Here is a 143,884-nt window from a genome sequence, read left to right on the forward strand (position 1 = left end):
CAGATGGCACAAAGATCAGGGAAGTGGTAAAAAGAACAGGTCACTGACACAGAGCAATCGGGATCACTGGGTAAGTTGAGCATAACATATGAACATAAGAACGGACATACTGGGTCCATCTAGCACAGTATCCTGTTTTCTGACAGTGGCCAATCCTAGGTGCTTCAGAGGGAATGAATAGAACAGGTAATCAACAGGTGAACTGTGCCGTCGGCCATTCCCAGCCTCTGGCAAACACCAATCCCTGCCTATCCTGGCTAATAGCCATTGATGGAATTATTCTCCATTAACTTATGTAGTTCTTTTTTGAACCCAGTTACAGTCTTGGCCTTCACAACATCCTCTGGCAGGGAATTCCACGGGTTGACTAAGCGTTGTGTGAAGAAATACTTCCTTTTGTTCATTTTAAACTGGTTGCCTATTAATTTCATTGGGTGGTGACCCTAGTTTTTGTGTTATGAGAAGTAAATAACACTTCCCTATTTACTTTCTCCACACTAGTCATGATTTTATCATATGCCCCTTTAGATGTCTCTTTTCCAAGCTGAAAAGTCCCAGTCTTATTAATCTCGGCTCATATGGAAGCTTTTCCATACCCCTGTTCATTTTTGTTGCCCTTTTCTATATCTTTTCTGAGATCAGGGGACCAGATCTGCATGCAGTATTCAAGATGTGGTTGTACTATGGATTTATAAAGAGGCAATATGATATTTTCTTTCTTACTATCTATGCCTTTCCTAATGATTCTCAACATTCTATTAGCTTTTTTGACTGCCACTGCACATTGAGTGCATGTTTTCAGAGAACTACCCACTATGACTCCAAGAGTTCTTTCTTGAGTGGTAACAGCTAATTTAGACACTATTATATCTATAATTGGGCTTCTTCTTCGAGTGCTTGCTCATGTCCATTCCACTATAGGTGAGTGCATGCCTCCATGCATGGCTCCTGGAACTTTTTTTCCCCTTAGCAGATTCTGTAGGGCCAGCTGTGGCACCCCCTGGAGTCCTGCGCACATGCCGCAGTATATGAGGCGCTGCCGGCCCTATGCCCCCTCAGTTTCTTCTTTCCGCCTGTGATGGTTACTGGAACTGCCTGTGCTTGCATTGCAAGCACTTAATTCCCCATGTGTTAAACTTTAAACAAGGATTTTTTGTGTTAACTAGTTAGTTAGATTAATAACTGTTGTTAGTGGTAGTTAGAGACTTTGAGATAGGCTAGCTGAGACTTACAAGGAGCAGGTATGCTCCGGTGTCATGGCTTCAAACTGTGCACTTCTGGTGGGAAGGCTTTCCCACTAAGTGACCCCCTGCTGCCTGAAGCGTGGAGAAGAAGCCCTTTGTGAGAAGAGAATGGATCGATAAGGCTTTCAGACATCCAGAAAATCCACTTCAAAGCCGTGCTCATGGAGCACCTGAACTGGCTCTGAGCCAACCTGCTCCACTGCGGAACCCAGCCTGCCATCGGTGCCGAGGAATCAGCACTTGGACTGCACCGTCAAAGCAGGCGGGGTGGAACACTAATCTGCACCGAGGTCGGATCATGGAGACCCACTGCCTGAGTCAGCGTCTCCAGCCAGGGAGCCTCCCCTGACTTAGGGGAGTGGGGGGGCACCTACTGGCACCGTCATCTTCGGTGGCCACAGAGTGGCAAGACTTTTGTTGGCCTGGCATACGCCACTGCCGCCCATACCTCCACAAGAGAGAAGGGGATGGAGCTACAGGGAAGCCCGCGTTGGGACCCTCTGAATGGCTCAGGAGATCCCCGGTATGGGGAGGAAGATCTCCTGCAAACCGGTTTCCTAGGGTAGAGCAGGGACGCTCCCCTAGATGTCATCCCAAGTTGCAGTTGCCGAACCAACCTGCATCGAGGCGGAGAGCAAAGTCGCCCGCCCGACACCGGTCTTGACCCCCTGGCACCAGGTGAGGTCCATCCCGCTACTCCGGCAGCAAAGAGTTCGCCCACAAGGACGCGGCACTGATCCTGGTCATGGGAGACAGTCTCGGTACCAAGGAATTTGCCAGGTGGTGCCGAACCCGGTCGCCGGCGACTGGCTCGGCACTGAGGAGTTCGCCCTCCACACCGAGGCAAAGCCTGGTTGCCGGAGACAGCCTTGGCACTGAGGTTTGGCCCCCTGCACCGAGGCTGCGCCAAACTCGGTGACCGGAGACAGACTCGGCACCGAGGAGTTCACCCTACACCGAGGCCGGGCAGAGCCGGTCGCCAGAGTTTGACTCAGCGCTGAGATGCATGCAGAGTGCAATAAGCTCTTGGTACCAGGATGATGATCGGGTCAGCCCAGCTCACTGGAGCGTTGTCCGTACGCCTGCTATGGCCGCGGCACCCACGGCGAACCTGGTAGTCAAGGTCGTTGACCAAAAGGTTCCACAGTTCCTAATAAATATGAACCCCTCCTTCCTACACCATCGTCTCATCCATGCATTGAGACCCTGCAGTTCTGGCCCTGCGCGTGGAACTGGAAGCATTTCAGAGAATGCTACCATGGAGATCGTGGACTTCAATCTCCTACCTGGCAGCCTAAAGTTAGCTTCCAGGACCCCTCTCTCCTATCCATCCCTATGTCTTTGGTACCTACATGTACCACTGGCTCCTCCCCAGCACTACACATAAGTCTGTCTAGATGTCTCAAGAAGTCCGCAACCTTCGCACTCAGCAGGCAAGTCACCATGCAGTTCTCTAGGTCATCACAAACCCAGCCATCGATGTTTCTAATGATCAAGTCCTCCATTACTATTACCTGTCTTTTCCTAATAACTGGAGTTCCCTCCCATGGAGAGGTATCCTCAATGTAAAAGGATACCATGACATCATCTAGAAGGAGGGTCCCAGCTATGGAATTGTTTCCCTCCACTCCAGTTTGATGTTCTCCTTCCCTGAGACTTTCATCCTCCTCAACAGTGCAGAGGCTGTCATACCAGGTGTGGGACCATTCTACCTTGTCTCAGAAAGTCTCATCTATGCACCCTCTGTTTCCCTTAGCTCCTCCAGTTCAGCCACTCTGGTCTTCAAAGCCCGTATGCAGTCTGTGAGGGCAAGGAGCTCCTTGCACCAAATGTACACATACGTAACCCGCCCATAGGGCTGATAATCATACATATTGCATTCAGAACAATAAACAGAGCCCCACTCTGTTGCTGGACTTCTGCTTGCATTCTCTTTTTACTCCTGTAGCTCTTTCTTTCACTGTTATTTGTTTTTTATGGGGGGAGGGGCATTTATTGTCTTTAGTTTACAGCATGTTAATGACGTGTATCTACCCCTCCTCCCCACTCTCCCACTAAATTCCCTCACACAACTTCCCTGTTCGCTAGCTCCTCTGGTTGCTTAGGAGTGGGCTTCTTAAACCCTGGTTCTCCATGAGTAGCCCCACCCCCTAGTTAAGAGCACAAGCAAACAAGATGACCCAGATCCACAAAGGTACTTAGGGTGCCTTAAACCCAGACTTAGGTGACTTAAGTCTGGAGCTTTGGTCCCAATGTCCCACTTTTGGTTCCACTGTAAGTCACAAAACTGCCACTGCACCCTGTGTCTAAACTCACTCGGCACCCATGTTTTCAGAATAAAAGTTCCCCCAGCACCTGAGTTTCTGCCTCTGGATATATTCACTGCTGCTGCCCTCTCAACACCCAAGCCCCAGAGCAATTCACAACCCAGCAAAGATAGGCGTTCAGTCACCTAACTGACAGGTGGGGCCCGATCCAATAGGCATGCTCAGATGTTGCCCACAAGAGCAGGACCCATTCAAAGTCTGGCCTGCATAGGAGAAGCAACTGCCAAAGTTATAACTTCTAGCCCAGTGGTTAGAGCCCTCATCTAGAATGTCAGCGATCCAGGTTCAATTCCCCCCTCTGTGCCTGAAGTGGAGAAAGAATTTGAAAAGGGGATTACTGTCCACTAAGGAGAGAGCTTTGATTACTGACCTATGGGATGTTCTTGCTCTCTCTCTAACCCAGTGACTGTGCCACTGTGGAAAAATACTGAAATAGTCACTAGGCTGGAGAGAGCACGTGAGAGAATGACTGTATGGTCCAGTGAATAGGGAGTGCAGTCCAGGGAGGCAGGAGACCCAGGGTCCAGTTCCCTTGCTGCAGCCACCCTTTCATTAGTTATACACAGAGGAAGAGCTTTAATTGGAGAAATTGAGGGAGCCTCATGTCATGTACCTCTTGTACTCACTAGGCTGCAGGGCTGCTACGAGCAGGTCAGGCTTCTGTACCACGGACATGGAGTGACTACAGTGCTTCCTTCCCAGAGAGATACACTGAACACATCTAGTGCGTCAGGTCCTTCATTGTTCTGCCACGTATGGTGCGGTTAGCTTAAATAAGGTCTGACACACATGCACCACCTAGCGGTGGAAACGTATTATTATACCTTTTAGCATTCTATTACATCTCCCCTTTTGGCTACCTCTACCCTACACATCCATTTTTGGTGGCATGCAGTGTGTATGTAGCTGCACACCCTAGTGAAAGCACCCTGCATCCCAACTGTGGTGTGAAGATACACAGCAGTGAAAGGCTCTGGCAGAGGGGAGGCAGCTGGAAAAGGCTTCAGCTGCTCCCTGTTGCCAGAGCCTTTCACTGTGGTGAGAAAAGGTTCGGGCAGGGCAGAGACTGAGCCTTTTACCCACTACCTCTTTCCTGCTAGAGCCTTTCTCAACTGCTGGAGACTTTCTGGGAATCTTTCCAGCAGTGGGGAGGTGGCCGGACACTACGCTGCTGTTTTTAGCAGTGTAGATGAGAAGCATAGCTAGGGTCAGTAGAGAACATGGGAGGTTATGCATACCTGGTATACACACACACTTTTCAGGTGTATTTGTACTCTACTGGCTTAATCCACACCTCACCATCTACGCTGCTATTTATACAAAATCATATTTTGTTCTGAATGACTGAAATTCTGCTGCAGTGAATTGTGATCCATGGTCCATCACTGGTGGTTCTGGAATACAGAGTAATAAGTGGGGACCAACATATCCTTCTCTAGTCTCTTTGTGTGGAGCCAGACAGTCGCCTAACTCATTCCTGCAAGAAATACCTTAAGTGGCTAAGCTGCCTGACCCAAATGAGAGTGGTTCCCATTTGTGGATCACCAGCAGAGATATGCATCTCCCTCTGCAACTCAGACTTAGGTGCCTATCTCCATAAAAGGGGCAGAGCTTAGGACACACCCCTGTCATCAACATCTCCCATTGGCTTGCTTAGGTTGTCCCCGGCCTATCAAGCTAGTTTTTGTGGATTGTGTTCCAAAGCCCTCTCTTTCCTCATTCATTATGTAGGGAGCCTTTGTGCCTACCTCAGTCTATATGGTTTGCAGTGGTGTTCCTGTGATTCTCTGCGTGCCTAAAACATAGGCACTGCAATGCTCATCCTTCCAATGCCTGAGTCCCTTTGCGGATCGTGGCCTATGTGTTTAATATGGCTAAATGTAAAGTTACAAATCAAGGATCAAAGAATGTAGGCCATATTGAAGGGATGGGCAATTCTCTCCTGGGACACAGTGACGCTGAAAATGAGTTGAGGTCATGGTGGATGATCAGCTAAACATGAGCTGTTAGTGTGATGCTGTGGCCAGAAGGACTAATGTGATCTTTGAACGTAAAAACAAGGGGATATCATATAGGGAGGGTCATATTTCCTCTGTATTTGGTGTAGGTGTGACTGCTATTGCAGCACTGTGTCCAGTCTGGTGTCCACGGTACAAGAAGGATGTTGATAACTTGGAGAGAGTTCCAACAAGAGCCACAGAAACAATTTAAGGTTTGGAAAACCTGCCTTATAGTGATAGACTGAAGGAGCTCAATCTATTTAGCATTGCAAAGAGAAGAGTAGGAGGTGACTTGATCACAGTCTGTAAGTACCTACATGAAGAACAAAAATTTGAGAATGGGCTCTTCAGTCTACCAGAGAAAGGTATAACATGATCTAGTGGCTAGAAGTTGAAGCTAGACAAATTCCAACTGGAACTAAGGCACAAATTTTACAAAGGAGGTTAATTAATAAATGGAATTTATTAAATCAAAGAGTAGATGTTTCTTTTCTAAAAGATGTGCTGTAGTTCAAACGGGAATTAATTACAGGTTATACAGGAGATCAAACTAGATGATCACAGTGGTCCCTTCTGTCCTTATAATCTATGCAAATCTCATTTGATCAGTTCCAAAATTTCAGGTAATGTTCTAGGGATCAATGGGTAGAGCCCTATTGATTTTGGTGAAAGCCAAAACAGCCTGATTTCTGCTAAATTCAGGCCCACAGAATGCCCATCTAGTGCTGCTGGCCAATGGTGCTTTCTGGGGTCCTCTGCTGCTGCCTATACATATCACAGACAACAAAATACTAAAGGGTTGCACTCTTCATTGTTCATATAGGCCAAGCTCTGTATGTTATCCAACTTTTTAACTGCAAATGAAGGCCTGGCTGGAGTGGGGATGGGGGTTCAGTTGGGAGTGGGGGACTGACTGGAACAGCAGAGAGGGTCCCAGCATTGGGGGAGCAACATGAAGATGGGGGCCTGGCCAGTGGAATGGGCAGGGGGCCTGGCTGGCGCTATATTTGATGGAAGGGGACCAGCTGAGTGAGTAGCTCAGCCTAAATAATCAAAGAAGTTTGTGACCATCTAGCCTTAATTGTCCTCCAAATCTCATCCTGTTAATGATCAGTGAATAGATCAGGAGAGATTACAGAGGTATATTTCAAGCTCAGAATTTGTCAGGGATGTGGCCTAGGTAGGGATAGTAAACAAGCTTGAGTGGAACAAAACCAAAAGTAAATTCATAACTGTGAATAAATCAAGAAGGCTTTAGCAGCCTTGGAACGCCATTATAAACGAGTAACAGACTCTGATTACTGGGGCCTGGCACTAGCCTCTGGATGGCAAAGAACCAAGAAATGTTTGTTGGTTTTGCCCCAATGCCGAAAGGTAAATGTTCCCTTTACTTTGGCTTCATTGTACATGTAATTACAAGCAGCAGTCTGCACTCTCACATAGGAAAACACATTTAGGAGATAGCAGTTCTTAATAGTGTAAGAGGTTCCTGTTTCAATATTTACTCTAAGGCCATTCATAATATATTAGCACAGCGGGCCAAATTGTACTGCCCTTTATCCAAGCACTTCAGTTGGCTAAACATATATAAACATGATTGTTAATGACAAACTACTATAGCAGAGAGTGAGAGATTAAAAGCCCTCATTCTGTAGATACTTAGCTCTTAACATACCTTTTTGTTGGCGACAGAACAAACACCTAATGTAATATTGCCCATCAAAAGCCATTTACCCATTTGAAACTGAAAAACACTGGCATTCGGTCCGATAAATATCAGTTACAAAAGAAAATAAATTTTCCACTCTCAAGTATCGTTCTTTTGCCCCCACGATAGCCAGTCACCCTCAGCCAGGTCCCCGTTCCCTACTCTGGCCATCACCCCTCACCCCCAGCTATGCCTTTCATCACAGTAGCTAAACACCAGGAAAAATGAATAAGTAGTGGAGACTATAACAACAAGGGTGTTATTTTTTTCTGTGCTCCAGTGTATGAAGTGTGAAAATATGCTATTTGTATAGGTGGCTTTTTGACACCTGTGTTGTGGAGTGCAGAAAGCAAATCAGACAGGCCAGCTAAACAGTGACAAATATAGAGTGGTAGTGGAAAGTTTGTACCATTGGGGTTATGCCAGCCATCTTCATCTGTAGTGAGACGGCTTTGGTTGAAACTGGCGCAGTGAGGGACCACACGGTCTTGCTTAAAGCAAATACCAAATACTAAATTCTAATTCTAAATACTCCAGGTGACAATTTTATAACTCAAAAAGTATTGCAGCCAATATGGGGAAATTCTATATCAGACCTCGTCTTGACAGATAAAGAGGAACTGATCACAGAACTAAAAACTAAGGGTAGCTTAGGTACAAATGAAGCGGTAGATGTGGTATAGCTTGAATTTAGTAAGACTTTTGATGCTGTCTCACATGACCGTCTCATGAATGAACTAGGGAAATACAACCTAGATGGAGCTACTATGAGGTGGCTGCATAACTGGTTGGAAAACTGTTCCCAGAGAGTAGTTATCAGTGGTTCACTGTCAAGCCTGAAGGGCCTAGTGAGTGGGGTCCTGCAGGGATCAGGCCCCAATTGTGGCTCCACTTCCGGCTCTGGCTCCCAGGGGAGGGTGCGCAACATAAAAAGTTTGGGGACCACTGGTCTAGATAATACTTAGTCCTGCCATAAGTGCAGGGGACTGGACTAGATGATCTCTTGAGGTCCCTTCCCATATGATTCTATGTGCAACTAGCAACAGATAAAGCCATTTGGCACCTCCAGAAACTGCAGTCTAGGTCTAACCTGAACCCAGCCCCTCCTTGTTCAGCAGATGGCATTGCCAGTAGAACTGAAAAGAAATTCTGTAATAGGATGGTTTTCCATCCAAAAATGCTGATTCGTCAAAAGCAAAACCTTTCACAGAAATGTGGTGATTTCAATGATTTTTTTGACAGAACAGGGTCAGCTTGCCTGCCTGTCTTCTCGGCAACCCACCCAAAGGACTGACCCAGAGCCAGGGACTCTGGGGTTTCTAGAGTCTACAGCTCTACAGCAGCCTGTCATGAGAATTGCTCTGGGGTTGGGGACCCTAGAACAAAGGTCCCCAAACTTTTGGGGTCATGCCCCACCCTTACCTGGTCCATGCCCACCAAGGAGCTGCAGCCAGGAGCCAGGGCTTGGAACGGGGCCAAAGGCATGGTTGGGGGCTGGGAGCAGAGCCAAGAGCTGGGACCCAAGCTGTGGTTGGGGCTGGGGTGGGGGCTGGAGCTGTAGCCACAGGGTCTGGAGCTGGGACCCGAGGCCAAGAATAGGGCCACAGATCCCAGGGCCATAAAGGGGGCTGGGGGCTGGGAGCTGGGGCCTCGGACCAGGAATGGGGCACAGGCCATGTCCAGGAGGCTGAGGCTGGGGCTGCAGCTGGAGGATGGGGCTGGAGTAGAGATGGGAGCAGAGCAGAGCTAGGTTGCCCAGGCCCTGCTGCAGCCCCCAAAGTTTCCTCCATGCCCCCCAGGGGAGCATATCCCACAGTTTGGGGACCTGTGCCCTAGAATTTCCTGGGCTCCCTGCTGTGGAGCCAGGAGCCTGATGGCCCTAGGGGCTCTCATGGCTTCTAGGCTCCCTGTTGCGGAGCTGGGAGCTTAGGTGTCCCAGATCCAGGCTCGCAGATCAGCCATTACTCCCAAGGCTTCCAGGGAGGGAGCCGGGAAACCCTGGGGGACATGGCTGAGCGGGGACCTTCAGAGTTTGGGCTCCCAGGTGGGAGTTCATTTTGAAATTTTCAACATGAAGCATTTTGATTATTTGACTACATTTTTTCCTGAAAATTCCCTTCCATGATAAATTTTAAAAATGCTACTTTTTATTCTGAAACAGAATACACTGTTTTTCAAAATTTCCTGCAGACTGAGAACAGAACTTTGACTTTTGCCCAGCTCTAATTACCAGCATTGCTTAGTTTTTCTGTCTGAAATGTAGGGTAAGTGCCTCAGTTGGTGTAAACCAACATTGCTCCATTGATGTCAGTGGAGATATACCTGTTTCTGCCATCTGAGGTTCTGAATCTTAGTTCATTTCAATCCATTTGGCATTTCTCATGCACCTATTTCTAAGGAAAGTCTAAGGAAGGTCTAAGTCTAAGGAAATAGGGTGCATGTCATGGAAATTAGAGCTGTGAAAGACCTATGCAGTCATTATTTCCTTGCCACTGCAGAACTATTCCACACAGTTTTCTAGTGTTCTCCATTTGTAAGCTGGGTACAGTCCAGACAGGAACATCATTAAAGAAATTTATCAATTTGCACCCTTTTTATGCTGATGATACTGAAGATTCTGTAGACGATTTGAATGTCAGCTTGCAAACACAGTGAACGATTTTGTGTTTTTGTCTACTTTACATGTGTATTTTGCTAACAGTTCTGAACAAGGCATAGAATACGATTCACAAAATGAGAAACTGCCTTGGGTATCTAACATCATTTCATCAACATTTACTCCTCAGCGTTCTTTATCCACTAGAGGGACTCAGTTCACTACATTTAATTTTGGTGTTATACCAAAAGTATGCAGTTAGTAAATTACTCCAATGCAACGCTATCATCTTCACATTTATAAAACTGATACTTAAGTGGAAGTTCAGCAAATAGATCGCCTTGAATAGCCAGTAGCTGCCAGCTTGCCAATAGCATCAGGACTCACACGCCAAGACAGATTTTTCTTCCTTCCACTTATACAAACAAGCAGCTGTATTGAGTACAGCAGAGATGCCTGCATCGCCAGTCAGTGGTGCACACAGAGTATTATCTGTACACATAATTTGCAGAATAAGTATAACAGGAACTGTTGTGTGATAGTGGTTGGGTTTTTTGTTTTTTTATTTAAATGAGGTGACCTATCTGCTGGGAACTGGAGCGAGATTATCACTATTACGGGGCTTTAGCCTGCATTATTGAATTTAATGGGAATTTTTCTATTGACTTCAATGGGCACAGGCCCCAGTCCTATTAAAAGGACTGAGCATGCTTAATTTAAGCTGATGTGTATTCTCATTGAAGTCAATAACACTACTCATGTGTTTGACGTTAACATGCATAACATTGCAGGATCAGGGTCTTATTTTACAGACCAGTGGTCTGTGTGAAATCTCTTAGGAATTTTGTTACTATTTAAACATTTATTTTGTGATAGCACCTAAAGGCTCCATTGTGCTAGGCACTGTACAAACTTATACTAAATTACAGTCCCTGGCCCAAGAACTAAAGTTTTGTGTTGAAAGTTGCAGGGTTCTTGTTGTGTTTTAAATTTTGGGTGGAGCTCAGAGTAAGGATGAGCACAAGAAAATTAAAATTAAATATAAAATGCACAGCCAGCTGAAAGTAACAACTATTCAGCTCTGATCCTACAACAAAGCAGCCCCTGCACTCATCTGAAGCTGATTGCTCAACTGAGGTGCCTCAGCTGCAGTGTTGTAACCATGTTATCTAATCTCGGATCTAAGGTATTTGTAGAGAGTCAGGATTTCACCCCTAGTCACCTCGGTATTTAGTGTCACGGCGGGGCGTGGGTGGCCAGACCTAGTAGTTAGGGTCAGAGTTCACGGTCATAAGACAGAGTCAGCTGGGTCAGGATACCAGGAGGTCAGAAACAGGAGACAAACTGAAGATCAGAACCACAAATCAGATGCCAGGAGTCACTCCAATTCAGGATGCCAGGGGAGCGGGTGCCAATAGGACTTCAGGCGGTGGAGCCTCAGACTGGGGCTGGGCTTCATGGGTGACAGGTTAGCAAGCATCAGCAGGTTGCTGGATAGAGGGCTGGAGCAGGGTTGCTCCTGCAGACCCAGAGTTGAGACCACCCTCTCCCCTCTGGGCAACATGGGTTCAGGTTTCTCAGGGTGGCTCCTATGGAAGGCCCGAGCCAGGGCAGGAGTATGAACATTTTCCTTTGGCCCCCAAGTGCGTTCCTCCAGGCCATAACCTTCCCAACTGATTAGGTACCATAATTTTCCCAGTGACTCTGGCAGACCAGGTGCCAGCTCCTGCCAAAGCCCCATGCCAATTCACTTGCGTATTCGTATAGATCAAAGTGATTGTTAATTATATAAGAATGTATTTGGTGTTTAAACTTCATGAAAACTAATGGGATGTTACATGCCCTGTTTACATTTATCTATATCGTATTATAATGTAATAGCAAACATTTACCTTGTATATACCCCTATAACTAAATAACCCAACAAACGAGAAAGATGCCTTGTGATGAAGAACTTTAGCAGGAAAGTACTAATTCGTGCGCATTTGAAAGCAAGTGGTGATCATGTGTGATGATCAGAGACTCTAAATGTGCTTCTCTCGCTCTCTCTGCCAATCAAAGAAAGAGCCTACATGGGCGGTGACCCAGTCAGCTTGTTTTCTGTGAGAAGTTATGAGTATGGATTCAGGGAAAGATCCTGCATCTTTTCACTGTTTGGACTCTTACAGGAAAGGCAACCGGATGCAAAGCAGAGATCTTCAGAGACAATCTGGGTACCCAGAAAAGACTTTTGGGAAATTGGCAATTTATTACATCTCATCCACCATTTGGAATTATAGATTGTGACTCCCATGTACATATATTATACCAGCTTTAACCTCTCAATAACTCATTTTCTTTTCTTAGCTAAGAAACCTATAGTTAGTTTACTATAGAACTGGCTACCAGCGTGGTCTTTGGAGTGAAATCTAGAAAGCAACTTGACCTGGGTGGGTGACTGGTCTCTGCATACTGGGAGTAACCTGGAATATTTGTGATTTTTGGTATAAATGACCATTTATCTCTAAATCCAGTTTGTCTGGGGGCAAGATAGACTGGGGAGAGAAGGGGGCTATCTGTGACTCCATGGTAACACTGTTACAGTGATCCAGGAGTTTACATTTGGTACTGGCTTAGTGAAATCTAATTACAGAATACACCACCAGTTTGGGGTGTCTGCCCTGCTTTTGACAGTCTGCACTGAGGGAGGCACTCATGGTCACTCAGATAGCGTGACAGCCCTGTTTGATCTTAGAGTTGAGGACTTATGTACAATGCATTCCTCTTGACCTTGCACCTGTACCGATGGGGGTAATAATTGGGCTCTATAGGGAAATGTGTTCTCAGTGTATGCTGTCAGAAGTGAGACATAGAACACAGGGTGGACTCTAAGGGATCAAGGGAGCTAAAGCTTGAAGGTGACAGGTCTGATTTGTCACTGAATGCAGTAGGGGACAAGGAACAGATAGCCTAGTTTCTGGGTGGGTTTGTCTATGCAGTGTTATTCTGTTGAAAGCCATACCTTTTGTGCTACAGAATAAGGGGGGTCCCTGTTGTCTATGTTTGTCTGTGTGCCTTTTGTAGTACTTTTTTGCCTTTCAAGGTGTACCTTTACCTCCTCTTGGATGTAATGGATATGTTCTACTGGCTCCAAGGCAGATGGGTTGGGAAAGGATGTGGGTAGTTGTGGGTGAAATCAGAGGTGGTGCCCACAGTTGATAAAGAAGGGGCTGTGGCCTGTGGATGCATGGTCTGTATTGTTGTATAGGAACTCTGCATATAGTAACAGTGAAGACCAGTCATCCTGATGATGGTTGATGTTATCATAAGTATTGTTCAAAGATTCGGTTGATTCTTTCTGTTTGACTGTGGATTGTAGATAGTGGACAGGTGCATGTGGACTCCTCGTAAATGTAGGGCCCCATGCCAGAAGCGGACAGTAAACTGTGGTTCTCAGTTGAAGGTGATATGATTCAGGAGGCCATGAAGACAGACTACATTGTTTATCCAGAGCCAGGCAGTTTCCTCCACAGAGGGTAAACCTGTGCAGGAAATAAAGCGAACCATTTTAGAAAAGTGATCTACCACTCTCAGAATGGTGGTGGTGCCACTGGATTCTGGTAGTTCCACCACCAAGTCCAAAGAAATGGTTTCCTAGGGCCAGTATGTCCAGAGGTTGGAGGAGACTGCAGGGTTTCTGGAAAGGGATCTTGGTGCAGGCACACACCTGGCAGGAAACTATAAAGATTTTTATTGTGGAGCATATTTGGGGCCAACAGAAGACACTGGACGTTAATCATTGGGTTTTATATCTCCCTAAGTGTCCTGCCAAGATGGAGTCATGGCACAGTGGGAGAACTGCCACCCTCAAAGGTCTGGAGGGAACATAGATGTGGTCCTTCATAAATGTGATCTCCTCCCAGGTGTCATATGGTTCTTGGTTGACAATGGCCAACTTGTCGGATAGAATTCCAAAGACAGAGGCAGAGTGGATGAATGCGAGCAGGTCCTGGTGGTGAGCTCCATTAAGAAATGTATGGGATTTAAGAATATGGGTTGGTTCCAGACTGGTCAGGGTCATATCTTTGGGACAAGGCATTGGCCTTGCTGTTCCCTGGTTCCAGGGTGGTAGGTAAGGGTAAAGTTGACCCAGGAGATAAATAGGGCCCATTGGAGCTATCATTGGTTCAGGGTCTTAGCCCTGCACAGGTACTCCAGATTCTTGTGGTTTGTAAACACTTGGACTGGATGACAGACCCCTTCCAAGTAGTGTCTCCATTCTTCAAAGGCAATCTTAATTGCCAGGAGCTCCTTGTCCAGGATCTCAGAGTGTCACTCAGCAGGTCTGAGCTTCCTTGAATAAGTAGGCAAAGGGATGCAGTATTTGCTTGGGTCCATGGCTTTGGGAGATGATTGCCTCAATCACCATACTAGAGGCGTCAGCTTCCTCAAAAAAACCTTGAGCCATGTCAGCATGGGCCAGTACTGGAGCGGTGGTGAAGGCAAGCTTCAATTGCTCTAATGTGTGCTGGGCCTCAGGTGACCAATGGAAGTTGGCATTTTTTTGGAGTAGGGCAATGAGGGGCTCAGCTTGTTTTGAAAAATTCAAAATGAACTTCCAGTAGAAGTTTGCGAACCCTAAAGAATGTTTTAGGTCACGCACATTGTGGGGGGACTGCCTAGTGGCAGACAGCCTGGACTTTGCGCAGATCCATCTTGATGCCTTCTGGGCACAGAATGAAACCCAGGAAATCTGCTGAGGTCTGATCAAATGCGCACATCTCTAGTGTAGAGACCATGTTGTCATAATCTCTCCAGACTATGCATACATGAGTGGAGTGTTGGTCCAGATTGTCTGAGAATATCAATGTATCAATATATCAATGTATATCAATGTATCATATAGGTACACTACCACAAACTGGCCCAGTAACCAACACAGAGGCGGAGGCTGCCATCCTTTTTTACAAAAAGGACTGGGGCAATGGCTGATGAACTTGACTTGCAGATGAACCCCCAGGCCAGGTTCTCTTGGAGATATTCTTGCAGTGCTGCCAATTCAGGCTCTGACATTGCATATATCCGTCTAAATGGTATCTTTGCCCCTGGCTGAAGTTTTATAGGGAGGGGAAGTCATAGTCCTGATGTGGGAGGAGGTTTTCTTCTTTCTTCTTCCAAAGATGTCAGCGTAGTCATGGTACTTGGGGGGAAGTTCCGTAGTTCCCCTAATAGATGTTTCAGTGCTGGCAACTACCCCTACTTGAGCCTTCTTGGGTCTGGGAGCAATGTTTACTGGTCCCTGGCCATGCTGTTGACAGAGTTCTGACTGGAAGGTGACTTTCTGTTCTCACCAATGAACAAGGAGATTATAAAGAGTCAGCCAGGAGATGCCAAAGAGCAGGGGAAAATGCAGGGAGTGGATCACGCCAAATTGTATCATTTCTCTGTGTCCCTGAATAATGGCCTCAAGGGGGACAGTCCCCTCCACAACTGGACCTGAGGACAGCAGGGAATTGTCAATAGTTTTGCTTGTGTTGGACATGGCCTTGTGTAGCATGAGGATCTGTAGGGACTGAGTTGTAGCTGCATCCATGAAATTGTCTACTGCTCCTAAATTGATGTCGGAAGGGAATCTGTCGAGGGCTCCCCCAGGATGTGTAGCTGGATAATTACTTGCAAATGGGAAGCCTGGAGATGGGGCTTAGAGTGTGTCTCAGTGAGAACTAGAGCATATGGAAGTTATCTTCTTTCAAGGTCCAATCTGGTTCTCCCCACCAGGCCTGGGTTGGCTTGTTCCCCCATGGTCTTTGGCATGTGTGCTGGGCAGGCCAAGATGCCTGGCCAGTTTCACCACGGTAGAAGCACAGGTAGTGCTGGTGGTGCTGTTGCTTTTCTTCAGGTGTGAGTTTTCTTCATGTGTGAGTTTTCTTCAAGCGAGCTAGATTGGCTTGCATGGGTTCAGCGAGTGATACAGAACCTGAGGTCATGGTACACAGTAAGGGAGGCTACAGGCAGCCTCCTTTCTCCTCCCTTTGTTCTCACAGATGATTATCTCTATGGACAGTGAGGTCCACAAAGACATCTAGGCCTGTTGGCATCTCTATACAGGCCTGTCCATCTTTGATTTCTTCCTGCAAGCCCCATCTGAACCGGTAGAGCTGTGCTGCTTCGTTACACTCTGTATCTGCTATGAGGCAGTGGAAGTGCACCACATAGGAGGCCTTGCCCTTGCTGGAGTCCCATCAGGGCGGCCTCAGCTGTTTGCGCTCAGTGTGGGTCATCGAAGATGGTGGACATCAATTGGAGAAAAGTATCCCAGTCCGACAGCACTGGGCTATTGCCTTCCAGCAAGGAGGAGACCCAATCTAACGCATCTGCTGTCAGCAGGCTGTGAGAAATCTATCACTTTTGTAATGAGTAAAAAACATTAGGATGGATTTCGTTTCTGCCAAATGATCAATGATAGTTGGAGAAGCTAAAATTCATGTAAGAGCAAGGCTGATGAGTAATGGTTTCTGAGCTGTAGCATCATATGACATAAAACATTTAGGAGCCCATCCTCTTTTTGACAGCCTCCCATAAACTTACCCACGGGAGTTATTGAAATTAATTGCATGTCAAAGCTTTGCTTGGATTGGAGAAACTCTGTGGAAGTTTTTTTGCTCTTGCTCTTCTTGGCTCTGATTCAACAAAACCCTGAAGCATGTGCGTGAGTGCTTTGCTGAATCAAGGCGCTACTGCTGGCTCAAGATCAGTTGAATACAATTCTGAAACATTTCTCAGGTTGAAATGTTTAGCTATTAATCTTCCAAATTTACATTGTGGATTCACAGCAGCCATTCCCAGGAATTTTTGCTTCCTTCGATACTAGCTATTTTTATCCAGCTAGCTATTACTCAGGGTTTGTCTATACAAACACTTAGTTTGTGACAAGCTGTGGTGTAAATCCACCCCACACGAAGTGTCCGTGTGGAACCTGCTGCTGCACACTACAAGTTTCCTAGTGCACTTTAATCTACTTCTGTTCCAAAGCAGGGTAGCTCAGTGGACACTACAGAACTTTTTACAGTAGATTTACACCCTAACTTGCCACGAATTAAGTGTTCGTAAGAGACAAGCCTTTACTAGCTACCAGGGAACAAAAGAACTTTAATTTCACAGGAGCAGCTTTAAATAGGCCAGTTAGGGACCTACTGCCGCTCCCCGGACGTGAGTGAGAGTGTTGTCCTCGACTTCAATGGGAGCGGGAGTGGGCACGTTTTCTTTATTATTCGCTCAGCTGTACCTCCACATGGTAGATAATTGGGATTTGATTTTAGAGGATGACCAGGCAGCTTTGCACACCATTCTTTGCTGCTCTTCAGGGATTAGCAGCTTGGAGACAGAAGGGGGCGGAGTTTGTTCACTGGCCCACTGTTTTCTTCTTCACTGAATTCGGAGGGTGAGATTTCACAGAATCACAGAAGATTAGGGACCCCAGGCGGTCATCTAGTCCAACTCCCTGCTCAAAGCAGGACCAACCCCAACTAAACCATCCCAGCCAGGGCTTTGTCAAGTCACAGCTTAAAAACCAATAAAGATGGAGATTCCACCACTTCCCTAGGTAACCCATTCCAGTGCTTCACCACCCTCCTAGTGAAAAAGCTTTTCCTAATAGCCAATCTAGACCTCCCCCTCTGCAACTTGAGACCGTTGCTCCTTGTTCTATCATCTGCCACCACTGAGAAAAGCCTAGCTCCATCCTCCCTGGAAACCCCCTTTCAGGTAGTTGAAAGCTTCTATCAAATCCCCCCTCACTCTTCTCTTCTGCAGACTAAACAAGCCTAGTTCCCTCAGCCTCTCCTCAGAAGTCATGTGCTCCAGCCCCCTAATCATTTTCGTTGCTCTCATCTGGACTCTCTCCAATTTCAGAGTACAGAAGCCATTGTAGCCCTGGCTGGCCTTGGGAGCAGCTGCATGCTCACCAGCCGGCCATTGCTTTTCACTCGAGGTTCGAGTGAAGAGCACGGGACAGCATCAGGGCAGGTAACTGAGTTTTGAGTAACAAGGGTTCAGTTAACAGAGGCTGTAGTGTAAAATATTTTTATTTTATTCTTTTTAACTTGATCAGCAAAAGCTGCTTGTAATGTAAATGGGCCACATTCCTTTCTAAATCATCACCTAGGTCCCAATCCAGCAAAGCACTTAAGCACATGCTTTAACTCTAAGCATGAATAGTCACATGACTTCATAGAGTACTGTGGGGGACTACCCACATGCTGAAAATTAAGCATGAGTTTAAGTGCCACTTTAAATCAGGGCTTTCTGCTCTACACCCAAATGGAGATTCTGGATGGGCCGTAGCATTGAGCTTCAAGACCTCATTAGACGAGACAAATGTTATTTTAATAATTGGGTTTGTTGAATCCTCTTTTGTCTAATTCAATAATAGGAATTATGTTCTCAGCAACTTTTGCGACTGACAAATCCCTCCATTTTGCTGCAGCATTTTATCACACACAAAAGCCATTTATTGCTTTTTATACTGCTCCACCACAAATGTTAGTCCTGTAATTAACAAGCTTTTGGGTTGGATTGATGCCTCAGCTAAGATTCAGAGTGTAATAAATCTCAGCAGCTATTTGTGGTATTGCAAAGCAACGAGCTATGTCCATATACAGAAGTATTGAAGGTTAATTACAATCATCATTAGGGTTGATAGAAACAAAAAATATATATACAATTTAGATTAATAGATGAGTTCACAAACATCACTAGCATTTCAAGCAATAGAAATTATTATCTTTGGTATATTCAGCATTTCTAATAATAACTCATGCTGGCTTTTCCTGGGGAAAAGTCTATAGTAAACTACCAAGATTAGATAAAAATTCTGATGAATAACAACAGTACCAGATCATTTTAATTAAATAGTGTCATAGGCGCAAAGATACAGAATAATAATTTTTTAAATAATGCAACGTGTCCATGCTATAGTATTATACAATAGAGCAATGGGAGTGTTGTGGTTAAGGCACTGGACTGGATTTTGGGAGGCCTGAGTTTAATTCTCAGTTCTGCTACAGACTTCCTGTTTGGTTATGGGCAAGGCATTTAATCTCTCTGTGTCTCCGTTCTCCATCTGTAAAAACTTGGGATAATAATTCTCACTTTCTCCTATCCTAGATTTTTCTTGTCTATTCAGATTGCAGAGACTGTCTCATTGTATGTGTGTATACATACATCACCCAGCACATTAGGATCCTGATCTTGGTTACAATGCAATACAAACTGTTGTATCATTTGTAGTCTCACACTTCACTATCAGCTTGAATAGAGAAGTTTATGTCTGGTCAACAGGGCTGTACCGGAGACCTAATCTAAAATCCCCATGACAAATAGGTCCAGGGAGCACATAAAGCCATACTGGAAAAGATAAATAAATCTGTTCAGCACTGGCAATGATATTTTCAGCTTAGTTAGAGAAAAGCAGGCAATAAACAGCCACCTACTGGGAAGAGACATCTTGATAGAGCTGCTAGGGCTGTTATCAGCCTTTTACTGAACTGATTGATTGATTGATTTCAATGTACACATGTCCTTTATCTGAACTCTAAGCACATTGCAAATTTTTACAGTATTTGTGTAATCAACAGAAAGCTTCCATCTTCACTCAGTGTGGTCAGAATCAATGTTCTGGCTCCAAAAAGGGAGTGCTGGACTGGTTGAAGAACATAGCTGTCTGTATGTGGAATCTCCCCTATTCCCTGGATTTATATTATAGGATCAGGCTGAAGCTGTACAATATGTCACCAGTTCAGGGCCTAATCCTGCAGCCTTTACTCCCATGAGTAATGATCCTTACTTATGTGAACAGCTGATTTCAAACTGCCATTGACTGTCTTGTCATTGTGTGTTCATATGACTTCAGGAGGACTACTCACATATGTCCAGCAAACCCACAGTCATAGGCTTACATCTTCAGGCTCCTAACTCCGACTGAAATCAAATACCTAAGGGTAAATAAAACTTTAGGCCATAGTCACTCTGGCCATTGCGGTCAATGCAGAATTGGAAATCTGACTCTCCAAAAACCCTTTCAGCTTCCTGACAGTGATTCTGTGTCTCCTTCCTAATTCTAGGGGACAGTTTGTTTTTTCTCTGACAGATTTAAGGTCATGAATCTTTGCCTATTAGTAGGGTTAGAAGCCCAGGCACATTATAGCTCTTCTTCCTTCAATTTGTTTTAAAACTTATAGGGCATTGAGGGATGGAAAGAGCCATTTTCCTACTCTGAGGATGACCGTGTAAGTACCTGCAAAGAAAGATACAATAATCAAGTCAGTAGCAATCACCCTGCTTAGAAATTTACACACTCCAATTAAAATTCAAGGGGCTGAGCACTCTGGCTTGGTACCTTTCATGATCACTCCCATTATGATTTAATAATATATTAAGTACTGACAACTTGCTCAGCAGTGACCAAGACACAAATGAAAAGGCAGTCCTTACCTTGAAGAGTTCATTGCCATATCCCAGGTTGGGAAGGAATTTTCCCCCTCCGAGTGAGGTTGGCAGAGACCTTCCTCTGCAGCATAGGGTATGGGTCACTTGCAGGTTTAAACTAGTGTAAATGGTGGATTCTCTGTAACTTAAAGTCTTTAAATCATGATTTGAGGACTTCAGTAACAGCCAGAGGTTAGAGTTCTATCACAGGAGTGCGTGGGTGAGGTTCCATGGCCTGCAATGTGCAGGAAATCAGCGTAGATGATCATGATGGTCCCTTCTGACCTTAAAGTCTACGAGTCTATCTGTACAAAAGACACAGATATAAGATGCTGGGAGACTCAAATTAAATTCAGATTTTTTTTAAATTTAAAATAATCTCCTTTCTTTCTAAGACAAAAGGTCTAAGACAAAAGATGGAAAGAGGAAAGTGAAATAACTTGCCCTAAATCATGGAGAAGGTCAGGTACTTGCCCTAGGTCATGAAGTTAGAAACAAAACCCAGGTCTCCTAAATCCTAGTCCATGGTCCTGTCCACTGGACCATCTTGCTACTCTGAGCAGCATCATTTTTATAATAGTAGATAATGGCAAAATTCCCATTGACTTCAGTGGGAGCAGGATTGGATTCATAGGACCCAGTCCTGTAGTCACTGACACATGTAATTACCACTCAAGTCAATGAAATTTCTACATCCATAAGAAGAACAGGATCAAGCCCTTACATATTAGTTAAGTGTTTGTACAACCTTCAACAAAATGGGTTGAACTGAGACAATATGCTCAAAATCTGAATCTTTTCGAAGGGCATCGTGTGCGATCCAGTGAATTATCTTTAGTCTGGCAGGAGTTGTCAAAATTGTTTCCAGATACTCAGAATGACAGCCTAAGGGGATCCCCAGGGTTTCACAGATTTCAGTCTGATCTGTTAAGCACACTCTTTTTAAAACCAGCTAGAAGCTACTAGAGCTCTTTGTGCTGCTGTGTGTCTTTTTTGTAGTTGCTGCTCCAAGTCTGTAATAAACTCAGCTAGCCTGTTGAAACATGCACCGTCATTTTCTGATGTCAGCCTTATAGATGTTCTCACAGATGCTCTTTTCTTTCTCCACATTCATCCAAGCGTGCAGCAAAGCACAATCTACCCAGCCCAAATATTTCCAAATATTTCACAGTGCATGGACTCTCTCAGGTTGTGTAATGGGTATGGGAGCGTAATGTATAACTTACAATACAAACAAGGTTTTTTTACTTGTAATCGTGTTTGTGGTCACTGTCTTCATTCTTTGAGTGTTCCTAGAACCTCCAAGTCTCCACCCTATTTATCTTTAAACTGGAACAACAGGAACTGGACTCACTGTAATTTACCACAGAGCTATTAGTTCATTCAATTTAAAATAAAGGCTCCATCATGGTCTACAAGTACCTACACAGGGAAGAGATTTCTGATAGTAGATGGCTCTTTAATCCAGCAGAAAAGGTTATAATGAGATTCTGTGCGTGGAAGTTGATGCTAGACAAATTCAGACTGGAAATAAGGTGCAAACTTTTAATAGTGAGGGTAATTATTCAGTGGAACAATTTACCTAGGCATGTGGTGGATTCTCCATCATTTTAAGTCTTTAAATCAACACTGGATGTTGTTCTAAAATATATGCTTTAGTGACACTAGAAATTATGGGTTTGATGTAGAAATTACTGGGTAAAGTTTTATGGCCTGTTTTATGGAGGAATTCAGACTGATTGTAATGGTCCCTTGTGATCTTAAAATCTATGAATCTTGTGTAGAAACTGACTGTTATATGTGGGTTGCACTGAGTATGGTAAATTGTCAGTAGCTTTACTGTGTTATGTATAAGTAGAGCTGCATGCTAATGGGCGTTTCCCTGATTAAATTGCATCACCTTAAGATTCTCATAGAACAAATATGGAAATAAAGTTTCAAAATGAACTCACCGCAGGTCTCACCCCAATGTGCTTTTAACTTCATACACTGTCATACATGATTTAATTCTCATATAGTTTATCCACAATGATCCATGCCCTTTCTCTGTAAACTTGCTTTGTGCCTCTGTTTATGGTTTTATTTATTTTTTGTACATTAGTTTGAACTGTAAAATGACTGTTGTTCATCAAAAAAGGTGCACATTAGTTTTGTTCTTTCTGAAACCAAGGGCAGCCCTGCTTGTGGGGCAGTGTTTGGCAGAGTTATTTTAAGAGCCAACATCAGAACGTAAAGCAATGTTGCTGTCAGGGAGATGCACATTGACAAATGCAGCACTACAAAAGGCATATTTCAGGTACAGTGTGGAAGGGCAGCATCTGAGGTATGATTCTAGTGTTGCGAACTCTCACAATTTTATCATGCATCTCATGATGTTTGGTGTTTTTCTTGAAGCAGCAGCTCCTGGACTGTTGGGATTACAACCTTCTATTTGAAAAGAAAAGTAAGTGCCTAGTCCTTATGATTGCAGAGAACAACTTGAAAATACAAAACAGTTGAACCTAAAGGTTCAGAGACCAGAAGATAAATAGAAAGTAATCAAAATGCACTTGGTTTCAGCAGGAAAGAGGTTAACTGTTTTGACAAAAAACAGTCATATTACAGTTCAAATCAATATAAAAAATATAAAACTACACATAGAGGCACAGTAAGGTGACAGAGATAGGGCATGGATCATTATGGATAAACTATACAAGAATCAAATATATATATATTAAATCTCATGATTTTTAAGCCAATCTCATGATTTTGTGGGGCGTGAGATGAATTTTTGAATACTTAGGAATGGAAGTACTATGTTTTATCCCACATACCTAGTGCATCCCCAGCATGCCATGTTAGGCAGAGCTATTTAAGCAGGTGAACAACTGATGGCAGTTCTTTCTATTTCTGAAAGTCCTGCCATGGTCTTTTCATATCCTTTGAACATCTATGAATTCCCTTCCCGTAATGAACAAAGTAGAGAAAAATGAACTTTGGGAATAGAACTCCAAATTTTGGTTTCTTGTTCAGGTCCAGCCCGTCAAGCTTAACCTGCAATACAATATGTTTAAGCAGCGCCCACCCACCCTCTCCCAAATATTTCTGTATGTGCCCAATCTGTGCAGAGGGTGGAGGGCAGCAACAGGGGGAGCCACTTCTGTAAGTGCCAAGAGAAAGCTGTGGGATGGTTCTGAACAGCAAGGTCTGTTTAGCAGATCTACCAGGAAGGAGATTAGCCCACAGTCTGCAATAGCCATCAGAACCTTAGGTAGAGAAATCAGGGCGATAGTCCACTTAAAGGTAAGTCATGCAATTTTCTAGTATCTGTGTCCAACTACATCATTCATGTTCATGAGTAGACTGGATTGTTAATCTCAAGGTTTGCACTACAAAAGGCATAACGATATTAGATTTAGACTGAGTCAGGGGCAGAGGGAGCTAATTAATAGAGACTTTTAAGGCAACTGAGAAATTAGCGTAACCTAAGGTAATGTTCAGTAGGCCAGAAATACCGATACATTTGCCTTTTCAAACAGCAGAGCCTCGTACCTGAGCGCTGGATGATCAGCTTCAGTCACCAGAGATAACTAAGATAACGGTCATCACAGTTAAACAATAGCCCTTCTTTATATAGTGGGTATGCTCAAAAATGTCTTCTGTTTTAGCAGGCTCAGTTTTGCCAACTCCAAGCATGCAAAAATCATGAGTCAGACCCCATGAGACTGACTTAAAAATGAAGAGATTTTCAAAAGTAATAGATTTGGGGTTCTTTTATTTCCTTCCTGTTTTGTGAGTCTTTAGGGTGCCCATTTTCCAGCTTTTCTGTATAACCATAAGGGCTAGAAACTTCGTTTTACAATGAGATTCTCATGGAGTCATAGACATGTAGGGCTGGAAGGTTCACATGAGTTGGGGCTTTCAGAAAAACACCAAATGTCGTGAGATTTGCAATAAAATCTTGAGTCAGCAACACTGTATTTTCTAACAGCGGTAGAGATATTCCTTAAGCATATAGTGGGGAATACCATTGGAACTGATAGAACCAATAAAAACTGTCAAAATGGAAGAAACTTTTAAAGGATACCTAAGGGAAGGACCAACCCTCTTATATTTGTAGTGATGTCATGAACAGGTTTTACACTGTAGAATAATTTGCTATAAGAAAAATAAACAGGATTAAATTTCACTTCATATAGCATAACAAAATTGCATGTACTGTTGTATTTGTAAACTGGCCAAAGAAGTTATAAAGCCAACAAATTTGACTTACTTTTGTTGTTAGCATGTAGATAAACATCTGCTATTATGAATAATACCTGGCAAGATATTCCTTTCAGTGATTCACTGAAGAGGCTAGCAGAACATGTTAACTAGATGCAGTTGCCAAAACATAGAGAGACATCTAGCAATAGTTTAATTTTGCCAACAACTCCTAGAGGGGCTTTCGTACACACCTTGGGTTAAAATGTTAGCAAGCCTCTAAAATGCATCCATGAAATTTGCAATTGTATCCATCCTTTGTGTGTGTGTGTGTGTGTGTGTGTGTGTGTGAGAGAGAGAGAGAGAGAGAGAGAGAATCTGCACTTTTGTGCAAAAATGTCATGGTGGCAATTATCAGTTTTGCATGTAAAAATGTGAATGTTCACATGCACTGTGATAAATACACAAATTTTACAGTTACTTTTGTGCAGGCATATTGGAAATACATTCAGATAAAGTCTTGGTGGTAGAATTTGGGTTGCTAAAGTAATTTAGAGCCACTAGTTAGCATGCAACCAGTTAGTTTTTAAGTAACTTATTACAGCATTCCTTTCAGTTCTTCTTGCTTCTTCTGTTAGTTTTGTTCTGAGTGGTGATGGTAGTTGTGTTGCCTGCTACAGACACAGTCTCATACAACTCACAGACATGACACAGAAGTAAACTAAAATAATCAATGATATTTTACTGTGACATTAATCCCAGATATGTCACTCATTAGTTTCTAGGATCCCCATAGAAAAACAGATGATTTTTTCAAAGTAAACTTGAAGTCTACCTACATTTCAATTGGATATACACTTTTTCCTCACTTCCTATTCTGAACTATTGTATTGTGTTCTTTCTGTGGCCCATTAAACAGCTGCTGCATTCCACCTCAGAGGTGGCTGCATTCTAATGTGGGAAAAGTGATTCTTGTTTTCAGAGTGCTTTAGGATTGTTTGGAACAAAAAAGCACAAAATGCATGTAGGATTATAATATTAACAACAACATTGGTTAGATTCTTCACATTGGGGTGACTTGGACTGGAAATTATATTTAAAAGGACAATTTTCAGGGCAGTTTATGATTTCATTATAAAGGTCAATACATTTATGGAACAAGGCTACTGTACAAGCACCTTGGAAACCCAAACCAGAGTGGACATTTTAATTACCCTCCACCCCCACACACAGAGCTCAATCCTGCAAAGTGCTGAGTGTTCCCAACTACCATTAATATCAATGTTACTTAAGAAAACTCAGTATTTACCAGGAGGGACTCAGTACCCTGCAGGATCAGGCCTACAGGTATAATTGTATTTATGCATAAACATATTGATAAACTTCATACATTGATGATACTGGGCCATGTTGTATTTTCACATGATAGCCCGAACAATTATGGGTCTGACTGTCAGTGTTTGTATAACCAGATTTTATATGTGCCTCTTTGTGTGCACAGAGTAAGCATCTATTCATATGCATCAAATTCTTCCCCAAAGCCATGGGAAATATGAAATCACATATACATATACCTATGCACTTCACTACACATGCAACTGAGCAAGATCTCTGCATGAATGTACACCATGGCTCTATATATGTCTTGTCCAGAATGGGAGTCACCTGGGATTTAATTTTTTTTTTCAAAATAAAGGATATTTTGCGCAAAATAATGTGATCCTGTGACTTTCTGTATTTCTTTCTATACATTTGTAACGCCTGATTTTTTCATCATTACAGGTGCCCTAATAATGCTTAGCACCAGGCACCCCAGCCTCCTTTTTGACAGATTTAAACTGGGTTTTAAAAACATTGTATTTACTGTTAGTCACCATCCTAATTGTTTCTCACTTTCAAATTCTCCATTGACCATGAAGTAAGCTCTTAAGCTTACAAGCCTTTTTTCCCTACTGGTACTTACCTCCAGAATGGATTTTCCCAATATCTCAAACCCTCATTTTTAATCTTTAATAAATACTAGATGACTAAAACACACATATGTTAAACATACACATAGTGACTCTCACCCTCAGACACCCTTTTGATCAGATTTATTTTAAAAGCTCTTCAGTTTCAGAGCATTCTTGAATAACTTCACTGGATCTCTCACACTCCCTAAAACCAAATCTTCTGTTATGTGTATCTCGTTGGTGGGGGAGGGAAGTCCCAGATAAAATGTTTGCAGATTTTCAGATTTGGAGCATTTTTTATCCGCTAATCCTGGTCAGCAGAAGTAAATCTGAGCTTTAGTGACTTTTATATCTGTGAGATATCTTCATTTTCTTCAGTCCCAGCTGGATCATACAATCGTTATTTTAATCCTGCTGTACCCAGTACCACTTTCTTTCTTAAGTAATTGTTTAGGAAAAGGATTTAGTGAAAAGAAGATTAGAGAAATGTAAAGGCATAGTAGACTGCGCCACAATAAATTATACATTTTTAGCCTGCAAAACTGACTAATAATATCTTTAGTGGGATATAGGGCATATGGGTTAAGCTTCCACACACCCTAGATTCCCATATCTCCTCACAAAGAGTCATGGGGTGACAATCCTGCAGTATGAAGTGTTAAATTTGTTATAATAATTCTTAGCACACACTAGAGATCTTACAAAAGCCAAACACACAGGCATGAAAAGTATGTTGGTGCACTGGCATTGCAGACTGATTGTTAAACAGGACCACCACCCTACATCTCCCCAGTTACAAAATGAACATAGGACCAGCAAATTATCAAAGGCCACAGAGATGATGGGCCAAATTTATCCTTGCTGTAACTCCAGTGAACTCAAGTTGTTACGCTAGAGTGGGACTGATGTGTTCTGTCTGTTAAAGTAAAACTTCAAGGTAATTCCCAAGAAAATAGCACTGTAACAACAGCCTCAGTGATTATAAACAAGCCTGTAGATTAAACATAACATAGAGGGAATGATAGAGTTTCAGTGGCAGCAGAGAGCAAGGGTGGATAAACTGCCTGATAAAGATAAAAAAACAACCCTCTGGATGTCTTTAGCATCCCACCCCGACCCTTAAAAACATGGTCATCTTTGTCAAACTTTATCATGCAGCCAGTGTGGCCCAGTGGTGACTGCTAGCACTGTGGCTGTCCACACTGGGGTTGGTTAGATGTGTGATGCACTGGAGGTTGAGGGGTAAAATTTCAGTTACTCAGATGTTACAGATTGTGTCAGATGACTTAGGGAGAGACAAAACAGACTGAAAGGTCGTACCTGTCATGTGATGATGGTAAAGAATCATGGAGGCTAAAGAACTGTAGGCTAAAGAAAACAATACAAAGGGTCCGGTAGGTAACTATATCTGGCAGATTTACTTTCCTTTCAGTCTATTTTCTTGAATCTCATTCACAAGCCTGCCTCACTCGCCTTCTCAGCAGCTGGGCAAAAGGGTGAAGTTAAGAAGCATTGTGACGTAGAGTGCAGTGATTGGTTGGAGAACATCAACTGCCTGCCAATCCCATTGTACCGTTGCCGTGACTAAAGACTCTTTGACAGTTGTCAGTGCCAACTGCCAGCTGCAGGTGGACATGAGCCAGCACGCTCTCACCTGTTGGTCAGTGGAGTTGTAGGCAGGTTCCCCAGGTCCTGGCCACTCAATGCCTGCAGGGAAAGGGAAGCAGGATCAGAACCCTAAATCTACATTCATCAGCAAAAGGTAGGTCCTGCTGTAAATATTTCAGTCCTTAGCAGCAACATCTCCAAGAACCATGCAAAGTTGCCCAGAGCTACACAGAGAAGTCGATGGGAACTGAATGGATAAATCTTAGCTAGATAAATATTGCTGTGCAGATGTTTGGGCTCGGACTGGATCCTGAGCCCCGGAACCCTCCCCCAACGTGGGAGTGCCAGAGCTTGGGCTCCAGCCCGAGTCCGAATGACTGCACAGCAATTTACAGCCCTGCAGCCTAAGCCCTGCGAGCCTGAGTCAGCCAACCCAGACCAGCTGCGAGTGTTTAATTGCTGTGTAGATGTTCCCTCAGGCTGCTCGTTCAGTGTCCCTCATGGTGGCTCCATATCCTTCCCCTCTCACTCTCTGCCCGTGACCCACAGCACTGTGACCTCCCTCCTCTTCCTCATCTACACCATATCCCTGAATTAGCTCATCTGTTTTTGGGCCTTCAGGGCCAAATTCACAAAGGAATGTAGGTGCCTAACTCCCACTGATGTTGGGCCTCAGCTACCATCTCTACCTCTTCCCTTCCTCTCCCCAAGCTTTCAGCCTTTGTTCGCTCTCTCATCTGCCACTGTCTTTCAGACGTTTTTTCCTGAATGTCATCAGCATGAACTCAGTATCTCAAAAACACAACTTCTCATCACTCCCACCTCTCATTTCTACCTCTGCCCCTCTCTTCTGCCTCAGACTTTAAGACCTAGTATACCGCATCTAAACGCACAAGTACTTGGCATACCAAGCTTGCCTCAGATGTGTCTTTGCTAAGTCCCTCTTACATTTTCCCCATCTCCAAGGGCCTTTCCCCAAGGTCTCTCCTAACCCCCCATTTCCCTGGGCCACCCAGGTCACTGTTCCAGTCAGTGTAAGTTAGAACAGTCCTGAGTCTGCTCTAAGTTACAGTCAGCCCTTGGTCCAGAGGAGGCGAAACACAAACCTTTGTTGAGAATCCAGTCCAATATATCTAACCCCCCAAAAGCAATACACAATTAACCAATAAGACAAGACAAACCTGTGTTTCAGGAAGCAGATCCATTCCTGCTGCAGAATCTTTTGTTTTGTCTGCTGTGTTTCACTGTATGGTGATGATTGTCTTCTCATGGAAATGCTGGGATAAATGTGAAGGGCTAGTAATGGGGTTTTTTGAAGACACTGTTCCTCCCTGGATAGCACGTATTCAGGGCATATTAAAAACAAGATATTACTCCCTGTGCAACACACACCACATGTTTAGAGGCTAATCCAAAGCCCACTGAAGCCATTGGAAAAACTCCCATTGACTTAATTGGGCTTTGGATCAGGCCATTAAAGCAGTTGGGTTTTTTTCCCCCCTCAGAGGTAGCGCTCCACTAAATTGGACAAAATGGTTGATCATCTCCTGGGAACCTGGAAATCAACTTCATGTGAAAACTTTGATGCATACATGAAAGAATTAGGTGAGAAATATTACAGAGTTTTAATTCTTTTTGTTTTCATTTGAAGTGTCCTTTCTCTCTTTAATATACTCTGTTTTAAAGTAGAAATAATGCGGTGGGGGGAATCCCTTGCTTTCTTGTCATTTACAAGCACAAACAGGAGAGCACTATGAGATGGTAGAATGGGCTATGGGAAGTGGTGGAACTGCTTTTTGCTTAAGACATTCACCTCTATAGTGGACTTGAAATGACACTGCAGGTATTGATCTTCCATTGGCTGGGAATTGCCCAGACAATCTGCTACACTTGAAAAAAGCCTATGATGTTTGTAAAGTAACTTAATTAGTAAATCATTTGTAAATATTCAAGCCAGAGCTTGTTGTGTTAAAGATGATTCCCTCTCTCTGATTCCTTCCCTGAGATAATGTAAAAAAGAGTGGTTTTTTGCAGTGATTTTGTTTTAATGACTAAATTTTTGCTTTTGTACTGGAAAATAGAGTTCAGGAGCAATGGAATCAAATGCTATACCTGTAAAATGTGGAGGTGATAGTACTATTCAAAACCCCAAGCCCTGTTAAAATACCAAGACCTCCTTCAGCTAAGCCAAGAGTCAGAAGAAGCAACCGCAAATACAAGTGATGGTACATGTTCTTCAGTTGCTGAATAGAGCAATCAATTAAAATTAGCATCATTTTTGCATTGGCCTAATATTGGGTTCTCCGTAACAGTACTACTAAACACTTCTCATGCCTCAAATATGATAGTAATGTGACAGTGACATCATTGACGCCCTACTACCAGTTGACAATTGCTGGCTTGTTTCTACTGTCTTCCCAGGCTGCTGACACCATTCTGAGACATGGCCCTTTGCTCTACATAAAACTTTATAAAAGGGCTTGCCATTATAATTCAAGCCCTCCCCCAAAATGTGGTGGTTTAGATAAAATATAATCTAGAACTGAACAAACCTATAAACTCCACCCACCCCTTTTTATATTTTTTTCTAGGGATGTCTCAAAAGCTCACCAGATCTTCCCTAATAAAATATTTCAGCTTGTTTTGATGCTGCTAGCTTTCTTAAATGTAGGCTTTTTGAGGCATAAACTCTGAAGGGATCAGCTGGTCTCTGTCCTTTGTGGGAACAAAGGGCTTAACTAATAATTATTGCCCCAAAAGACAAAGGCCCATTTGTATTCAGCTTCCTATTCATCGGTCAGTTACTGGTAGTTCTTTATCCAACATAGGTAAAACTGCAGGCAATGAATGACAGAGCCCTTACCAGGTCAGGTAGCACAAAGAAGATTGTGTAAGACGTGCCTTTAATCTTACTTCATGAAGTGCATTCTGAAGTACAAGGAACCCATATCTATTTAAAGCCTTTTCTGGGCTCCTTACAGTATACTTTATAAGGCAGGTATTAAAAGTATGGTGTGGGGAAAGAGAAAGATGTCTGCATTATTTTTTATGAATAAATGTGCCTCAGTTACCTGCTGAATATTATTCTGACTGACTATGCAGAGTTAAATCATAGATTCACAGAATCATAGATTTTAAAGCCAGAAGGGATCATTTCGATTATATAGTCTGATCTCCTGTATAGCACAGGCCATAGAACTTCCCCCAAAATAATTCCTAAAGCAGGTCTTTTACAAAAACATCCTGTCTTGATTTTAAAATTGCCAGTGATGGAGAATCCACCAAAACTCTTGGTAAATTATTCCAATGGCTAACTACTCTCACAGTTAAAAATTCACACCTTATTTCCAGTCTGAATTTGTCTAGCTTCAACTTCCAGCCACTGGATTGGGACCAATGGATTGGACCTTTCTCTGCTAAATCAAAGACCCCATTGTCAAATATTTCATGTGGGTACTGTGATCAAGCCATCCCTTAACCTTCTTTTTGTTAAAATAAAATAGATGGAGCTTGTTGAGTCTGTCACTAGAAGGCAGGCTTTCTAATCCTTTAATCATTCTCATGGCTCTTCTCTGAACCCTCTCCAATTCATCAACATTCTTCTTGAACTGTGGACACCAGAACTAGAACAATATTCCAGCAGCAGTTGCACCAGTGCCAAATACAGAGGTAAAATAACTTCTCTGTTCCTCCTCAAGATTCCCTTGTTTATGCGTCCAAAGATTGCATTAGACCTTTTGGCCACAGCATCACACTCAGAGCTCATAATCAGCTGATTATCCACTACAACCCCAAAATCTTTTTCAGAGTCACTGCTTCCCAGGCTTAAGTCCCCCATCATGTAAATCAGTGTTTCTCAACCTTTTAAATAGCAAGTACCCCCTACTTCTGAAAATTTTAGTAAGGACCCCAACACTCAATTTTCCACTCTGAGAAATACAATCTTTTCCCCCTTTACCACTGGACGACTGTATTCTCGTAAAGCAGGAGAGTTCTGAGTTCTGCAATGCTGTGTGGCTGTGGCAGAGCACAAGACCCCCTGCTGTTTCTCCCCTCCTTTCTTTCCTCCGTATAGGAGCAAAGGTCAATGCCAGCCAATCACTATGGCCTGATGGCAGGGTCACCTGGTGTTCTCCTCACACAGGCAGGAACTTGTGAGGTATGAGCAGGCACTAGTGGCCCACCAGAGTGGATAGCAGCGCTCCTCCCTATGGCCATCCCTAGAGGGGTGCGGGCCTGGAGCAAATCACAGTGTGTGGGCCCCTCTTAAGATTTGTATACTGGTAAAATTTGGGGCTGTCATAGTTGTCAATTTCACTGCGCTCCTAGAGCAGTGAAATTGACAAGTAAGCCTGTGGGTAGAGCCCTGCTCCAGGACTGGGCGAGCTGCTGGGCTCTCCACCTGGCTTTCTGGGCACCGGGCTTTGAGCCGGGGAGGGGAGCTGCCACCTAGGCAAGTCGTAGGTGGCTGCCACCTGGCTGCCAGCCTGGGAGGTAGGCAACTGCCACCTGATCTGAGCTGAGATGGAGGAAGCTTCCGTGCAGGCTGGGACCCAGGGATGTGGGCAGGCTGCCCATCTTCAAGCCAGGGCGTGGGAAGCTCTCTCTTGGCTCAGAGCCGGGGCACAGGTGGCAGCCACCCAGCTGCAAGCCCAGCTCGCAGGGTGCAGGAGGCTGCTGCCGGGCTCCCACCTGGGAGCTGGGACTGGGTGGGACGTGGGCGGCTGCCACCCGGCTTCCCAGGACTGGGGCGACTGCCATCTACCTCCCAGCTAGGAGGTGGGACTGGGCAGGAAGCCAGCAGCTGCTGCCCGCCTCCCCCAGAAGCTGGTGGCTGCTGCCTGCCTCCCTTCACTGGGTTTTTCACCATGTACCCCCTGCCTGTGTCTCACGTACCCCCAGGGGTACACGTACCACAGGTTGAGAAACTATGATGTAAATATAGCCTACATTCTTCATCCTTGATGTATAACTTTACATTTAGCCCTATTAAAAGACATATTATTTGCTTGAGTCCAGTTTACCAAGAGATCCAGATCGCTCTGTATCAGTGACCTATCCTCTTCACTGATTATCACTCCCCCAACATAGAAACATATGTGCTCAATGGTGATTTCCCATTTACATTTATATTTTGAGACCTATTAGTTAGCCAGCTTTTAATCCATTTAATGTGTGCCATTTTAATTTTATATCATTCTGGTTTTTTAATCAACATGTTGTGTGCAACCAAGTCAAATAAGTTTAAGCATATTACATCAACACTATTACTTTTATCAATTAAACTTGTAATCTCATAAAAAAAGATATCAAGCTATGACAGGATCTATTTTCCATAAACCCATGTTTATTGGCATTAATTATATTTCTGTCCTTTAATTCTTCATTAATTGCGTTCTTTATCAGTCACTCCATTATCTTACCCAGTACTGATGTCAGACTGACAGGCCAGTAATTACCCAGATTGTCCTGTTTACCCTTTTTAAATACTGACATGACATTAGCTTTCTTCCAGTCTTCTGGAACTTTCCCAGTGTTCCAAGACATCTTGAAAACCATCATTAAAAGTCCAGAAAATTCCTCAGCCAGCTCTTTTAAAACTCTTGGGTGCAAGTTATCTGGACCTGCGGATGTAAAAATTTCTACCTTTAGTAGCTGCTGTTTAACATCCTCCTGAGATACTAGTGGAATGGAAAGAGTGTTATTATCATCATATAACTACATCATCTATTTTTCCCAAATGCAAAACAGAAATATTTATTGAACATTTCTGCCTTTTCTGCATTATTGTTGATGAAGCTACCATTTTTCCATGTAGTAATAGACCAATACCGTTGTTTGGATTCTTTTTGTTCCTAACATACTTAAAAAATTCCTTCTTATTGTATTTAATACTTCTGGCCATAGATTTCTCCATTTGTGTCCATTTGCTGCCCTTATCAATTTTCCACAATTCCTAACTTCTGATTTATATTCATTACTATAACTTTCTTCCATTTTTTTCTTCCATTTTCCCTTTCTTCCAATTGTTATATATATATATATAATTTTTTTAGCTGCCTTTATGTCCCCACTAAGCCAGGGGAATCAAATCAAAGAAAGCTGATGTTGGGGGCAACCAGGAAACAAAACAATGACAGAGATAACGGCTCTCCAGGGAGAATATTAGGGATCCTTAAGAGAAACAATGGGTGATCTAATGTTTGGAAAACTCTTATGTGCCAGTTGCCAGAAGGGTGACAGGCCTGTTTTTCCAAGGCCAGAGACTAAGATTGAAGGATCATCATCATCAAACATCAAACATATTCTACTGAGGACTGTTCTGCCAGCCAGAGTGACCTTAGTAGATGATGTCACACCAGTGATCACGTAATGAAATCCCCAGATCTGGCTAGGCAGAACATGCAGCAGGACTTGTGACTTCCAGAGGCAGGGGCTCTTCAGGAAGTGCCTCAGATAGCTGAGCTCACCTAAGCTTTGAGAGAGGTGATGGGCTGCAGACGTGTGGGCCTTTTGTGGGTTTAACCTTTACATCTGCTTGCTGTGTACCATTGGGTGAATGGACAATACATCTGTTTAGAAGTAGCTGATTTGAATCTCTTTAGTCAGGCATCCAAAAAGGAGTGTACCAATTGCAATTGGGGCTGTTGTGTTAACACAGTTGGGGACCAGTGAGGCTGCTACCTTAGGATCCAGTGTAAGTGTAGTAGAACCATGGGGTTCCACCCAGAGATAGGTAGCAGAGATAGAACCTGTCCCCTGGGGGTGCATTCAAGAAGGACTGTAAGGGGGAATAAGATGCCACTTGTCCTGTAACTGTAGCAGGAAGATACGAATAGGAGGTGTTGTAGCCAACAGATTCAGTCTAAAGTGGTGGGTGGGTATATTTCAGAGTTACATTCTAGAAAGAGTACGGGGAGGTACAGGTAAAGGCCTAGCACTGGAAAAAGTGCTCACTGGAGAGATGGGGAGAGATCACAGATGCCACTCACCCCGGAGCCATCACATATGGATTAAAGTTCTTCATTGTGATCAGGGCAATTTTTCTTGCTTAATGGCTGTGATGCTGCTTTGACTTCAGTGAGCAATACACTGGTCCCAGTCCTCACTAGGAAATTGCTAACTACTGGAAATATAAGATCTATGTAAGCATATGTATAGTATGGGGGAAGATGTTTGCCATTTCCCATCAATGCCACTGTTCTCCTTTCTGAGACATTGAAATCCAGAATGTTTTGGTTTTGGTTTTTTCTTGTAGTGATTAAGAGATCTGAATTCTCTTGCTTACAGGGGTGGGTTTACCCACCAGGAAACTGGGCAGGTTGGCCAAACCTAGCATGACCATCAGTGCTGATGGTGATGTGGTAACCATCAAAACCAAGAGTGCCTTCAAAAATAACGAAATCTCCTTCAAGCTTGGTGAGACATTTGATGAAACCACACCAGATGACCGGAAAACCAAGGTGAGGATTAAAGCTTTCTTCCACAGTGCTCCCAATCTGCTGCAACAGGTCATGGACAATCCTTTTCCATAGAGTAATAATACATCTGCTAATTATCAAAGTGAAAATTCTTGAAACCCAAACACACCCGGAAAGCATGATGTTCTTAAGTAGAGCTTTTCCCAAAAAAAGAAGAGCCAGATGCCATGAGGAATTTTTCCGTAGATGTGTAGAGTTTAAGGTCAGAAGGGATCATTAGATCATGTAGTCTAATCCAGTTTCCTCTGTAACTCTGCACCCAGCTCAATAACTTGTTAGTTAAAGCATATCTAGCAGAAAGGCATCCAGCCTTGTTTTGAAGACATCAATAGATGGAAAATCCACCACTCCCCTTGACAATTTGTTTCAATGGCTCATCACCCTCACTGTTAAAAATGAGTGTCTAATTTTTCATTTGAATTTGTCTGGTTTCAGCTTCCATTCATTGGCTCGTTACGTCTTCCTCTGCTAGATTAAAGGGCCATTTAGTACCCAGTGCTTTCTCCCTAGTGCTTATACATTGTAATCAAGTCACTGCTAATATTTTTATTTTATTTTATTTTATTTTATTTGATAAACTAAACAGATTGAGCTCTTTAAGTGCCTCACTGAAAGGCAGTTTCTCCATCCTTTGAATAATGTTTGTGGCTCATTTCTGCACTCTCTTCAATTTTTCATCACATTTTTAAAATGTGAACCCCTGGAACTGTGCACAGTATTCCAATCTTGGTCTGACCAATGGCATATACAGAGGTAAAATCACCTTCCTACCCACTAATTCTCTGTTTATTCACCCGAGGATAAACACAGTCCTAGTCACAGTCCTAGTTGCCCCCACTTTTGGCACTCAGCAGGCTGCTATGTTTGGGTCTCAACATGATGATGTCATGTGCTTTAAACTTCATCTAGCTTTCTTCTGCCTCTGGCTCTGGGTTTTTAGGTATACTCTCAGGGTGCAGATCCTCTGTCTAACACCTCTCTTGAGAGCTGAGATCCCTGCTTCCTAGGTCCTGAAATTAGTACTGGCTTCCTCCATCTTCCCATTATCTTAAGCACACCCTTTCCAAGGGCTGCTACCTTGTGAGCATTCTGGTTTACAGTCTCCAGGGACACATGACAGGTGAAGCACACAACACAAAGACTTTGCAAAAAGTTCCAGAACCAATCCTTCTTTACTTTAGTCAGCACAAAAATTACTCAGATCTAGACAAAACAATAAAATAACCATCTGTCATTCCTGCCTCAATTTCCTCATTACTCTGGAGTGTTCTTCAGGATTTGGGACAGTGTCCTTTCAGGATTCCAAGTCCCCTCTCCTGGACTTCTCTCCTCTCACCAGCTTCCTTTGACCTTGGCTGGTCCTGCAGTCACAAAAATCCTCTTTCCTGCCAAAAGCCTGCTCCTTTGATTTTTAAACCCCTGCCCCAACACCTCTGTCCATTTGTTCTCTTGTTTGCGGATTTTCCACTCTCCACTTCCCCCTCCCTGCAGATAAACTTGGTTAAACTAGTTTTCTTCCAGCGTAGGCATCCTCCATAGCATAACCAATGCCCTGCCAGAGCACAGTCATCAAGGTTAACAACTTCTTTTGTTTGTTCTGTAGCTTATTTCAGAAGGGCAGGAGAGGGAGTAATGGGATAGTGACCTTGCCATTACACATTGAGGCACTCAGTGATGTGCAGCAATTTCACAAAATTAACCGGAATTCATAAACTGTACTTAGATTCCCCAAATCACCACAATAACATTAGCTCTTTTTGCCACACCACTGCACTGGGAGCTAATGCTGAGTTGCTTGTCCATTATGACTCCTAAAATCCTTTTCAGAGTTACTACTTCCCAGGATACAGTCCCCCATTCTGTAGGTACAGCCTGCATTTCTTTTTCTGGATGTATAACTTTGTATTGGCTGTAATGAAATACATTTTGTTTGAGTGGGCCCAGTTTACCAACCAATCCAGATTGCTCTGCCCTCATTAATTAACACTCTAACAATCTGTTTCATCCACGAATTTTATCAGCAGTGATTTTATGTGTATTTCCAAAACATGAATGAAAATGTTGAATAGCATTGGGGTTAGTACCTATCATTGCCCATCTATTTTACATGAAAGATCCCCAGATACTAATGTGATGTGCAGCAGTGTAAAACTCCAAGATAGAAAGTGGATTTCTTTCTGAGTATTGAGTGGATCACGTTTTTTAACCAGCGGGACCCATTAGCTCTTCTGGGCAGGAGCTGTCTTTTAATATATGTTTGTACAGCACCTAGCATAACTGAGCCCCCCTTCTGACTGGGGTGCTGTATGTTCCCCTGCTCTAAATAATAATAAACTGGGCAGGATACTCATGTTTTGCTTCTTTGTGTTTCTTCAGAGCATTGTGACTTTAGAAAATGGGTCATTAAATCAGGTCCAGAACTGGGATGGCAAAGAGACCACAATCAAGAGACAAGTGGTGGATGGGAAAATGGTCGTGGTGAGTGAATTCAGATGTAGAGACCATTTAACCGTTATAGTTTTATTATACATTCCATTTTCTCCTTAAATAAATTTGGCTTATGTTAGAAATGTGATTGGTTGCACAAAGCAGAAAGAGAACATTTAAAAAAAGTTTGAATTAAGTTAATATTAGGAACTATAGGACAAGAAGAAAGATGGCCTGGTGGTTAACTCACTACCCTGTAACACAGAAGACCTGTGCTCAAGTTCCTACTTCACCACACACTTCCTCTGTTACTTAGACCCAGATCCTCAAAGGTATTTAGGTACCTAACTTCTCTTGTTTTCAATGTTTTAGGCACCTAAATACCTTTAAGGATGTGGGCCTTAGACTGTCTATGCTTCAGTTCCCCATTTGTAAAATGGGGATAATAGTACTTCTGTATCTTAGAGGGGTGTTGTGATGATAAATTAATTGAAGATTGTAAGGTGTTCAGATACCATGGTTGGGGGGGCACATATAAGTAAGATAGAAATGGAGAAGCTCAAAAGATGGTTGAATTCATACTAATATTAGTCATTAACATATATTTTGATTTTTTTGTAAGATGGAAGAAAAATGTGAAAAGGGGAACACTAAGCTAATACCAATAAGCTTACAATATAGTTCAGTGCACATTTTTCTTTGCACAGACAAAATGGGTGAGATGATTTTTCTTCTCCATCTTTGTATTTAAAGTGGGATTGTCTTTACAGTTTTTCTGTGAGAGAGTTAAATTGTTTTGGTTAACTCCTCTTCTATCTTCTAGGAATGCACCATGAATGACATCACCTGCACTAGGATCTATGAGAAAGCCTGAAGAAATTCTGTCCGAACCCTGCTTGACTAGAACTGCAATACTATAAGCTTAACTGTTGTAGGTACTTAATAAAAAAGCATACAAAGGCAGTAAATGATTATTGCTTGTGTACTGGAGTCTATAGGCTGTCAACTGGTTGGATTTTTCTCAAAAAAGGTTTATAGTTCCTAACACTAAATTTGCCTCACTAGAAGAATCTGCCCTCTAACATCATTGAATAGCAATTATGTACTTGCTAGCTGCCACTTTTTAAAGAAATGCCATCATTTCAAAAAGAATTATATTTGAGCCCTGAAAAGGTTTTCTAATTACTAGATAATGCAGACTCATTTAAGTGTTTATAGAAGATTCACAGTACCCTAGACACTGCCATTACAACAGGGCCAGCTGAGGGAACAATGTAAGGATGACCATACTTAGTTAGACCAATGGTCCATTTAGCCCAGTAGCCTGTCTTCCAACAGAGGCTGGTGCCAGATGCTTCAGAGGGAATGAACAGAACAGGGAAATTTATTGAGTAATCCATCCCGTCACCCAGTCCCAGCTGCTGGCAGGGGGGCATAGATCAGTGTTCATGACCGGTTCCCTGCTAGTACACAGCCTGGGCCAGGGAAGCTAATGATCCCAGCAGCAGACCAAATTCAGTAATGAATCTTGGTCACGGGCCGCTGAGGCACGTTGCTCATACGCTAAGAAGCATCTGGCAGTCAGAAGTTTAGGGACACCCAGAGCATGTGGTTACATCCCTGACCATCTTGACTAATAGATGAACTTATCTAATTCTTTTTGAATGTGGTTATACTTTTAACCTTCATAACATCCCCCGGCAGTGAGTTCCACAGGTTGACTTGTGCATTGTGTGAAGTGCTTCCTTATATGTATTTTAAACCTTCTGCCTGTTAAGAACCGGAGTGGGGGGGTGGTCACCCAATGAAATTGTGTTACGGAAAGGGGCAAATAACACTTCCGTATTCATTTTCTCCACACTATTCATGATTATATAGACTTCTATCATAACCCTTCTTAGTCATCTCTTTTCTAAGATGAACAGTCCCTGTTTTTTTAATCTCTCCTCATAATGGAAGCTGTTTCATACCCCTAATAATTTTGTAGCCTTTCTCTGCACCTTTTTCAATTCCAATATATCTTTTTTGCTATGAGGTGACCAGAACTCTACACACAGTATTCAAGGTGTGGGCGTACCAGGGATTTATGTACTGGCATTGTGATATTTTCTGTCTGATTTCCCCCTTTCCTAATGTTTCCTAACATTCTGTTAGCTTTTTTGACTGCCACTGTGCAGTGAGCAGATGTTTTCAAAGAACTATCCACAATGATTCTAAGGTCTCCTTCTTGAGCAGTAACAGCTAATTTAGACCCCATTTTGAATGTATAGTTGGGATCATGCTGTTCAGTGTGCATTACTTTGCATTTATCAACACTGAATTTCATCTGCCATTTTGTTGTCCAGTCACACAGTTTTGTGACCCAATTAGTGAGCATTTTAATAGGTTACTTCAGACCTTTATGAATCCTTTACTGCAACTGGTGTTTTTCCATTACACTTTAAAAAAAGATCTTTAAAAAGAAGCCAAAAGTGGAGTACCAGTCTCACCCAAGAAACCCAAGCCATTGAGTGTATTTGAATTATTGAGAACAACCACTGCTTGAAAGACCCAAACCTAGTGATATTTTGGTTGTGATCTTTCCTTTTTCACTTTGGGCGTGTCTACACTGCAATTAAACAGCCGCAGGGGGCCCAGCTCATCTGATGCAGGTATAGGAGGCACTGCTATTAAACAGCATTGTAGACATTTAGGTTTGGGCCGGTGGCTGGGGCCCCAGGATGAGGGATCCAAACAGTCTGGGCTCCAACCTGACCATTTGCACCACAATTAAACAGCCCCATGGTCCCAGCTTCATGAGCCCATGTCAGCTGACAGGCTTTAAGTGCACTGTAGACATATCCTTTCAGTCTACTTAGCTTGTTTACACAGTTCACTATTAAGTTCAGTAGAGCTAGGATATTTGGCTTAGTTAAGCATTAGATCCTTCTCAACTATTCTAACACTCTCTTGAAGTCTGTGGGCACAGTAGTCTGCCCTCCACCCCTCCAAAGTCATGGAAATTGGAGAAGACCTGCTGATGGATTGCACCTTCTAATGTTTGCCTCATGCTCGAGAGTGATACTGTCTTCACTTAATGGGGAAACAATTGAATAAGCTAGTGATCTCAACTAGCACTTCAATACAATTAATAGAATCAGAGTTTAAAGGCCAGAAGTTACCATCAGATCATCTTTTGACCTGTATACCACACACCACCCCCACCACCACGCACCCATACACTAACCCCAACTAGACAAGAGTATTACAGCCCCCAGGAAACTAAAGGTTTGCTTAGAGCAGCATTTTTCAGAGTGGGAGATCAAGATGGGCAGTTACAGTGTAAGGACAACTATTTCCGAAAGCCCAGCAGCTGCTAGGACCTCAGGAACATGAAACTCTGGTCACTTTTGTGCTTGTACTCTTGCCTTTCCCTCCTGCCTACACTGCTGCAGGGTAACACAGCTTAAAGGAGAGGGAAGAACTAGCTGCTGTGACCTCTTGGCTCCCTGCTAGTGAATCCACTCAGCCGCCGCTGCCGCCTCCTCCTCCCCTTTATTTTTTACTCTGGTTTAAATAAATTTCCATTTCATCGATGCCTTGGGGATAAGAGATAGGTCTTACACCTTGTGTAGAAGGTGGACTCTGCCAAAATGGAGGACTGAAGAGATGATTCAAGCTTGCTTTGACTAAGAGGGCCTTCACAGAGAAAGGCCCTGCTCCAAAGCCTTCATGTAAAGGTGGAGAAGCTCCAGTTTAGTGCCTCTGCTGATCAGAGCTGTGACAGCTTAGTCTAGAAAGAGCTAGTCCTTTATCTAAAAAGCTAAATTCCCAACCATTCTGAGCTGGGAGAAGTTAGAGCCCAGTAGCAGGAGAGAAGGTAAAGATTCAGTCTCCCTCCTCTTTCCAAAAACCAACAACCTATTGTTTGTAGTGACTGATCTCACCTCAGAGGACTGGGAACATAAGAAACTACAGCTGGTTTTGGAAGTCCGCTTCAGAGAAAGTTTGAAGGCTTCCTGGGTCAAAGCTCCCTCACTGAATAAAGCTTGAGGTTTCAGAAGGAGAGATTATGTCCTCAAACTCTGAATACATAAGACTCTAGCTGGTTAGTCTTCCAGTCAAGGCAGGAAGACTTTGAAGTATCTCTTTTCTAAATTAGCCAACAGAAGGGACATTATCTAGCTTCCCAGTAGATCCCCTATGAAGTGATTGACTCCATAACAGACAAGGACTAGTATGAAACTTGGAAGTTCACTCACCCCAACCATTGACAGACAGGGAAGTCTTTCAGCATTTAATTTTTACACAATGTTATTACTGTATCTATTAGACCTCCAAGAAAATAAACCAATCTGTTTCTAGTTCAAGTGCAGATTAGCATACTCATTTTTGTGTACAGCCAATGCATAATTATATCAAGAGCATTGTAATCTATACAATACATTTAGATTAGAGTCACCTGCGGGTTTACACTGCACATTAACATTGTCAGAGAGACATTAATTTCAGAAGATTTTATTTAGCAACCACAACATTTCAGGTTACATTAAGGTTTTGAATGAGGATTCTTGCACCCATTAGGCCTTTTCTTGAGGCAAGAAAACTCAGAAGCAAGAGAAGCGTAGTAGTCTCCTTGACCTGAACTGGTTCTCACCCAAAATTAGAGGACCTCCAGGACATGGAGTTTCCTCATGCTCTCTCATAGACTCTAGTGCAAGTGATAAGAGTCATAGAATCATAGAATCATAGAATATTAGAGTTGGAAGGGACCTCAGGAGGTCATCTAGTCCAACCCCCTGCTCAAAGCAGGACTAACCTCAGCTATATCATCCCAACCAGGGCTTTGTCAAGCCTCAGCTTAAAAACCTCTAAGGATGGAGATTCCACCACCTCCCTAGGTAACCCATTCCAGTGCTTCACCACCCTCCTAGTAAAAAACTTTTTCCTAATGTCCAACCTAGACCTCCCGCCCTGCAACTTGAGACCGTTGCTCCTTGTTCTGTCATCTGCCACCACCGAGAACAGCCTAGCCCCATCCTCCCTGGAACCCCCTTTCAGTTAGTTAAAGGCCGCTATCAAATCCCCCTCATTCTTCTCTTTTGCAGACTAAACAAGCCCAGTTCCCTCAGCCTCTTCTCATAAGTCCTGTGCTCCAGCCCCCTAATCATTTTGGTTGCCCTCCGCTGCACTCTCTCTAACTTGTCCACATCCTTTTTGTAGTGGGGGGCCAAAACTGGACACAATATTCTAAATGCGGCCTCACCAATGCCGAATAGAGGGGAATAATCACTTCCCGTGACCTGCTGGCAATGCTCCTCCTAATGCAGCCCAATATGCTATTAGCCTTCTTGACAACCAGGGCACACTGCTGACTCATATCCAGCTTTTTATCCACCGTTACCCCCAGGTCCTTTTCTGCAGAGCTGCTGCCCAGCTCGTCGGTCCCCAGTCTATAGCTGTGCATGGGATTCTTCCTTCCTAAGTGGAGGACTCTGCACTTGTCCTTGTTGAACCTCATCAGATTTCTTTTGGCCCAATCCTCCAGTTTGTTTAGGTCACTCTGTATCCTACCCCTACCCTCCAGGGTATCTACCACTCCCCCTAGCTTAGTGTCATCCGCAAACTTGCTGAGGGTGCTATCTACCCCATCCTCCAGATCATTAATAAAGATGTTGAACAAAACCGGCCCCAGGACCGACCCCTGGGGAATTCCGCTTGTGACCGGTTGCCAGCTAGACATGGAGCCATTGATCACTACTCGTTGAGCCCTATGCTCTAGCCAGTTCTCCATCCATTTTATAGTCCATTCATCCAACCCATACTTCTTTAACTTGCTGATAAGAATACTGTGTGAGACAGTATCAAAAGCTTTGCTAAAGTCAAGGTATATCACATCCACCGCCTTCCCTACATCCACAGAGCCAGTCACCTCATCATAGAAAGCAATCAGGTTGGTCAGGCATGACTTTCCCTTAGTGAATCCGTGTTGACTGTTCCTGATCACCTTCCTCTCCTCCAAGTGCCTTAAAATGGATTCCTTAAGGACCTGCTCCATGATTTTCTTTTCTCCCTCCTCAGAACTATACTAATAGCACTTCAGTAATTCCCTAGGTATGGATCTGAGTTCTTTGCCTTTTCCTTCAATTTAAGCAGAAGAGAAGAGGACAGTTTGTCCTTTACTGCAATAAGACAATGGAGCTCATCACTTCTTCATCTCAGCCTTGACCCTTCAAGAAATGTGTCATGGTTAGTTAGTTCTCAGTTGTTTCCACTTTGTTTATCTGACCCCACTTCCATATGAGCATACGTGCATTTTGACTATGCAATTTAAATAGGTTTTTTGGGTTACAGGAGCAATTTGGACAGTGCTACCATGTGTGCAGCCAGTCATTCACTAGCTAGTTCTTCCAGTCATGGGTCTGAGCTTCCCTTCCCATCCCCAGCTGGTATAGAGATTTGAAGCAGGTGGGGAATAGTTCACACTAATTCATAGTCCTGGCAGTCAGAAGAAAAGCAATTAAGTGGCTTTCTAGAAGTCCTGATGCAATACCATTAAGACATAGTTAACACCACTAGCCAATAGCCAAGTGCTCTCACTCACCACTACTGTTTTCCCTTCTGCTAGTTTTCTCTTTATTGTGGTCTCTTTACCATCCCGTCTCTGCACCTGAGTTAGTCAGCCTTCTTTCAAAGCGGCAATGCTCTGCAAAGAGAGTAGTTGACCAGAATATGAGAGTTAGGGGAACAGTCTATTTGAAGTTTAAAATTAGAGAAACCCCCCAAATGGGTCCAACTCAGCTATTTGTGTTTATATTAATACAAGAACACATGCTAATTAAATTGACTGCTCCCATTCTCATTGTCCAACAGCAGGCACTGATGGTTCAAGATGAGTTAACCCAGAACCAAATCTCACATTCCCTGAACCCTTTGTTTCAACAGGACACTCTCCTTTTAGTTTGTTTCTCCTCACTGGAGTAATGGGAATGAAGGATGAGTGCTGCTCCTGTACTCACCTTGGGTTCCTGTTATCTGCCATGGTTTCCTCAAACTCCTCCCCAGATGGAAGGAGACCTCACTACTTTTAAAAAGGCTCTTGGTTTTGATGGTTATCACATCACTGTCAGCACTGATGGTAACAGTGGGTTTGGCCAGGCTGCCCAGTTTTCTGGTGGCTAAACCCACACCCGCAGAGGCACAAGACACTTATGTTCACGGGCAGGAAGCAAGACATTCCTGTAAATGTCTCACACAGAGAGGATAGATATTCAAGAGTTCAGGCTTACTGCCTCATCAGGTCTGAATGTTTCTAGCCACCTGACAACCAGGCTACTTAGACCTCTTATTCATACAACTGACAGCCCTTTAAAAAAGTTTTACACACACACAAAATTAAATTGAAGAGGTAGCATAGTCCCATCAACAGCTGACTCAAAACCCTGTCCCACATGGAATCTCAGTGAGCTGGTGTAGGAATGTCAGATTTTTCAGCTTTGCTGTTTCAGTTTAAAGGCACATTCTGCCGCTCCAGTTCTCTCAGCAAGGCAGTAATCATAAGGTAGGGTCTTTCACCCAATTAGTGAGCCCCACAGCTATTCAGGTTTTAGATTGGAACCCCAAAGAAGGGTAAGTTGTAGCTCAGCTGTTACCTATCCATTTGCTCCCACTCAGCACTGCACACAGATGCCAGGAACAGAGAGTTATTGGTGGTGTCTCTCTCTCTGACACCAACATCCAGATTTTGGTCTCTTACAACAGAGAATCTGGGACAACTCCATTGTCCTCCCTCCAGCTGTACATCAGCATAGATCAAAACAAGATTTAGCCTTCAGTCTTTTTAGCTCACACTGCTTTATAATGGTAGATGCTAGGAACCAGAGTCTGCTTTCCTCTATCCCTATTGTCAAGGCAGAAAGTGGTTATCCAATATTAAACAAGACCTTTTCTATACATGCTACTGAACAAGCAAACTACACCTACAAAGTTATAGCAGGAGTTTCTTCCCTTTCAGGCCTAATCACCTGCTTAAAAAGATACAATGTCAGAATCTCATCTAGAGAAGTAGAAGTGTCTTCTGTATTTTCCTAGATAATTGAAGCAACATTTCCTTTTTTAAAAACAAAGTTTAAACTCGGATATATCCTCATTTTTTCCTCATTGAGTTCTACTCAACTACACAAGCAAGTGTCCCTAAGAACAATGAAAGAAATCTCAGGACAGAGTATGTGGTTAACTACGCTTTCCCCAAATCTCACACAATAGCATTTTTCTCACCCAGTTTTTTCATATAGTCCTCAAATTTTTCACTGAAGACAAGCTTCCAGATTCCCACCAAGAGGTCACACGTTCTGTAGAGCTTGTCAGGCAATGCTCCGGAGGGGAAAATCAGCAACTCACAGAGAGAGAAAAAGAAAATAGAGAAATCACTTTAGATATCTTTTTTATAAAGCTGACCTGAACGTGTGAATCTCTGGGGAAGACCAATGGGAATGGTAGTGTTTTTGGAGACGCCATTCTGGTAACAGATTACATGAGAGGCTCCATTTCACTTCATTGCTTTTAGCACAAAATCCCAATCAAAAGTGGCAGCAACACCTTAAAGTTGAACGAATTGTCCTAACAGGATCCTGACATTTTGATATATTTTCAAGTCCAAAGACACCATCATTTTTCATAGCTTCAAAATTATTTTCCCCAACAGAAGAACTTCTTACCTGCTTTCCTAAATGAGAGCAACAGTAGTTTTAAAGGGACACCATCACCCTGTTTGGGGCCAAAAAAAAATTAACAAAGAAGGTTACAGACACCTATAAACAGCAAAATGGGTGTTAGAGGGAGAGTCTTTTTTGAATCAACGTAGTAACAAAGAACTGGGTATTTGGAAAAAATAGAACATTAACTTAAAAATTACACTTGTGCCTGAAATTATTTTACGTACTACAGTGACAACTAGCCCTAAGATTCTTATAACTGAAAGAGGTTAAACAATTATTTTCCTCTATTTAAGTTTGATTGTTTAGGTTCATTGGACAAAACTTTATGCATAAGCAGTTCCATTTGTGGTTTGTGTGCATCTCCACACAGCACTGGGGAGAGGAAGACATTAAACAACTAGGGACATGTGGCATGAAAAGTACAAACATAGCTGGGCATACATTGCAGCTGAAACAACATTTAACTTATTTTCACGTAGACATCTTCCAACAGGTGACAAAGTCTATGGCAGGAAGCATATCAGGGCAGAGAGATGGGATCGTACAAACCCCATGACTGCTGCAAATGGAGACTGAGGTCCCAGGGTATCTAAAAAGAACACAGATGTTGATATCTTGGGACTGGAGACAGAGACTGTGAAGATGCTGCTGCTATTGTGGCCATGTTAGGGGAGCTAGTGGCTTCTGAGATCTGCCCCCAGAAAGTCCTATGGAGGAGGAGGCAGACAGTATCTGGGGCTGAATTATGGTGTTTGCTTCTGAGACCTGGAACATCAGAGGCAAAACTCCTATTGACTGCTATAGGGTCAGGACTTCATAGCTGGTGTCAATGGACTGGCTCCACTTCTGTCCCTGGTAGAGGGAGCTAGTAGGTGTGAAGAGGATTTTAATTCTATTTTAAAAACAGTTTTCATTTCTATGGGTGTGTGAGTGCAGACTCTACTGGCAACATACAAGTGAAGAAGGGAGGATGAGAGGCTGCAAAAAGCAAAGGGTGTGAGAAGTGTGGTTTGGCACACACCTTGCTAGTTCCGGGCTCTTTCTTTTTACTCTAATCTCTTTAAATATACTCGATCACCAATTCTGCAATCCCTTTTCCAAGAAATGGACTGATCTTTGTAGTTGCAGATGGACCAATTTTTCAAATCCCCTCTAGGTGTTGCACAGCTCATGCCCACTCTACACATTCACGTGTGGGGAAATTCCTGCTGTGTCATCTTCTGGTGAAATCTAGCAACAGGCTTAGCTGAGCTAATTGGGCTGCTGTGAGCAGATCAGAAGAAAATGGGCTGTTCTGTAGCAAGGTTTACAAGATACCAGCTAGTTCCCCCCTGAGGATCCTATTGTTTTGGATGATCCAGCCCATAGAGCTCTCCCCCCCACCTTGAAGTTCAGTGGCAGTCTCCCCTGAGGTTCCTACAGCTGGGAAGAAATCTGTCAGGGTAACCCTCCTCTAAAGACCTGTAGCTTCTGGAGAGGAAATGCAGGCAGGGATTGTCATAAGTATCCTGCTGGGTGGATGGAATACTCCTGCAGCCTGGGGGATAGCAACTTGTACGCTAGCTATTCTACAGCACATATGCTGACCACTTTGCTGAAATTTTTGCCTGTTTTCCAGGGGCCCAGAGAGGGCCCCTAAGCGGTCTACCACAAGCCAAAGGAAATTGCAGGGTGGGGGGTGGGCAGAAAAGCATGATTTTCTATTAGAGGAGAAGTTCAGTACTGATGTTCTGGTAGGGAGGCTTCAGGCTCAGGAAGCAAGTTGGTGTGTGTGAAATGATAATGCTAGTTGCTTTTGGTGCAAGAAGCACTTTTTGTGCCTTATAGGAAAGGCACCCAGAAAAATCATAAGAGGAAAAGGGGAAGGGAGGACACTTGCTATCCAACAGCTATTAGATGAATGTGGGAGTCTGCTTTATTTTTAAAATAAACTACAGTAGAACCTCAGAGTTACACACAGCTGAGGAAGGTGTTCTCTGAACCAAATGTCATGGTTGTACTTTCAAAAATTTGCAACTGAACATTGACTTAATACAGCTTTGAAACATTACTATGCAGAAGAAAAATAGTACTTTTAACCATCTTAATTTAAATGAAAAGCACAAAGTTTCCTTACTGTATCAAATCTTAAAAAAAATTTTTTTAAAGTAGTTATGTTTAACACAGCACTGTATTTGGGGTGTCTTTTGGTCCCTGCTGCTGCCTGGAATCAGAAGTATGTAATCAAAGGAGATGTGTGGTTGACTGGTCAGTTTATAGCTAAGGTTCTACTGTATAAACATTAATGTGTTAGAGCCGAGGGAGAATCCAAGTGATGGAGCTATAAAGGGAACAAAGGACACCTAAGCCTTGAATTTGCATTCACTTTAGGAAATCAGCTTCTGGCCACACTTAATAGTCAGCTGGGAAAGCAAGTCATAGCCTACAACTTTTTGATCACCATAGCACACTGCTCTGCTGGTAAGGAGAATGAGCACCCTACACCAACTTATGCTCCATGTATTTTACGTTTAGTTGAAGTATGATGGCTAGGAGCCTTAAAGTCACATGACCTTTTCAGGCTATTGGTATTAGCTGAGGATGTAACAAGAAAAATAATTATACCTGATTCAGATGTAAATACTACTATTCAGAGAATGGGAAGTTGCCCCTGTGCAGTTCCATTTTCCACAGCAGGTTGGAAATTGTTTTTGTTAGCATTAGTCTGCTCTAGTTTGGTTTTTGTTAGACCAAAACTGACTGAAAATTGTCAGAATTTTTACCTGTACTTGGAAAGCAAGTATAACTGCTGCAATAAGCAATTAGTACCTTAGTATCTGTGCTGAACTATTTACAGGATTACACTATTAAATTTCAATGGGTGGTACTGTTTGGCGTAGACAGGTGGATGGTCCCACAGCTCAGGTACTGGGGGACTTCATTTGTAGTATGGGCATCCCACTTTTAGTTTGGGAAATTGATCTATTTGAGAACTGCCATCAGACAGCTCTTTGATAAAGATGGCTAAGGAAGCAAGAATTATTGCTTTAGCTAGAAGACTGGTGTCAGCACCATTGCAACATTAATTTGCCATTAATAGAATCACAGCATTTCAGTCTAGCAGGATCCATCAGAGCGCCAGACTCCTGTAGATCACAGGCCACCAACACCATCCAGCACCTGCACACTTAACCCAAAAACTGAAACCTAATCAAAACTATTATAGCCCTGCAAAGACTAGATTGTATGCCACAGGTAGAGAACAAGACCCTCCCCCTCCCCCCACAAATGCTAGGGAAATTAAGGGAGCTCTATCCAAGTAGTCCTGGCAAGGGACTTGCACCCATGTGCTGCAGAGGAAGGCAACCCTTTCCTCCCTGGTCAGATCTGGGGAAAATTCCTTTCTAACTTCACATATGATGATCAGTTAGACCCCAAGAATGGAAGCCAGAACCAGCCAGCTAAGTATGAGAGAGAGAGAAGGCTCAATGCCAACTCAGACCCCTGGCCTTCCCCCTCCAGTGTCCCACCTTCAGCCATGGTCATCCCTGATGCTTCAGAAGCAGCATATTTAAAAAACCCTTTCCAGAATACATGGGGTTGGGATTTTTCTTCCTACTATGCTTCCGACCCCTTCAGGCAGTCAGTTGAAATCCCACAACTGAAGAAACTAGAAGTAAGCCCCCGGGCAGTTGATCCCCATCCCCCTACCATTACTAGCAACAGTTGTATGATAGCATTACTTGTTTTAAAAAGAAAAAGCCCACATCTGTAAACCACTCTACCTAGGGTGGTTTGTATATCAGCACTATCCTAGACTGGCAGCAAGTCAGTAAGAGTAGACAATTCCACCATGTGTTCAGAAGTGATTTATTTAATAGCCATAGTCACAGAGGGCAAGTGAGTTACAGAACTGCTTTGAATGCACCTGTTTCTCAAGGTGATGCAAGAAGCTCATACAAGCAGATTGCAGTGTAGTGCAGCTACAGTCATTAACTGAGTCTCAGCAGCAAGTTCTGATCCAGTGCGGAGATGGGAATTCCTCATGCTTTCTCGTAGATTCTAGTGCAGGTGATACTGTTCATGGTGCATTCCTAGAGGGCAAAAAGAATTGATTGAAACTTCTGAACTAGCACACCTGAATTTTGTTAATCTAAGTAGTGCAAAGATGTTTGTCATTTCTCAGAGTCAAAGAGGTTGATTTAGTGCCATCACTAGGCTATTCATGTTAGCAGAAAATTGGCATTTCTTGCCTCCAAGAATATTTAATGCTAGCTGATAACTACATACTCTATTTCTCAGCCTATGTTCAGGCATTTCATCTTACTCCAGCTTTCTCTGTCCATCACTTAGCAGCTAGCACAATGATACAGCACTTGATTTTCCATCTCAGGGAAGTTTCTGGTGGAGCAGCCCCAGTGCTGTATATGCTTCACTTGTTCACCATCAAAAGGTCACATGCACAGCAGCATTTAGTTGGTTAACACGATTTTCTACTTCAGAAGAAGCCTTAGCACTCAGAAAAGGGGTTAAAAAGAGTTAACTCACCACAACCATCTTTCCATCCACCAGCTCTCTCTTTATTGTGGTCTCTTTACCATCCCACTTCTGCACATGAGTCAGAGTGCAATTGTCCAAGGTTACAGTGCTCTGCCAAGAGAGGAGAGGCAAATGAGATTCTGATGTGACTCCCAGTCTCTCCTGTTGCAGCCATTCCATTTTAATTAAATATTAATTGGGCCATCAAGCAGGTATCACTGTGTCCTAGTAGTTAGGGCACTCAACTTATTTGTGCAGTAGTTTCTCACCTGCCAGGTATCAGGCCAGGTGCATGGGCAAGAATTAAATTGAGGTCTCCCACCTCCCAATCACCACAATTGCTAGTCTATGAAAGGCCACTGCCTCCCTAAACCATTCTTGTAATGAACAGCTTAGGTACCCAAGCTGCCTGACTCAAGGAAAGGTTCTCAGCTGTGAGCTGCGAACAGAACCTAAGCACCTCCCTGGCCCACGCTTAGCCACCCAATTCTGGGAGACAGATGGGCCTTACAACATCCCTCAATGAGCTGCCTAAAATAGAAGCTGGCATGCTAGGCTGTGGATCCCATTTAGAGGTGCCTGTCTCTCCCCATGCATTATCTAGGGCACCTAACTCAGGCTTTGTGGATCCCATGGATTTTCTGGGTGCTTGAACATTAGGCCTAAATTCACAAAGAGACTTTGATGTTGCAATGCTTTAGACCTTATTCATAAGACTAAGTGGGATTTAATTTGTGGGTTCACCCTGGACAAGTTATTGCCCTAGAGCCAGCCATGGCATCCCCAATACTCAAGGGGAAGGAAACCATATTAAGACAAAATAACTATGAAGCAAGAAAGGGCACAAACCCAGGACATTCTTAAGTATTAGCCCCCACCTTGGTTTTCCTGTCATCTGCTGTGGTTTCCTCAAACTCTTCCCCCAGCTTGAAGGAGATCTCAGTGTTTTTAAAGGTGCTCTCTGTCTTGATAGTTATTATATCCCCACTCCTGCTGATGATTACAGTGGGCTTGGCCAGGCTGCCAAGCTTCCTAGTAGCAAAACCCACTCCTGGAAAAGAAACACAAATTAACTTGGATTTTATGTGCACATCCAGGAAGAAGACAGCTCACTGCAGCTTGTTAAACAGGCCTATTGACATACAAGAAACAATCTTATTAAGACCTGAGTGGGCTCTAAAGTGTGCTAATATGAGTGAGGTCACTGCTAGATCCATATCCCAACTATGGAATTGAAATCCTGATTCAAACACTTTCTAAGGCAGCAAGGAAGTTCACTCAGGGCAACATATCTGGTCCCAGCCATTCACATAGTTACACTAGGGCCCTCAATTTTTACTCAGTGTTAAGGAACATGAGTCTACAGGTTCCATAAACAACTCAGCAAATCCTTCAAAGTATTGATAGTCTCTCCTTTTGCTTACTTAATAAGGGAAACATCAGCACCTGAATCATTAGCTAGAAAAGAAATATTTGTAAAAATATAAAGGAGAGGCAGGAATTATGTTCTATCACCTCAAATCCAAATAAGCACCAGCAATCTAGAATAAAGCAACCAGAAGTAGAAAAATAAATGGAACTAAATACATCCTTAACATAACATGTAGTGAGAGAGATTGACTGCTTGAATTATAATATGTTCCTTACCCAGTTCTTTCATATAGCCCTCAAAGTTCTCTGTAGAAATGAGTTTCCAGGTTCCTAAGAATAACTCACACATCTTACAGAATACAATTGGTACTATCACTGAGCAAAAAAGAAATTACTTGTCCTAGAAGACCAAAAGCTACTATGAGAGACAGAAGCCTCATAGCTGCCTTTTAAAGATGCCTGAACATGTGATACTCAGGGACACCCAATCAGGAGAGGCAATGCAAGGAGTCCAATCACTTTCACTTGTATTTCATCAATCTAAAACCTATGCAGCTGGTAGAGTGCACATGAAGGTTGTTCAATAAAGGATGCTAGTCCCAAAGGTAGCATCTATCTAAAATTGAATTTTTTCAATAGTGGGACACAGTAAAAAAGAAGAATCAGGTTTCCCCAGTTAGAGAGGGATCAGCTGTGAAGAGATGTCAGTTTGTGTAGACTCAAAAAGTCCCTCCCTTCTCTTGCCTTTTAGGCCCACACAAAGCTTCATTGTTGTCTAGGGTGATGCTTCCTGGCTCCTAGCAAGTACTGATCTTCCCTTTGAACTGAGCTCTGATGGCTCTCAAATCTGGCTCTCCCAACATCTTACTTCCTCCTTCCTCTGTAAGTATAGTGCTCAAATTGGGGGGAAAGTGGTGATTTACTTCAACTTTTCCCCTGCCTAGCTGCAGTGAAGAGGTTGCTCTGACACTACTACATACTTCCATCGATATCTGCATCAATTAAGAATTCTCCCAATTCATCATTCCACCTGCAAGTCCTAATCCCTGCTAATGTCCTCCCCAGCTCCTGACAGTCCTGAGTCTCTGATTTGTCTGCAGCTGGGTGTGGGTCATTATTCAAGGACTGCTTGGGTTCCTTAAAACTCAGGTGATAAAGACAGAGGTAGAAGGTCTGTTGGATAGCATAGAGAAGTTAGGACACAACACAGCAGAGCAGAGCAGCCTTAAGTTGGGTGAAATTTTTAGGACAAAATTTATTTGCTAAAAATGCACTTCTGCTTAATGTAAAACTCTTGGTGAATTTGACATGATTTCAGTGAATAGTTTTGGCCAAAACAAAATTTTGTCTGGGAGTCAGTTACCATTCACAAAACAAGGAGGAAGGCAGCAGGAAGCAACCAAGTTAAAGCTTTTAGTCCAGTGGTTAGAGCACTCACATGGGATGTGGGAGACCTAGGTTCCATTACCATCTCCTGTCTTAGGTAGAGTAGGGATTTTCACTTGGGTCTCCTGCACTGCAGGAAAGTGCTCTAATCACTAGACTAGGTTAGAGCGTAGTCTGGGCCAGGTGTCTCTCATTGTCTTCTGTTGAAACTGTTCCACTTTGCAGAAAATAGGTGTATAGTTGCTGGAGTAGAGAAAATGAAAATGTCTCTCTGCCTAGCACTTGGGGCACTCAGCAAGGATGTAGGAGACTTTTTTTGATTCACCAATTTTTTTTTTTTTAATTTATTGTTTGTTTAGGTTGAACAATTTTTTTGGTGGTGGTGGATGGACAAATCCTTTGGCTGTTGCAAATGGAGAGTGGAGTCCTAGGGTGGCTAGAAAGATCACAGGTTACTGATGTTGTGTAGGGGGGGACAGCGACCATGAAGAGGTGGTGGCTGCTGCTGTGGCCACATTAGGAGAGGTAGTAGCTTTTGAGTTCTGCCCCCAGAATGCCTTAGGGAGGAGGTTGATAGTACTGGGGGCTTAATTATGGTGTTTGCTGCTGAGACTTGGAGCAACATCAATGGCAAAACTTCCATTGACTTCTATGAGGTCAAGATTTCATCCCTGCTGTCTGTCTGTGGGTTGGTAGCCTCTCTGGTGTGATAGAGAGGACTCATCTGGGGGCTATGAGACAGAGAGAGAGGAGGACTTTGAATCTATTATTGTTTTAAAACGGTTCACATTTATAGGGGTCTTCTCCTAGGGCAGGATCAAGGGCTGTACTGGCAACATACAACTGAAAGATGAAGGATGAGAAGCAACAAAAACTAAAGGCAACATGTAGGAGGGTTTGGTAACAGTTGGCTAGTTCTGTGCATTCTTTCCTTTTCAGAGAGATTCTCTGTTACCAGTTCTGTGAGCACTTTTCTAAGAGATGGACTGATTTTTGGAGCAGCTGATGGACACTATTTAAAACCACTTCTGAGTATTTTATGTACAGCTTCACGTGTAGGGAGATACATACTGTCATCTCCTCTGCATCAGAATGATCAAAGCTGAGCTAACTGGGTTGTTTAGAAAAGATCTGCAGGTGGTGGGCTGCTCTGTAGCAAGGCTTATCCAAGGTTCTTTCCCCACTGCAACGTGTTCTACTGGCAGCCTCCTCCTACCTAATGGGGTGGGGAATCCATCCCCTAAATAACCTGCAGTGTGTAGACAAGTACAAGCACGCATTCCTATAAAGAGCCTGCTACCCAGCTAAGATACACCTGCAGCTCTTTTGAACTGTTCTCTAGCTATTCTAGAGCACACAAGATGACAACTGTGTTGGATCTGCTGTTGTCCAAGGACCCTGAAGTTTGGACTAAATTATCTCCTACCAGGGATAGGATATTGAGGGGCAGCAGCATCAGTTTTTCTATTAAAACAGCAGTTAAACTGATATATTGGTGGGGAGATTTCAGGCTAAGGAAACAAGCTGATGAAGTCAAATTATGCTATGAGTTGGCTTTTGGTTTCGAAAGCAGCTTGTTCACTTGCTAGTCATGGCCTTCTAGCAAAGCTCATGAAAGTAATGAGGGAAGATTGCAACCAGCTGGCAGACACCCACATCTTTTATAGAACATTAATTAGTGGATTAGGGCTGAGGGAGATTCTGTGTGGTAGAGCTATACAGGAAACCGGAGAAGCAGGGAGTTGGAGCCTGAGCGTGCTCCTGAATGAGCTTTAGCAAAGTCACTTGACCACTCTTTTTACAGGGTTGTGGGGAAAGTCATTCATAGGCTACCATTCATATGGCAGAGTTGCAGCTCAATTAGACACAGCCAATGGGTAGCAGATGCTTCAGTGCAGGCTGTCCAAGCCTACCTGGGCAATTATTCATGGTGTTGCAGCTTCACTACTCCGGGACCTGAGCTAGCTGGAATGAGTGCAGCTTGAGTAGACATACTCTGGGATTTCAGTACAGACAGATCTGGCATTTCACCCTTATGACATTTTGCTTATTGGGTGATAACATAGGAATTTCCCTAGGATGTTTATCATCCATTAATTTCTTGTTTAGTTGAATTGAGAGAGAGAATGTTCAAGTCACATTACTTTGTCAAGCCATGAATTAACAAGGTAACTGAAGATCTAAACAAGAGAATGAATAGCGGCATATAGATCTGAATCAGATATTCGATGTAAACAGCACTGTACACTGATTCCTTCCATATTTTGACGTGTGGAAGATCGGGTTTGGTTACCTTTAGAGCATCTTGCTGCTTAGTTGGTGGTGTTTTGACCTAAGTTGAACTGCCAACTGTTGGAATTTTTACATGTACTTGCATATTCCAGCATCAGGGTGTAATACTGGCTTTCTAGTAACAAGTAAAACACGACTGTGCTCAGTTATTTGCACAAGGGTCCATTACATTTCAGGGACTAGATATTGTATTGAAGTAAGGAGCTGGAAGTTCCCAGCCCCCAACTACTATGGAACTTAAAATGAGGTGCTTTCCCCCCCTTTGTTTTGGTATCAAGTTTAAAACTGCCATAAGCAGAGCTGTCTAAAGACAGTGATCGCTAAGCAAGCATCATTGCTTGACCTAGGACACCATTGTCAGCCCTGTTTGAAATACTTTTCTGCCCTTAATCATTATTTGTGTAAAGGAACCATAGTCAGACCATTTCTCTCAAACCTACATCACCCCTACAGAGGTAGAGTCAGTATTAGACTGTTAACCTTCCTGTGGCAAAGAATAAACTAAAATTAGACAATTCCACTACATACTTAAAAATGTTTTATTTAATAGCCACAGTCACTGACTTCAGAGTAGTTACAGCTTTACTGAGAATACACTTGTATCTCAAAGTGAAGCTTGTCAAATTGGACAGCAGCGTCACGCAGCAACAATTGTTAAACTGATTTTCCACAGCACGTTCTGATCCAACAGGGAGATGGGAATTCCTCAAGCTCTCTCATAGCATCTAATGTTGGGGACATCAGTCATGGTGCATTCCTAGAAGGCAAGATGTTTAATCAATCTTCTGAACTATTACAGCAACATTCTAGTAGTCTAAGTGAACAAGGATGTTTGTCATTTCTCACATCCCATGGTGTTTTTTAATGCCCGTCACTGATATTTAATGTTAGCACAAGAGTCAAACATTTCTTGCCTCCCGAAACATCACACAATGATAGTGATAGATCAGCTTAATTATCAGCCAGCACTAGTATGATGGGACAGCTGGCTTCATGTCTGCCTCTAACTTTCTGTCCAGCACTCATAGATTAGTATTTAGTACAAAAACTTGATTTTGGAGCTCTTTAGGGGTTCTCCACCAGTTTTGTTCTAAGTGGAACTTTCCTACTTCATATGTTATGGGGTGGGTGTAACAGCTGTCCACCCCATTTGTGAAAATGGAAACAATTAAGTTCATTTTTGGAATCAGATAGCTGAAAGCCTAGGAGCCTCCACCCACAACACTGGCATATCACCACCTCAGAATAGAGGCACACGTGAGGCCTTTCATGAATCTTGTTTGGTGGAGGCTTGTGTCTCTGTGTCCTTGGACCCTGGCCTTGAGAAAAGACTCAAACAGCATGCTTGTGGGCTAAGTATTGGAGAGGGTCTTGGAACAGTGAGCAATGAAGCTGTCTGTGTTCAGGGAAACAGGACTTTGTGCATTGTAAGTACCTGATATCAAATGAATTCTTCCTCCTAAGCAAAGACAACCCAATAAACCAAGTTTTGAGTAGCTTGTTCAGGAGGGGAGGGAAAAAGCCATAATTCTGTACCTCACTTTGTTCTTGTAAGTTACATGCATTGGCAGCATTTCATTTCTTAATGTGCTTTTCTATTTCAGCTTTAGTGCTCCCATAAGGTGCTAAAAAAATTGAACTCACCCCTACAAGCTTAGTATGCACTATTTTTCCATTTCTTTGCCATCCTACTTCTGCCCCTCAGTCAAAGAGCTATTATCCAAGGTGATAATGCTCCGCCAAGAGCAAAGGGAACTCTGGGTCAGATAAGTCTCATGTGCTGTGACTGTCTCTTCATTCATTTAACAAATCCCATGTTCATAGCAAATATTCAAGCCAGCTTTCAGAAAGTTTCCTGCGAAGACCCAGGATTCAGGAGCTTCTTTATCACTGCTGGCACAGCTCCTGGGAAGGCAGGGATCCCCTTATACTGTTGCTCTGGCCTCAACTGGCATGGTATACATGTACCACCACACATCCATTGATTCTGGCAGCCCTCCCACTGCTGGCAGAAGAGGTGGCAGGAGGCACAGGTGGGGAATTGAGTGGGGCTAGTCCCTGGAGCCTTGTATTATCTCTTGTGATTTGATTTAGTGCCCCAGATAACACATTACATTAAGCATAGGGGTGCCCTCTGCTTTGGCTGCCACATAAGCAGCTGTGTCAACTGGAAAATCACAACCTGCTTCAGGAACCATGGCAAAGAAGGGGAGTAGAAATTCTAGCCTTATTTAAGAGGGAGGGGAAATCCCTCTTCCATCCCAACATGTCAGGGTGAGTCAACTTAATATAAGGCACCACTGCCAAGACTATCCCCATAGTCCTCCTCTCACCCCACACACACTTGTCTCTCCAAGTCATTTTCTCTGCAGGAGGGACCTTGTATTCAGTGAGAACATCCTTCTGTAGAAATTTCACAGTTAGTCCCTTTGAGAGAAACTCCTATTCTACTCCATGCAGGGGGTAAGGGGCTGTTGCTGAACAGCTTTTACAGGGAAGAGGTGGGCTTGTTCCCATTTTCTGCTTCACATTGTATGAAGGAGGACTGGATATTGTCTATTTTATTTTATTTTTTTAACTAGAGTGTTAGAAGGTGCAGGTCTTTTATACCTGAAAAGGCTACAGCAACACAAGTAGTTAAATTACCTTAAATACTGACAGCTGAACTATTTAGAGATGGGATTTATTAGAGTAAACATTTTATTTAACATCTGTTAGTACCAGTGACTAATGAACACTTTGGAGAAAGGATATCTGCTTGAACTTATTGATACAAGGGAGGCCTTTAGTTTATGGGCTTACAATGGTCATGAGGTTTGCCCAAAGCCAGCCAGAAATGCCAGGCATGGCATCCCTCATTCTTATGAGGGAGGGGCAGAAGGGAATAGTGTCCAAAGAAAATAACCATGAAGAAAGAGAGAGACAAACCCACAAGTTCTTGCAGGTCACTTTTAAAGATTAGCCCTCACCTTGTTTTCCTGTCATCTGCTGTGGTTTCCTCAAACTCTTCCCCCAGCTTGAAAGAAATCTTGGTGTTTTTAAAGGTGCTCTTTGTCTTGATAGTTGTTATATCCCCACTGATGCTGATGATTACACTGGACTTGGCTAGGCTGCCAAACACCCCCTCCTTGAAAAGAAAGGCACAAATTACCAACTTGAATTTTACATGCACATGCAGGAGGCAGATGTAGCTCACTGGAAGTCAGTAAATGGGTCTGTTGGCATACTAGAAACTCGCTCACTCTCAGCCATGTAGGCTCTGCAGTTCTAAAATGAGTACAAGAGAGATCAGACTATACAACATGCAGAGGGAAGAAGTCTATACAGTAAGAAGATGCCATTTTAATAATCACTTTAGAAGTTAAAACAGTAAATTGAGTTGTACTAGTAGGTTCTAAAATACAGCTAGATAAAAGCCATAGGTGTTGATTTTAAATCCTAATTTAAGCTTTCCTAAATATCAGTGATGTTTGTTTAGGTCACATACCTAGTATCAGCCATTAAGTAATTACATAAGAAGCAGTAAATGTTATGAGGGCTCTAAATGATAATTAGCCTGTACATCCACAAATAGTCAAGAATATAATCTCAGTAGATAACAGCTCCACATAGATACAAGATGACTCTTCCTTCTAAATAAAGGGAACATTAGCAACTCAATATTAACTAGGAAAGAAAAGTTTTTAATATATAAAGAAAATCCAGGAACTATGTTCTATCAGCCCAAGTTCAAATGAGTATCAGTACTACAAAGCAATAGCTCTCTGCTACCCCAGAGAGAATAAATCACATGGGGAAGAAACCCAAAACCTGAAATATTAGCTTAGTATCTTTTATTTTAAGAAAGAAAATTCAATCCTAAATTAGACTATATTCCTTATTCCATTCTTTAATACAGCTCTCAAAATTTTCACTAGAAATGAGTTTACAAGGTTCCTGAAAATAACTTCACTGATAGAAAATGCAGTTAGAAGGCTTATTAAACAAAGAAAAAATTAGTCTTTGTGAAGAAATAAAAGGTAGATGCTCAGTGACTTCTTTTTAAAGATGCCATGAACATGTGATACTCAGGGACAACCAATCAGGAGAGGCAATGCAATCATTAAGGTCTCTAATCACTTTCACTTTTATTTCATTTAGCACAAAAGGGCTATTAATAAAGGTTGATAATCCCAAATTAATCTCCTATTCAAAATGTAGTGTTTTCAATGGCGAAACATAGTAAAAATGAAGAATCAACTTTCCCCAGTTAGAGAGGGATCAGTTGTATAGAGACATATCAATTTGTGTAGACTCAAAAAGTCCCTTCCTGACTTGTGTATGAGGCCCACACAAGACTTGATTATTGCCTGTGGTGATGCTTCCTGGCTCCTAGCAAGTACTGATTTTCCCCCTAAGCTGAGCAAGTTCTGACTGCTCTCAAACTTGGCTCCTCCAACATCTTATCTCCTTCCCCCATGAGTACAGTGCTCAAATTGGGCAAAATGGAGGTTTATTTCAACTTTTTATTAACTTTTTTCCCACCTAGCTGCAGTGAAGAGTCTGCTCTCACATTACCTTATATGTCCCTCAATATTCACATCAATTAAGAATTCTCCCAATTCATCATTCCACCTGCAAGTCCTAACCTCTACTAATGTCCTCCACAGCCCTTGACAGTCCTGAGTCTCTAATGTGTCTTCTAGGTCTGTTGGTGGGTCACTCAGAACCCAAGGATTGTTGGTTTCTTTAATACAATGTTATATACACGGCATTATGGGTACTTTAAGAATATAATCCACTGTTTTTAATTTTTAATTTTTTTTTTAATTTTTAATTTTTAATTTTAGTTTTTAATGTTTTTAATATTGCACTTACTTTATGGGGTCTTAAACCATTGACCCTGTCCCTTAAAGATTGATGCAGCTCTTGTTTTAGAAGGCTGATTTCTTTTCAAATGATTCCCTATACTTTCAGATGAAAGCCATGATCATTATCCTGCAAATCTGTGCTTGATTTTAAAAACACTGAAGCCAAAGGGACTACTTAAGCACATACATAAGTCTTTGCAGAACCAGGGCCCAAATTTGGGGAACCTCTGTTCCCTTGTGGTTTTTATTGTAAGCACCTTGAATTGAACTTTGTTATCAGAAAAAATACAAATGAAATACAAGTAATTAGAGGACCTGACATACTTTTTCTCCCATTGGTCATCTCCAAGTATCACATGTCCAGGAAATCTTTAAAAACAACCTATTGGATGGTTTAGGTTATATTGCTTGTTGGTTTCTTGCTGAAAGCTTTGGGGTTTTTCTTTCTAAAGAGCATTATCTGGTAAATTGCTGTAAAATGTGTGATCCATTCTTAGGAACCTGGAAACTTGTCTCCAGTGAAAAATTTGATGATTATATGACAGAATTAGGTGAGAAATGCCATTTTCTTAATTAAGAAACTTATAATGCTTTTTCTCTTCATACAAAGTGGGTCTGGAGTTTACATCTGTAAACCTTTTTTCTTAAAAAAGTTTATACTGATTTTCATGGGATACTAGTTAACTGCACTCAGTGGTATTTCTATTTTTTGATACTGTATTTTCTTGGGCATGTAGTTTGTGACAGTACCTGTGTATGTCAGAGCCCATCTGGGAAAGTGCTAAGATAGACCACATCACTTAATTAACTTCTCAATATTACTGTGCAGTCTGAAAATGATAATACACTGCTTAGTCTTAAATTGCCCCGGGGGAGTGGGGTAAAAGGTGTTGTGGAGTTCCCTCATTGTATTTCAATGACTCCATATCTAGTGTTCTTGTCTTCTAAGTAAAAAGATCATTCCTTCTCCCCAAACCCAGGCTAGGACTGAAGAGTTAAGAAGGATGGCTTTTTTTCTATTTTCTACATCCTCATGAGAAGGGTCAGGCTATGCTTTCTGTGGCTACTGTGCTATGCATTCAGTAGGCGTGTAGAGGTGTAACTGAGTGGAACTTGCTAAACTGTCTTGTTGAACAGCTCTACACAAAGTTTAGTTCCTTGACTCATGTTTGATTCACACAACAGAAGCAGAACAGAGTCAAAAGAGGTAACAGCTGTTTACAGTGATGACAAAAAGCTATGATTAAATCCACAGGGAGCATATCTATTGAGTAAACAAGATGCTACTTTCATGTAGCCACTCTTCAGACTTGAAGGCTCCTTGAAGGATATGAATTACTAGATAACTGACACACTTTAGGGTAAATTCTATGCTCAATTAAACCTCTATTCAAATCAGTTACACGGGTGTCACTGAGGCAGCCTATCCAGTGGCTTATATGGGGAGTCCTAAATGAAGAATAATATATCCAAATACTTGAGATGGAAAGGGGCAAGATTCCAAACTGCCTTGCATAATAATCATGCTATTAAGACAGACTTGTAAACCTACAAAACTTTTTGTCAAAACAAAACAAAAAAGCCTGTGTGAGTAAAGGCATACACCTAAAGCTAAAATGGCAGCTGACATGGTGTAGTAACACTGTAATAATGAATACTGAGCTCTTGTCTAGCAACTTTCAGTGGTAGAGCTCAAAGTGCTTTATGAAGGACGTCAATATCATTATCCCCATTTTATAAATGGAGAAACTGAGGCATATAGAGGTTAAATGACTTGCCCAAGGTCACCCAGCAGGCTAGTAGAAGAGCTGGGAAAAGAACCCACATCTCTGGAGTCCTGATCTAGTGCTAAACCCACTAGAGCACACTGCCTCCCATAACTGTGCTTCCCTGTTCCTTGATTGTCTCCTCTACCTGCTTCTTCAGTATTTGGTTTGACATGGGAGATAAAGAAACATCTGAACCCCCAAATGTGTGGATTTCTTGCACCTTTAATAAATACACCTGGAAATGTTTTATCAAAAGGAAAATTCTCTCTGAGGGAAGAGGTGAGCAGCTAAAGATTCTTTAAGCCTGCAGACTTTCTGAGGCATAGGAGGAAATGAGCAGCTAAATTTGTGATGTACCTGCTTTTGTAGGGGCAGGGTGTGTATCTATGCATGTCCTCCTAATTGTTTGTCTCCAAGCCACCTCATTGTTTGTCTCCAAGCCACCCTTTGCACTTTCTCCTTCATTGCCAGACAGAGCTTCTATCTTTCCTTCGTTTTTAGATCAGCATGAAATCTTACATGGTATCTTGTGTGTCTTCTTCAGGAGTGGGCTTTGCCATGAGGAAACTAGGCAGCTTGGCAAAGCCTACTGTGGTCATTAGTGCTAATGAGGATATGATAACAATCAAAACAGAGAACCCCATTAAAATACAGAGATTTCCTTCAAGCTGGGCCAAGAGTTTGAAGAAACTACAACAGACAACAGGAAAACTAAGGTAGGGAGGGTAAAGTAAGAAGTGTTTGGTGTTCCTGGTCAACTTGTGATGTGAGAATTTTCTTTTGGTTGGAGGGAGGGGGATCAGATAATCTACTTGAATGCACTAAAATCTGAAAACCATCAGATACAGCTGTACCATGTCTCTGGAATTTTGATTAGAATGTGGTACTGTACACAGAGGGTAAATTGTTCCTGCAAGATACTGGGCAAAATCTCAATTTGCTGTTGTCTTCCCAGAGTGTTGTAACCATGGACAATGGCTCAATGATTCATGTGCAGAAATGGGATGGCAAGGAGACCACAATAAAGAGAGAGGTGGTGGATGGGAAGATGGTTGTGGTAAGTCACACAGTTCCTGCTACGTGATCAATGAACGTTGCTCTTTAAATATGAGGATTTGGTTCTCTGAGATCTCTATTTTGGATACTGCGGTTAATAATAATAACACTGATCAACAAGTGAAAAACCCTCATTTTGTATGTTTAAATGGCATTGAAAAATGGGTTTAGCCATTTCTAAGCACCGCTTAAAGACCAGGGCCGTACAATGACGTCTTGTAAACTGAAATTTGAGACAAGTGGATTAAAGGTAATTCATATAATTGAGTGTCAAGGGTGGTGACTTAAACTATTTTAATGCTCTCAACCTTCAAGTGCATGTTACCCTTGCAGAACAGTTCCTTTAAGAGACATTTCTATCTTGTCTTGCTATTGTAATTTCAGTGAACTCCTCTTTATCCTTCTAGGAATGTACCATGAAGTATGCCATCTGCACTAGAGTCTATGAGAGAGCACGAGGGAAAAATCTCTGCAATTGACTTGCTGCTGGGAACTGACTCGGTTCCATAAGATAAAGGCTACTATTTTCTTGTGTTTGTAAAAGGTCTGAAGGAATAGTTATGTGCCTGTAATGTACCTTGCTTGCTACCTGCTTGAACTGTGGCTATTGAATAAAAAAATTTCCAGACTAATAACCTAGAGTGCTTGTGTGGTGGTGACACCTGATGCCTACCGTGCATTCAGGCTGCAGCTCTGCGTTGGAACTCTCCCATCTCACAGTGCCTGGGTGCCCAAGCCCAAGCATGTACTCTGAAATTGAACAGCCCCTTAGCTCCCACCCATGTCAGCTGGCACGGGCTAGTGGTGGGTGTCCAGTTGTGGTGTTGATGTACCCAAAGTGGCCTTTTTGACCTTGATTATGGAGGGAGTGCTGCCAAAAGGCCAAACCATAGGTACAAGATTGGCTCCTCCCCATTCTGGGGGGCTAGCCAAAAAGAAATGGGGGCAACTAAGTGAGGGCCAGCTCCAAAAGGGCATGGATGGGGTCAAATAGTAGGAGGGGGCCACTGTGACCCGTCCGTGCCCAGGGTAGCCACCTGAAAATGCCAAGCTCAGCGTAGGCTGCAGAAGGAGAGCAAATTCTCCCAGCACTGGTGGGTGACACTGAAGTCAGACTTCCCAACCAGCCACAAACAGTGCTTCTGATTCCCCACACTGGTTATCAAGAAGCTAAAATAAAAATATACACAGCCCCCTTGACTGCATTTCAGTCTCTGGCTTCCAATCAGCCACTAGGTCCAGTAAAGAGACCAGTTATTTAAAACTCTATGCTCTTTACCAAAAAGGTTTATCCTGCCCCCAAAGCGTCAGCCACAGTACCAGATTAATGTAAGTTTGGATCTTACCCAAGTTACCACACTGCCAGCCAATCCTTTTAATAACTAAAACTAAAGGGTTATTATAGAAAGAAACAAACTATAAGAGAAGTGTTAAAGGATTAAAACAATCACCTACATACAAATAACTGGAAAGTTCATATATATCAGATTTCTAGTAGAATTGTGGAATTTGCAGGCTTCTGTAGTCCCTCTGGTGTACATCCAGTACCTGGATGGGTCTCAATCCTTTATTTCACAGCTTCAATTCAGTTGTAGATGAGTTGACCCAGAGGTAGGCTGAAGACAACATGGATGTGGTGCAGTTGCCTTTTATGTCCTTTGGCCTTTGCCATGCTGCTTGTGGAAATTTACAAGAATAAGATGGAGTCCAGGGTCACATGAGTGATGGGTGACTCATCAGGTATATCCCTAACTTCTCCCCCTGGGCCCACTGTATCTGTGAATTTCTTTAATGGGCCATTAAGCAGGCTAGTGCTGCAGCCATCCTGTCTGGGGTGTCACCCAGAAACACAGCACAAATTGAAATATAGATACAAACATATCCATAACTTCCATTACACATATAACACATGAACATAACCATCATCTTACTTAGCACATTACAACCTTTCTAATGGTACTTGACCTGGCATATCTCACATGAATTATGTACTGACATTAAATATAATAAATGACCCCCCCCCCTCCCCAATCCAGCCAGTGTGACAGACACCAAATGGAAAATCAGTTAATGCCCATTACTCCAAGAAGAAGGCTAGGAAGCTAGAGATCTATGCCCCTCTGGAATGTTGTCGAGGTGGGAGAAGAATATGGTCCAATGGTCACAGAACTCCCCATGGAGGTCTTAAAAATGGACCAACTTCCTAACTGATTACTTTAAAAAAAATCTTTTTTTTTTTTCTCTGGACCTTTCTATTACTGATATCTGTCTCTCCTGAGATGGATGCTCAAAGCTAAAACCAACATTCAAGATGAGGATGCTACAAATTTTATATAGTGGCATAAGAAGACTTTGTCTTCAGTCCTGTTTTAATACATTCTGTTTTCTAACTGCTGCTGTACCCTTTTGATGACACTTGTCTCTTGAGTAGTTATTGACTGAGAATTTTGCAGAGTGTGTTAGTTGCTCAAATTGATCCTTACATAAGGAGGTACCTTGCACTCATCAACAATGAATTTCACCTGCATTTGTGCTGCTTCTTAGCCTGCTCTGCAATTCCTCAAAAGTAAGGTAAACAATCTTCCTTAGTCTCAACTAAGCTAACCAATTTTAAATTGCTGGCAAATTTTTGTTACACATTTAACCTCCCCTTGTTCAGGATCATTAATGACTGGTCTTACTACAGGTGGAGTGCCCCAATGATCTGTACTATGTTATAATGTTCAAAATTGGATATCTTTCCTCCTTTACCTGGTGCCAATTATTTACCTTTCCCCTGAGACTAATTATCTTCCATAAAAATCTCTTGAGAGAGACTTAATAAAAAGCATTTTTCAAAAGATAAAAACTGTTTTTCTTCATCTACTTTAATTGATACTCTAATTCTACTGGGAAGATAATTTACCATTTCAAAAGATGTCCTTTCCCTCTCATCTTTGACTTTTAGAGCTCTCCCTTTAATTATTGTTCTGCTCAACTTGTCAGATGCTTGTTGGCCTGTAACTTCCTAGGTAGCCCCAGTGCCTCTTAACTTAAGTACAACACTTGTCTTCTGCTCTAGGAATGGACTGACTGAGGGGTCTTTTAGTAAAGAGACAAAGTGAGCGAGCTAATAATCCAGTGAAAGAGACAAGCTTTTGATCTTACAGAGTTTAAGAGTTCCAGGTGTGCATTCCAGACATTTAACAGGGATGAAGAAATAGTACAACTGCTGGAGAAAGAAAGGGGCGTGGAATGAGACTGATGCAGAGAAAGTGTGTGATATGGGAGTAGCATTTAGCCATCAGTAAGAGCTTGAGTATTAAACAGATAATTATGGTATTGCCTTTGGAGCTGTCTGGCCCATCTTCACCCCTAACCTTTTCCAGGAAGTCCTGCTCCATCACTGAAGAGCATTCTAGTTGCTTCCTGTTTCTGTCACTCTCAGAAACCTAGGTTTCCCCTTCTGCCCTTGCTGTCTTTCTTCTCAATATAGGATGTTGTTGACTTTAGTAGAGATTGATAAGACCCAACATCACCACCATCCCTTTATTTTGCCCTTGACATCTAGCAGGGGGAATATAGTCAAAGAGCCCTTGCATTTGGATCATCAGCTGCTATAACCTCTGAGGGCTATTTTCAGCCAATGCAAGATATAGCAGCCTTTAGGCTGCTCAAACTTGTGCTAGGGGCCAGGTCACTGACTGCTGGCCCCAGGATCAGTGAAATGTGAAGGTGTTAATCACCTTTCCTTCCAGCCTCTCTAGATGTACATCAAGCACAGAGCCAACTTCTCTGAAGTGGCAAAACTATGTCTTATATTTGCTTATCAATCAGTCAATGATTTGATTGCTTGGCTGTACCAATAGAAACAGGTACATTGTTTTACCATTTGTGTGATAGATCTAAGTCTGATGTTCAGCCCCCATATGCTGTGTGACTGCCTTCTGGTGTGTATATAGTGGTGTGTGTATGCAATGTTCTAGAATATGTGATTCCATGTGCCCAGAGAATTAAGACTAGAAGGCCCCCTTTATGAGACATACCTTGGCAGGTACTGACTGCAAACTGTATTCAAGCAACAATGTATATTCCAGTATGAAATATTTTATTCACCAATGTTCACATTTCACAATAGCCATGAAATATAATGATACAAAACTTTAGTCTTGTAAAACTAAAAACAACAAGTTGATTTGTAACAGCAATCCAGTCCAAGAAGGAGATGAATTTATTCCCCTCCCACTCTCTCATAGACCCTTGTGCAGGTGATGTCATTTATAGTGTATTCCTAGGGGGGGAAGCAGACGTTACATACAATTTCAAAATGTATTATAGCAAAATTGGGGGGAAGTAATTAAAGTTGTGGGTTAGTAGTTAAAGTCAATGGCAAAATTCTTATTGACTTCAGTGGGAGTAGGACTGTGCCTTTAATTGTGGAAAGTAATAATGAAGAGACTCAAGGTTTGGGAGACAGAAACCAGAGTTTAAATTTTGATTATAGGAAGGATTTTAGGATAGGAACATATAAGTTAATGGTGTTTACTTGGTGAAATCAACTGGAAATACTTATCAGGAAGAGCTATTCAAGAATGGAACTGTTGGTTTACTGCTCATTATACTAAAACCAAATCAAGTCTTAAAAGCAAGTGACAAATTGTTTAGGTAAACAAATTCCAAACAGAATTCCAAAAAAATCAGAGGGGGGAAAACACCGCAGCATTTTGATGAGGGAAGCAGTAATGTGCATCTGAAGGGCCAAAAGGAAAAGCAAAGCATTCAGTTAAACTAGTATTTTTATTAAGTATGCCGAGGGGTATCTTTCCTACATGCAGAATGTGAATGAGGGTTCCCCAAATAGTATTCTACAGGTAGAGAAGAGCTCCTTTCATGAACCACCTTCCCTTGTAATGCACCACTAAGACTCCTGATGGTTGGTTTTTCACATTTCATTCTGGAGCCTATCAGGTATTTGATGAGGATATTAAAGGCATATACATAGAGGGTATGGTTTGGGGTATTAGTTACAGAAGAGCTAAAGCATACGTGCCTTTGGCTTGGCACAGCGATGGATGTTTCTGATCAGGGTCCCCACTAACTGAAACACCCAATTTGATGTGACAGGAGTGGGGTGTTAGGTAATAGTGAGGCCAGTCTTTAGAACCAATGTGAATAGGATAAAGACTGAGATTACTGAAAACAGCTGTACTCAAGGGTATATAGGCTCAAGTCAGACAAACCACCAGGTACTGATGGGTGAGGCCTCTTTACCCAGTGGCAAGCGAGATATGAATTCTGCTTTAAGACCCCTGGATTTTGTAGCCCCCTGATGCACCAAACTGGAAATGATATAGCAGGTTCATTTAATTTAAGAAAAGCTGGAGGTTTTTAAATTAATACCCAGTTCTTATATTGTGCTTTTTATCAGCAGATCTCAAAGCATTTTACGATTTACAATGAATAAGAGTTAGAACAGCAGCAGACATTCATTTTGATCTTATTCATGCTGTCCCTAGTTTCCAGTATACCACAGATGTTTGTATTGTCATTGCATGTCTACACTGAAGAAGTCTGGGGGAAAGCAGCAGGTTTTGGGAGTTAGAGGGGGGGACAGTTAGGCCTTTTGCTGCTGTGACTGGTGCGAGAGGCAGTTTGGAAGTGTGCGTTAAGCATGTTAGCTAGATGTTTCTGCTAAAATAATCAGCAGTGAAATAGTTAACGCTGACCATTGCATCTTCTTCTTTAGGTGTTGCTGATAATGTGCTGAGAATGATCAGACTTTGTCAGAGCCAATAAGCCACATTTTCTGGACCAGCTGAGCTGGCTTTGTCGTAAGATTTTGTGGAGAAGGGTGGCAAGCAAACTACTTTTAAAGTCCATTCACTGTAGGGCTTCCTGGTGCGAGTGTAGTCCCTGGCATAACTGAGAGCAGCCTCAGAATGATTCTAACTCACCCCAGGCTACTGTGGCTCCAGGGTGATGCTGTGGCAGTGAGGGATCCCTGGAGCAAAGGGATCAGACACACCCCTTTTTCCTCGGGAAAGTCCCTGGCACTGGGGGAAAGTGTGAAGGTAGTGTAGGAGCTGCTACTGCAGCTCTGTACCACTTGCAGGTCCCCCACCATGCAGAATACTCATGCCTGGATCCAGCAGCTTTATATCTATTTTGCGATGCCCGGACATAGGATCTAGCCCATTGTTTCTAGCTCGCTGGAGACTCGAGGTGACAAAAAAGCGCAAGGGGTTACGCTCACTTCCCTTTTTGAAAGTTATCTTTGCAACTGGGGCCCTGGTCATACTATGAAACTTTCTCATTGCTGACCTATGTCTGGTAAGATGTAAACCTGTAAATGCTGAGAGGAAAAGATAGTTGTTCCCTTTGACTAACAAAAGTGTTTACTCTTAAAACAATTGAAAAATGAGGAGTATGAAGGGCTTAATTCAGTACCAATTCCAACTGAAGCCTAATCTATTTAAGGCACTCTTAAACCAAGGAGAGTGTCCACAAAGGGAGGTTGCACTAAGCTGACTTACTGGTTTAGTTAAACTGATGTACAATTGAAATATGGTAGTACGACTAAAGCACATTAGTGCTGTTTACCTTTAAATAGCCTTCAACCTCCAGCAAGCACACATGGGGGGAAACATTCAGCGCATTGACTATTCGCTGAAGGAAGATGATCAATCTTCACTCTTTCCTAATTTGCATACACATGCCTCAGTGCTGGAGAAAGTTATTTTATCAAAGTCATTCCTTCAGCCATTCATTAATTTAGGGTTTGAATATATAAAATACAATTAGAACTGAACTTTTCCGCTGCTGGCTGCATCTTTGTGACATTCAGGAATCAAACAGTGGCAATGAACTCACCAACACCATCTTCCCATCCACCAGTTTTCTCGTCATGGTGGTCTTTTTGCCATCCCACTTCTGCACATGAGTCATCGAGTCCCTGTCTACAGTTACCATACTCTGCACAGATAAATACAAGCAAACATGAAAACGTGGCCTGAGTTTCTCAGAATAGCGAGATGCTTTACTCTAGAGTCTATAAGCCCCACAATATTCTTACCAGCAACATCAGTTCCACATTTGAAATATCCCCCCTAATAGAAGAGAATTTTTTCCTCAAATAGTAATTAAGATAAGTCACAGACTCCGGTGTCAAAGAAAAAAAGCCCTCCCATTCTCCACACTAATGACTGGGACCATTCCTAAAGAAAGCTCTAGTCCTCACCTTGGTTTTCCTATTATCCATTGTGATTTCCTCAAACTCTTGGCCCAGTTTGAAGGAAATCTCTGTCATTTTAAATGCACTGTCAGTTTTGATGGTCATCACATCTCTCTGCATGCTGATTATCATTGTGGGTTTGGCCAAACTGCCCATTTTCCTTTGGGCATAGTCCACGCCTGAAGATGAGAAAGGAAGCACTATTTGAAATTTTACATTCACTAGCAGAAAGAGTCTCTGTTCAGAATGTCAGGTACTTAAGGTGGAGTATCCTCATAGGCAGGACTGTGGCCACAAGAAATCAGACTGAACCCAAGCCATATTTAGATCTAAGTGCAAGGCACAATTTTTTGACACCACTTTGTCCTAGGAACTGCACCAGTAAATTATGATAAAGACCTTAAAAAAACTCCAAACAGTTAAATTTGCACACTCCTCTACTTCAGAGAATTTAAAGACACCCCTCCCTCCCCCTGCAACCACACTATTTTCTCTCTTCTTATTTTGGTATACTTTGGCAGTTTTGTTCAGCACTCACATACTAATTGTGACAGATGTTTACAATACATGTTTATTGTGCTCCTTGAAATAAATGCATTTTAGCACCCAGCTTTTCCCTTTGCTTGACATGGGATGATAGGCCCCTTGAATGTATTTAGAATTCATTTGTAATGTAATCTTAGTTGTCTGGCAAACACAGCATAAGGTCTCATAGAAAGGATAGGGGAGAAAAAGACACATATGATTTTCAATGTAAATTATCAAACTGAAACTTCATTCCCCTTAACAATGGAACACTAGTAACTTGCAAAGTAAAGAGGCTCCAAAGTGAGGAAGGAAAATTAAGCACATCACATTATACCCTGGAGCAAAGGGCAGACTCAGCATCTTCTCTCTGAAGACAGACACATTTCCAGTCCCCTGTCAAAATATAATTTCTCACCCAATTCTTTCATATATTCCTCAAAGTTTTCACTGGAGATGAGTTTCCAGGTTCCCAGGAAGAGCTCAGGAATTGTAGGAGGTTGCTGGGCATTAACAAGAAAAGCTGCTGCTACCATGAAAAAACAAGAAGACATGAGATATGCAAACCCTGACAACTTCTGTTTAAAGATTTCTTGAATATGTAACACTCAACACCAACTGGTGATAGATAGTGTAAGGATGCATCAATTTTCCTTAGCCACAGTATTGAAAACCGAGATACTTACAGTATATGCCCCACACTTTGGTTATCCCAAACTCTGGTACCCAGTAAAAATATAAAATTTATGGTAGATGACCATATTGAAAGGGGGCGGGGGGGACTAAACTGAGGCCTGCTCATGTGTTAAAGGCAAACGTGAACCTGTGCAAGATAAAAAATTACCTAATCTAAGTAACAATGACATTGGCAGCTGTAGATCCTTCTGAACAATCAGCCAACTGTTTTTTAACCATGATTTCCTTATCTGGGGATAAAGCTTGTCCTTTCAACCACACATCGAAAAGACATGCTAAAATTCAGTCAGGAATCACACTTCTCTACAGGCTTGCCAGCTACTATTGCAATCTTATGGACATCTACCAATGCCATAATTATTGTATCTGCTGACTACTATGTGGCAGCTTGTGTTTCCAGTCTTTATTGTGCTAAGCTGGACTCAAGGATCAACTCTGGCCTTCTTATCATCACTGGTGCAACCTAGAGAACTCCCATCTCCAACCTTCCACTTCCAGCTGCCATTGCTTCCCCCGCAGTGAGGTGTGAGGGCAGGGCCGGGGCTGCATTACTGCATGCAGCCAACCATCAAGACAGCTTACTTCACAATTTCATCTCAAAGCCACATAAAAAAATGCTAGCTAATGTGACCACTTTTTTAAAACACTTCTGTGAATCTCCCAGGCAGAACCTCAGTCACAAACTTTCTAAGGAACAGCAGCAACAGGTGGCACAGGACTGTATTTTGGATTGATGTAGCATTTCTTAGCAGATAGGCAATGCACAGCTGCACCCGCTAGTCTCTCTGGATTAGCTCTTGCATGCTGCCCCCTCCCCGCCCTCCTGAACAACCATATGAACCAAAAGATCCTTCGTTGTTACAACAGGACATGTTGGAGTCATGGGCAGTTTAACTTACATCTTTACCATTAGGGATACTTGCCCCTCATCTTGCCCCTGTGGAGCTCCAGAACAAATAGCTTGCCATCTGATGGTGGACTGCCCTTTTGATGGTAGATGGATGTGCTTGATGTCTCAAGATAATGCTGCAGTGATAGAGTAGCTACAACACTTTCCCACCATCTAATTAATTTTGTGCTGCCAGAAGAAGTAACAACGAATCCAGTTTCTACCACCCCATGCAATTTACAAAGTTTAAAATGTTTCTAACAAAATAAATTCCTTTGTTCCTGACTCACCCAAAGGTGATAGAGAGAGAGTGAGAATGTGTGTGTGTCTGAGAGAGAGAGAGAGACAAGGCAGCAGCACTAATGGGCCTATGCAAAGCTTCTGGCAGCATCTGGTTCAAATCTTCATTTTCTGGCTTTCTTTTTCCACTTTGATGTTTTTAATCTACATTTATTTCGATAATATCATTGCAACTACAGAAAAGAGGCTAACTGACATACAGATAGTCCAGAGACACTTCTAGACTTTGCAATAGTGGACATACATTTTTTCTTCTTACATATTTTTTGTTGTGAGTAGTTTGTTACTATAAATCACGTCCATTTCTTAAGTGCAGATAAATTAATATCTGTGGAAATTCTCACCAAGTTTTAAAGCATGCTTGCTGAACTACACTCTCATTAGGGCTCTGAAGTGAGAGAACAGGGCCTTGTCTGATCCCCATTAAAGATTTCATATCTCAAGAAGGGAAAGGTATATGGTCACTTTTGCTCTGGTTTCTCATTATGGACCAGACACAAAATCTATTGAAGACAAAGAAAGACTCACATTGACTTCAATGGGCCCTATATAAATTGGGCTAGAGAATGCCCCTGTTTGTGAAGCATTCCACATGTCTTTGCAACAAGGCAGTACAGGAAAACAGAGGTACTTGAAGAGTCCCAACGTGAACATCATCAAGGATCAGATCACTGAAGAGAATGTTCCAACTGAGAACACCTTTCAAGCACCGATCTGGCCTTCAAGCTGGCATAAGAGTTTGAATAAACCATACTAGAAAACTAGAAGAACAACATGGGGACTAAAGGTTTCCTGATTAGTTGGAAATCTGGAAGGGGGGAATTTTTAAAAGTGGCAATAATAAATCTGCAGTTCACCAGAAGAGATTGTTCTGCTGAAATCCAAAAGCAGCTGTGGGGTGATGAATGAATCACTTCTAATCTGCAAGGCACTGTGTCACACACGTAAGAGTGGGGGGAAATTCAGCAAGATAGTTAAGGTTGAGTCTGGATATACATAGGAGTCAATGAAAGAGGCTAACTAAACTGGGAAGTGAAAACAGGAGTCATAGATTAGATCATACTACGGAAGTGAATCTCAAGAAAAGCTGCATGAGTGCTAGTCACCAGATTACCACAATGCAAGGGAAAGCAAATCGGGCCAGAGAACTGGAGGCTGGAAAGGAATGGATTCTTAGGTATGGGAACTGGCTCTTTTGACTGTGTACTATGACAGTAACTTAGGATAAAAAATAATTAGGAAACATACCACCAACATAATATCTCATTAATGTTCACGCTACACTTAATAGGTTCAAATCTACTGTCGATTACACCCATGCAAACTTATTAAAGACAGAGGGGCTGCAGTGGTGTAATTGATAGTAGATTTTTTAAATTACATATTACATTTGTTAAGAATCTCATTTCTGATGATACAACATTTCAGCTGCCAGGACCACAGGAAATAAAAGAGAATTGATCCTGACTTCCAGAATTAAACATGTACATAGAGATATAGCATAGAGATAGAGGTTCAGCAGAAGCAATAAAAAAGCCAGCATTTGCAGACACTGCTATCACTGATGGGGTAATTCATTAGCACAGGCTGACCTTTTAATGGCAATTAGTGTAAATGGATCAGGATATTAAAAATAAAAGGCCTCCATTTTCTCAATTATGAGAAAAAAAAAAAGATATGCAAACAGATTGCTTTGTCCATTGCAACTCCCCCATGGTAGTATAGCTGAAGTGTTCCTAAGAACACCGTACCAGCACTCCGGAGGGGATGGAACAGGTACATGATGAAACAGCTATCAGAGATCAGGCTTCTCCTCAGGATAAGTGTTCATCCAGGCATTCTCTACTGCCACATCATCTGCCGAGAAATAAAACCAAGACATCAAACACACAACATGCTGTATTACCAAATGCACGGTCTTAAAAGGCGCAACCAACTGCTAATGAGAGCACTGCTGAGACTGCACGGCTTCCCTCCCAGCCATGCTGCACAAAATATTTAGCTTCTTTAAAGCAAATTAACGAGGAGAGCTGAAACATACACATTTTCAAGCAAATTAATATTGTTAAGCTACATTTTGGTTTGGGCCTGATCCTGTTTTTCAAAGGCCTTGGAGTTATGAGTCCCCAGGTTCTATTCCCAGCAGTACTACGGACTTGCTGTGGGACCCTGTGTTAATCTCCTTGGCCCAAATTTTCAGAAACGGCATCTAGTTCTGGGAGCCTCAGTTTTTGAGTACCCAACTTCAGCCATCAAGTGCCTGGTTTTCAAAGATGCTGAGTGCTCACAACTCAGTGTGAAGCCAGTAGGATGCTGAATGCTCAGCATCTCGAGACATCAGGGCCCAGGTGTTGAACTTGGGTAATTACCCCAAATTAGGGCCATATTAGAAAATGTGCCCATTGATTTCTCAGGACCACATTGTGAGCCCCTTACTCACATTGCTGGGTGGTTACTTACACGAGTTGTCTCACTGACATCAGTGGAAGCACTTGCATGAGTGAGACCTGCTCCCACCAGGAGTTCACAACCTCACCCTCTGTATCGCTCAGTTCCTTCTCTAAAATGGGGATGATGCGCACCTTCCTCACAGTGACTGCGTCCCTGCAGCTTGCTAGCATTTGGTACATTCCTCTGACCTGTTAAGTGCTGATTCTCTAACTCCAGCAGTAGGTGGCGCTAGAGAGCACTGACCTCAATGCATGGGAGCAGAAAAGATGCAGCAGAACATTTACACATTAGACATGTCTATTCCATTAGTTCAAGAGTGAAATTCACATCACAGGATAAGCATCAGACCCCAACCAAGATTCTTAAATTTGCTGATGTTATGGATGCAGCTGCTCAGCTATGGCTCTAACCATCTGCTGCATTCCAGTGAGCTCCCCAGGATTCAAACTAATGAACATCCTGAAGGTCACTAAAGCGCAGAAGTCTCATCAATTGCAATTCCATGCTAGGTAGTACATTTAAAGCCTAGAGTTAAACTATTGTGCAGAACCTACTCATATCCACTTGGGTGGATTATATAGAAGGGGTTGAGTTGATTTTGATAATGGTGGTGCTGCAATTCTTCTGTAGGTCCTGATGTTGGTTTGGGCCCCTGGGCTCTCTGGCAATTCAAATAATAAATGAACTGCTAGCCAAATGACTTACTTTTTTTCTTCTCCCTGGACAGTTCCATTTTTCAATAGTCTTGACTCTGTGATGGAAATTTGACACCTTAAAATGAGACAAAATGAGAGTGTCCAAGTTAATGCCCAACATCTCTCCTCACTTTTTCACCTAGCAGAGGGCACTGCAACAAGCTGTGGGAAGCCAGACTCCATATCCCCAGCCTATTGGGAGCTAGAGCAGTTGCTTCCGGAAGCCCACCAGATATTCCACATGGAAAGGTATCATTCCTCTGGCATGGGGAGGAAGGAAGAAAGGTATTGTACAGGTGCAAGAGCCAGTGGTGCTGAGAGCAGCTAGCAATAATGTTTACAGTTTCCTTTACCCATGGAAAAGGAGATCTCCCTGCCGGTATTTCTCCCACTTCCATTCACCCTCTTAAGCAGCATTGGGAAGGAACTCTACAACATGAGCCATGGAAGTCCCTAGACCAAATAAAGTACACCATACACTGCAAACTACTTTGGTACTAAATCCCACACAGCTAGAGCACTTGCCAAGTTATAACATTTGTTTCATTCCTGTCTATTTCCTCATCACTCATTTGTCATAAGCTACATGTATAAAACTCCAAGAGATACTGGTTATGTAAACTGATAGCTATCTGAGAACACACCACACATTTTCAGGATTTAGTTTCCCACCCTCCAGATTTCTCTTTGTTGTCTCTTTGTCATCCTACTTCTGCACCTGAGTCAAAGAGCTGTTGTGAATGTTATAATGCTTTGCAAAAGCAAAGTAGTAAGCCTAACTATTTGGTCTGGAGTCCTGATGAGCCTTGCTATCTGTATCCAGCATGCTATGTGATTTTCTATTTCATCAAGAGGGGACCTTCCTCACCAGATGATGTACAGAGCTGGGATGCTATTGAAATGCCACTAGCCTTTCCCTTTGCAGGAGCCTGCGGAGCCACACCTTGGTTTTCCTGTCATCTGCTGCTGTTTCCTCAAACTCCCAGCCCCATTTGAAGGAAACATAAGTATTTTTAATGGTGCTCTTGGTTTGGAGGATTAGCACATCCCTGTTGGCACTGATGATCACTGTGGGTTTGGTCAGGCTGCCCAGTTTTCTGGTAGTTTTCTGAAAGTCAGATAGAAGTCAGTCTCAGATATTTTACCTGGCATCAGAAAAACCCTGTGGTCCATGGAGGAGGAGGGGAGAGCAGGCACTGGGCTAATCGAAGCTTATGGAGCATGAAAAGGTGATATCACATTAACAATTAGGGGAATAAGCCAAGCACCGCACTAAGCCTCTGAGCATACCTAATGTGAACTACAGTGCTACAGTAGTTTCCAGAAGCTAGAGCAGTTTACCTAGGGACATGGTAAATTCCCCATCACTTGAGATCTTCAAGCAAAGATTGGATGTCTTTCCAGAAGATGTTCTGTAGCTCAACTAGAAGTTATGGGCTTGAGGCAGGAAACACTGGGTGAAATTCTATGGCCTACCTAACGCAGGAGGTCAGATTAGAAGGATCATAATGGTCCCTTCTAGCCTTAAAAAAACCCAAAAAACCCACAATGAAGCCTGAGCAGCCTTAGTCTGACTGAGTCCTCGTGCATTAGAAGAGCTAGGCCTTCACCCCTAACAACCTGCTCACTCTGTTAGCGCTTACTAAATACCACACGCATGATTTGTAGCAAGTTGATATAGGTTTGCCTTTTTTTTCTCCAAAACTGAAACTCTGGAAAGACCTTACCATATATCTCAGAAAGGGAAGTATCAGGAGACAGTTTCTTCCTGTAATTGTGCAATCCCTCCCTTACAATGATGGATAGTGGTGCAAAACCCTGGCAGTAGAAAGTGTCCTACAGAAAAGTTAAAAACTGACCTGATGAATAGCAGCGGATGAAATGTTAAACATCTGTATTTCTACTTTCCAACTCGATTACAGAATATTGAGTAAACAGAGATCGCTTGCCTATTGCTTGCCAGTCCCTAAAGTTCGCATTCGCTCAACGGTGCACGCACCGCTTTCCTTCCCACACAGCTATTTGAGGTTGTGCAAAGGAATAGCTGTGTTGCAGCCCCTGTGACTACAGCTATCTGCGAGCTCTTCCTCCTATACACTGAACTATCGAACAGGAGCAGAAAGCCAGAGGTGAGTTAACACCATGTGTTAAACCTGTTCCTTGCTTTAGTGCTTTTCTACAAGACGCAGGAGAAGTTTCCCATCCAGCTCAGCTTTGGGCTATTTAGGCAAACTTCTGCCCTCTCCTTATCTTAGATTTTGGTGGTTTGGGGAAGTTGGGGGCTGACTCTAGTCACCACATATTTTGCAAAGCCAAGCCATGGCCACTGAAGTTTTGCAGATTTAAAGCCAAACCAAGGTTAGCTTCTCTCTTACTGAATCCCCTTATCCTCCTTCCCCTTTCTTTCCAGCAAGGACCCTGCACCATTCCCTTCAAGGCACATATTATCACCTCTTCAGTCCAAGTAACAACCCCAGAGACAGCATTCGAGCCTCATAAGGCCAAGATAAAATTGCCAAAAGCCACATTTCTGCTTTAGTGTTACTGGTTTCTGGAATTTAGGCCTTCAAGTTTTTAGCTTTTTCATAATTAAGAAAAAACAAGTTTTAGTGTGCATTGTGTGACCAGTTTTTATGCAGATGAAGTCTTTTCTGAAGCATGTCTCCCAACACACACTTACGAGCCCCTTCCACAGATAGTTGTGAGAACTGAAAGAGACAAGAAGATTCAGAAATTCCCAGAATGACTTCTAAAATCCCAACCTCAAGTACTTGCTTTCAAAAATGTTTTAAACAGTTATCCCATAACCCTTATTTTTAGTCAACAGGAATAAAGCTTCATTTCCTCTCACTAACGAGCTGCACAGAGTCCCAGAGGCAGCAAGAAGTCTGTTATTTTTGGTTACAACCCAGGGCAGACCTTAAAACCAGCAAAATCTTTTAAAAAGAAAGTGAGACATGAAAAACACCATATTTCTTACCCAATGCTTTCATATAACCCTCAAAGTTTTCACTGGAGACAAGTTTCCTTGCAGAAGATAAATAGTTGAAGTGAACCATGAAATTCTCAACTGCTTCTTTATGAAGATGCCATGAACATGTGATAAGCAGGAGAACCAATGAGAAAGACTATGTCAGAGCCTCCAATCACCAGCATTTCACTTGTTTTGCTTTGATCAGAAAATCAAAATCTAAGGCAGTGGCAGTAAAGAGCTTGGAGGCTAACTGTAAGAAAATGAACCTTCTAGGGAAATAAAGTTGCATAAGAAGTCCACACAGAGCTGGGAATAGAATCCAAGTCTTCAGGCTCCCAAGCACACTCTCTAGCCATGTTATTTAGCTCTTACATCATGTTTTCCATCTGAAGATCTGTCTTTGTTTTTAATTGTGACTTTATGGACAAACATCCAGTCCTAGGTCCTATGAATTGGTTCATAAAAGAAAGGGAATATGTTGTGATAATTGGGCCTACAAATCTATCCTAATTGTGAACTCAACTGTGAAAAGTAAGTGAAAGTTCATAAATTGTCACAATAATCTATAACATATAATGTAGATGGGAAAAGTTGCAAAGGAAAAACTGAATTAGTACCAACAAAAAGGCCTACTGATATAATTCAAAGACTGTGTTAAGATTGTGCCTGGAAGCAAGAAAAATGTGAGACTGGAAATCAATGAACCAAAATTGGTGCATTGGAAATTAGACCAAATTGGTGAACAAAATAATGAGAGGACAGGCTATTCCACCCATCATTCCTTTTTGGGATCTTAAAAGAAAAGACTTTAGGGGGTGAAAATCAAGCAGAAGAAGACGCTGTCTGCCAGTAACTGCTGCAGTGAGTTTTACCATTATGGCTGTTACTCCTATGATCTCATGGGACCCCAGAATCTGCCATAACACCATTGCGCCTTCGTCATTCTGATCCTGAGGGATGTCCTGATCAGAACAGGCCAGAGAGCGGGACACAAATGACATCACCTTTCTACTTGCTTTGGCTAAATCCTAACCTGGGATGTGAGACTTTGTCAAACCCCCACCTCCCAATTTGTGTCCATTTCCTTCCCCAGCTTGTTTCTTCTCTTTCCTGTCCCTCTCTTTTTTCCACCTGTCTATGGTATGTAACCTGTCATTTAAATCAGCTTTTGTAGCAGATGACTGGAGGATAGCTAATGTGACACCAATTTTTTTTAAAAGTCTTCATAGGCGATCCCAGCAATTACAGACCAGTAAGCCTAACTTCAGTATCAGGCAAATTGGTTGAAACTATAGTAAAAAACAGAATTATCAGAGGCATAGATGAACACGATTTGCTGGGGAAGAATCAACATGGTTTTTGAAAATGGAAATCAAGCCTCCCCCATCTACTAGAACTCTTTGAGGGGGTCAACAAGCATGTGAACAAGGGTGATCCAGTGGATACAGTGTACTTAGATTTTCAGAAAGCCTTTGACAAGGTTACTCACCAAAGGCTCTTAAGCAAAGTGTACTGTCATAGTATAAGAGGAAAGATCCTCTCCTGGATCAGTAACTGGTTAAAAGACAGGAAACAAAGGGTGGGAATAAATGGTAAGTTTTCAGAATGGAGAGAGGTAAATGGTGTCCCAAAGGGGTCTGTGCTGGGACCAGTACTGTTCAACATATTCATAAAGGATCTGGAGAAAGGGGTAAACAATGAGGTGGCAAAATGTACAGATGATACAAAACTACTCAAGATAGTTAAGTCCAAAGCTGTCTGTGAAGAGTTACAAAGAGATCTCAGAAAACTGGTGACTGGGCAACAAAATGGCAGATGAAATTCAGTGTTGATACATGCAAAGAAATGCACACTAGAAAATGTAATCCTAACTATATATATATATAAAATGATGATGTCTAAATTAGCTGTTACCACTCAAGAAAGAGATCTTGGAGATCATTGTGGATAATTCTCTGAAAATATCCACTCAGTGTGCAGCAGCAGTTCAAAAAGCTAACAGAATGCTGGGAATTATTATACATAATAAGACAGAAAATATCATATTGCCTCTATATTAATCCATAGTATGCTCACATCTTGAATATTGCGTGCAGAACTGGTTGTCCCATCTCAAAAATGATATATTGGAATTGGAAAAGGTACAAAAAAGGGCAACTAAAATGATTAGGGGTACAGAACAGCTTCTATATGAGGAGCAATTAATAAGACTGGGACTTCTCAGCTTGGAAAAGAGATGACTAAGGGGGGATATGATAGAGGTCTATAAAATCATGACTAGTGTGGAGAAAGTAAATAAGGAAGTGTTATTTATTCTTTCTCATAACACAAGAACTAGGGGTCACCAAATGAAATTAATAGGCAGAAGGTTTAAAACAGAAAAAAGAAAGTATTTCTTCACACAACGCACAGTCAACCTGTGGAGCTCTTTGCCAGAAGATGTTGTGAAGGCTAAGACTATAACAGAGTACAAAAGAGAACTAGTAAATTAATGGAGGATAGATCCATCAATGGCTATTAGCCAGAATGGCCAGGGATGCAAATACCATGCTCTGAAATGTCCCTAGCTTCCGTTTGCCAGAAGCTGGAATGGGCGACGGGATGGATCACTTGATGATTACTTGTTCTGTTCATTCCCTCTGAAGCACCTGGCATTGGCTAATGTCGGAGGACAGGATACTGGGCTAGATGGACCATTGGTCTGACCCACTATGGCCATTCTTATGTTCTTATGTCTAATAAGAATCTGGCTTAGCTGGCCAAGATGGTTTATTTTGCAACACTGTTGTAAGCCTGTGACCAGAACCGTCTCTAAATGCAATTTTCGGAATAGCCTGATACTGGTACAAGTTTGCCAGGTCTCGGAGTGGCGGATAAGACTGTGTGCCATGCCTGTGTTTTTCCAGATGCAAGGCTGCAAGTGAGTGTCAACACCAGAGACAGAAGCTGCATTTTCTAACTTTTGCTGTTCTTTTCTTTCTTCTCTTGTGCGTGTTTGTTTCGTTTTGTCTTCTGGGAAACGGGATTGGACTCTAACAACAGTAACAACAATAGCGCCAGCCCAGCTCAACTAACTTTTTTTCTTTTCCTCAGAAAGGCCAGTTATTACCATCTTTTATGCCATCTAAAAGATTGTCAGACAGGGTTTTTGCTTAGTTTAGTTTTTTCCTTTCTCCAACTGATGGAAAAGAGAACAAGGAACGCTGTTAAAGCCTTACTTAATACTTCACCTTTCAAACGCTTTCAACATTTTTTCTTCTTTTTCTGTAACTTTAATAAAAGGTTAAACAGATGGTTTGTTTGCCATGGTACTAAGCAGGCTGAGGTCTCTGTAGACAAAACCCTGAACCTTGTTTAACACTATTTAATGTTGGACAATTTCAGAGTCGTATTAACATCTTTGATTTTTTTGGGCCCATAACGTCCATCTAAATTTATACAACAGATCTCAAAAAGCTTAAGAAACCAGGATGCCATTATCCCCATTTTACAGACGGGTGAGCTGAGGACCAGAGAGGTGAAGTGTCTTGGCTAAAATCACCCAGTACGTGTTTGGCAGAACTAGGAATAGAACCCACATCTCCATACTCCCTACTGAATCTAGTGCCCTATGGCCTAACCCATACAGTGTCCCATAAAATCATCCTCTCTCTCTAACTAGCACCTCCCCTTTATTTCAAACAAGCAAGCAAGCAAACGCCTTTGAAATAAAATGGTTTGAGATAATTTTCCTCTTCTTTTCCGTATGGATTATCTGTAGTACTGAATTCTGCACATCTGGCCAAGGAAAGAGGGCAATTCCACTTGCTGAATGTACTTATACACAGCTCTTTCTTCTGAAGACAAGTTAATACCGACATACTTACACATAAGTGGAGAACAGGGGTTTGAGTGTACATGTAACAGCAGATAATTGAGGGTATGTCTTCACAAGAGTTAATCCAGGGGACCAGCACCTGAGTTAGCCTCTCCTGGGTGCAAGCAACCCCATGGCAAACCCCTACTCATGTTGTTGTGTCCACATTTGTCTATGTTTGTCTGGAGGAATATCCCATGGTTCTTTGTACTGACACTCTCTAGGAGTCTCTCCCAGTCAGTTGTTTCAACTGGGGGAGAACTTGCCTGTCCTTTGGGGGAATGTGTTTGTTGCTTTTCTAGTAATGGGATTATAAAAAGATGCTTCCCATGCTGCTGCTTTTCTTCATTGTTTTGTGTAAAGTGAGTGACTGGACTGGTGCACATCAGGGTTCTTCCTTCAAGGACTGGTTCATACAAGAGAAGCTACAGTGAATACTATGGCATTGCAGAGACAGCAGGTCAGTTCTCTCCTACGCAGCACCTTACATAGTACAAAATGTTAGCAGATCAGAGTGGCTTCACTGTAAACATGGGTGTGAGTGACTAAACAAGGTGCAAGGTAACAGAGAAACAGAACTCCTGTGCTTGATCTCCTTAGCACGGGGTTTGTGCTATCAGATTTATCCTCAAAGCTCTTTGAAATCAGACCTTAGCAGAGCATTCACATTGTGGGTTATACTTTCAGATAGAGTAATAGAGTTCAAGGCCAGGAGGGACCACCAGCTCATCTAGTCTGATCTCCTGTATACCTCAGACCAGCAGCCTCACACTAGATCCAACAGCTGAAATTAGAGCAAAGTATTACAACCCATCTGAGACTAGACTATTATGTTCCACAGGCAGAAAATAGGAGGGATAGAGATGCAGCAGAGCCAATGACCCCCACAATGAAATGATTAAGTGAGATATACCCAAATAATCTTGGCAAATGACCCACACCCATGTACTGCAGAGGAAAGCAACACACATACTCCACCCCTCCAGGTCACTGCCAATTTGACCTAGGGTGGCCAGCTTTCTAATTTGTGAAAACTGGATACTGAGCGCCAGAACTTCCCCCATCCCGTGCCCTACCTCTTCCCCCTAAAACTCCCTGCTCCTCTCCCTTGCTCACTGCTCTCTCCACCTCCCTCTTTCTGCCAGCTAAACAGGGCTCTAGGGGTGGAGAGGTGACTGGGGCAGACAGGGGAGGGAGAGCTACACTCTGGGGGTGGAAGGGTGATTGGATCAGGATGGGGGGCAGCACCCCGAGGGTGGGGCACAAAGGAGGCTGAGAAGGCAGCCTGCGTGGCAAGGTTGGCCACTGGCCCTGTTCCTCAAACTCCACGTGCTTCAAAATCCCTGCCCCCCAGGCGCCAGCCACCAGTACTTCTCTCTGCCAGAGCCAACCAGTTCCAGAGTGCTCCTCCAGTTCCAGCAGCGGCTGATCCTCCCAGTTCCCACCAACGGAACAGACGTGGATTGTGGATGGATACTCAGGTGACTGGATTTTTGGTGTCTGGTCTCCATTGTCGCTTTTGTTTTTCTGGTGTGTCTTCCTCAAACTCCTCCCCAACCTTGAAGGTGACCTCAGTATTCTTGATTTGAATTGTTGGCACATTCCCATCAGTGCTGATGGGCACAGTGAGTTTGGTGATGTTGCCCAGTTTCCTGGTGACTAAACTCACACCTGCGAGTTAAACACAAGATGTCTGTTAAGGTTCAACAAAGAAAAGTGCAGAGTCCTCCACTTAGGAAGGAAGAATCCCATGCACAGCTATAGACTCTGGACCGACGAGCTGGGCAGCAGCTCTGCAGAAAAGGACCTGGGGGTAACAGTGGATAAAAAGCTGGATATGAGTCAGCAGTGTGCCCTGGTTGTCAAGAAGGCTAATGGCATATTGGGCTGCATTAGGAGGGGCATTGCCAGCAGGTCACGGGAAGTGATTATTCCCCTCTATTCGGCATTGGTGAGGCCGCATTTAGAATATTGTGTCCAGTTTTGGGCCCCCCACTACAAAAAGGATGTGGACAAGTTGGAGAGAGTCCAGCGGAGGGCAACAAAAATGATTAGGGGGCTGGAGCACAGGACTTATGAGGAGAGGCTGAGGGAACTGGGCTTGTTTAGTCTGCAAAAGAGAAGAATGAGGGGGATTTGATAGCAGCCTTTAACTACCAGAAAGGGGGTTCCAGGGAGGATATGGCTAGGCTGTTCTCGGTGGTGGCAGATGACAGAAGAAGGAGCAACGGTCTCAAGTTGCAGGGCGGGAGGTCTAGGTTGGACATTAGTTAAAAGTTTTTCACTAGGAGGATGGTGAAGCACTGGAATGGGTTACCTAGGGAGGTGGTGGAATCTCCATCCTTAGAGGTTTTTAAGCTGAGGCTTGACAAAGCCCTGGCTGGGATGATATAGCTGAGGTTAGTCCTGCTTTGAGCAGGGGGTTGGACTAGATGACCTCCTGAGGTCCCTTCCAACTCTAATATTCTATGATTCTATGATAAGGTCATGGGAGAAGAGTTAGAGGGATAAGAGTAGAACTAGTTTCCTGTGTTATCTGTACCAGTAGTTTGTTACCATAGTGTTTAGACCCTTTAGTTTAACAGAGGGGAATCAGTATTTATACATTAGTCTTACTAAGAAACTCTTGTGCTTGTAACATTAATGCCATATCATGTCTTGCAGAGCAGTTCTTTCATGTATAGTTTGAGTTAAATTATAGAATGGTACATAAGTAATTTTTCCCTGTTGAGGTAGAGTCCATAAAATAGAGTGTCAGCAAGATATTCCAGTGCAATTATAAGGGATTTATTAAAGCTTTGTTGAAACAAGGCTATGGGCCTAATTCTTCACTAGCTTGCACCTTGAGTCATTCATGCTGACCAGTTAAGAAAGGGAGCACTTAATAGTCACATTGCATAGGTGCAAGTGACTACATGAGATGCAATGCAATAGAGGTTTAGGCCCCGTGTTACCTAGAATTTAAGTTTCATAATGTTTAGTTTACTTACATATGCTTCAGACATATCATCCCTGCTGTACTCTCCTTTCAGTAGTCCACTTCACCCCCCAAAAGACATATTCAGTCTTCCAGTAAGAGCAGCCCAAGGGGCTGCATTAATGAGAACAGTTCACACAGTTCCACTTCCTCTTTTCCGCTTACAGTTCTGAAAAAAGAGCACTAGGAAGCCACAAAGTGGAGAATTCCCAAGGCCAGAAAGAAGAAATGTAGGAGCAGAGTTCAACTAGTGCATATCCTTTCCGAATCCCACACATTACAGCATTTCTCACACAGCTCTTTCATATAGTCATCACATTTTTCACTGAAGCTGAGTTTCCAAGGTTCCAGGAATAGGTCATACATTGTAAAGACTTGCTGAGTAGGCACAGTCAAGAAAACAACAGCAACTTTCAAAGAGAGACAAGAAAATAGCATAAGCTATATAGGCCTTGACTGTCTGTTTTTAAAGACCTGAACAAGTGACATTCTGGGCAGACCAATCAGGAAAGATATCATGGACTCCAGGCAACAGAATTTTAGTTTGAGTTCTTTTAAGTCAGTCTTTTAAGGTGGGGCTAAAATCCAAATTTTAGCTCCAACTTAAAATGTAGGTTTCCCAGCAATAAAAAACAAAAAAAGAAAATCACCATTCCAAGACAAAAGCAGCACAGTCTTAAAGGGACTTGTGAAGATTCAATAAGTTAATTGCTTCAAAAAATCATAATAATATTCCATTAACAATGGTATTTGTAAAGCACCTGGGCTCAGATGCCCATCTTTAACTTCTACAGTGGCTCTACGCCACCAAAATGTTCCCACTGGCAGGAGAATGTTTGGGAGCTGACATCATTGCCTTACAGGCTGCTTTATGCCATTGGAATATCAAAGGGCAGCTAGGAAGAGGGTCCAGCAAAGGACTCATTGGCCACTGTAACAAAGGCTCAGTTGCCTCCTAATCCTAATATTAGTTATTATTTGTGTTTATAAATCAAGATCAGGGCCCTGTTGTGTTAGGTGCTGTACAAACACATAATAAGAGACAGTCCATGCCCCAAATAGCTGACAATCTAAATAGACAAGACAAAGGGTCAGAGGGGTAATAAAAAACAAAGTGACTTGTCCAAGATTGCACAGCAGGGGTGTGCTAAGAGTAGAATCCAAGTCTTGTGAGTCCCATTCTAGTGCTCCAATCACTAGACCACACTTCCCCTGATACAAGTCACAATAGTGGAAATTCTAGAAGTGGGTGGTGCCAGAACACAGATTACATGCCAAGATGCTACTCAATGGGAGAATGGGGGATTAGATCTCGAATATAGCCAGTCACTTTCCATGGCATTAAAAACTAACAAAACCATCTTAAAATCAATCTGTTGCTTTATAGATAGTCCATTTAAGAATGCTGGCAATTGTGCTCATCACAACAATGCTCAGTCTTTACAAGCTGTAAGTAATGAAAACTTGCTGGAAGCCCAGTTTAGAGAGATCTGCCGTAATTGACCCTTGGCATGTGTTGGAAGGCACATGTTGAGAAGAGTGCAGCCTGTTCTTGTAATGCAACTGGAAGAAACATCTAGTCAGACGTGGATTTCCATGGCACTCCATTACAGAATCAGGCCTTAAACCAACAAAGAGCAGGAGCTTCATTGGAGAACACTCTGAGCTACCCCACTAGAGCTGCAGAAATTTACGAGATTAACTGATCTGAATATTCTCCCTGCCTAAGGATACCACACCTTCCAGATAGAAAAAATAACTGCTGCCTGGTTTGTTCAGAGAGGTCCAGCTTTAAAAGGAGTCTAATCAATGAAGTCCCCTGTTCCCACAACTCCCTCCTATGCCAGTCCACTGGGCACACCACCTCTTTTCTCTCTCCTCAAAAGTCACCTCTGACATGAAGCCAAGGAGTACTGTTTGTGTCTTGGATGAAATCTGTTGCTTGTGTTCTACAGTAGGTCAGATGATCATGTTTCCTTCTGGTCTTAAAATCTCTTACTATAACTACTATATTTGTTTAATAACTAGGGGAGAAATGCAACAAGAGGTGGGGAGAAGGAGCATAAATTTATATGGTCAAACCTTCCCATGACTCTCCCAGTGTATTTTTTGCTATCCTTCTGTTTAGATTGTAAGGCCCAGGTCATCGAAGGCTTTTAGGCACCTATCTCCCATTGATTTCAATGGACTTTAGGTGCCCAAATACCTTTGAGGATCTGGGCATAAGCTTCTAAGAGCAGGGACATTGTCTCCTTTCCTATCATGTACTGCACTAAGCACACCATTGGCACTTAACAAATAACAATAATTGGCAATAGAATTACATGCATAGGAACAATACAATATATTTTAATAAAAGTGCAACCCTAATGGGATTAGGGTAAACTATGACCCAAATCCTACAACTGGTGACAGAGTTCCACGTGGGCAGAGAAAGACACTCATGCATGTTCAGTTGCAAGAAAAGGGCATAAATCTGTTCCATAGGTCATAGCAAGATCTAAGCAGCTATAAGAAAGGACAACTGAAAAAAGCTGACTCAGACTCCAATCCTGCAAAACTTTACACTTTTAAAAACTTTATTAAGCACTGTGAGTTGTCCCACTGATCAGGGCCTAATGCTGCAGACTTTTCTTGCTGAACAAAATGCTTTTAAAATATTTTTCTTTAAGGCAGAGTATTTTTGAATGCTAAACACAATTAAATGCTGACAGCACAGTGATACATGTGCCATTGAGGATAAAAGAATAATAATACTATGACCTACTAAGGAGAAAAAAGAAATGCTGGTAATTGGAACACCTGATATTCTCACTCATCATTGGTCATCCCAGAGGGTCACATGGGCAAGGCTCCTTTTTAAAGAGTCTATGCCATTTTACAGACTTCATACTACCTTCCTGTCTGGTAGTGAGAACAGCTGGGTGATTTCTGCAGAAGCCTGTGTTACCAGCCGTCCACCATGTGTGATCTATTTGTGGGTACCTGGAAACTCATTTCCAGTGAAAACTTTGAGGATTATATGAGAGAGCTGGGTGAGGAACGCTCTTTGGGTTTGACTCAAATTGTATCTGTGCTGCTGAGGGAAGGAATACTGAGTTTGCACTAGATTTCTACTTCCTGGCTTTGGGAACTCTGCTGTACTTCTCGCTAAGGTTTCTTCTTTTTTTCTTCCTGTCTGGTAAACTGTCTTAGACTGTAGAGCTCTGGGGGGAAGGCAGCTGTTTGGTTTAGTGAGGTCAGGCTGTTTAATTTAGGAGGAATTGGACTGGAGGGAGAGGTATCCTACTACATAACTAACTTCTAGTAGAAGTAGTAATGGGGTTTAAAACCCCAAACCTTTGCTATAGTCTGGGGTAGGAAAAGCCACAGAAAGGGCCTAGTGTCTTTGCCCCTTGGAAACACAAAGTGGAATGTTGAGACTCTCATAAGGTCAGTAACTAAATACCTGTGTAATCTGGATTAAGTGATTGTTTCATTGAAGTACAATCTTACTTTGATATTGGTGTACTGGAATTTGTGGTTCACTAGCTCTTAGTTACAGTGGTGACTGGAAGTAGTTGCTACTAGCTGGCTAATGTGCTCTTAAACTAAGAATTTGGATGAGGTCTTGAATGGGTAACATGCTTCTCTAAAGACTCCTGGTTTTGAGTTTAAGGTGGGTTTTAAAGGGTATTCTCTCTTCCATAGGCTGAGTTTATTCTGAGCTACTACTGTAATCTAACAATCAGTTTTTCATTTAGTAACAAGAAGTAAAACTCTCAAACAGGCTTCTAAATCCTCCTCTTCTGAGACTTGAGCACTCTGGAAAACTTTATGCTAAATCTTATGGAGAAAGTGTCGCCAGCTTTCTTAACTTTTCCACTGCTACTAATTCTGAAGCAAACGGCATGATGGGTGGTGGTTTGGGAAATGGGGACAGAGGGTCTAAATCATTCTAGCGTTTGTGCTCTTAGATGCTAAAGGTTGCATAACTTAGTGAAATTGACTCCCCAGGATTATCTTGGCTCTTAGCCATTCAATTGCATATGCCCTGGGAGTTTAATTCAGTAAAAGGATTTAATTTTCATTGCATTGCCCTTCAGAATAGGGGCTGTACCAAAAAAAAAAAAAAAAAAATCCTGAACTTCCACTTCCAGGAATTGATCTTGGAATACCTTTAGCAGATGTTTTCAGGCAGCCTCTGAAACACAGGATTACTAAAACATTAAAAGAGCAAGGGGCATTTTTTTTTTTTTTTTTTTTTTTTTAAATTCCTGGTCCCCTCCTGCTCTTAGTTGAAAGAAACACTAGGTAAGAAGGTGTTCTGCAGGGAAGTAGACCATCTAATATAGTCTCCTCTGATATACAGGTGTGGGCTTCGCTACCAGGAAAATGGCTTGTGTGGCCAAGCCCAGTGTAATCATAAGCATCAATGGGGATGTGATCTCCATCAGAACAGAGAGTACCTTCAAAAATACAGAGTTCTCTTTCAAGTTGGGTGAGGAGTTTGAGGAGACCACAGCAGATGACAGGAAAGTTAAGGTGAGTCTTCCTTAAAACCAGCTGGGGTTGTGGGAGGGGAGAGATTTGAAAATGGCCCTTGAAGTTAGCATGTCTAACATGAGGCAAGTGCTACAAGTATGCTACAAAATCACAACTATACCTGGTCAACCGGCTTCAGTTAATGTTGGACTTGTGTAAAATATCTCCTTCAATCTGCAGGGCATAGACTAAAGAGCAACATTTTGCTTCCTTGTCTCTGCAGAGCATCATAACACTAGACAATGGTTCACTGATTCAGGTGCAGAAATGGAATGGAAAAGAGAGCACATTAAAGAGAGAACTGGTGGATGGGAAGCTGGTAGTGGTGAGTTACTACCTGGTAGTCACAGAATGCAACGTTTTCTATATTGGCTTCTAATGAGGGTGGTGGGATGGAAACGCATAGAATGTGAATTATGATAGAAATGGGGATGGAAAAGTAACACCCAAACTAGCAAGAGACCTGCACATTACAATTTTGGCATGTTAAAGATGGCAGAGCTGGAGGAGCCTTCAAGGTATAGGTAGTCTTTCTAGCCTTCCCTCTGGCTATCCCAAACTGTGAAGTGGAGAAAATGTGCACAGGACAAGTGTCAACATAAAGCTGTGTAGCAGTGAGTGGGTGGAAAAATTCCAGAACTCAAATTTTCATTAAAAGGGATGACTTTCATGAGAATTTGTCTTTACCAGTTGTCATAAACACTAAAGCTGGAATGGCTGTACCTAAATACCCTCACAGAGTGACTATCATGCTGTGTAGTCTAACAGTTAATTGACTGGCAAGCTTGCATCATAACTTGCCATTGTGGTGTGTTGACTGGCGGTGGTGATCTGTCACTACTTAATTCAGAGTCTCACTGTCCCGTATTTCTCCCTGCTCTTCTTTCCTGGTTGCTGGAAGAGAATTTCTGTAGTAACTCTAAACTAGGGTGACCAGATAGCAAGTGTGGGAAAACTGGGATGGCGGGTTGGGGGGGGGGGGGTGACATAACAGCTACTCATATAAGACAGCCCCAATACTAGGATTCTCCCTATAAAATTGGGACATCTGGTCACCCCACTCTGAACACCAAGATGGTGCCAAGAGAACTTGCGTGTCACTCCTGTGTGACATCTGTAAAGGGTGCCTGTACTCTCAATGTCTTGCACATGAAGTACTCTTGTCAGGTTGGTCTCCACCTGAAACTAAACAGTGAACAACTCTATCTGGAAGCGCATGTTTTTATTCAGAGCTGCTAAGGAGGGCAGGACCTCTCAATCAGTATCAATTTGCTTGAAGGGAGGAGGATTGGAATTGTTCTCTAAAGCTTGCTATTGGTTTTATTACAAAGTGCTTAACATGCTGCCTAACGTACACTTGTTCAACTTGTCCTTCTAGGAGTGTACCATGAACACTGTTACCTGCACTAGAGTCTATGAGAGAGCCTGAAGAAACCCTATCTCCACATTGGACTAGGGATTGAAGTTGTGGAGAACCAGTTCAGTTCAAGGAGTGAAGCACCACAAGTCTGTCTGAAAGATTTGGACTGTTTACAGACTTGCACCAAAGCAGTGTTATAGCTATATCTGAACTATGGTGGTTATTCAATAAAGTGGTCAACTGTTCAGAAATAGTGGTTGTGTTGGGATTTGTACAACATAGCACCAGCTAATGGGTGGGTCTTAAACTGGGGAGAGATAGTGCACACCCCTCCTAACGTGTGACTCCTTTACTCACTATGGCAAGAGTAGGTAGACATAACATTACTTTATCTTTGTCAATGTCTTGATTGACTATTTTGTCAAGTACCTATCCCTAAGTAGGGCTTCCTATGTCCATCCCAAGTCTTAACTTACTCTAGCCCCTGTCCACTTTTTCAGGATATAGAGGATAATTCTATTATAGGAACATGTGCTCCTGTTTTGTTTTGTTAAATAAGTAGGACTCTCAACCTAGTTTTCATCCCTATTATAAGGATTGAAATGAACTGCCTCTTTTAAAAACAGTATTTGCTTGGTAACTTGTTTAGCTCTGTGAGTATCTAATACATTATAAGCCATCTAAAGGTAAAATATTCTCACTTTAACACAGCCTTTTATGAGGCTTGACCTTTTTTTCTTGGTCAAAAAGGCACTTAATACCTCATTGTAGAGGCTTTAATGAGCTCAATAGGTTTCTTTTTTATTTGCTGTATGTGTCACTTATGGGCTGGCATCCTGACCAATGCTTAAATCAATGGGCTGTGGCTAACTTCCGCATACATGAGTGGGGAAATAAGTTGATTTCTTACACAGTTACTATGCAATTTGCTGAATTCATAAGGGTCTAAATCTGCCATCCTTATTCTCAGTAAGTAGTACTCTCCTCATTTACAGACCTATAATCTCTACGGCTGCTTCAGAAAAAGATGCTTAGTTTGGGCCAGATATTGCCCTCTCTACTCTTGTTGTGAAGCAACACTCAGGTGATTGGGTTTTTAATTCAAAATATTAATTCCTGCTCACTATACTAGTGGCCACTGCTAGGCACTGACAACTTCCTGAGGGGGTTCATGCCACAAAGTTGGGGGGGTGACTCAAACTTGCACTCTCCTCTGCATGACTCATGGCATCCACTGACTGATTCTGAACTCTTCTCTGCTGTACTCCACTGCGTAAGTGCACCTTTCCTGTTCTTTCCCCCCCCCAAAAAAAAAACAAAACAAAACCCTTCAGGTGTGATCTGGCTTGGTGGGAGGCAAAAATCAGTCCGTGTTCCACGGAAGATACAAATAGACTTGCAAGGGTTGGCAGATCAGATTCAAGCGGTAATGCTCAGAGGGAGGGGAGGTGTAAAGTACTGGTAGCTTAAAGTGAAGCAGCTGCTGGGGGAGGAAAATATCTGCACCTACATATAACATTAAAACAGTTTGAGAAACAATTTCTAATTACTTTAAAATACAGTTAATCCCTACCCTACTACTAGCAGCATTGCTCAGGATAATACTGTAGGTGAGATAGCAGAAACACTTTTCCTTAAATGAAAATCTGCTTATTCATAGGGCTATAGTGAGGGTAACACCTTTTGTGCATCTGAGTATAATACAGAAATTAAATTACTTCTCCAGAGATGGGTCTCTGTTCTCCATACTATGTGAAATGGAAATCCTTTAAGACTGAGAAAACCACACAGGTGTCTGTGTGACAAGCAAAAAAAAAAAAAAAAGTTTTCTGCTAAGAAAACTTGAACCAGGAAGAGTGTATTTAGAGGTAGAAAATATTCCAGGGCGAGAGCATTAAGGTGGGTAAGTAATACACATATATAAAATTCAATATACCATAGTGCCCACAGGGTGATAATCTCAATCAGGTGTCCAAAAAATCCAAGGATCCACAGGTGGGGCCAGATTGTCAAAAGAGCTCAACAACCCTTTAGGTCCCTACATAACAGCCCCATTTTCCAAACTGCTCAGTATCCTACCTATTAAGCTCCTGTGAAAATCTAGCTGCTTATTCTGATGCCTAAATGAGTGGTAAGAACCAGCTTATCAACACATAGGCCACTTAATCCTTCATTTATTATAGGATCCAGTACATGGGCTCTGTATAGTACTGGAAGTTTTAACATTTTCAGCAATTCATGAGTGGTGATGCTTTTAAAATATGCTTGTGTACTGCAGTCTTGAAGAAAGAGCAGAGTGAAGCTTTCCTCACTGAGCTGGTCTTTATCTGGCATACAGAAAGATGGCATTGTCTTGTACATTCAGACACTGCTGGAGATGACATTGCACATTCCTAGGAGATGCAAAGAGGAATGAGTGTAATTTACTAAATGTCACAATAGAATTTGATTTGTAAATAGTCTTTCTAATTAATAGGCTAAGTCGTTTTTCTTGTATTTCCTGACATGGTATCTTGTATTTTCTCTGTTCAGGTCAATTTCTAATTGACTTTTCTACTAGGGCACCCAATGGCAGAAAATTAGTAGTGAAGTCAGTTAGAGACTGAATGGAACAGAAATCCTGGACACAATCACCATCACACTTTGGGGATGCTCAGGTGCAAACTGGGCAGCTAGGTACTGTCTCTAAACTGAGTGATCTTCAGCCTTCTCAAATTGCTTTTCAGCTGAGAGCAAATAAAACATAATATAGTTGCATACTGGCTTCTCCAGGTCTTTTTCAACCTTCCAACAGCTGGTTTTTTTCCAGGGTTCCTTCTCCACCCCTGTCCGTTTTTTGGTCATGAGCTACATCTAACTATGTGAATTCCCATGAAAGAGCTCCAATGTTCTCTGTATCAGTGTAGTACCCAGGCCCAGATCCTCAAAGGTATTTAGGTGCCTAGCTCCCAATGATTTCAATGAAAGCTGGGCACCTAAATACCTTTGAGGCTCTGGGCCCCAATAAATTTAGTGAGAAATTAAATCACGCCCACAATTTTTCCCATCTGCCAATTTCCTATTTACTGCGGACTCCTCTCCATTCCACTTCTGCACTTGAACTAGCGAGTCATTCTCTAAGGTTACAACATTCTGAAGAGACACAAAGTTGGAATTAGTATTTACCCCAAAGTCCTTAAGTTTAAAAAGAAAGCAGTTCACCCAATTCTCAGCAAGTCCCATGGTCTATGTATCTAGTACATCAGCCACCTTCACATTCCCATAGCAGGACATTTTCTCCAACTATTACATTTACCTCATTAACCATTTGCAGATTTCTTAATGAGTGATATTGAGAAAAAGCCACCCATTTACACACATATCCAGCTGCTGAAGGAAAGTTTATTTTTTTACCTTGATTTTTCTGTCGTCTGCTGTAGTTTCTTTAAACTCTCGGCTCAGTTCAAAGGAAGTATTGGTAGTTTTAAATGTGCTCTTGGTATAGATTGTCATTGTGTCTCCATCCCTGCTGATGATCTCACACTAGGTTTTTCCAGCTTCCTAGTTTCCTTATGACTAAAGCCCACCTCTATGAGTTATACAAGATAGCAGCTCAGACTTTAAACATCATGCAAAAGTCATTGAGGGATGAAAGAAGAAGTTCAGGGTTAGTTTTCTGCTGATATTCCCTCCTTCATCTCCTCCCCATATACACCTAATGGTGAATATTTAGGCACTTTGGCCTAAGTTTTCAAAAACAAGTGATTTGGGGTGTCCTGCATGAGTGACTTAAAGGCGCCTGATTTTCAGAGGTAGATGCTCAGCATCTGAAAATAAAGCCCCTTTAAGATTGGATACCAAAAAAATCAAGGCATCTAAAATTATTGATCACTTAAAAATATTAGGCCCTGGTGTAGAAATTGGGCCTCATTCTGATCTTATTTAAATCAAAAGCAATTCCACTGATGTTGGTAGAGTTCACACCAGTGCAAAAATGGTGTGAAACCTGAATCAAGCCTAGCATATCAAATGGTTGACTAAAATATCACATCAATTATATTTCTTTCAGACACTATTTTTGTTATTCTATATTTAAAATATCCACGCTGGCTTGGCAATACTTTTTTAAAATGAAGGCATGCTTCTTATTGCTTCTGGTACTGTTATTCTCTAGGGGTGTGATCCTAGCACGATTGATGTCAGTAACAAAACTTCAATGGGGTCAGAGTTCCACCCAAGATTTTTTGTTTTTACCATTTTCTCCATTATTTCATGCGGAATTGAAGATAAATTAACTGGATGATATTTGCCCAGATCATCTTTCTTTCTTTCGTAAAATTTGTGACCATGTTTGCTTTCTTTCTAATTACATCCTCTTTGAAAAGGAGATGCTGCTTGTAGACTTTATTCCTGGACTCTTCTTTCATGGCTCTTGTGCTGTCTATTCTTCACTGCTACTAATTCACTGAGATAAATGAATCTTATTCTGAGATGAACCTTTCCCTTAAAGGGAAATGTAGCTCCATCTTTCCCTGACTCACCTGAGATCAGAGTCCCTTTCTCTTTTTAATTAGGAGGAAAGGTTTGGGCTTCAAGATATGCTATTTCCACCTTCAATGGTGCTGAGAATCCTTGCTAGTCTTCTTCCTACGTTATAAATCCTTTGAATTAAGCTGCTGTTTCTGCGTAGGGGCAGAAGGATGGATGGTAGCAATGTCGACACTGTTTGAGTAGCTTAAGAATGCCTTTTTGTCTGTATAATTAATGCACTGTCACTTTCGTTCTTAAGGTTACTGGTACTGCAGTGTAACTGCTGTATTCTGACTAAGGGCTTGGCTACACGATGCATTAATCCACACTAGAGGGTGTAAATTCTACTGCATAGTAATGTGCAGTGCCCTAATTGGCCTGTGTGGACTCTTCTGGTGTGCACTAAAAGTTCCCTAGTGCATATTTTTTGAAACGGGACTACACTGCACGCTCAAATTCACATCCCTCTAGTGCGGACTAATGCTCCATGTAGACAAGCCTTAATTCTCTCTCCTTGCATATCTTAGGGCTTGATCCTGCAAGTTGCTGAGCACTCTCAACTCCTATTGACAGCAACACTAGTTGTCTTGTAAAAATGCCTCCCTTTGGAAAGGAACGTTAAATGGAAAAACTGAAGAATTCCAGTTAACTAACTGTAGTAGTATCCTTGTATAATTCACATTGGGAAGCCTTGTGAAATAACAGAGGAATCTGGCTTAGAAAAAGTGTCCTAACCTCTTTCTGAACATTGTGTAAGGAAGCTGCCTTTGTTTATACTTTGAAACATATGTGATAAATTACTCTGCTTTGGAAAAAGGGGTCCTATGGAAAACATCTGCTAAGATTAACCTTAATCTTCATTTTGTGGATTTACTCTCGTGTTGGCGCTTTCATGCTTTTAAAAAAAATTGTTCCACTTTTGGTATTTTCCATTTCAGTGTATTTTGGATATTCCTCAGCCACTGCAGCACAGTGATTAGGATTGTTGCATAGGACATGGCAGGAAACAGTTTTCCTCTTCTGCATGAAGTTTTGTGATTTCAAAAAATTTCCCATTTCACAGTGGGATAAAACTGAGACCTTTTGAAATTTTTCACAGAAATCAGAGGCACAACCCCTCTCCCACCAATAGCCCAGTGGTTATGGCACTCACATGGGGTGCAGGAGATACGGGAAGACCAGGTCCAAGTCCCTACTCCACCTGAGTCACTCTGCCTTCCTTCTAAGCAAATTAAAAATGAAATTTCTCACATAATGAATATTTAATTATTTATACGAAGTGGAACAGCTTTAAAAGGAGAGCTCTACCTCAAAATAACCAATAGCTTAGCAGTTCAGGCCCTCACTTCTGTGGTAGAAAACCAGAGTTCAAGACCCTGCCCTGCGTCAGGTAGTGCAGGGACTTGACCTTGGTTCTCACATGTTTCCTGCATCCCCAGTGAGTGCCATAATTGCTGGGCTATTGGCTACAATGGAGAGAGGGTGTATCTGTGATTTTCACAGGAATTCTGTCCTGGACCAGAGACAACTTCCTGACAAAAAAATTTAATCAAAACTGGTCCTATCTTGGAAAAGTTTCTAGTTTAACTAATCAGCATTTTCCAAAAAAAAAAACTGTTTTATCAAAAAATTCTCAACCAATGGAATGGAATGGAATGGAATGGAATGGAAGCTTAACTAGACTAGCTTACTTTTGTCAGTATTAGGAGAACACTACCTGATGGAATAAAAGTAGATTCTTTACATATACAGTTGTATTTAATAATGTGAGGCCCAATCCTTCCCCTGCCCTTATGGTCTGAACTACAGACTACAATATGTTACTTACTATCCTTCATATAATTTCCCCACTCATATCTGCTCCCCTTTTCATTACTCCTGGGAACCACATTTGGCATCTCAATATTGGATAGAGGCCCCAAACTCAAGCTTGAGCTAATATAAATTCAGTCTCCTCTTTCCATCATGAAAATATGAGACCCAACCCTGCCATCTATACTCCCGGTATTCTACACACCCTTACAATGGAAGCCTGAGAACCCAATATTCGTAATATAGTCCAGAAGCATGAACACATGTTATAATCATGCAAAAAAGACCATACTACCATAATTCTTGTACTTCGGAAAGAAGACTTCTTCAAGTGCTTGCTCATGTCCATTTCATGCTTGCTAGGTGTGCGCGTATCGTGTGCACGGTTGTTGGAGATTTTTCCCTCAGTGGTATCCGTTGAGCTGGCTTGAGCACCCTCTGAAGTCACGTGCATATGCGCCGCTATTATAAGCTCCACCGATCCCATTCTCTCTCAGGTCTTTCTTATCTCCCGCGACAGTTGCTGGAACAACCCTTCTTGTGGCATCAAGGCTTTTTTCCCAGTGCTTTGGACTCTTCTCTAGCAATGTTTGTGTAGTTTTTTTAATTAGTATATATAGTTCTTAATTAGTGTTAGTGTATATAGTAGTATGAATAGTTGCCCTCACCGATGCAGAAGAAGGACAAGCGGCAAGAGGCCAGTACAGTGTGACCCATGTCAGGCCACTCTTCCTCCCCTGAGCCAGAGATGGCACCATTGACTTTGCCTAGAGTGTTGAGTCTAGTGTGCGACCCTCTACCAACTCCTGGAAGCAGCCACGGTACCAGCAGTCTGATGGTACCCAGGACCCTGGAGGCTTTCCAAGCCTCCTTCTTCTCCCTTCCAGTCCCACCGATTCCGAGAGGGCAACCAGCCCTGACAATGGAAGCCAGAAGGAAACAAGGAGCACTGGGGCCCTTCCCAGAATTGGCACCCAGAGGTCCCTCTAGGGGCAAACCGGCCATGATCTCAGCACGGTGGTCACCAGCTCAGCACCAGCCCCTGGGAACTCTGGCACCATGTGGAGGCAGAAGTCAGGACAGCTCCACCATGGTCCCCGAGGGATGACTCCTCTTTGGAATCTGAAGGAGGAGCTGTTGTTCCACGCAGGGCACACTGTCGCTACCCAGTCTACATGCCACTGGACTTCGGCACCAGGCCCCTGGCGGAAACCTGGCCAGTGGGCCACTGGCCAGTGCAGTCCATTCCATGACCTGCCCTCCTACCCTGCTGTCAGAGTTACCAGCAAGAAAGAACTGAGAAAGTGTGTGGCTGGCGACACCCCTTATACCAATGCACGTGTGTGTGACTCCAGAGGGTGCTAGAGCCGGCCCAATGGATACCACTGAGGGAAAAATCTTCGGCAACTGTGCACATGGTGTGCACACACCTAGCATGGAATGGATATGAACAACACATCTCGAAGAACAAGTTATGGAAGGTCAGTAACCATTTTTCACATTTCTTCTGAGTAACAGGTAGCATGGTTCCCTCCCCAGTAAGGAGCATTTTATATAATGTCATGTTTCCCTGAACACAATAAGAATCATACAACAGGAGACAGCTACTTTGCTTGCTATTCCAAGTCTGCCTTTCTGGACAGCACTCTGTGCCCCAAAAATGTTCTCTCTTAGCATTACCAGCACTTCTGCTACTGTCTGCCTAGCTTTCTGGCTACATCTGTCTCTGTCTGTCACACACACACACACACACACACACTCTCTCTCTCTCTCTCTCTGTCTCTCTTCCATCAATCAAAGCCTTAGCCCCAGCATTTGAAACACCTTCGGCCACTTCGTTCATTTTCTATTTAAGCTTTTTCATATGCTTTTGTTTGGTGCTACTGAGATTGTTTCAGCCGCTTCTTTACATTTATCCTGAAAGCAAGGGAGTGGATACACACAAACTATAACAACAAGTTTTACCCCAACTCACAACAATCTTTTCATTTCACAGTTCCAGAATTTTTGGAATTTTTTTGAACTACAGTGTTCTATATTCCTGCCTTTCAAACATGTGTTGTTAATTGAAAATTGTAGTTATAAAATGAATGGTCATTTTTAGAAGTTTAACTTTATATGTCTGGGAACACAAGTAAATTGATGGGTTCTAAGTTATGCAATTTAGAGAATGAAACTCTAAGACAGGGATTCTCAAATCATCACTTAATGGTTTCATCTCCTCTCATCTCATCTCACATCCCTGTCATTAATTATATCATAAACCACCTCCCTTCTCCATCTGTCCACTAGTCATGCGGGAGGGAAAACAAGCAGTTCTTTGTCTTTAATAGTGTGATGTGGATTACATGAAAAGAGCATTTAACAGTTTGTGATGACAGCTCCAAGTGGAAGGGTAAAAGGCAGAGTGGAATAAAGAAATACATGCTTAAAAGAGCAAATACACATGTTAGTTTGCAGGTGACTCATGAGAGAAAGGTGGTTCAGTACTTTAAGTACAGAATGTTCTGCCTCCAGGTCTTCTCCATCTCATAGACTCGTAGACTTTAAGGCCAGAAGGGACCATCATGATCGTCTACTCTGACCTTTTTCACATTGCAGGCCACAGAACCTCACCCACCCACTCCTGTGATAGGTCCATAATCTCTGACTGAGTTACTGAAATCCCCAAATCTTGATTTATAGACTTCATGTTACAGAGAATCCATCATTTGCACTAGTTCAAACCAGCAAGTGACCAGTGTCCCACACTGCAGAAGGCAAAAATAATCCTCACAAAAAAATCCCAGGGTCTCTGCCAATCTTATCTGGGGGAAGATTGCTTCCCAACCCCAAATATGGTGATCAGTTAGACCCTGTGCATGTGGGTGAGACCTACTAGCCAGACAGCTGGGAAAGAATTCTCTGGGGTAACTCAGAGCCCTCCCCATTTTGTGTCTCATCTCCAGCCTTTGGAGATATTTGCTATTAGCGGTCACAGATGGGCCATATACCATTGTAGGCAGTCTCATCATACTATCCCCTCCATAAACTTATCAAGCTCAGTCTTAAAACAAGTTAATTTTTTTGTCCTCACTAGTCCTCTTAGAAGGCTGTTCCAGAGCTTCACTTCTCCAATGGTTAGAAACCTTTGTCTAATTTCAAGCCTAAACTTATTGATGGCCAGTTTATATCCATTGGTCCTTGTGCCAACATTGTCCTTAGCTTGATTAATTTCTCTCCCTCTCTGGTGTTTATCTCTCTGATGTATTTATAGACAGCAATCATATTTCCTTAGTTAGGGTTAATAAGCCAAGCTCCTTAAGTCTCCTCTTGTAAGGTAGATTCTCTGATTCTCAAATCACCCTACTGGCCCTTCTCTGCACCTGTTCCAGTTTGAATTCATCTTTCTTAAACATGGAAGACCAAAATTGCATACAGTATGCCAGATGAGGTCTCCTCAGTGCTTTTTATAATGATAATAACACTTCCTTATCTCTGCTGGAAATATCTCACTTGATGCATCCTAGGATTGCACTAGCCTTTTTCATGGCTGCATCACATTGGTGGCTCATAGTTAACCTGTGATCAACCAATACATCCAGGTCTTTCTTCTCTTCTGTCATTTCCAACTGATATGATCCCATATTATAGCAAAAATTCTTATTGTTAGTCCCTAAATGCATGACTTTGCACTATCATGAAACTTTCCTGTGTGATATTCCAATTCTCCTCCACATTGGCAATATCTCCCAACTTTGTGTCATCCACAAATTTTATTAGTGAACTCTCTCTTTTTGTGCTAAGGTCGTTAATAGAAATGTTAAAAAAGATTGATCCCAAGATTGATCCTTGAGGAACACTAATAACCTCTCTGCAGCCTGACAGTTCACTTTTCAGCATGACCCACTGTACTTTCCCCTTTAACCAGTACCTTTTGATTCTAGTATCAATTCCCATCTTTTCCAATTTAACTAATAATTTCCCATGTGGAACAGTATCAAATGCTTTACTGAAATCCAGGTAGATTAGATCTACTACATTTCCTTTGTCTAGAAAATCAGTTATTTTCTCAAGGAAAGAGATTAGGTTGCTCTGGCACAATCTACCTTTTGGAAAACCATGTTCTATTTTATCCCGATTACCAATTACCTTTATATCCTTAACTACCCTCACTTTCAAAATCTGTTTTAACAGCTTGCATACAATTGAGGTCAAACTATTGGGTCAGAGTTTCCCAGATCACTTTTTTTCCCCCTTTCTTAAATATAGGTACTATATTTGCAATCCACCAATCATAGGGTATGACCCCTGAGTTTAAGAGTGATTAAAAATCCTTGTTATTGGGCTTGCAATGCCAGGTGCTAGTTCCTTTATATTCTGTTGGATGGAGATTATCCAGGCCCCTCAATTTGGTCCCATTAATTTGTTGAGTTTGGCTTCCACCTCAGATGTGGTAATTTCTACTTCCATACCCCTGTTCCTGTCTGCTGCCATGCCACTGCCCCCACCTTCTCATTACCCTCATTACAAACTGAGACAAAGTATTCGTTTAAGTGTTGGGCCATATCAAGATTATTTTTAATCTTCACCTCATCCTTAGTGTTTAGCAGTCCCATTTCTTCTTTTCTTTTTATTTGTACAGCTAAAGAACTTTTTACTATTGGTTTTAATTCCCTTTACAAGGTCCAACTCTGCTGGGGTTTTGGCACATCTCACTTTTCCCTCACACTTTCTGACCTCCAAGAGGCAGCTTTCCTTTTTGATCCAGCCCATCTTCCATTCCTTATAGGCTTTCTGCTTTCTCTTAATAACATGTATGAGAAGCTTGTTCATCCAGCCTGGTCTGCAACCCTTCCCTACTCATTGCTTGGGACGCAGGCTTCAGCTAGCTTCTGCAACTTTAACCACGTAATTCCAAGCCTCCTCCACATTCAGGTCCTTGTGGGATGCCCAACCTTGTGGCTTTAGCTTAATTCACTGGCACACAATGATAGTGGCAGTGGAAGATGTGGTGGGGTTGGGAGGAAGAGCAGCACTAATGTTCACAGTGGGGTGGTGCCGTGCTTGGCATCATGATTTGGCTCAGACACCACAGCCGCATCCCTGAAACGTTCTCCTGGCACTGCGGCAGTAACCTCATGTGCTGGCCCCCACGTCCTCCTGATTATTCTGCTTTATTCAGTGGAGGAAGCAGTGGCAGGCGCAACAGTGAGTCTTGGTACTAACATGAGTGGCTTTGGACAAGGTGTGCATTGTCTTGCCCCTGACGTTGCCTCTTCTGGTTGGTCAGTTGTGAGAATTACAAGTCCAGGGCATCTTTATAAAGAAGCTATTGAGGCATACGTAGCTCACACAGTCCTTCTGCCTCCCACTGTGAGCTGCTGCTGCCATTGCCTTTCTCCTGAGAGACACTGCCTCACAAAGCCGACATAATGTGTAACCGATTTCTGGGAACGTGGAAACTTGTCTCCAGTGAAAAATTTGATGATTATATGAAAGAATTGGGTGAGAAATGCTATTTTAGTTGTAAACTTTGTTTGGAAATGTCTGTTATTCTATTTGATTCTGGATAATGTCTTCTTCCCAGGCCTGGGGACTCTTCACTCTGGTTACAGTTCATTCATTTTATTTTCAATTACAGCATCTTAAAATGAAAAGGAGAAATCTGTGGTTTGTTATAATGAATTTACTTCTGTCTGGCTAACCGACCTGCATCTCTTATTCTCATTTGATGAGAAATGGAAAAAAAACCCCACATTTTTTGGTCCCTCTTGCGTACACTATTAAACTTGGAACTTACAATCACTTATTGTATTCCATCAACTTGTGATGGTGCTGCTGACTCCTGACACTCAGCTTCCTGGGGTCTACATCTATGAATGAATCTGTCTGTTACTGAGAAATGCTGGGAATGAAACAAATTAGGCATTGTTTTTTAGTTTAATACCAGCTTCATCATTTTATAATGATTGCACTGGCAGTCAATCTCAGCATTACTGTTCCTGTGTAAATGATTCCCTGAGACTTTAATTCCCTTTACTTTAAAGGTTAAAGTGAATAGCAAAATAATTCCAATGGCCTAACTCCAATAAAGACTGGTTATAAATTCAGTTAGGGAGCATTCTGTGAAGATGCCAGGTCTTAAGGAAATTATTTCAGCATTGAATATTTGCAGTGACTAACGTACTTTACAAATACTTTGATCTCACTATACCTAGTACTTTTTCTATACTTTAGCACAATATAGAATTTACAAAGATGTTAACTATTATCATTCCCATTTTACATTTAAGAAACCAAGACATAGCAAGTCAGTGGCAGAGTGGGGAACACAAGTCCCAGGCTATTGCTCTAACTAGTTGACCATGATGTGGGCTGTGTGTTATAGCGAGAGTATGTAAAAGGAGCCTTGTATTTGGCAGTTGTATGTGTACCTTTTTGCTCACATTCACTCATATTTAAATTTTTCTCTATTGGACATTTTTACTTTTCACTGATGTTTAGATGTTCCAGAGCCACTTACGTGTTGTAACTAGCCTTCTGTAGTAGAAGAGGCTAGCTAAGAGTATTTCACTTTGTCTCTTATATATTTTATGATGTGAAGTACAAAAAGAAATGTAGTAGATTCTAGAAACTTAGATTGTCTACCACAGCTGGTTGAAAAAATTTGAATTTTGAAATTTTTGGACTAGTAAAAAGAAAGGGGCAAATGTTTCAAAAAAAAATTTTGTGAAAATTTTGCCATGTTTACAACCAGCTCTTTTCTCTACATAGGTGCAGTGCAGATTAATAGATGCCTATGTTCTTAAAAATATACAATTCTGTGTAGTCAAGTATATCCTTGTTTCTGACTAGACATGCAGTATCCTTCCAGTTATCTGAATTCCTTTTATCTGAAAATCCTAGTTATCCGAATCCAGAATGCATCCCCAAGTAGCCCTATGTTAATTAGTCACCCACTAATAACTTCTAACTTAACTTTTTAGAGCTTTTTAGCGCTAATCAATGGGTTTGTATTTTTACAAATACATTCTGAGCGGTTACCAGCAAATCCAAATCCAGTGTCAGCAGCAACAGCAGCTTGGCAACAAAATTAAATTATGTTTAATTTGAATGAATCTGAATTACATTATGTCTACAGTGGTTCTAATGCCACTCAGTAAAGTTGTTTTATTACTATTTAGTAAAGTTCAAAGTATAAAAAAAATCAGCATTTCTCCCTTCATTCCCCATTTTTCTACATATCAGTGAAACTACAGCTTAAAATAGCACTTCTGTCTATCACAACACCCGGTCATCCAAAACTTTCGGAAGACTCCCAGCCCATTCAGATAAACAGAAGTGTACTGTACATTGGAGTGAGGTGCCTCAGTCTATGAAATGCAGTTTGGTGCTTAGCCTCTGCATCTGAGAAATTAATGTCACATTCCAAACAAAGAAACTGTGGTATCTATTTAAGAAGAAATTGCTCTGATGCTCTGTAAAATGATAAGGAGTTTCTTGCTTCACACAGTGTAATGGTGTTTTTGTGTCTGATTTGCAGGAGTGGGCTTAGCCACCAGAAAACTAGGTGGCCTGGCCAAACCCAATGTGATCATCAGCATGAAAGGAGATGTGATAACCATCAGAACGGAAAGCACCTTCAAAAATACAGAGATCTCCTTCAAACTGGGCCAGGTGTTTGATGAAACCACAGCAGATGACAGGAAAACCAAGGTGAGGAGAAATGATTTCCTTCAGAGTGTTTCTGATCTGCTGGATGACAAATGGGAGGATACTTTTTCCCTTAAAAGCACAAATCAGCAAATCTGCAATGAAAAGCAGAGGAGCAAATGTGCTGAAATCAATGTCGCTGAGCATGCTGTGTGCTGAGAATTTGGAATTTGATGAATGTTATGTGAATTTTCTCTTTAATTTGCGAAGCTGTGGGCAAAATAGTCACATTTTGACTCATTCTTTGGGTCTTTGCAGAGTGTCGTAACCTTAGAAAAAGGGTCGTTGGTTCAAGTGCAGAAGTGGAATGGCAAAGAGACCACAATAAAGAGAAAATTGGTGGATGGGAAAATGGTGGTGGTAAGTAACTTAGAATATCTCTAGCTGTTAATCATGGAATGCTGCAAAGATGTAGACCATGGTATAATAGTTTAAATCTAATTATACTGTCAATTTTCATCTTCTCTTTGGTTTCACTTATGATAGAAATAGTGAGAAATAACTTTAGGAAGCAAGTGGGAATGAAGTAGACATTATATTCCACACACACAAAAACCCCCTCTACATTAAGGAGAAGTTATAGGTAAGACTGATTCATAGATTTGTAGACTTTAGAGCACAAGGGCCATAACACAGGCCATAGGACTTCCCTGAATTAATTATTGCTTCAAGTCCAACAGTTGTGATTGAACTAGAGCATATCTTTTCGAAAAACATCCACTCGTGATTTAAAAATTTGCCAGTGATGAAGACTCCATCACAACCTTTGGTAAGTTGTTCCAATAGTTAATTACCCCCCCCCCCCCCACTCCACACACACACACTATTACAAATTTGTGCCTTATTCCTACTCTAAATTTATCTGGTTTCAACTTGAACCCATTGGATCTTATATCTTTGTCTGCTAGACTAAAGAGTCCTCTATTATCAAATTTCTATTCCCCATGCAGATACTTATAAACTGTGATCAAATCACCCTTAACTTTTCTTTGATAAACTAAATAGATTGAGCTCTTTGAGTCTCATTAGAAGGCATGTGTTCCCATCCTTTAATAAGAGGGGCACCAGGGAACTACAAGAGGTAGAAAATGCTATGTAGAGAATCCCCCCTCCCCCGCTTTAGGAAGTTCTTTCAGTTTATTTACAACTCATGAATTTTAGGTGGTTCATATGTCTCCTTGAAAGGAAAAGTTCTTTTTTCCATTGATGAGCCATGTTCACGATTGGGTTGAACTTTGAACTTTGTCTCTACAAGGAAGGGGGACTTAGTTTTGAAATGAAAGCAGTCGTGTGACCTGCTATACTAACCTTACCAGAGCCAATGGTAATGTCATTGCAATAATTCTCATGAAGGCAACATGTGTTCTTGAAAGAAATTTGAAATCTGTGACTAGCTACTATTTCATCTAATTTTAGGAGTATGGTTTTCTTTATGCACTTTCTAAAAAGTTTGATGTTATTGAAATAGAATCCTTTCCCACTTGGAGGATAAAAAATAATTTTACTGTTTGGGGATCTACATAAATTATAATATATAGGAAATAGTTCCTTTGACTTTAGCATCTTTGGATTAGATGCATATGCACTGTCATTCAGAAGTTTCAATTAACCCTTTTTTTTTTTTTTGTATTAGGAATGTGACATGAAAGGTGTTGTCTGCACTCGAATCTATGAGAGAATGTGAGGAAATTCCATCTCTATACTGGACTGGAAATGGCTCTTGAAACCCAGCTTAGTTCAATGAGCAAAGCCCTATCCATTATGCAGCCTTTTTTCTTATTTCCTTTATCAGGAAAACAACTAAATTATCAAATGATATTTCACAGCTATAGTGTAACTAATCCAAAGTATTGTGGTGATTAAATAAAAGCTTCCCGACATGTGAAATGTAGCTTTTGTCTGTGTTGTAAATTTGTTTTGTTTTCCTTTATTGGGAATCACACACCTTTCCTTAGGGTTGATGTACTGCATAGAAGATATGAAGCTTCTTTCTGTGATGGATGGATGAACAAGAATATTTCTTGTACAGTACAAACTGCAAGGCCCTATCTTTCTTTGGGGGTGTTAACAACACACATTTACTGAAAGCATCCTATCTAGAATAATCCTTATTTCCTGGCTTTGATATTACATTCTCTCAAATGGTTTTACTGTTGAAAAGTGCACTTAAGGATATCATCCTTACTCTACAAAACTCATAAGGTTCTCCATACGATTTATAGTGGCTGTGTTTGCAGAAGAAATTGCAGTATATCAGTATTGCCACATTATAACTTCACTCTGAAATTCTAACCTGATTCCACATAGTTTATACCTTTAAATGTGGTGTTTTTGCCGTGTTGGCTCTTATTTCCAACAAAAGACTCCCTGGAGAAAAAAAATCTTGTCTCATTCAGTATTTCTCTCTGGGAAGGAATGGACCCCACTGGACAGCACAAATTCTCTAATGTCAAATGGTTCTTTCTCTGCGAAATAAAATGTGAGATACTGTCTTGAACGCACTCTTGGAATCCCAAATCAACAAGCACTTGATCTTTGAAGGTGCTGAGCATTCGGGCCCAGATCCAACAAAGCACTTAAGCATGTGCTTGCTTATCATTAAGCACCAGTGATCCCTGTGACTTCAGGGAAATTACTCACATGCTTAAAGTTAAGCACGTGCTTAAATGCGCTGTCAGATTTTTTTAAATGCTTTTGTTGCATTATGTTCTTCATCTTGCAGGATTGAGCACTAAAAGAGAATACCTTCAGACTTTAACTACATATACATTTTTAAGATAATTTGAACAACAACTCTTCCTTTTCACTTATCTGACGACTTAGAGTTCAGCAAATTGTGCTTCACTTGCAAGAACTGGCTTAAAGGAAAGCAGAGCAGGAAGTTTGCACCAAAACCTGTTCTTGAATATGCACATAGAACTCACATTGACTTGAATGTGAGCTGCACAAAGGAAATGCAGTATCCTGAATTGGGTGGTCCGCATTCTACTGTCAGTATACACCCATCAAGCTTCATTGGAGGTTTACACCCAGGGTAGAAGGGTTATAACCAAGGGTAGAATTTTGTCACCAGGGCCCAGATTTTTAAATGTATTTCGACATTGCTGCATTCAGTGCTGCAATGCCTTTCTATAGGGATTTAGATACGTAGCAGCCTAAATCCTATTGATAGTCGTGCTGGTTACTCGCGCAATAAAACTAGACTACACTTGTAATTATATTTAATTAAGCTGCGTATTTGTGGCTGGTCAATACTTTTATCCATTAGTTCTTCCACTTTGTGATGCCAAGTCATTCAAGCTGATTACATCCAGCAATATCTTTTGTCTTATTAAGCACACTAGTCCCACAGCTATGCGGGAAGTTTACTTTGGCCTCTATCCCTTTTCCTGATTTTCTAGAACTGATTTGATAGGAACAAGTGTTTGCTTTGGCTTGATATGCAGTACAGCACTGACATGAATCTTATGCTGGCCAGCTATATGACCTTGACTATATCACTTCAAGTCTTGGTCTTGGTTTCCCCATCTGTAAAATGGGGATAATGATATTTACCTCCTTTGTAAAACACTTTGAAGTCTATGGATGAAAAATGCTCTCTAAGAGTTGTGTATAATTAGAGGGTTCCAATCCTGAGTCCCTTAGAGTCAATGGGAATTTTGCCTTTGCTTTCCATGGGAACAAGTTCCAGCCTTAATATTTGCTAAAGTGAAGTACGAGCACGTATGACCTGAAGCAGATATAGAGGTAGACTCATCCCTGCACTAGAGCAAGATTCAGTGCAGGGGCAGAAGGGAGGCTCAACATAAGGACTGTGTTTATGGAGAACACTAAACATTTCCATGTATTCTCCTTCTTAAAACACTATGCTTTCAGTACATATTAGGAGTCTTCAGTCTGCAGGGTGGCATTAGGAAACACTCAATATACAAGAGATACCACTGGTTTTAGTGCACAGGAGAATGCTGTTATAAATATTTAAAACCAAGACTTTGCACGTTTCTAAGAGGACAGTGTGTTAAAGCCATCACAGTATGTGGGACCATAGATCGACACTGCTAATACCAATGCCATTTAAGTGCTTAGCACTCTGAAACTATGAGGCGGGGGAGATTAGGTAAAGCTTGTTTTAATGATTGATTGTGGCTTTTCTTGGAACTCTCTCCAATGTATCAACAATCTTCTTGAATTGTGGGCAGCAGACCTGGACACAGTATTCCAGCAGCAATTGCATCTGTGCCAAATACAGAAGTACAATAACCTCTCTACTCCTCCTTGAGATTCCCCTCTGTATGCATCCAAAAATTCTATTAGCTCTTTTGGCTACAGCATCAAAATGGGAGCTCACGTTCAGCTGCTTATCCAATATGATCGCCAAATCTTTTTCAAGGTCACTGCTTCTCAGGACAGAGATCCCTGTCCTGCATGTCTGGCCTACTTTCAGTATCAGCCCCATACAAGCCTTGCCATGATCTTGCCTGGGATTGATGTGAGATTGACAGGCCTATAATTATCTGGGCCACCCCATTTACCCTTTTTAAATATTAACCCCACATTTGCTTTCTTCCAGTCTTCTAGAACTTGCCCAGTGTTCAAAACTTACTGAAAAATTAGCATTAACAGTCCTGCAAGATACTAGAGGAATAGAAAGGGTGTCATCATCATATGATATATCATCTTTCTTTCCCCAGATACAGAATAGAAATATTTATTGAATACTTCTGCCTTTTCTGTATTATTATTGATAATTTTACCATTTCCATTTAGTAATGTCTTCTAGCTCCAATGTGGATATACTCTTAGATACATACATAGTTTCATTTCCTTATTCTTTATATTCACTTTCTATTGGGGGCCAACAACACTGGGCTGAATTCTGCTCTCCCTTTCACTTGTATAAAATCACTGGTTTAACTGGGAGGAAAGACATTGTTTTGTTAATAGGAATTGCTGAAGTCGTCCTGTTAAGGGAGTAGACTGGGGCTTGGGAGATGTGGGTTCAAGCTTTGTGGCTTCCTGTGTGATTTTGGGCAAGTCACTTAATCTCTCTGAGCCTCAGATCTCTTCTGTAAAAATGCAGATTACAATGCTTCTTCTGTCAGTGTTGTCGGTTTAGGTTATAAATCTTTCAAAGTAGCCACGATCTCTTACTATGTTCAGAATATAACACAATGGGACTCTGATCTTAGTTTGGGCTTCTCTAGGTACTACTGAAATAGCAGAAGTAAATAATAATAATGCTATAAATATATAAAATTAGAGAGGGGCCTAAACTACTAAAGTCAGAACTTGACCTGGCTCTAGATTCAAACTTTTCCAAAGTTCCAGATGGTTTCAGTTCAGGCTTATCTCTAGTCTCTATAGTATTACACTAAAGCCATGATCATTTTATTATTTGGATTATGATGAAAATGAAAGCAGCCATGGCCACAGTTAGGGAACAGAGTTTCTGTTTAACTGTCTCCTACAGTTAATGACAGCAATTGAAGTACAGTACATGCTTCTTAATACTAACCTAGTGATTTAACACTTAACCTAGTCTTTAAATAAGCAAGACCAGCACTTGTGAACAGTTCAAAACTAGTCACCAGACATGTTGACTTCATGCTGACCGCACAGATTGGAAATGAAAAATCTCTGGTCTCTTTCCTCACGCATCCCTCTCCAGGAAGATGACTCAAACATTCCATTCCATTCTAAAGAACAACAAGATGCAACAAATGAGTGTATAAAAATCAGGACAGATATGGGAAAGGAGGAAAAAGATAACAATAGTAATATCATACAGTTATATATGCCATTACTGGGCCCGATTCAAAGGCCACTGAAGTCCATGGGAGAATTTCCGTGGACTTCAATGGGCTTACTGTCTAAAGAGATCAGATAGCAAGTGTGAAAAATCAGGGTAGGGTGGAGGGTAATAGGCGCCTATACAAGACAAAGCCCAAATGTCGGGACTGTTCCTCTAAAATTGGGACATCTGATCACCCTATTACCATCAGGCCCAGTGTGCACAGCCTAATGGTTCTGAATCATCTAAACTTATTAAAGTTATAGTCTTATAGATTCCCTATCAAATAATAAACTCCAGTGCTCTGTTGACTTTTGCCTACCACTCAGAAACACATACCCTGTGCGCACTGCCTGCCATTAGTACTACCTGGGTTCCTTTGTTTATTTGGTTTTTGCTTTTTTTCCCCCTTTTGCTGGTATAGAGGCTAACCCCACCCACTCCTCTGCCTAGTGTTATGGGTTCCATTTTCCCCAGCAATGTGAGGTCATGCTAACTGCTGCTTTAGGTTTTTAGCTCCTGACTAAATGTTACTACTCTGGCATGAACCCAATATTTGGCACATTCAATCTATTCAAAGGTCATTTTTAAATTGTCCTTGGAGCTAGGATTTTTCTAGAACAGGGAAAGTGCAACTGAGCTGATAGTGAAGAAGGCAGAAACAGGTGCTACATTGAACCAGTGCAGCAAAGAAGCATTTTATAACACTCATCGCCTTCAAGTAATGCTGGAAGAATTGGGGGAAACTGAAGGGGAGGTGGATTCCGAAACCTCAAGAACCTTTATGGAAACATATCTTTCCACAGAAAATTAGTTTTTCTCCATTTCTATGCTTCTTAAAAGGAACAGGTACTGTTGGGACATACACCATGATAGTCTCAACCAACTACATCTAGACATTTTGGTTTACACTTCGACCTGTGCTTACACCCAGACAAGCAAGTTTATTTGCTCTTTTCCCAATTCATGGGGGCGCACCGTCAGGAACTTTGCTCATCCAGAAACACTCAGCTCATTCTCAATACTTGCATATACCCACTATATCTGTCTGTCATTCAGCACTAATGGCCTGATCCACTGCCCATTGAAGTCAATGGAAAAACTCCCATTGATTTCCATGGCCTTTCCCTTGCCATGCCAGCCTACTTATCCTGTAGTAACACTCATACTTTTTCTGAGCACTGTGGGGCTCTCTGTTTCCTCTCTGGAAGTGGAACCTGCCCTCAAGGAACACCTGTGGCACCAGGGGGGTTCTTTAGCTGCCACCATTGCCTTTCTTTGTCCTTTCTGCCGTCCCTGACCTAGACTGAGCCAAGGGATGAGAAAAGGAAGTGAGTGGGCATGGCCACATGGCATGTAGCATTCCGATTCTTCTTGACATATAGATGACCCATAGGGGGGCAGTAGTTGGGGCCACTGCAGTCAGAACATAAGTCAGAGCTTGCCCTGAGGATGCTCTAACTCATGCCCAGAGAGATGGGAAGGGCCCATGTATAGAGGAATGCAAAAGTGTAAAACTACCTGTGCTGTCTTGGTGTCCCTTTCCCTCCCCCCCCCACATGCATCTTTTTCTTGTACAAAGAATTGAGACCACTGATTTTAATGTGGGGATGTGACACAGCAGGCTTCGCGCCAGCTCAACAAGCACTCGCTGCCAGGCCCAATCTCCTTTAAGTAGGTTCATTTGTCCAAACATAAGCACATAACAGACAAAACACAGTTCCTCAACTCAACCTTTTTCCTAGGATTTCACAGCCTTCCCTCCCTGGGGACTCTGGTAATCCTGCTTCTTGCAACTTCAAAGTCCCAGTCAGCTTCCTTCTCACAGCCAGTTCTCATTCGGACAGCTCTGCCCCGCTGGAACACCAGCCCCAGGGTTACCTCCTTTGGCACCTAGTCCCTTGTTCCAGGGTCCCAACACTGGAATTAGTTCCACTCCCCATGGGTGCTCTCCTCAGGCATAGCCTGCCCCAATCACTCCTCCTCTTCTTCTTCTTGTATTTAATTCCTATTTACTTAGACGACTCTCTATATCAAGTTTTTCATCTTTCATGGCATTTTTGCTACTTTGTCAGCCACTTCGCTTTCTGCTACCCCAACATGTGCTGGGATCCATGCTGTTTCAATGTTTACTCCCATCTGTGCCGATTCTGTTGTTAGCAATGATATTTCATTAATTATATCATTTTTGGCTATCTGAATTCCCATTTTTGATGGCCACTGGTCCTGACAGTGAATCTGACAAGATGAAAAGAGAGGCAGGTTGCACATCCAGTATCAAGTATAACACCAACATTATCTCTGCTAGTTCAGCTGTCATAATGGCTACAAAATTTGATAGTCTAATGGATTTCTTTATTTCAAGTGTAGGGACACAGAATGCTGTCCTCACTTTCCTGGTTTTTTCATCTTTAGACCATCCATAAATATTTGGGAATGTTGCCTCATTTATCACATATATATTGATTTTTTAAATTTAATACATTTAGCTCTCCTTTTCCTCTTTTAATTTCATTATAAAATTCCACATTTTTAACAAGAGGGGGTGATTTTCCATCCATAATGCATTTTCCCATGGCTATATATGCTAATTTCTTTTAGGTTTTCCTTTTCTCTTAGTTCCTTTGTCCATACTTAATCCTATTAACATGAGGCATTTTTGGTTTTTTCCCCCCCAATGTCGTCCAGCATACTTCATATATTTGTTTAGCGTTTACATCTTCCCTGTTTCCTCTGCCTTTTGCTCAAACAGTAAAGTCCAATAACTTCATTCTTAACGCTACAGACATTTCACCAGCATCTGCAAAGGTGTTGTGATGAAGGCACCACGTGCATCACATGCATAATGCCTGGGTTTAGACTGAGGTTTATTTATGATGCTGAACTAGTTGCTTGGCATCCATACACAATGTTTGGACTTATTAATGCTCTCTAAAGCTTTACCATTGCTTTCTCATCCGTGCCACAGCCGGTTTCAGAAACACTTTTAAGTAGATTGATTTTACCTTTACATTTTCAATGTGATCCTTCAAATGTTAGCTTGCTATCAAATGTCACACCCAGGAAAGCCTAGCTTTTAACTAGACCTATTTGCTGTCCATATAGAGATAGTTTACAATTTTTTTAGGTTTTCTTTTCATGAATATCATTCCTTTAGTTTTGAGAATTGAAATGTACAGCCCAACATGTTTTCCAATTCCACATTTTTCCTAAGTGTTCCATTAATTTGCTTTTCAGCTATTTCCTGGTTTCTGTTTTTAGTCCACATAGCACAGTCAGCTGCAAACAAGGAAATGCCGATTCCTGCACTTATCCTTTTCAGGAGATCATTTATCATTATGTTGAATAAGATAGGATGGGTGACCCTCGTCTGTGGACTGCCATTTGTGACTGTATATATGCTAGAGTATATGTAGAGTTACCTACTCTGACCTGCATAGTTCTTTCACCTAAGAAATCCTTTATTCACCAATATATTCTTGGGTTTATACCCAGCGATGCTATTTTATGCCATAAGCACTCTCTCCATAATGTATCATATGGTTTTTCAATATGTAGAAAGGTACTGTCATATATTCTTTATTTTTCATGCTTTTTTGTGCTTCCATCTCTATTCTTAATCATATGCTCAGCGGTACTCCTCCCCCTCCTGAACCTACTGTCATTGTTGTCTATAAGTCCATCTCTCCCCTTCTGTCATCATTCTTTCCATGCCTTTACCCATACTTGTTGTAAGGGCAATCGGACTGTATGCATCATGTCTTGCTTCCCTGCTTTCCACACTGGGACTATAATCCATGCTGTTGGTAGCTTCCTGTTTTCCCATATGCTGTTGTGTAGTTTTAATATTATTTTCAGACTCCATTTATCCAGGTATTTTAGCATTTTGTTACATATGTCGTCCTTGCCTGGTGCAGAGTTTTTGCTTTTAGCCATAGATTTTTTAAGTTCCCTCATACAGAAGGTTTCATTTAATATCACATCCTCGTCTTCTTCCTATCTCCTGCAGTTTTCATGATTCTCTTTAATCATTTTTTTAACCTCAAGCAGATTTTTATACTCTGATTTTCATCATTACTAACATTATGGAATATTTCTGCTTTGGTGTCTGTTTTTCTTCATTTGAGCTTTTTATCCCTTGGCCTTCTACAATGAGGCCTGATATAAAATTGCTCTTACTCTGTATTCCATTCATTTTCCTAATCTGCCTATATACCGGTGATGTTTTAGTATCTTTATTTATTTTCCCACACTACTTTATCCAGTTTTCTTTTTTTGCCTTTTTAATAGCCCTATGTGCAATTGCCTTGTTTCATTTCTATTTCATTAACTCCTCATTATTCATTGTATTTGTCACTTTCTTATATGCCTTGTTTCTTTCCTTCATTGCTCTTTTACATTCCTCATTCCACCATGGTATATGGTTTCTACCTTTAGGAATGACTTGATATCTTATGTATAGCTAACTTTGCTGCTATCATGATGCCCTTAGATATGCTACAAAAATCCTCATTTATACATTGTTTATTGATATTTTTCCTACATTTGCTTCTAAACTATTCCCAATTTGCTTTTTTCATTTTCCAAATAGGGGATCACTCTCGTCCTGCCTTCTGATAGGCCTTTGTAGCCCCAGATGTATCTCTGTCCCCTTTAATTGGCTCAATTGGGCGCACCCGCTCTGACACAGGGGAACAGGGCCTGGGCTACTCACACTAGGACAGTGGGTAAGTGGGAATGTTTGTCTCTGCAGACATAGTATGTGGTGGCTTTTAATTCTCCTAGACTGCTTTGGTGAAGTGAACTTGGATGTCAGGTTAGGATCAATAGCACTCTCTCAGGGTGAAATTCACACTTGGATCTAGAGGCAACCTAAGATTTTTGTCCTACTTCAGCCCTATTTTGAATTCCACCTCAGTGCCTAAATGTCTACTGTCAAGCAAAACTTCACTTGAACAGTGCTAGAAACAGGAAAACAAATATGGCTTTTCTCTATGCTATATTTTTAAAAGAATTGAACCTCATAGTCATTACACTGATATTTTTTCATAGGGACATGAGTTGGCTCATTGTCTTTGTTATTAGTATATGACTACAAAATTCCACACCTTGTACAAAACTGTTGAACTTCATCTTTCAGGACTTTGTTGCTGTAATTAATATTCACTTTGGATTAAAGATCTTCTGATGAAGCCTATGGTACAAAGGAGTTAAAAGGTCAACAAATCTAAAAAGTATCATTCAAAAACAAAGAGGCTAGTGCTATGAAAAATCCCCTTCAGAAATTCTGGAATTTAGATGTAATCAATTTCTTTGTTAGGAAGGTAATTACCGCATATCCTTGTTATTTCAGTGTGAAGTATCATGATTGGCTATAGGCCATGGTACTGCATATGGGAAAATAGAAGTCTTTCAGATAACAATGTAATTTGGACCCAAACGCAGAAAAACATCAGAAAATGATGTTGGCAAGCCTATGCTAAATAGATACATGCAATATTTTGCAAAGAACAGTAAATTGCTTTATAATGTGTGTAGCAAATCAGCATTTCAACAAGCTTTTCCCGTATGCTGTTGACTTTTTAAAATTAAAATGTATTATTGAAGAAACGGGATTGCTCAGAGGATTGGAAATGGAATAGGTCACCAGTCTGAATGTGAGCCAGTAAGTGTTAACCAAAAGGTTGCCATTCAGAGTGGCTTTCTGTGAAATAAGCCAGGGGTTCTCTACATGCTTTCCAGTAGGCACATGTCTGTATTGCAGTTGATACTCAGTAGACACAGCTGGTCTCTGCAGAGAGGTCAAAGACACTATGAGAATTGAGGCCATACTTCTAACTTACTTCTAGAGTCGGTCCCTCCATTTCAGGGTTGAAGCCCGCCAGTGTGACAGAGATGGAAAGTCTGTACTGGAGCAGTGTCAAATCCTGCCAATGAGATTCCAAACCCATGGGTGGGCTATAATAAGTTTGACTTAGTTTAGGATTTCACTGCAAATTTTGCATGAGTAATGACGTAGTGGGAAAAGAACTGATGTTTATGTGTGTCTAGCTTACCGTATAATATGAGTAATAATGAGTGAGCCAGAAAAAACTCAGCTTGTCTTTTAGATTACCAGGAGGAGTTATCAGGACTGTCATTTAGAAAAAAAATGTTTGGATGACTGCACCACTGTTTCCTGTATTTTATACCACATATAGACCAGGATCTTACAATGTATTAATACATGTAAACTTAATTTAGGCAGTTTGCAAAAAAGACATACATGTGTTATACTCTAGTTACATATTCTTTGACAAACTCCTTTACCATTATTCTCTGCCAGCTTTCTCAGAGAGCTTTCAAGCAACTCGAAGTCAACAGGTTCAAAGACTAGTTTACCTAATTAACACTAAATCCTGTTTTTAGTTAATGAGAGATAAAGAAGTAGGTAGTATACACAAAGGTGTGTGCATGAATGTCACAAGACTTTCCATAAAGAATTCAGATTAGCAAAGGGAGTGGGGCACTGGGTTCCTCCCTCTGTCTCTCCTTTAGTGTAAACATGAAGTCCCATCACAACTGGATTATGTTGCCTCTGTTCCAAACTGGGCAGAGTACCACACTGGACAATAAAAATGTAATCAGCAGCCCCCAAAGTACATGCTTTAATATTTAAAAAATCAGTACAACAATGTGCTCAAGCAGTGTTCTCAAGATCTATACCAGGAGACTAGGTTACCCAGAGCATGAAAGAACAGTCTTGATTTCCTTTTATTTCCTATTTTCTCTGATTAGTCTGTTGTTCCAAATCAGATGCTTTAGAGATTTCCTGTACAAGTTAGATTGTGATACTCACCATTTTGCTGAAGGAGAATAAATAGCTGAATGCTAAAAGATGAGTTTGACAAAAAAAGAGACTCTACGTGACACTGGGCCAGAAACATATTAGAGACATATTATAGGAAAATACAATGGTAGTGAGGGTCATTCTTTATAAGTAGTCTAGAGCTTTGATCTGGAAGTGTATTGTTGGTAGTTATTTGATGTTTACATATATCTTGTTAGAGTTTAGCAATGTAGATAAATTGCTTTCCTCTCTATCACTGTTCTATTGATTAAGAGTTCAAAAGGAACATATGAACATTTAGATGGCACTTGAATGTAACAATATTATTGTTTTTATTTCTCTTTGAAGTTTAAGTAGTAAATATCTGTGAATGCTTGTAAATGACCAATTATCTTGTGCTAATATAACTAGTTACCAGTGTGCACAGGACATAGGAGATGATACTTCAGAGCCACAAGTAATCACCTATTAATTGTTCAAGAGGTATCTGCTGTCAAGAAGATTTATCAGTCAACCTGCATGGCTTTATAAAAGACTCAAGTGGACTGATCCTTTTTATCTCAAATCTGTCCAAGCTTTTCAGGGAAAGTTTGGATCGCAAGATTGGGATTCCAGTACCAGCCTGGAATCACCCTGCTAATTCTCACGGGAGAATTTAAACAATGGACTATTTAGTCTTCATTTTTCTGGACTGGATTTCTAACAAAGAAGTTTTAAGCAAGAACTGATGATCCCCAACCTGTCTGGGTAATTGCAGAAATTTTGCAATTTAAGAACTTTGCAGCTTAGTTATCATCTCTACTTTGAAACTGATCTAAGAGCTTTATTTTCCATCTGTGTATGTATACTGATCTTTTAACCATTAGTCTTTACCTTTTTAAAAAATAAATATTAGTTTAGTTAATAAGCATTGGCTTTAAGTGTGTAGTTGGGTAAGATCTGAACTATTCATTGACCTCTTTGGGAATGTGTCCGATCCTTTGGGATTTTTACATATGATGGATAAAGATTTTCAGTAATCTCCATCAATATTTAACTAGGCTGTCTGGGTGCTAGCCAAAGGGCAGGATAGCTTTAAGGAAACTGTGTTTTTGTCTATTGAATGACCAGTGAGGTCATCAGAAGATGTTTGATGCTGGCTTGGTATATCTTATGGAAAAATACCCACCAGTATTTAGGGCTTTGCATGCCCCATTCTTTGCAGTTTGCCAGTTTAAACTATTTCAGCGTGGTTCCCCTAGAGGCCAACGTCACACTCTAAAATGGTAAAACAACAGCTTTAGGGCATGTGATTGAAATCTAATATGATGTATCCAGCATACCTGAAGGTATGTTAACTCAGCCAGATTTACATTTCTCAAAGACCCAAGGAAACCAAGGAGTTAATAAAGCAGAGATGCTGGAAGTTCCATCTATGGGACTTTGAATCAACTCCTGACAAACTTTCTCAAATTCGTCATATTGACAATATTGTTATGGAAGGAATCACCAAATGGCGCTGTTATAAGTACTCTTACAAATTCTTTTTCTTAGCATACAGTGTACAGTCTTTGAAGAAATGCTGTATTGTTGTTAGTTTTGTGATGTGGTTCTTTGGAAGAAGCTGTGGAAAACAATTAGAGAGTTTGGTCTCTGCTTTAATTTCTCTAACTAGAGTTAATTCTTGAGGTAGAGTTGCTCCCTGGGAACCCGCTGGATGGGCTGAGGTTCCTCAAAGGGGTCTGCATGCTGTTTGTAACCCCCTCTGGTCAAGGACTAGTTTATATAGTGCAAATTAACAAGTTGCAATAAGGATACATCCAGATTCCACATCACAACAGAAAACCAAACTGCAAGGCCCTGACATCTGCTATCACTCAGCACAAGGTGACAATATGATTTGATCCAGGTATTTTGCATTTTTGACATGTTGAAATGGTAGGCTCTGTTTATTGGAATGGTAAGTCTAATCTTTCTCAAGCTTAGGTGTTTGAAGTGATTGATAACAAAGGTAGTTTAGACCAGTATTGCTCAAACAGGTGCTTAGGTATATAAGAGCAGTGCTGCTATCTACCAAAGGGGTCAGAGTTTATCTGCACCAACACTAAAAATGGAGGATCCCACCCCCATTCAGTGAGGGAAAAAAACCATGGCTGAAAAAATTATCCCATACAACTGATGCTCTTTTGGCCTGAAAGATGACAGGCAATTAGTACCCCCGGTAATGATGCTGCCACCCCATTTGCTGATTGGGATGATTAATTGCCCATTTACTTCCTAGGCATGGGATAAGGGGGTCTCTTTTTTGCCTTCTTCACATACCCCCAAAGTTTATTGTCTGCACTCAAACACAGAATAACAACCTCTGGCTTGTTTTTACAGTGTACTGCTTCCCTGTTAATTTCACAGTTCTTTGTTGACTTTGTATGTAAATGGATGTCCACTGTGTTAGCTTATAATGATTAATTTACATCCTGACAGAGAGATATACATTTCTTCCCTCTTGTCTGGAGACAAATCTGTTTTTCACCTCAGTCTTGATACAGACTTTAAAACATACTTTCAGTATATGTAAATCTATCCATAACTCCTTAGATAGCAGTTGTACTTACATTTCACAACAATATTAATGACCAGTGTCACCATGGCTTTTATTTGAGACCTTGTATGACATTCTTTGGTGAACCAAAATGTACACATCAGAATCAGGAAATTTCTGTAACCCTCTTGCCAGATGTCATTAAGGGGTTCTTGGGTAACAAGTGTCAAGTATTACAGATAAAATCCCCAACTCTACAGTTCCGGTGTGTATGCCTAACTAGACCTTAAATCCCCCAAAGCCCCAATTATTATTAACATTGATTTGTATTATCGTAGTGCCTAGGAGTCCTAGTCATGAACTATGACCTCATTATATTACGTGCTATACAAACAGAACAAAAAAACAGTCCCTGCCTCAAACAGTTTATAATCTAAGTATAAGACAAGCAACACCAGATGGATACAGACAGACAGATGGGGGAGGACAAATAATGAGCCAGTATTGGTCAGTGTGATAACCAGTGGAATCCGCAAAACAGCAACATAACCATTGTCAAATTTTGAGCAGCATCGTGGCAAAGGAGAGTTTCAAGGAAGAATTTATGGGAGGACAATGAGGTAACTTTGTGGATGTTTACAAGGAGTTCCTCATAAGTGTGAGGGCAGCACAGCAGAAAGCATGGAAGTGCTTGTTTGAAAATTGAATTAGTGGGGTATGGAGGCTGGCATCATGGGATGATAGGAGGCAGAGGCTGACCTTTCAGTACTGGACGAGGGATGATGAAAAATGATGGGATTAGGTCACATTTCACTTGAAAGTGAAGACAAGCAGCAATCTCATATACCCCATCGACATTACTACTTCTCCTGCTCAGTCAGGACTCAATTCAGCGAAGTCCTCAGACATTTGCATAACATTTAGCACTTGCTTAGGTGTTTTGCTGAAATGGAGCCTTCCCTCCCTTGAACCATGGCTTTTTAAACTTTTTTGACTTTTTTGATTCCAGGCCTGGTTACATACCATACCCCTCCAAAGGCTGACTACATGAAAGAGCTGAAACGCGACCATGTCCTTGTGTTGTCCTGGTCAGGGTGAAATTGCCTGGAATTGGAATGATATTTAATGTAAAAGCCCACTGCCCTGCATTATGTTATTATTCTGGCAGCTCCTATAAACTAAACAGGATTAGGGGTGGACAGCAGGGCTCCAAGGAACACCAAGCTCCTGCGTGAGGTGGTGTTGGTGATGCACTGAGAGTATTCTTACTTCTCTGCCAATACTGGGCCAAGGACACAACATGACACTAGGCTGGAGCTACTGGGCCAAAATCTTCACTGGTGTAAATGGGTGCAGCTCCATTGACTTCAACTGAGTCTTACTTATTTACACCGGCAGAGAGTCTGAACCACTGTTTTTAAATGAGATGTTAAGCTATGGCCCTGACTGTCACAGTTTCAAGATAACTGCACCTGGATCCCCCTTCCATGGTTCACTCTAGGAGTGCCCAATCAGGCGTGAGGTCTCCAGCCATTACCTGTGTCTTGGTTTGGACCCTGGTACTACTCCCCTCTGAGGGGTAGTTTTTAGAGGGGTTTTTAGGCTGTACCGCTCCGTGTCTTACACTGTGATATCCCCAGCAAGCCAGTCTGCCTAATCATCAGCACCTCTACTGTGCTTTCTCTCTGAGGGCTAAGACCAGTGGTCTGCCCGCAGTTACAAATTACCCCACAGCTCTTTCTACGCAAGCACGTTTATCCTTAAGGTAAAAACATTACAGAGAAAACTTCTAAACCTATTTAGACCTATTTAAACACACACTAAACACACCAGGCATCACCCAAAGTCTTTCCAACACTTCCACAAGTGTTGGGGCCCCCTTTGGACAGCAGGTCCTGTCAGTTTGCTGGATCAGAAAGAAGGCTACAAGTCAGTCCAAGATCATCCTTTTATACCAGAAGCCCTTTCTTTCTTTCCTGGTCTCTGGAAAACCCAGCTTGAACCAACTTGAACTAGTATATGCAAACCACTCCATATATGTCTGTAAAATGCTTTGGAATCCTATGGGATAAAAGGTGCTCTCTAACTGAATAAACTAATAGTCTGGTGAATCTCTCTAGCCCAGTATGACATTTCCAGGAGGCTCTGATGTCCCAGACAAGCATTCAAACTTTGAGGTCCTTAACTGAACCAAATATCTTTGAATCTTTTGACCTTTATCCATCACAAATCTTTGCTCCTCGTGCATTTTTAAAAATAAATCAGTTTTCATCATGAAATCATAATGTGAACTAGTTCCAAGGTTTTCAGGGTGAACGTTTATATAGTAATGCAGGAAATTACTCAATGCCTTGCAGAACATTGTTGCTTAGAGCTGTTTGCAGAGAGCATTCTCAACATTTGGGTAAAGAGTGAAAACACAGAAAGGATGTCAGAGTTCAACAACAAAGTACTACACTTCAGATTTGGGGCTGTGATTGTTTATTGAAATCCAGACCTGGAAATTGCTCATGAGTTTATTTTAAATGATATGTTCTACTGATAATAATAGAAATATCACCCCAGGGACCTGAGCTGAACACTGAATAAAGCCTTATATTAACATAATGGAAAATTCAGATTCAAAGCCAAAAGACACAAGAATGAGTAATTTATCCTTGTCATGATGTTAACAGCATCACAGCCAGGTGTGGTGGAGGTATGCAAGGCAGCCAAATGGAAGTGAACTCCACCTACCATTCACGCACATCCCTTCTGTGTAGCTAAGGGCAGTGGCCAGTGTGCCTGACAGGATAATTTTTCCCTAACTTTGCTTGATTTCCAACAGCATCACTGTACTCATTATCTTTAACTCTGTTTTGTGTCCCCTCCTCGAGTACTATTAATGTTTGTTGTCACCATTGTAATCCTATTGCAGTAGCACCCGGCAGCCCAATAGCAGCTGAATAGTGAACGGAAGAAACGCTGAAGTAAAGCTGAGCAGCTCCATTTGGATTCACTAACTGCAAGCAAAAAACCTTATAATGTGAATGCCAGTAATTTCCAAGGACTGTACAAACACCAACACTGATTTTCTTTCAAAGAAACTAGCTGTTAAGTGAGACCTGGATCATTAGACTTACCAAAAAAAAAGTTAGGTAATGTGAATTTGAACAGTTAATAGATGGAATAAGAAGAGGCTGAATTATTTGTGATGTAACTGATAATCAGGTCAGAGCAAGGTTATGCGAAAAATGAACTTGCCTTTGCATAGACCAGAAGATATTTCCAGGATTCATGAAAACAGTGCTTCCTAAATGAACATGAGGGGATACAGCTGAAACCGAGTAAACACGATGACATATATGGGAAGGAAAACATGATAGGAAGATATTGTTTTTCTAAGAGATGTAGGTTTTCCAAAATCTTAAAAGGAACTTTCAAAAGAGTGTTTAGTGAAAGTATGGCGCTCAGGAAAAAGAGGGATTGAGTTATCTGAATCAGAAAAGCAAGTGAAGGCAAAGTTATTGCTGAGACAAAGAGGCAATAACGAGCAAAGTAGCTGACAGTTCTATTGACTTCAGTAACTTTTCCCCTCCTAATCTGTAATCATGTTTACTCAATTGCAACGGTACTGCCTCGACTAAAGATTTCCTGATTTCATATTTTTCATAAACAAGATATTTTAAAAGCATTGTTTTCCTTTTGTATTTTAAGGGAAAGAAAGGGAGACTCTTCTCTTTCATATATCCTACAGGAAGGCCATTGTGTAAACTGCATGTCATTAAATTCTTTTTTTCACCGTTCATTTTTTATATTTTTTATTTGTATTTATTTTGGAGGCTCACCTAAAAGTAAAACATCGTTTCTCTGAATTCCCAGCTGCCAGAGTTCTCATTGGGTCCTATTGTCTCTCCTTTAATTTATCTTGCACAGTTGAGACGGTGACAGGACACACATTTGATTTCAAACCACTGTTTCCCCTAGTCTAGAGAATGATAGCTTTTGTATTTTCTGGCATGCTGACTTTCTGATTACATGGTTTTTAGAATTTCCTTTTTCTTTAGTTCTGAATATGTTATAGCTTTCCAGTGTGATTTAATTGAACAACAAATGCATTAAATTGGTCATGTAGTATCACATATGGATTAATTTGAACAGTATGTGGCCTGCTGTGATCCTATTGGCTAGAGCTGCCTGAGATCCTGGAAAGACCAAACTTGATAACATACACCTGTATTTTAACTAGAACTCCTTTGTCTATAAAAGTATGGGCTTCAATGAGATTTGGATGCTGATTTAATTGCTGTAGTGCTCTCTAAAACCTTGGCCTTCTCAATCTATGTCAGCCCATTTGTTAATTAAATTCCAGCTAGCTCTTTTTGATTTCCCACTATACAACAGGATGTGCTAATTCACTCACTAACACAATGCAGTGGTGTGTCTCTGAAAAACCTTTCTTGCCTCCGATTTTTACTTCCCCATTGGTTCCCTTTATTCTAATGGCAATTCCAGATCTGGAACTTCCCTGAGTGCTACAAACTCTCTGAAAGCAAGTTCTCTAAAGCATCTGTTCAGTGTGCAGGGGAAGTCAAAAAAGTTAACAGAATGTTAGGAACCATTAGGAAAGAGATAGATAATATGAGAGTAAATATCATAATGCCACTGTATAAATCCATAGTATGTCCACACCTTGAATACTTCATGCAGTTCTGGTTGCCCCATCTCAGAATTGGAAAAAGTACAGAGAAGGGCAACAAAAATGAATAGGGGTATGGAACAGCTTCCATATGAGGAGAGATTAAGAAGCCTGGGACAGGTCATCTTGGAAAAGAGGTGATTAAGGGGATTATGATAGAAGTCTATAAAATCATGAATGGTGTGGAGAAAGTGAATAAGGAGGTCTTATTTATCCCTTCACATAACACAAGAACCAGCGATCACCCAATTAAATGTATAGTCAGCAGGTTTAAAACAAACAAAAAGAAGTACTTCTTTACACAACGCACAGCCATCTTGTGGAAGTCATTGCCAGGGGATGTTGTGAGTATAACTGGGTTCAAAAAATAATTAGAAGAGTTGATGGTGAACAGGTCCATCAATGGCTACTAGCCAAGATGGTCAGGGATGCAACCCCATGCTCTGGATGTCCCTAAGACTCTGACTGCCAGAAGTGGGGACTGGACAACTGGATAGATCAGTTGATAATTGTCCTGTTCGGTTCATTCCCTCTGAAGCATCTGGCACAAACCACTGTTGGAAGACAGGATACCGAGCTAGATGGACCACTGGTCTGACCCAATATGGCCATTAATATATTCTTAAACTCAATGCATACCACAGACCACTACTTTAACAGCAACAACAACTGGCCATCACATTTTTGATAGATAGTGATTGCCCAAATTCAGATTGGAAAAGGGTGGGCTAATTTTAACTTACACTAGAAAGTTAATTACCTACCAAGTTATTTGACACCTATTTGCATCAGCTAATAGGATCAGGGCATTCATGTGCCATTCATAGTCCCATTTTGTCCAATTAATGCACATTTTGCTTCCATTCATGTCCCAGAAAGACAGCAAGTTCTTGATCATGACCAATTTCTTTTCTAAACCTAGCCTTCTGTTTCATGTGTTGTTTAGGAGGAGTTTTTAATTTAACAGCTTATTGTGTTGCTGTGAGTGCTGGGCACCTCCACAAACTCTTTTTAAAAATAGGTTTAAATCTAAAAGCTGTTGAAGGAAATTAGAATATTGTTCTCTGCTCAGATACTTTAACTTGCTATATTTTCTGCCAGCTCACTCTTATATATTAAAGAACTTGCACTAGAACAAGTTAACTATAGAAATGCTACTGCCACAAAGGAAGATTAGTTTCCTAAACTGTAGCTCTAATTAATGTGCATGTGTTGTGGGGAGGAGGGAAGGGATGACGGTTAGGGCCTATTGCACAGCAACCTTGGTCTTAAAGTGAAATATTTTGACTTGCTTGTCTGCTTCCTAAAGAATTATGTGCTCAGCACTGCCAACCCAAACATTAAAAATCATGAGTCAGGCCCCAAACAGTCATGAGATTGGCTTAAAAATCATGAGATTTTTAATAAAGAATACATTTCGTGTTCCTTTTTATTTGCCTTTTGGTTTGTGAGCTTTTAGTGTTTAAGTTTCAAAGTTTTTCTCTGCAACTAGAACCTTCTAGAAAGAAAGAGAAAGAAAGAAAGAAAGAAAGAAAGAAAGAAAGAAAGAAAGAAAGAAAACTGCAATTCTCAGGTATTAACATGATTCCAGGAGCTGGATCTCTAAGAAAAAAGCATAAATATGATGAGTCTTGTGATAAAATTGCATTGGCAATGCTGTGTGTTGTTGTACAGAGAAACTTGATTTAAGTAACAAACACAAATGGCAGACAAAAAAAACTTTTTTATATTCAATTAATGACAGCTTAAATTTATAGAGTGCTGTGATAATGGTGAAGAATTGAAGGAGTCACTTTCTTCTACTACTGAGCAAGGAACTTTACTAGAATAAGGAAAAATTATTTCATCAAAGAAATGTATCTGTAAAGCTACTCTGGTTTAGTAAAGAGCATCTGCCCAAAGCCTTCCCCAGCCCCTCTGGCTTTCTGCTGCATATTTAAGAAAACAGTGCACATATCATCACATTCAGCCGACTTTCATCCAAAGGAAGTGTAGCATGTTGTAAATGTTCTCTCTCTCTTTCAATTTCTTTTCCGTGTTCGTTCGTGTGTGTGCATTATCTGAAGCAGCATCCATCAGCACAATATCTAGATGCCAACTGATTGGCAGATTGAATCCATTCACCTACCACTGAAAGCTAGTAGCCCAATGGTTTAGGACAGGATGTGAAGTAATTAGATTAGTACAATGTACAAATTGAATATTAGTGAGTGCTGGGTATGTGCTAGCTGGGATAGGCTTTAGCAGTGTATGAAACATGTAGAAAAAACATCAACAAGATCAGTTTGAGAGTCTGCAACATAATATACTGCTGCCCAAGCTCTCTAAGTCTGCTGGGATGGAGAATACTGCAGGGAGAATATGCTTACCCACAGAGAGAAGAAGTATACACTTGCAATGCTCTGGACTGATCCATTCTGGTCCTGACTACAAGTTCTCAAGAAAGGTACTGTCACAAGAATGAGTTGACTTTGTCTGCTGGCAAATGCAGTTAATCCAGATTGCAGAGCTATAGGACACTATGTAATGGAAGGATTTTATTTTGTAGGATTCTTTCTCCCTGTTCTTCACTCATATTGTGCCCATAGTAATTTCACTGGGTGCTAGCAAGATGGTAAGACTGAGGTCCCAGCAGGTATGCTCTGTTGTAGCAGACTTCCAGTTCTAACCACATAGGCACTCCTTGCTGCTGCTGTAATGTCACTTTGCTTTCACTGGTTGAGGAGTGGATGTCTCAAGTGTCTTCAGGAGCAGCTGCACCTTAGTGCTCATTGTTAATCTCTCAGCCTATGTCTATATTGACGGTGCCACCGGATCAATTCTGGGGGATCGATTGAGGGGCACTGGACACCCGCTCAATCGATTCGGAAGTCGACGCCGCTAATCCACCCCCACCAAAAAGAGTAACGCTGTGTCGACTGGAGGGCATTTCCTGTCTGCACAGCATAGTGGGGACGTCACGATAAATAGAAGTTAGGAAGTCGACGGGAGATATGCAAGCTACTCTGCGAATTTTGCCGGCAATGTGGACATAGCCTCAGACACTTTTTCCCAAAAGGTCGTTATGGAGTCTTTAATAAAGACTGATGCTGTGCTTGACCAATTTCACTTTTTAATACAAATGATATTCTTTACTATAAGGCAATCCATGTACATGTCAATTATTTTTTGTTGTTTCATTAGAAAAGCTCTGTGATACTTTGTTCGCAGTGTTGTTGTAGTCATGTTAGTCCCAAGATATTAAAGAGACAAGGTGGGTCAGGTAATACCTTTTATTCATCCAACTTCTGTTGGTGAATGACCTAAAGAAGAGCTCTGTGTAGCTCAAAAGCATACCTCTTTCACCAAGAGAAGCTCTTCCAATAAAAGATATTACCTCACAAACTTTGTCTCTCTAAAATACCTTGGACATTCCAGTTCAATAGCTGCTTTGCGGGTGGGCTGGATTAAGTCATCAAAGAAATTTTAGGCAGAAAAGCATTTGCAAATTGCGTGATTCATCCCAAATCCAAGGAGAGTTCTGGGTCTTTTAAGAATGGACCTATAAAATCTGTAAAAATTATTTATAAAATATTGTCTAATTCATCACTAGAGGTTAGAGGCTAAAGGAGTAAAAGAATGATCTGTTCAAGTCATTTTTCTTTCTTGGTATTTTAAATATGTATGTAATAATCATGTGCCCTGGATTAAGGGTTATGTTAAAAGTCACATGTATCCATGGCCAGGGATCACTTCTGATCATATGATTCCTTTATTTTAAAGCTCTTTGGATAGGGATGCAGTTGACTAAAGATGACACAGAAAGCCTTGAAAATCAATAAAATATTATAATAATAGATGATTTATAAAATAGTTGGCTAAGTATCATTAGGAACTTGCATTGTCAAATGCTGGTGACACGACCTGTTACCATACTGTGAGCCTGGTATCATGTGGCTATTTGAGCATTCTTAGAATGTTTATTTCTGTGTTTCCAGTGCTTAGTTGTATGGCCATATGTGTTGTTCCAAGATATATTACTGACCGCTTATAAGGCAAGCACTCTAACTCCCTGGCAATAAAATATCATTAACAAAACAAAACTTTGGATATTGAGCCACATCTCCTTGGAAAAAAGTTGGAACTTACTCAGAAAGGGGACATAGACACATCCCTCTAGGATAACTATTTTACTGCTTACGGTATCTGATGCTAATTGAGTGCCACTACTAGCTAAAGGGGGCACATGAGGAATTTTTAAATGATATAGTTGGGTTTGGTTTTTTGTTTTTGTTTTTTGGGTGTGTGTATTTGTTTTTGTTTTTTAGTATTTAACATTATATTTATAACTCTTAGATGCTTGAAACTGAAATAAAGGACTAAATCCTGATGCTAGCATTTAGCCTTATTTTCTTTCCTCTATTACACAACTCCCACACTCACATTTGTTTGTTGTTGTAGAGTTACTCAGGTGCATGGGGGGAGTCAAAGTTTCATTTTTATTTTTCATTGGTCAACAACACTGGTTCAGTTTCAGTGGCTTTCTTGGCATGGACATATTATTAGGATGGAAGATGAACAAATTACAAATTGTGTTTACCAAGGAATTCCTCTACATGGCCGGTGATCATGAGGTCACCGAAAGCTTTGGTAGCACAATAATATTGCCAGCAATAGACACAGAATGAACATCCAGCCAGATTATTTTAAGGACCTTGCTATAGATCTGGGGTTCAGTCAGGAAGGAGACTATGTCTCTTTGGGATTGCCTTGATGATGAAGATGATGTGGGAGAGAGGGTTACTGAAGTTATTTCTAAAAATGGAATGTGGTGGTGGAGCAACGATATGAAGAATTGTGTAGATTTTGCAAACTAAATTAAAAACAGTAGAGTCAAATTATGAGGCTACCTTCCCTTAACACCAGGTGAAACCTTGACAGTCTTCTTTCTGGCTTAACAGCCACATCCTGTCACTCTTGCTTTATGATTGACTCTCATTGCCATTTTAAATGATCTGCCTGGGTTCCTCTGTGTAAGGGATAAAGGACTAAAGACTATTCTGTGGGCAGTAGAAAGGGCAGGTGCACGTTGCAAGTGCAGGAGGAATTTTTAAAAGTCAAGGGCTAGTGTTAAGAATCCTGAGCCTGATACATTTTTCTGGCTGCCAACAATGGGGAAGTAGTTAACACCTATTCACAACCATTGATTAGGAGGTGAGAATTACTTGTAATGAGATAGCCATTCCAAGTCCCTGTTTAAACCCAGTTTGATAGTGTCAAGTTTGCAGATCAGTTCAAGCTCAGCAGTTTCTCTTTGAAGTCTGTTTTTGAAGTTTTTTTGTAAAAGTATGGCAACTTTCAAGTCATTTACAGAGTGTCCTGGGAGGTTGAAGTGCTCTCCGACTGGTTTATGGATGTTTCTATTTTTTATGTCTGATTTGTGTCCATTTATTCTTTTGCGTAGTGACAGTCTGGTTTGGCCGATGTACATGGCACATTGCTAGCACATGATGGCATATATTACATTAGTTGATGTGCAGGTGAATGAGTTCCTTATGGTGTGGCTGATGTGGTTAGGGCCTGTGATGGTGTCACTAGAGTTGATGTGGGAGCCGAGCTGGCAATGGGGTGTGTTGCAGGGGTATGTACCTGAGTTAAACTTGGATGTATATATATATACCTGCCATTTGATTTCTATTTCTTGCATCTGATGAAGTGGGTTGCAGCCCATGAAAGCTTATGCCTACAAAAATTAAATTTTTAGTCTTTAAAGTGCTACAGGACTCTCGTTGTTTTTGTGGAGCTTTGGCTTACTAGCATGGACTAAACCTTTCCCTAGTCATCCCCACCTCAATAAAGTTTTGTTTTAAAATTTCCCTGGGTTCTTGCCATGGGGCAGAGTTCACCATGAAATGTGGATTTTATACTTGTTAGCCATTCTAATTACATTTGTTACTGCATTGGAAATTATTTCCCATTAAGGCTCAAAATGGCCACTTTGTGGGAGTGAGTTATCATGGCAATGAGTAATATAAAAATGTCTGTAGGGCTGTCTACACTGACGGCGGCAAAGTTGCCACCATCAGATCGACTTATCTGGATCGACTGAGCGGTCAGTGAAGACCCGCTCAGTCGATCCAGAAGTCAACGTACTAAAACCACCTCCTCAAGCAGCGTAGCGCTGCATCAACGGGAATGCATTCCCATAGGCGCAGTGCAGTGAAGACGGTGTGCAGAAGAGAAGCACGGAAGTCAACGGGAGTTATATAAGTTTTTTGCGTACTTTGAGTAACTCCCGTTGACTGCCGCCGAATCGCCAAGGTAAGTGTAGACCAAGCCTAAATAAAGAGTAGCAAAAGGCCTGATTGGAAGCCCCATTGAAGTCAATGGAAAGACTCCCACTTGACCTTAGTGCACTTTGGATGAGGCCCAAAAACTGTGCAAAACCAGTTGAGGAGAAGTTTATGCAGTGATTGTAGTGCTTGCCCTGCATGCTGACAAGTATTAATTAGCTTATAGCCAAATTACCTTTGATAGCTTGGATTCAGTGTCATTCCTTACAGTTGCAAGCACTTAAATGGGTGCCAAATTTTAGGTAATTCCATGGCTGTTAATGGCTTACATGCTTTTCAGGATCATGGCTTAGGTTTGTATTTGATCATTTACTTTGTGAACAGTGTTTCTCTCTGATATTGTATTTCTTAGTTGGAGCCTTATAAATTAGCCTCAACTTGCACCCTTATGACAGACAGTTAATACAGTGTTTGTCCTTTAAATTATACTCAGTGGCACATGTGGTAATATAATATGGCTATTTTTTCTTTAGAGCAGTAAGCTTTCCATTCTAAGGATAATCCATGCTGTCCTGAAACAGATGTTCATAAAAAGAGCTTGGGGATTAAGGCACTGGTCAGGAATAGAAAGTCTCACAGCTAACAAAAGAAAATGGAATCAGTTTTCTGTGTGAGAACATTCTGTATCAGCACCCAGGAGGGCTATGAATATAGTCAGTTATGTCAGATTACTGCTTTGGCTTCCAACAAAGCTGTGTTGTGTGAAGGAAGTGATAATGTAGTTGTGTCTCTGTGTTATATTGACTGCTAGGCAGCACAAATCCCAAAATGACTTGAAATTCACTTGCGAGTTCTTGCCTTCTGCAGCTAGTTGTTGAAGCAGGCTATTGTAGATGGAAAAAGGAAACAAAAAGCATTTTAATCAGCACAGCCATCATGAGATGGAATTGAATTTATTGTGATTTAAAACAAAACCAAAAAACAGTAAAGAAACAGATTAGTATCTGATTAGAGATCAGCACATTCACAAATGCTGAATGACAAATAGTTGCTGGCATCATTTTTCAGGGCCATGATAAAAAGTGGTTCATATTTAAAATTTGCTTTCCATAGCTTCAGAGTTTGATTTAAAGTAAACTAAAAAGATTTGTAATTTTGTGTCTAGCTATGCTTTATTTAGAGATGTCAGAGTTTGCCCTAAGCATGAGCAAGACAAGCAAAAACTTGAGACCCAGAATTCTTGGGGAAATGCAATAACCATTATTTCTTTCAGCAGTGACAGTTGCGGTGGTGGGGAAAGGTCTCCAATGGTTGAAGTAGGGAAGGTGATTTCTGTCTCAGTTCACTGTGTGACACTGAGAAAGTCACGGAAACTTTCTGGGTCTGAGTTTCTTCATCCATATAATGGACATTTTAACATCAAGATTTTTTGAACACTCACTCTTCACCTCAACTATAGTGTCCATGAAGTTTCACACAGTGGAACTGTTCCAGATAGTGGATACCCTAGTTTTTCAATGAGCTGATCCATACATTCTGATGTTGCAGATTGTCTAGTGCCTGAAGGGTTTCCAATTACAGACTAGATCATGGTACTATAAACCCTAATGCTGTAGTTACTTTGACTCCTCCATGACCAAGTTTGGTACCTCAGGTAAGAAGCACATAGAAAATTACACCAAGAAGTGAAATGATTTTCTTTTAATCTTAGTCAATAAAATAGTCTTTGATTATTGCCAGGATGCAGCACTATTGCATATTGATGACTTGACTCATTACAATTTTTTACTTGTACATTTGAAAAGCGCTATACATCTAGGCTAGAAATGGTCTTGAAAAATGCAATCCAGCCTATTGCAATTAAATTTAGTTAATTAGATTGCCTTTATTGACCTTAGAAGGTCAATGGATGCTTGATCTCATCCCTTTGAATCAAGGACAAAATTTCCAAGGGACTGAATCTTCATGCTCCACTAGAACTGGTTGAAAAATCAAAAGAGTTCCTTACAAAAAAATTGAAGTTTTTAAAGAATTGTCGTCTCCCCCCTCACCATTCTGCAGAATTTCTTATCAAAATTGGTTTTGTTTTTGAAGATATTTTTTATTTTGAAATATCACACTATGTAAGTAAACTGACCAGCCAAAATTGACAAAAGCACACCTCACCCTCTAAAAAAATGCACTCAGACTTTTCCTTCCCTATTCAATTCAATTCAATTCAATTCAATGAAACTTTATTTGCATGACCAGCTATACAAGTGTTGCCAAAGTTACAGTGGGAAGGATAACAATATATAAGGGATATAACCCTCCTGCTTCCTAGTCAACTATTAACTGTTGGGAGTTCAGAAGAAACTTTTCCTATGGGCAGATTATTCTACCTTGAGGTTTCTCACACTTTTCTCTGAATCATCTGCTATTGGACGTAGGGTGATTATATTGATCCCACTGCAATCACCAAAAGGTTTGCCATTGGCTTCAATGAGACTAGGATTTCACCCACTGTCAGAGACAGAGCCCTGGGCTAAATGGCCCACTCCTGTGTTCCTAGCAACATGAATCAAAACAGGCTGATTGCACATTACACCATCACTAAGAACAAACTTTATGATGTTTATTCATCTTATTGGTCAATGGTTAACTGCTTAGTCATGTTTATAAAACATGCACAATTGTTAAACTTTCTGATGATAAATATACAACACAGTTATAGTGCAGCTTCACAGCCTATTAACTGTTCACTTCTGCATGGCCAATGGTCAATAGTCAAACACATATAATATATGCACTGTGAACCAGTAGGGATCTTCTGGGGTCCCTTTCTTTTTCATTATTCTGATTGCTGTTTTGGGGGATGGATGGTTGGTAGAAATCTTTGAGGCTGCATGCCCCACATCATCTGATGAGTTAGAGCTATTTCAGAGCCAAGTCAGAGGTAGTTTAGACGTGACCCCTTTCCAGTTCTTCCCTGGATGATTTCTATCAGCCAGGGAAGAACCCGCCACCTTACATCAAGACTTCAGGAGGGACTCCTTGATCCTGATCAAGGAGTTTCTCTGATGTCATTCCCATAAACAGAAGTCTGAGAGCCTTTAGGGCCCTATTGGCACTTCACCAGCCACTACCAAGAAGTAATGGCCCCCTCCAAAGATAAAGCAAGCTCTATGGCTGCTGGAGCTGGTAGGATCTCAAGGTTCACAATCCACAGAAATGAATCCCTGGCTGGGGTGATTTAGTTGGGGTTGGTCCTGCTTTGAGCAGGGGGTTGGACTAGATGACCTCCTGAGGTCCCTTCCAAGCCTAATATTCTATGATTCTATGAATCTGGGCTAGATTTAAGTGACCTTCCCACTGTCACCAATCTATCTCTAATTTTAGGCAGAAAATGTGTGAGCGTAAACAATGATGTGTTTAATTTTTGGTTAATAGCCCTTTGGCCCCTAAAAGGTGGAATATGGTGAAAAAGTTGTTTGTACACAGTGGCATATGGAAAAATAGACCCAAGAACCTGTCCCTATAGCATCAAATGTTTTCCCTCTTCTTTCTTGCCCCTAAAACATGCTCAAATTAACGCTGCAAAGAAGCATCCATTTGCCCCTATATTCTGTTTGCCCACACCCGCAGCAATTCTACCCCATCTTCCTTACACTGATTATTCCTGTCAGGCCCACAAGAAAGCTGAATGAGGGGAAGTGGGTGTACCAAGCGGTGTGCTAGCTAAGAGGCATGCACCAATGCTTCCTGGCCTTGGTATGGCTACTTTGCAGCTGGGAGCCAGCGCCCCAGCCTGGGTAGACAGACTCACCCTAGCACACTAAAAATAGCAGTGGGAAAATTGCAGCTCAGTCTGGAACTCAAGCTCTCAAGCTCCCAACCCCCTAGGGTTTCAGAGCCCAAGCTCCAGCCCCAGTGCAATATCCATACTGCTATTTTTCATGCGCTAGCTCAAGTCCAATTAGTGTGAGTCTGTCTAGCCTGGCTGGGAGGCTCACTCCCAGCTGCAGTGTCTACATAGCCCAAGGCCGTCCCCTGGAATGTCCCTCAATCCCCCTCTGAGGAGCTGCAAACCTGCCCCTCCATTCATTTGTAAGAGGTCAGATCGAGAACAATTCCAGCTCCTCGTAGTTCCCTCCTGGCTATTGCACTAGAAGCACTTAAACTCTTAAGAGAGAGTATGAATAACCGTCGGGATGTGGAAATGCCAAATTATTTCAAAGGACTCTTTCAATGTCAGCCAAAATAAAACTATAAATGTGAGGAAGTTAAGTGTGCTTGGCACTCATGCAGTGGGCTGGGGGTAAACGGGTAAAGGGCAAGTCTAATTATGTCTTGCTTATTAACAAAAAACATCAGATTATTAAATGCAGTGTCTGCATTTAATTACTAGTGCAGATACCAGTGTTTCACAAGTGCCCTGAATGTTGCTAAATACGTGGAGGCTTTCCATTTACTTCAAAGGCTTTTGGATCAGGCTCAAAGGGTTGAAACTTTGCTAAAGACAATGATGTGCTCTCAACTTGGATCAAAATGAAAAAGTTAATTTATGAATCCCAGCTTCTGAACCTTGACAGAAAATAAAAAAGTCGAACCCTAAATCACACAGTAGTGTTTTGGCTCTTTTAAGTCTTTCAAAGAACTTTTATTATGGCCACTGTAGTATGGTGAACACCTTCTCCCCAGTTGCTCATGCAGAGACATATTTGAATGAATATTTATGGGTATTTTCTCTTTTTGCAAACAAACTTCACTCATACAAATATTTACCAAAATATGAGTAATGAGTGCCTTGTAAATATCATTGTAGTGACTTCATGGTTTTCAGTCAAATGAATCTTCATATTTATTTTTATGGGGTATTTGTCTCATTTCAAAGAAAAATATTGTTTTCAAAGATGAGGTGGTAACTATTAATGTGTGAAGATGAAATTCACTCCCGGCAGATTTTCATTTAGCTCTTAACTTTTGATTTGTCCTTTCCCATAACTGGAAGGCAAAGCCTACTGGTGCAGTGCAAAATATATCTTGAATTTAGGCTGAAAATGAAAGTTCCAATCAAAGATGCGAGACAATATTGTCCCATCACAAAAGAACAGACACTTATATTTGTACATTCAGTATGCATGAACATTACTAATATAACACTTGAAGGGTTATTTTATTTGAAGTTATTTTATTTGAAGTAATAGCTTGAAGGGGCTGGAGGGGAGGGGCTAGTCCTCCACCTGGCTGGCTGGAGGGGGAAGGCTGCTGCTGCACCTCGCTGGCTCGGGGATGGAGGGGAGGGTCTGCTGCTGTGCTCAGCCGGCTCGGGGCTAAAAGGGAGGGGCTGCTGCTGCACTCGGCCAGCTGGCGGGGTTGTTGATGCACCCTGCCACCTTGGGGTTGGGGCGGGGGCTGCTGCTGCACCCGGTTGGCTGGCACTGGGGCTGGAGGGGAGGGGCTGCTTCTACGCCCTGCCGGCTCGGGGCTGGAAGGGAGGGGCTACGGCTGTGCTCAGCCAGCTCAGGAGTGGAGGAGCTGCTCCTTTGCCCTGGTGGGGCCAGATAGCAGCCTTCGGTGGGTCGGACTCTGGCCCGCGGGCCGTAGGTTGGACAACCCAGGTCTAGATAATACTCAGTCCTGCCTTGAGTGAAGGGAACTGGGCTAGAAGACTTCTCAAAGCCCCTTCCAGTCCTACACTTCTATGATTCTACGATCATGGGCCCATCAGAGGCAGGAGCTGACATCTCAATCGTGAATGAGACATGATAGTCAGCGTGAGGACAAGTCATGAACGGTCTCTGACACTTAATTAGTGCACTGAATAACAAAAATTGGACGGTGTGAACATGAACACACTCCGTTTAGGGGGGGTTTCAGTCAAAAGCAAAAGCTGATGGAGAATAAGACCATGTTATAAAGGTGACTGGAAAGTATTTCAAATATTTCTATTAAGGTTTTATAAATGATTCAAAAATCAAATCAGCCTAGATTTACAGAAATATTGTGATTACTCCCTGGAGTACAGTTGACTCCTGGACTCTTTCAGTCTATTGTATTTTTAATCTTTAAGGAGGGTAAAGATCTCGAGGAATGTGCCTTACTTTCTGTGCCTAAACCTTCTCAGTGTGAATACAAACATTTTTGTCAAAATGGCTGTTCAGAGCACTAAGTACTTTGTAGCCCTTTGCGAAAGGACCAGGGAGCCTGTATGCGATAATATATAATATAGATGGGTTAGTAGAACTAGAGATTATAAAATTACACTCTAGAGGTGGCAGATGGCAAGCTTTACATTTGTTTTTAATGGTGGTCAATCATATATCAAATCTTCAGACTGGTGACTGTGAAAAGAGAAATAGAGAGAATTAACTCTTTCACTTAGTAGGGCTGCTGCTTTTTCCGTCAAAAAAGCCAATGCAAAGAAACAAAATATTTTTGAAAACATCTTCTGCCCCAGATCTTTCTTGCACTGTTGGATACATTTTTTCTGGAATCAGGCCCTTATATTTCTTCTAACAGCAACTCATACAACATCAGTTTTAATTTTATTTTTATTTCTGTGCACTGTGCCGTTTCACATGTTTATAAAGACAGGCAGGCTTGTTACAAAATGCAATAGACACAGTTTGTCTTCATTTATAAATCTGACAGAATACAGGAATAGGTTTTTGTCTTGAACAATTGAACAGTCAGGACAATGATCAATATTTTAATTACACACACAAAAACTACATTAACAACAAATTATTAAGGTTGCAAGTCTCTGTGGGACTTTGTTCCCCAGTTTTGGACTCGTTCCTGATAAAGCTCTGTCTCCTAAACATGAAGTTTATCTTGGCGGTGGAAAGCTCCATTGCGTCATTGGCAACCACAGTCTCCATCCCAGGGCTTCAAGTGATATTTTAGATATGCAAGGGACAGGATACTGAGTATCTTGATAACGACTGAGAACATGAACTTGACTCAATATTTCAAGGGAAGCTAGCATAGAGTGAAGAGGTGTTTATGATAACCTATGTGGGGGAGAGAAGCTCCTTGTGAGTGGGGCAGGGAGGGATAGGTGGAGGAAAAAGGGGAGAGTAGGCTGGCGAATCCACCCAGTAAGGGCATCGCGGTCCTTCCTCGGGCCCAGGCTCTGAGGAAGGCCACAGCGCATTGCTACAAGGGGAAAGTTAGTGGGTTCGGTTGCTGCTCAAGCCTGCGCCTGGTCCCCTGATGGGGCGGGCAGGCAAAGGAGTCTGTAGCCCCCGGCCTCCAGGTGGGGCAGGGCAGGCAAAGAGTCTATAGCTCCCAGCCACCAGATGGGGCAGGGCTAGCAAAAAGTCTGTAGCCCATGGCCCTCTGACAGGGCAGGGCTGGCAAAGTCTGTATACACAACGCTTGGTATCCTCTGTGGTTGCGGGCCCAGAGAAGACAAGCACTCCCGGGGTGGCTAGGAAAGGGGAGAGGGGGGACGCAGGCCCACCTGACTCCACTATGCCCCAGCCCAGGGCTCTACCAGTGGCAAGGGGCTCTGCCACTGGGTCAGCGGGGCTCCAGCCACAACGCGCCAACACTGGTGCGACCGCAAGCTCAGCCAGACCCAAGTCAGCTGTCCCGGGGCTACTTCCTCCCACCCTAAACCCGGGTACCTGGAGCCAGGGATCGTCCTCAGCTTCCCCAGGGTAGATGGCCAGAGGGAGTCCCACCAGTCCCTCGCCATTGGCCGGTGGCAGGTCCAGGAACTCCTCAGGGCCATCAGTGGATGGCAGCTTCTCCAGGTCACAGGGCCCCAGTGGGTTCCCCAGCCCACTGGGCTCAGGCAGCTCCAGCGGGTCCCAAGCGACGGGCAGCTCCTCTAGGTTGTGGCTGGCCTCGGGGGGTCCCTCCCCATCCCTGGGGTGGCAGCCTACCTACCTTAGGCCAGGCAGCTTACCTTTGTTTGCTGTCTGTCCTGCTAGGACACTGGTCCCTAGACTGCTTTTGCTCTGTCCCACCCAGAGGGCTTGAGCCTGACTGTTTGCTGTCTGCCGCAGCCAGGGGCCAGGCCACAGACTGTTTGCTGTATACACCAGACAGGGAGCCAGACCACAGACTGCTTGATATTGCTCAGCCTCGCCCAGAAGGCTGAGCCTGACTGTGTTGCTGCCTACCCCAGCCAGAGGTCTAGCTATAGACTGTTATTGGTGCTAATCCCTTGGTGGAGTGGCCTCCCTCTGATGCAAACAGGGAAGAACCACTCCAAACTACTACCACCTTCAAAAAAAGGAGACCGCACCCTGGCTGCAAACTCTTCAGAATGCTTTCCTTTGCCCACCAGCATCATCTCTGTCTTGCTTGAGTTCAGCTTCAACAGCGGTTCTTACACTCAGGAGCTGATCTCATCCATGCACTGGGCCATCTTGGTGTATGTGATGGATGTGGTGGCACTGGGCCATCTTGGTGTAGGTGTATGTGATGAAGGATAGATAGAACTCTGTGTCATCTGCATATTGCTGGCACTTGAGTCCCTGTCATCTTAGTGGCTGTATGCAGAAGTGGAATTGGACTGGAGAGAGGGTTGGTCTTTGATGGACAGCACAATGGAGAGTTCTAGCGATGGAGTTTTAATTTCCCATCATTACTCTTTAAATGCATCCATCCAGGAAGGACTGGAACTTTTTAAATACCGCCTAGCTCTTATATAGTGCTTTTCATCCACAGATCACAAAGCACTTTTACATATGAGGAAACTGAGGCACAAGGGGATGAAATGACTTGTCTTAAGGTCACACAGCAAACCAGTGACAGAGCTGGGAATAAAACCCAGGTCCTCTGAGTACCAGTCCAGTACGCTGGCCACTAGACCACTGCCTCTCCCATATCCCTAAACTCCACCATCTCTCCAGGACAGCAATATCTCATGGCTAACAGTGTCAATGCTGAAGAGAAGTTCAGGACGATGAGAATGGATATCTGCCCACCATCCATGGATAGCAGAAGATCATCCATCAGTGCCACTAAAGTTGTTTCCATCCCATGTTCTGAATCTAGAGTCTGCTAGTCTTGGATATTAATTTAAACTAGATGAACTTGTAGTTAGCCTTTGACTAGCTTCTTTATAATCTTGCTCAGGAATGAAAGATTAATTCTTCATTAACCTTCCACATGACAAAATGATGAGAGAAATCGCTGCAGAGAGAATCATGTGACAGTGTCCTCCCTTGCCCTCCCTTGGACAGGGACCTCAGTTATTAAGGGTTTTTTTCTGTGTACTTCATGCTGCACACCCCTGACTAAATGAAAAGTGACATCACTACACCTGATGAGATCATCCCTGCATGTTTTATGGGTTTGACTGGAATTCTTCTTGGTTTAATAACTGCCAACTCCTCCTTTCCATTCTCTAATTGTCAGGTTGCTAGACTTCATTCACAAATCATTGCTAAGAGACTACGATAATGCCTGTCTTGTCTAAAACAACATGTCAAGGGCAGAAGATAAATGCAGCTTGGTCATTTTATCATCTTCATTTGAAATGTTTATTTTTGTATTACTTACATAATATAGTGGTTTTAAAATAAACTTGTGGATTTTTAAAGCTATTGGGATTTTATTTTCAAATCAGAAAGGCTAGTTTTCTACATCTCTGCAGTTATTTTCCAGCAGAGCATTCTCCTTTTATTCCACCTAGTCTATCTGAGTGACAGATATGACTGTGCTGGGAAACCATTTCTTAAAATGTATTTCAGACAGGTTTCACTAGCATAGCATGTGGATGAGGCACAGGTTGGTTAGGAATGGTCTGATTTCCATTCATAATTCCTTAACATGCCTTTTTTGTAGTGTAGATAGCTCACTTTTAATCATGTCTAATGTCACTGTCCTCCATTTACCACTCTATGAAAGTCCACCTTAAAATCATTAGATGGAGTCAGTGATGAGTGAGAAGGAATCTCTCTAAATATAACATATTGTGCTATTATGATGTAACATACACAAGGCATCAAAGTTACTTTGTTCTACAGTACAGCTATCTATAGGTGTTGGAACCAGGGATTGTGGGCACCCCCTATCTTGAAGTGGTTTCCATCATATACAGGATTTACAGTTTGGTTCAATGTCTCTCAGCACCCCCACTATACAAATTGTTCCAGCATTCCTGCAAATACCTATTTTTTATAGATTCCCATAGTTCACTAAGGTTTCCACTCATGTCAAGGAAGACTCAGAAATCTCTTATAGTCTCTAACAATTCTGTCTTATTAGCGGTGTCTCAGATCCACATTGAAACAAGTGAAAGCAAGCTATTGAACATGGCCAATAATTATACTTAGAGTGAATGGAGTTTGCTCAGGCATAAGACTGGAGGTAACATGCCTCCAGGTTACTTCTATGTCCCGCATTTGTTTTAAGGAGAAAGTTATCTTTTTAATGACTACTACCTAAAATACAAATGCTGGCGCTAGTATTTATTGTTTACAGTGTGGTAATACCTAGAGGCCTCAACCAGTCAGGGACCTCCTATACAACTTCTGCAACCACAGACCTATGGTAAATAAGAGTTCCCATCCTAAAGATCTTAGACTCTTGTTATTCTATATACTATTCCCTATAATGTGTTAGACAATTCCTTCTATAAACCTGCATATGTTATTAACACTGAAATGGAACCTGAACTACAGCTGACTGTAATGTCTTGTAACACCCCTTCTTGTTTTCTTGACCAGGTCTTTGGAACAACTGAAAGTGACACTTTTCCCCAAAGCATCCATCTCTGGTTTTACATAAGACCAAAGGCATTCTGAGATAGACCATTAGTTCAATTTAATTCCAGGCTTCAGCAAATTGAATATATTAAATAAAGCTGCTAATTCTTCAACACTGAGTCTTAATGTATTAATGAAAGGCCTCCAGTAACCTTGGACACAACTCAAAAGTGGTATACTTGTAACTCCAAAATACATTTTAGATATACTAATATTTTAACATATATTGGACCTGAATTTCAATTCAAGTTTCTCTTGGAATTAACTATGTTTTAGGTGCCCAGGGACAAATGACAAATAGATGAACAAAATCTGAATTTGGAGACATGTAAAGACTGGTATAAATGTAATATCTGATATTTCTTGTCTTGTGGGATTTTAGCCTTACGCTTGGCAAGCAAGGAGATTCTGTCAGTTGGGTCTTTTACATCTCAAAGTATTAAGATTTCCATGCTATTTTATAGTACAGAAATAGGAGACTTTGAAGAGCCAGATTCTGCCACCATTACATGGGCTTTGTAGGAGCTTACTTCAGAAGTAGCTCCAATGAAAGTAATGGAATTAGTTATGCTATAAAGGTACTACTGAATGTGAGCAAGGGTGGAGGAATCTGGCCCTAGTTAAATAAAGAATCCTGCAGCAGTAGTAATGAAATGAGTGTTCCCTCTGAGCCTCTTTGAACCTTCC

General features: G+C 41.8%; 5 protein-coding genes, 1 long non-coding RNA gene and 1 pseudogene across 10 annotated transcripts; 4 read left to right on the top strand and 3 right to left on the bottom strand.

The window, feature by feature from the left end:
• Nucleotides 1-23,552: 23,552 nt before the first annotated feature.
• On the top strand, nucleotides 23,553-38,952 carry LOC137156790 (myelin P2 protein-like). Its single transcript, XM_067553829.1, has 5 exons — nucleotides 23,553-23,621; nucleotides 29,587-29,686; nucleotides 35,372-35,544; nucleotides 37,939-38,040; nucleotides 38,813-38,952. Exons 2-5 carry the CDS (start codon nucleotides 29,614-29,616, stop codon nucleotides 38,861-38,863), a joined length of 399 nt encoding a protein of 132 aa, XP_067409930.1. The 5' UTR covers nucleotides 23,553-23,621; nucleotides 29,587-29,613; the 3' UTR covers nucleotides 38,864-38,952.
• Nucleotides 38,953-50,518: 11,566 nt separating this feature from the next.
• On the bottom strand, nucleotides 50,519-53,006 carry LOC137156675 (myelin P2 protein-like). Its single transcript, XM_067553564.1, has 4 exons — nucleotides 52,851-53,006; nucleotides 52,082-52,254; nucleotides 51,213-51,314; nucleotides 50,519-50,758 (listed from the first exon to the last, which is right to left on the bottom strand). Exons 1-4 carry the CDS (start codon nucleotides 52,921-52,923, stop codon nucleotides 50,708-50,710), a joined length of 399 nt encoding a protein of 132 aa, XP_067409665.1. The 5' UTR covers nucleotides 52,924-53,006; the 3' UTR covers nucleotides 50,519-50,707.
• Nucleotides 53,007-59,247: 6,241 nt separating this feature from the next.
• Nucleotides 59,248-60,270, bottom strand: LOC137156792 (uncharacterized). Of its 2 annotated transcripts, none has more exons than XR_010920894.1 (3): nucleotides 60,205-60,270; nucleotides 59,740-59,884; nucleotides 59,248-59,379 (listed from the first exon to the last, which is right to left on the bottom strand). It is a non-coding gene; the product is annotated as an uncharacterized lncRNA (long non-coding RNA). The 2 variants fall into 2 exon arrangements; XR_010920893.1 differs by having other exon boundaries at nucleotides 60,182-60,253.
• Nucleotides 60,271-61,565: 1,295 nt separating this feature from the next.
• LOC137156673 (myelin P2 protein-like) lies at nucleotides 61,566-64,562 on the top strand (annotated as a pseudogene).
• Nucleotides 64,563-68,049: 3,487 nt separating this feature from the next.
• On the bottom strand, nucleotides 68,050-82,756 carry LOC137156672 (myelin P2 protein-like). 4 transcript variants are annotated; one of them, XM_067553561.1, is made up of 8 exons: nucleotides 79,674-79,716; nucleotides 77,637-77,801; nucleotides 76,704-76,769; nucleotides 75,299-75,404; nucleotides 72,081-72,191; nucleotides 71,144-71,316; nucleotides 70,777-70,878; nucleotides 68,050-68,197 (listed from the first exon to the last, which is right to left on the bottom strand). In XM_067553561.1, exons 4-8 carry the CDS (start codon nucleotides 75,327-75,329, stop codon nucleotides 68,138-68,140), a joined length of 477 nt encoding a protein of 158 aa, XP_067409662.1. In that variant the 5' UTR covers nucleotides 75,330-75,404; nucleotides 76,704-76,769; nucleotides 77,637-77,801; nucleotides 79,674-79,716; the 3' UTR covers nucleotides 68,050-68,137. The 4 variants fall into 4 exon arrangements, with proteins under 4 accessions (XP_067409662.1, XP_067409664.1, XP_067409661.1 ...); XM_067553563.1 differs by lacking the exon at nucleotides 77,637-77,801 and having other exon boundaries at nucleotides 72,081-72,188; nucleotides 79,674-79,735; XM_067553560.1 differs by lacking the exon at nucleotides 77,637-77,801 and having other exon boundaries at nucleotides 79,674-79,735.
• A 6,626-nt stretch (nucleotides 82,757-89,382) lies between these two features.
• On the top strand, nucleotides 89,383-92,635 carry LOC137156676 (fatty acid-binding protein, adipocyte-like). Its single transcript, XM_067553565.1, has 4 exons — nucleotides 89,383-89,535; nucleotides 90,852-91,024; nucleotides 91,248-91,349; nucleotides 92,403-92,635. Exons 1-4 carry the CDS (start codon nucleotides 89,463-89,465, stop codon nucleotides 92,451-92,453), a joined length of 399 nt encoding a protein of 132 aa, XP_067409666.1. The 5' UTR covers nucleotides 89,383-89,462; the 3' UTR covers nucleotides 92,454-92,635.
• An 11,398-nt stretch (nucleotides 92,636-104,033) lies between these two features.
• LOC137156793 (myelin P2 protein) lies at nucleotides 104,034-108,291 on the top strand. Its single transcript, XM_067553830.1, has 4 exons — nucleotides 104,034-104,192; nucleotides 106,231-106,403; nucleotides 106,659-106,760; nucleotides 108,034-108,291. Exons 1-4 carry the CDS (start codon nucleotides 104,120-104,122, stop codon nucleotides 108,082-108,084), a joined length of 399 nt encoding a protein of 132 aa, XP_067409931.1. The 5' UTR covers nucleotides 104,034-104,119; the 3' UTR covers nucleotides 108,085-108,291.
• The last annotated feature ends 35,593 nt before the right edge of the window (nucleotides 108,292-143,884 follow it).

The sequence above is a fragment of the Emydura macquarii genome, unplaced genomic scaffold, assembly GCF_026122565.2.
Source record: "Emydura macquarii macquarii isolate MOO-44397 ecotype Brisbane River unplaced genomic scaffold, CSIRO-AGI_Emac_v2 contig_1477, whole genome shotgun sequence".
NCBI lineage: Eukaryota > Metazoa > Chordata > Testudines > Chelidae > Emydura > Emydura macquarii.

Bases quoted from the DNA above. Each gene is read 5' to 3' on its own strand.
- LOC137156790 (XM_067553829.1), top strand. From the start codon at position 29,614: ATGGTTGATCATCTCCTGGGAACCTGGAAATCAACTTCATGTGAAAAC. The intron at 29,687-35,371 runs GTGAGAAATATT...TCTTGCTTACAG, and splicing joins TGCATACATGAAAGAATTAG to GGGTGGGTTTACCCACCAGG. The intron at 35,545-37,938 runs GTGAGGATTAAA...GTGTTTCTTCAG, and splicing joins CAGATGACCGGAAAACCAAG to AGCATTGTGACTTTAGAAAA.
- LOC137156675 (XM_067553564.1), bottom strand. From the start codon at position 52,923: ATGTGTGAGTTATTCTTAGGAACCTGGAAACTCATTTCTACAGAGAAC. The intron at 52,255-52,850 runs GTAAGGAACATA...TTTCTTTTCCAG, and splicing joins GGGCTATATGAAAGAACTGG to GAGTGGGTTTTGCTACTAGG. The intron at 51,315-52,081 runs GTGGGGGCTAAT...CTCTCTTGGCAG, and splicing joins CAGATGACAGGAAAACCAAG to AGCACTGTAACCTTGGACAA.
- LOC137156672 (XM_067553562.1), bottom strand. From the start codon at position 75,329: ATGTACCTGTTCCATCCCCTCCGGAGTGCTG. The intron at 72,192-75,298 runs GTACGGTGTTCT...TTTTCATGGTAG, and splicing joins CCATCCCCTCCGGAGTGCTG to CAGCAGCTTTTCTTGTTAAT. The intron at 68,198-70,776 runs GTGAGTTCATTG...TTCCCCCCCTAG, and splicing joins TGGATGGGAAGATGGTGTTG to GAATACACTATAAATGACAT.
- LOC137156676 (XM_067553565.1), top strand. From the start codon at position 89,463: ATGTGTGATCTATTTGTGGGTACCTGGAAACTCATTTCCAGTGAAAAC. The intron at 89,536-90,851 runs GTGAGGAACGCT...TCTGATATACAG, and splicing joins GGATTATATGAGAGAGCTGG to GTGTGGGCTTCGCTACCAGG. The intron at 91,350-92,402 runs GTGAGTTACTAC...TTGTCCTTCTAG, and splicing joins TGGATGGGAAGCTGGTAGTG to GAGTGTACCATGAACACTGT.
- LOC137156793 (XM_067553830.1), top strand. From the start codon at position 104,120: ATGTGTAACCGATTTCTGGGAACGTGGAAACTTGTCTCCAGTGAAAAA. The intron at 104,193-106,230 runs GTGAGAAATGCT...TCTGATTTGCAG, and splicing joins TGATTATATGAAAGAATTGG to GAGTGGGCTTAGCCACCAGA. The intron at 106,761-108,033 runs GTAAGTAACTTA...TTTTTGTATTAG, and splicing joins TGGATGGGAAAATGGTGGTG to GAATGTGACATGAAAGGTGT.